The following is a 144,179-nucleotide window of genomic DNA, read 5'->3' on the forward strand; positions in this document are numbered from 1 at the left end:
GTTCAGTGTAGTTATATTTTGACTTTACCAACATTTGTATAAGTTCATTTATCTATGAGAAATTTTGGAAAATATGATTTTTAATTTTTTTTAAATTTACATAGACAATTGAAATCAACTCTTGTAAATTTATTCATGTAATCTGTAATGTATTTATTCAAGGCATATATTATCTATTGTGTGTACACTATATTAGACATTAGGGTATGTAATTGTAAACAAGGAACTACAGATCCTGATCTAAGAGAACTCTAGAGTATTTACTGAAGATAGATACAAGTGAATCCAGAAAATAAAACATTATAAGTGAAATGTGATACTAAAGAAGTGTGTGTATTTTAAGAACAGATAGCAGGGGGTCCTAATCTAATGTCTATGTGACATTTAGATTGAGATTGAAGAATGAATTGAGATTGTTATAGTTAAAGCTTCATCCCCAAGGGTTTCATAAACTGACTTCCAGACCACTCATGTATAATCAAATCAAGCCTTTATTGAACCACACTAGTGGCGACTGACCAGAACATAAAGCTGTTCCCCTGATTAGCCCTGAACAATTGCAAGGGCGCCCCTTATAAGCCTGAAAACCACAAAAGGGATATCCGGGGGTCTAGCCAATGCAAGCAAGCCAGTTTACAGAAGAGAGAGAGTACAGTCAAGCAGAGGGAAGCCTAACCAATCATAGCCCAATCACCCCAGTTACAGAAACAGAGCCCTGTTACCCGGGTTACAGAAACAATGCCCCATTAGGTAGTTCTGTGTTCTTAAAGGTTTCTATAGTAAAAGGAAAAGTACATCTTGTGCTGATCATGATTCTGCTTGGCATGGTTGTTTTACAGAATGGAGTCACAAAACAAAATGGAGTAACATTTGCTTTTACTATCACAAGATGATAATATAACAAGGAAAAAGAGGAGAAAAATACATATTTCAGGTTGAAGCAACAGCACAGGCAGCTAAGTGAATTGTTATTATATGCCAAACTAGCAAAATGTTTCCCCATAAGAAGATCTTACACTAAAGAGCTTGGTGAGAAGCGATGAGAAAAAGGGCCTAGTCAAGGAATTAAAATTAATTTTTCTTAGTGTTTCCCCCTTCATAGAAGATTTTTTAGTCAGCTTTGCTTTGCTGTAACCAAAGACTTGACAAAAACAATGTGAAGGAGGAAAAGTTTATTTTGGCTCATGGTTTCAGAATTTCAGTCCATGGTAGGCCAACTCCATAGGTCAGAAGCCATGTTAAGGCAGAATAGCATGGTGGAAGGGCTTGGCAGAGGAAGGCAGTTCAGGAAATGACAGAAAGAGAGCTTCACTCATCAGGGACAAAATATAAACCCAAGTACCCCTCCCTGCAATGACCTATTTTCTCCAGCCACAAACTACCTGCTTATAGTTCTACCCAGTTAATCCATGTCAATGGATTAATGAACTCATTAGGTTAAGGCTCTCATAATACAATTATTCCACATCTTAACATTCTTGCATTATTTCACACATAAGCTTTTGAGGGACACTTCATTCATATCTAACCTATAAGATAAGACAAGGAAATGACACAAACATGCAGTCTTGCTAGTGTCACTCACAGATTTCTAATGTCTTTCTGAATAACAGCCATCTAGGCAAAAAAAAAAAAATATATATATATATATATATATATATATATATATATATATATATATATATATATAACTTTGTGATTCATCCCTTGGTCCACTAGCTGTGGTAATTACAGGTGTGTGTGTGTGTATATATATATATATATATATATATATATATTATAATATAAATTAGAGAGAAGTTTTCTTCTCCTAGGCAATAAAAAAATGTCAAAACATTTCACATTACCCAGACATTCACAATATGGAATTAATTAGGAAAGTGTATGAATAGCATTTGGATAAGGATTTTTGTTCTGATCTTTAATGTTATATTTTGGTTGCATCTAGGATAGGGACATTGTAAAGAAATATCTTTATCCAAACGCATACAAATAATGGGTTAATGGTTTATGGTGTGAGATATTAAAACTCTTTAAAACATCACAAATGATGGATTGAAGGCTTATAGTATGAAATATTAAATATCTCAAAAACAAGCAGCTAATTTTCTTATCTTCCTATAGAGTTTTAGTCTTCAGAAAATTTTTTAAAAGTAGTTGTGTATATGCAGAGTATTTTTGCTTTTCTTGAAGAATTTCAAGTATGAGAACAAGTTCTCTGCAACTCGGAGTTTACTTTGTGATTCATCCCTTGGTCCACTGGCTGTGGTAATTACAGGTACATTTTTTTTAATTAAAACATATAGCAGTCTTCCATATGCTTTCTATGAATTAGACTATGAATTAGTACCTTTAAGGATGGGGTGGCATAAATCTGGCTAGACTTGCAATCTGTTTTAATCAAGGAAACAGGAACAATCAAAACAGCTTCTAGGTTAAAATCTGTATCTCCTAAAATGCCATACATTATAACCAAAAGAGATAATGAATATATGGATTTTAAAATAAAGTGTTTATAGAATTATTTTGGCTGTTCGTTGTCATAAATTTCACATCTGGATGGGGAAGGTTGACTTCCAATGAGAAAAATGTTCCTCCCATTTGGCCTAAGTTTCTTTAGAAGACTTAAGGAAGATGAGTGCTAAGGAAATATTTACAAATTGTTATTTTTTAGCTGAATTGAATCTAACTTTTTCATCACCCTGTTTCTGATTGTGTGCTTTAAGAAATCTCAGTGATAACTTAATGATGAAAAAAGATTCTTCTTTCATTTACCTTCATGTAGAAACAGTTTATTATAATATAAAACAGCTCTCAATTACAGTTAGCAATGTAAACCCATTCTTTCTCCCCTGCTTTAATAAATAGTGTGTGTGTGTGTGTGTGTGTGTGTGTGTGTGTGTGTGTATGACCAAGAATATTAAAAATAACAAAGCAGTTTAGTGAATAAATTTTTTTCCATATGTGTGCATATATGCTTATAGTGTACTGTGGCTCAGGATCCTTTCTCAGTTATGTTTCAAGTGATTTTTTAGATTCATTAATAGAAGCACTTATACTGAGTATAGTGGTGTTGACCTTCTATGTTAGCACATAATTAGTTCTATGGTATTCCCTACACCCCTGGATGGTTTATGCTTTACAGAGTTCAATCAAATTTTTATTACATTGATACCATGTATATTTATATTGATGTTCAAACTTCACCCCAGATTTCCCAGGTGATTGCCCCTGTAGTGGGGAGCCCATTATACACTAAGAAGTACTCTGTTGTTCCAAAATTGAAAACAGAAAACTGACCAGTTCAACTGCTGACAGTACAATAGTTAGTGAGAGATTGTTTACATTTCTCTGTCAATTGTGTCCATTGTAGGTGTTCAGGTCTTCATTTTATATCTCAGAATAGAATTTGAGTTTTCTTTGTATTCCATTAGAAATAGAGCCATTAAAGTAGATGAATTTTTTGTAGTTTATTTTAAAAGTAAAACAAGTTAATTCAATCTATTTTATTTACTTAATCTTGATTAAATGTACTAGAAAAGGTTATGACTGACCATATTGATTTATTTTTAAACTCCAGCAGAGTTGCTTTGTGTCCCAAAGAGATATCCTAAAGGAACATGAACTCATTCCACTCATTCACAAAATTGTTGGGCTTGAGGTAAAATTATCTTAAAAAAATTAATAGGTCCCTTCATGGATGTTTTTCTTCCTTAGAGAAAAACCTTGACTATTCCATAATGATTACAGAAAACAAAGTATTATTCCAGGGAGTTCAAGGCCATGGACTAAGTCCCATGACAGATTTAAAATATTTTTTATTTCATGATCATGAACTACATCCCAGATTTACCAGTCATGTCTGAAAAATTCTTATTGCTTTGAATTTTAGAAAGAAACAATTTAGATAGAGAAGCACAGGTTGAGCATAAAGATAATCACATTATTATTTTTATCAAACATTTAAGATTAGTCATGCTAGTAATGATTATGTGCTAGTGATGAGAGAAAGAAAGAAGCTAAAATCACAGTGACCTATCTCATCAAAATTACAGTGGGTTTATTTGGTTCTGTGTACCAGAATGTAAAAGATATGCTTCACGAATTTTCTGGTGGTAAAGAGAAAACAACTTATTTAGGTATTACCTGGGGCATTACACAATGTTCAGATGGTAGGAACAACATGGGAAGAGTTTCAGGAGAAATAAGGGATGGAGCAGTTTATAGGAGGAATGACGCACAGGGTTTCAAAGGTAGGAAAGGAAAGAGTATGTTTGTTGAAACCCTGACCCAAGGTGTTTTGATGTAGGAAAGAGTAGATGGAGCGAAGCTGTGCTTGGGAAGATTTAAGTATGTTTCCTTTGCATTTTTGAAAGTTAAGAATATTGCTATGAAAACTGTTATTCTGTTGAGACTAGGGACAATTAAGACTTTTAAATAGGTGATTAGATGTGTGAAACATTGTTTAGGAAATTCAAGATTTGCAAAGTGAAATACAAAATTACCATTCATAATGTAGATCAAACTGTCTAATTTCCCCACCAAAACTCCTGTGATACTTTCCCACTTCAATTATACTCAAATTGAAACTCCTCCCTAATATACAAGTTCTTACAGAGCTGGTTGTTCTGTATCACCAAATTCATATTTTTTTCTAAATATATTTTTAACTTTTAATTGACATAGTAGTTGCACATATTTAGGGCCACAGTGTGATATTATAATACTTGTCTTTACCATGTAATATGATCAGGGTAATCAGTAAATTTATCACTTCAGAAATTACCATTTGTGTTGGGAACATTCAAAATCTTCTCTATTAGCTATTTTAAAATATACAATTAATTACTATCAACCATAATTATTGTATGTGGTCTGGAACAGTAGCAGTTATTCCAACTATTCAACTGAACCCCTGTGACCATTAGCCATCCTATGTATATATTATCTAATTATCTAATTTTATCTGCCTTTAACATCAGTCACTGTCTGAAACATCACTTTGAGATTTTATATTGATTTATTTGTTTGTTTGGGGTCCACCTCCTCTTTGTAAGCTCCATAAGAAATGGGATTTCTATGTAGCTTTATTCATGGTTTCATACCTAGTGCCTAAATAATGCCTTCCATACATGCTCAATAAATACTGGTTAAGTGAATAAATGAATTGGAATGGATTGAGTTTGGAATTCAACACCTAAAGTTTCCCACATTATAGACAAAGCAGTGCCCTAATATATAAATAAAGCCTGGAAATTTACAAAATCCATATTGAAAGTGTCTGTAGTACTATAACAAAATTATTTGATGACCCAGACAACCACCTGACTATTGTGCATACAAATGAAAATAATGGATTTAGTGTGCACAGGCTCCTTTGAGAGAACATGTATATACAATGAAGGCAGTAGTTTTTGTCATGGAATTATTCATAAACTTATTTACAAGTATTTGAAGTTGGATAAACTGTCTTAAATATTCCATGATCTTTATAATTGGGGTAACTAAGTGTTTGAAATCAAAGAGTACTTTGAAGTATAATGGAGGGAAAAGTACATTTTAGAAAAAAAAATATAAAATCTTAAGAGGGAATTGGAATACTTTAATTTTTTATACTCTTTTCATTGCTGATACATTTAATTACATAGGTAAAGCCTAACTTTGTATTCTGTGTGCAATACAGTTTAGTGGAATACGAGTCTGAGACTCGATTTGCTGTTATAGCTGCTTTTACCAAACTTGAGAAACAAGAGTGATATAATCTGGATTGGTGGTATTTTAAAGCCTAGGGCAAATATTTTAAGAACCCTTCAGGTAATTCAGAAACTGATTCAAACTCTATAGTAATTTTTGAGATTATCATGAGATTCCCTGGCATTAGAAGAGAAGAAAAAGAGAAGGAGCATTGTTTATTTTGAGTCACTAACCTTTGAGAGATCGCTAAGAATGACTTGTGGGCAGCTGTATGAACATAGACTGTTCTTGCTGCCACAAATACCAACTTGAATGAGATGTGACACAATTGGATCCCACCACGTCTTAGCTTTCAACAGCAGAAAGAAAGGCTACCAACAAGGACAAGCCAGACAGAAATAGGGAAGGGAACAAAACAAAACAAAAGAAAAACAGAAAATCTTACTAAAAAAGACCACGTCTGGTGTTCTGGCTTTGCCTTTACTTCTCAAAATACCTACCAACAACTGAATGTGCACTCTTATTTCCATGCTGTAAGATTAAATGCAAAGTTTGGCATTTTCAAGTGCTAAGGGTCAAATATCATAGTCTGAATGAGCCATTCCATGAAAACATGTGGGAGTGGTTGTGGTCATAGTTTTAGTCTTTGATGTGATTCAAAGGAAAACATGAAAAGTACTGATTTGATTTATATTAGTAATCTGTGACATGTGTAAATCAGAATTCATGTGATCTAAAATGAGTCTGGTACCCTCAGACACACTACCCCTCAACCTCAACTCCATTAATGACACTATGCCAGGTAATGCTCACTTGTTTGCAGTTGCTATTACACGCAACCCTATTGCTTTTCCTCTGATTCTGCAAAGGATGACATTGATTAGAGCACCTCTTGTGTTCACTAGAAGCCTAGTTAAGTCAGGGAGGAGATGGATTCAAAGAACTCTCAGTGTCCCACATTGTAGTGCAACTGCTGGACCGAAGTTCTTGTGGTTGATCAGGTTTTATCATCAGTTCGTGATAGTCAGCTCTGGAGGGAAAAGTCTCAGAACTCTCCATAGTATATTTCAATAATTTATTTTTAAAGTAATTTTGAAAGGAGAAATTAATCTATAGAAGTAGGAAATATCAGAAAGCATCTGACCAGGTTTTCTCTTTTTCCTATGCATAAGCAGCACAATTTACCTCATGATGTTTTATTAGTTACTGGGGCTGAAGTGTTGGCACATCTCATGTGGTACATTTGACTCTAAAATATTAGTCTGACATTAAAAACAACAACAACCAAAATAAAGTAATTCCATAAGGTACACTCAGGGAGAGACTTTATTATATAGGTCAGTGAAGACTTCAGCGTCCTTCAATGCTCTGATAACCAAATATATATAATTCAGAATTTCATTTAAGTCTTTGTCTTGATTGATAATATGTTAAATATTCCAGTAACCTCAAGAAAGGAAGGAAAATATTAATACTCTGTTATATCTCAACATTTTCACCGTATGTGATTACTAGTCCTATTTTGTCACAAAATTCCATAAGTACAAATAAGATATCCTAAAATATCAGGGGGAGTGACACCCCATTTTTTACCACCATCTCAGTGTCACTCCAAATTGTTGCTCTGTTTCATGAAATAATAACTGCTTAGTGGCTCATTAGTTCAATACCAATTACATTGAAATTTTAAAATTATAGCATGGAGAGTAAGTGAACGTGCTTATAAGTGTGAGAAAAGTTTTGTTGAACTGATGTACAAATTTATGCATATTGCACTTTGCACAAGAACCCTGGACTGAACAGGCGGGTAGAAAATAAATCAGTCTTACTTCTCTGACCATTCCATGTCTCTTGCATCGGGTTTCATTCAACAAAGATAAGGTGGTTTGTTCCAATATATCCAGTACATTTTGGCCATTTGTGGTCCTGCATTTAGGTTGTGGTATTAGAATCATTTCTAAGAACAAGCATTCTGGAAGATTCAGGTCAAAAAATTTTAAAATTCTTTGTTTAAGTCAGTCATAAGGATGATTTGAATTTGTCAGATAATTATAATGATTTTGAAAATTTCTTTTTAGATTATGAAAATAATTCCTTACAAAGGATGCTGAGATGACAATTTATCACACTTTTTATAAAAAATAATAGCACCAGACATTTTTCACTTTTTATTCTAATAGCTCTTACAATAGTATTACATAATGTATGTCAAAGTTTACTTCGTGATTTGCAGATTTCTAATGTTCACCTAAATCTACAAGTATAAAAGATAATGTATTCTTTTATTCTTAAAATAGATAAAACTCTTGTTTTCAGGTTAGAGATACATGAATAATTAATACTTTCAATTTATCATTGGAGGTGCATCATTCATAGTTCATAAGATATATAAAATAGAAAAAATTATTTCTATTTTACTTTGATATTATGAAACTTTGCAAGTAGTTTTTTATATATAGAGAATGAAATTAACTTTAACAAAACTATACCACTTCTATTACTAAATAATTTTAAACATTTATAATTTCATCCTCATATTTATTTCAGAATTATTGAGTATACTTGTATATTTGCAATGAGTATTTTTGTTATAGCATGATAGACGGTAAAAAAACCACAAATGTGATAGACCTTTACAATGTATTTAACAAATCTCTAAATATGTCTTTGAGTTTGTACTTGCAAAGGAAAAGATATATAAACATTTAGACACACATACATAAATGCATAAATACAGGCATATAGAAATCATAATAACTTTATATGATTTTTAATTGGAATTAATTTTGGAATAGGAGAGTTGAATATGTAAAAATTTCCTGATTCCCAAAGCAATTAAAAAATATTTTCAAGTTTCATGGAGGCATCTTGTGTAGAATAAATATTCTAAAAATCATCAATAAATTTAAAAAATTAAGTAGAAAATATTTTTGTATGAAAGAAAAATCAGGTCATAAAATTTAACAGCCAGATAAGCTTTGGCAGGACTTACTGTAGAATGGCACTGTAGGGAAATTGAACTGACACCACAAATATGTTTGCAGGGTATTATTTTGTTCCAGTGTTATGTAAATTCTGCAAATCTAAAACAGAAAGTTTATGTAACTGATGCCAAGTCAATCTCCATGTGCTCCATTCCTGTTACTTGGGAAATGATGTACTTTCTGCCTAATGATGCTGAAAATCGCTCCAAGGACACAAAGCCAAATATGCAAGAGACTGGTTGCTTGGTGTAATTTGGAAAGCATTGGTTACTTCTGATGTGTGGCATGAACTTTGTTTAAAGGGCTAGTAACTGTGTATGACTTGTGGAGTATAATCTTAAATTTTTTTAGCACAAGAATACAGCTCTCATCAGTGATTTGGAATGTAAGCAACTTTTAAACAAACTCTAGTTGGTATGGTTGTGAAATAAGTACTACTTAAATAAGTCCTATAACAAGCATTTGACAGGTATAATAGGTGACTTAGGACGATAAACAAGCCAGTGTTATTTTTAATCTATGCACTGGAGAACCTGTTTTTCAGTTTTAATACAAAAAGAAACACTTCACAATAGTAACTTAAGAGTGTTATTTCAAATTTAATATATAGCCTTCACTTCATAAGCCTTAATGTAATCCTTACATTGTATTTAAGAGTGTCATTTTTGCCTTAGAGTAGAAAAGCTGATTTAAAGATTTTAACCATCTTACTAATCAATATACACACTGTGTCAGAAATCATCCAAATCATCGCACTGAAATTTTGGCAGATTTTCTAAGAGAATGGTTTTTCCTTTCTAGAAAGATGCAAAACTAAAAATTACTCAATAATCCTTTTAGCAATCCAAGCAACTTCTTAGTGGTGTAGCTATTACTGTATATTATAGACATTGACTGAAAATTTATGCAATTAAATTTATTGGTTATACTGATGATGGACTTGGTATTAGCATATTTATCCTGTCATTAGCTGTCTCTTAAGAAGGGGGAAATAACCAATTTTGTTAATCTTAACAATATTGGGTTTAATCTTTATGAGTTTTTGTACTTTCTAACAATAGGATATTTGACTACCTGTTGTTATAAATACAGATATCTATCTTTTCAGGTAACTGTAGAATGAAAACATATATATCAGATGTGTCGAATTGTAGAGATTTTTAAGCAAAAGGAAGATTTTTTTCTGTAGAATAATAAGAAACTGATGGAGAATGTATGCATATTTTTACATCTTATAGTTTAGTTTTTTTATATTAATTACTTCCATAAGGTAGTATATTTCTGTCTTTATTGTTTCCATTTTTCACATTTTGTATATGAAGGCCTAAGTCATTTTCATATTTACCAATTACAATGTTAGAATAATCCCAGATTATTTTCTGATGCAATTTATGTGCCTATGTGCCTATACTTATTTAATATATTCTGTAGAGAATTAAAAAGTGATTTGTTCAGATGCAATCAATTTATCCTCTTAATTAAAAAGTAAACTCATGTTTTTTTTTATATCTTATCAAACTTCACATTAAACCTCAAGGACAGTAAATCTGTGCTTAATTAAAACCATAAAAACTTCATGCTGCTGCAGAAATCTTAACAAAAGTGTGACAAAACTTATGGAGTATTGCTTATCAGATACAAAAATATCTTACAGGATATTTTAAAAATGTTAAATATTCTTGAATGAAACTTGTTCACCAGAGAACCGGAGAATCAAGCTCTTATACTAGTGCTTTGGCTCCTAATCAAGAAAGTTTTTTTTCTTTTTAACACAAAATTTCACATTGCTATTGTACCACACAAAATTATTAAACGTGAAGATTTACAGAGATGGTAGAAGACCAATTAGAAAAGTTGGCAGAGATCAATATAAAAAAGAAATCTTTTGACTGGTATAACATACAAATGGCTACAAAATTCCCTAATAAAATATTGTTGAATCCATATCAGAAATTAAGATTAATGAAGTAAGATTTATTTTAAATTCCTTAAAAGTATAATTTTAGGTTGGCTAATAATAGAAGCTAATAACTATGGAATAATTTACAGAATGAAAGGAGTCATTATTAGAGAGAAGGAAAAGATATACATTATTAAAGATATTAGAAAAACAGGAGATAGGTCTAAGAATTAAGAAGATGTTCAGTAAAGAGGCTAGATGCAAAATTTATATACCTAAATAAGCAGTTATTTTGAATTACAGAAAATGATGAAAATTTTTTTCTCACTGCAAAATATAAAATACATGAAAATTAAGCAATAAGTCTCTTAAATTTTAATATAAGCACCATCATTCCTAGTTTATTGATTACACAGAATACTATAGTTCTTCATGAGAAAATTAAGTATTCAAAAGACATAAACCCCAATGAATCAAATGTATGAATTGCCAAGATCGTTGTAATGTCATGTGTAGCTAATAAAAAAAATAAAATAAAATAAAGAAAAATAAAGTAAAAAAAAGACATAAACCCATAACCTCCTGATTTTGTAGTATTAAACCATTAAATAAATTAATCTGCATTAAAATGAAGACAAATATAATTCTGTTTTCTGAAGACACTACTGTTTTCTCAAATGGGCTTAATATTTTTTTCCATTGAGACTTCATTTCATTGCCAATTGATCTTGGCCTAAAGAGTTATGTTCACATTTTCCTGGATAGATTGTGAAGGTTTAATGTCAGTATTCTATTATCATTCTGGTTTCATGATCCCATTTTGTAAAGAATTAATTTTAATCATTTAACATTTAAATATTAACTCCCTTGGGGAAAATCTTCTATAACTTATATTATTCAAAAATCGAAGGTCTAATTTTTTCATCCATTTTTAATATATTTGCATAGGAGGAATATGATAAGTATGTGTATGTGTGTGGGTCAGAGGTAGTTATAGGATTTAAATTTTATAAATAATATCAGCATATAGAATATGATTTCTGCAAATATTGTATTAGATTCTTTGTTTTTAGCACAATAAAACATTACCCCCAAATTTTGTCTATTCCTTTATCTACTAATATAATCCACACATACAAAAAAAGGAAAAAACAATATAGAAGTAGCTGTTTTAAATTCTTCTTCTTCCTGATATAAACCTTCTACTGACCTTGTGAAGTAAAGATATGTTCAAACAGGATGCAATATATGAATCTGTGGGGTAAGGATTTTTTTTAGTAATTTTATCAATTAATATTTACTCATTATGGCTGATATGTGATATTAAGACCTCACTAAGTTGCTTAGGACTTCACTAAATTGCAGAGTATGGCTTTGAACTTGAAAACTTCTAGCCTCAGCCCTCTGAGCCTCTAATATTATAGGCATGTGCCACTATTCCTGGCTTGGTACTTTATTTTAATGATGTTTATTTTCTTGAATTAGGATCAGCTTGTTATTCATGATACAAAATCGTAAGTATATTAGCCTATTTTATATTGAAACAGTTGTTACTAATACATAATCCATTGTACTGTATAGATAATAAATCATATTTAATCCTTGCATTGTAATTATTGAAAAATATATAGAAAATTTCAAGTGAGTAGAAGTCAAATAATGTATTTACTTATGGTAGGAATTTCTCTCTTTTTTGCCAAAGTTTTGAAATTAACAGTGAATTCTAATTTTGAATTACTTTTCCTTTTTTCCTATAGGAATTACTTTATATAGTAATATTAATATGACATGTATCTAAGATTTAAAACTTGAAAAATCCCAGATGGGTGTTGTGGCACACACCTGTGAACCTAGCAACTCAGGAGACCTAGGGAGGAGGATCATTAGTTTGAGGTTAGCCTTTGGAAACTCAGTGAGGAAGCAAGTTAGTCAGACCCTGGCTCAAAATAAAGGGGGCTGGATATGTGGTTCTATGGTTAAGCATTCCTGGGTTCAGTCACTGCTTTAAAAAAAATAAAAAATGCATTTCTGGATGTCCTGGTGTATATCTACATTAGTACCAGAATAAAGAATATAATTTTATTCTGTTACATAATACAAACTTGCTTGTTACTTCTGGGTTTTGTTCATGATACTGAACTTTCCATGATATAGTTTATATCTGTATTTTCACTCCAGCTAGGTAAAAGTCTATGGAAATATTTATTAATTGATTAATTAATCTATTAAGTAATTAATTTTGCAGTCCTGGAGATCAATTCAGGACCTCATGCATACTATACAAGTACTCTTCCATTGAACTATATCCTCAGTCCCTTATGTATGTTTTTTAGAGATAACACTATCATTATTGCTTAATCCTAATTTATAAGATTATCCCTATTACAATTATTGAGTCCATGCTCTAATGTGTGAGTTGGTGGCAAATCATGCATTATTGTACACTTGAAAAATAACTAAGACCAATGAGAAAAAGAAGGTGATAGGCAGAAAAATTCCTCTACATTTTTTTCTGTTACTTCTTATTAACATCTTTTTTTTACATCTTCAACATCTGGATGTTGTGGCACAATGTGTACTCTGAAGACATTAAGAATTTATACTCTAACTTACTATGAAACTTATCATAATTAAAATGTTTTTGTAGCATAATTTTTTTACCTGAGGGCAATTGAGAAATCAAATGTAAATTCTCAAAGTAATCAGTATGGTTTGCTGAAACATTATCATTGTTTTTCATTTGAGTTTTTTAATCAATTTGGTGGTTTCACATTGCACACTATGAGCATTGGTGAGCAAAAAACTCATTTTCTGTTCTTAAGAGAAATTCCTAGAGACTGCCCACTCCAGCACGCACAGGATCCAGGCTCACAGTAGGCCCGGGTCCACCCCTCCACCAGTGGGGCAGATACCCGCCAGAACCTAGCCTCTGGTGCAGGACTTCCCCTTCCAACCAGCAGATTACCACAAACCCAACGGCCCAGATCCATCCACACCTGCCTGTGTGAGACGCAGGCTCACAGTAGGCCCAGATACACCCCTCCACCAGCAGGCACCTGCCAGAGCCTGGCCTCCAGCACAGGACTGCCTCTTCTGACCAGCAGACTACCATGGGAGTCCAGGCCTGGCCCAGATCTGTCCAGACCAAAGTACAGAGGACCCAGGTCCAGGGTAGGTCCGAGTTTGCCCTTCCCCCTACCTGGGAGCCTAAGTCTAACCCACTTCCATCTTGGGACACTACAGTCATCGTAATAGTCTTCCCCACACAGTAGCCCCTAACTTTTTGACAACAGACAGGACCTAGAACAGCTGCATCTCAGAGCAGGCAACCCAAAAGGAGTGTGAGACCCACTCTTTTAGCCCCATCTCTGTAAGACATTGCTTCCATCTTGGGGAACCTTAACTATTATCTCAAGTTACCTCTGCTTTTGCCACTACCAACTTTAGATGCAGTAGCATACATTGAGGGACACGAGTAGGGCCTGGAAGCCCAACATCAAGGTAAGGGACAACATGGGTACTACAAGAATATAGGGAAGAAACTGTAATATTTCAGATGCACCCTGCAAGAAAGGAAGACACATAGAAAACATGAAAAAACAAGGAAGGAAAGTGCCCCAAACAAACCAGGATAGTATAATAGCAGAACCCATGGACAGCAAAGTTGAGGAAATGTCAGAGAATGAGTTCAGAAGGTTCATAATTAAAATGATCTGTGAATTAAAGAATGACTTAAATGAGCAAATACAGGCAAAATTTGATCACTCCAACAAAGAGAGCAAATACAGGTAGCAAAATATTACTTCAAAAGAGAGAGAGAGAGACTCTGAAAAAAAAAGTCAGAAATCCTTGAGGTGATAGATACAATAAATCAAGTAAAAATCTCAATAGAAAGCATAACCACCAGATTAGATCACTTGGAAGAAAGAATGTCAGTTAATGAAGACAAAGAATACAATCTGGAAAGTAAAGTTGATCACACAGTGAAGATAGTAAGAAACCATGAGCAGAACATCCAATAATTATGAGACAGCATCAAAAGACCAAATCTAAGTGTTATTGGGATAGAGGAAGGCACAGAGTTTCAAACCAAAAGAATGCAAAATCTCTTCAATGAGATAATATCAGAAAATTTCCCAAGCATGAAGAATGAATTGGAAAACCAAATACAAGTGCCTTCAGGTCACCAAGTGTACAAAATTACAACAGATCTACACTAAGTCACATTATAATGAAAATGCTAAGCATACATAATAAGGATAGAATCTTAAAAGCCGCAAGAGAGAGGAATCAGATCACATATTGGGTTAGACTAATTTGTATCTCAGCAGATTTTTCAACCCAGACCCTCAAAGCCAGGAGATTGTGAAACAACATATACCAAGCTGTGAAAGAAAATGGATGTCAACCAAGAATCTTATATCCAGCAAAACTAATCTTTAGATTTGATGATGAAATAAAAACCTTCTATGACAAAAAAAGTTAAAAGAATTTACAACTAAAAAAGCCTGAACTACAGAACATCCTCAGCAAAATATTTCAAGAGGAAATTAAAAACAATGATGAAAATCAAAAGACAGGGATTGCACTAAAGGAAAATCTAATCAGAGGACAAACCAAGTCATGTTAAATACCAAAAATAAACAAAAATGGCTTGGATTATAAATCATGTCTCAATAATAACTCTGAATGTTAATGGCCTAAACTCAAAAGACATAGACTAACAGAATGGATCAAAAAGAAACAAACAAATAAACAAAAACCAAGACTCAACAATAATCTGCTTCCAAGAGACTCATTGGAAAAGACATCCACAGACAGAAGGTGAAGGGATGGGAAAAAATCATACCACTCACATGGACTGTGGAAGCAAGCAGGGGTCTCCATCCTCATATCAAATAAAGTAGACTTCAAACTAAAGTCAATCAAAAAGCATTAAGAAGGATACTACACACTGCTCAAGGGATAATGCTCAACCATAAACCAACAAGACTTAACAATTACAAGTATATATGCCCCAAACAATGAAGCAGCTATATTCATCAAACAAACTCTTCTCAAGTTCAAGAGTCAAGTAGACCACAACACAGTAATTTTGGGTGATTTTAACACACCTCTTTCATCACTAGAGAAATCTTCTGAACAAAGAAACTATAGAACTCAATAATATAAACAATAACTTAGACTTAACTGACATATATAGAATATTCCATCTTTCAACGAGAGAATATACTTTATTCTCAGCAACACATGAATCCTTCTTTAAAATAGACCATATACTATGCCACAAAGCAACAATTAGCAAATATAAAAAAGTAGAGATACTATCCTGCATTATATGAAAAAATAAACAAAATTGACAGACCCTTAGCCATGCTAATGAAAAGAAGGAGAGAGAAAATTCACATCCCTAACATACGTGATGAAAAAAAGAAATATCACAACAGACACTACAGAAATACAGAAGATAATTAGAAATTATTTTGAAAACATGTACTCAAGAAAATAGAAAATATCAAAGGCATCAACAAATATCTACAGTCATATAATTTGCCCAAATTGAATCAGGATAATGTATACAATTTAAACAGATGAATTTCAAGTGACAAAATAGCAGACGCCATCAAAAGTCTACCAACCAAGAAAATCCCAGGTCCAGATGGATACACAGCCAAGTTCTAGAAGACCTATAAAGAAGAACTAATACCAATACTCTTCAATTTATTTCAGGAAATAGAAAAAGAGGCAGCTCTTCTAAACTCATTCTATGAGGCCAATATCACCCTGATTCCAAACCAGGGAAAGACACATCAAAAAAAGAAAACTTCACACCAATATCTCTAAAGAACATCTAAAGATGCAAAAATTCTCAATAAAATTCTGGCAAATCAAATACCAAAATATATCAAAAAGATCATGCACCACAATCAATTGGAATTCATCCCAGGGATGCAAGGTTGGTTCAACATATAGAAATCAATAAATGTAATTCATCATATCAATAGACTTAAAGATAAGAATCATATGATTACCTCAATAGATGCAGAAAATGCATTTGAAAAAATACAGCATTGCTTTATGTTCAAAACACTAGAAAAACTAAGGATAACAGGAACATATCTCAACATCATAAAGTCCATCTCTGCTAAGCCCCAGGGCAACATCATTCTAAATGGAGAAAAATTGAAGGCACTCCATCTAAAAACAGACACAAGACAGGGATGCCCTCTTTCACCACTTCTATTTAACATAGTTCTTGAAACACTGGCCAGAACAATTAGACAGATGAAAGATATTAAAGAGATACACATAGGAAAAGAAGAACTCAAATTTGCACTCTTTGCTGATGATAAGATTCTATACCTAGAAGACCCTAAAAGTTCCACCAGAAAACTTCTAGGACTAGTAAATGAATTCAGCAAAGTATAAGACATAAAATCAAAACCCATAAGTCAAAGGCATCTCTGTATATCAGTGACAAATCCTCAGAAAGGGAAATGAAGAAAACTACCCAATTTACAACAGCCTAAAAAAAAAAAGAAAACTTGGGAATCAACAAAAGAGGTGAAAGATCTATATAATGAAAATCGCAGAACCCTAAAGAAAGAAGTCAAAAAAGACCTTAGAAGATGGAGAGACCTACCTTGCTTTTGGATAGGCAGAATTAATATTATCAAAACGACCATACTACCAAAAGCACTATACAGATTCAATGCAATTTTGATCAAAATCCCAATGACATTCCTCATAGAAATAGAAAAAGCAATCATGAAATTCATCTGGGAAACTAAGAGACCCAGAATAGCTAAAGCAATCCTTAGCAGGAAGAATGAAGCAGGTGGCATCAGTACACCAGAACTTAAACTATATTACAGAGCAAAAGTAACAAAAAACAGCATGGTATTGGCACCAAAACAGAAAGGTAGACCAGTGGTACAGAATAGAGGACACAGAGACTAACCCACAGAATTATAATTATCTTATATTAGACAAAGGTGCCAAAAATATGAATTGGAGAAAAGATATTCTCTTCAACAAATGGTGCTGGGAAAACTGGAAATTTATATGCCACAAAGTGAAATTAAATTCCTATCTCTCACCATGCACAAAACCCAACTCAAAATGGATCAAGGACTTAGGAATACAACAAGACACTTTTTTGTCTGTTTTTATGCCAGTGCCATTACATTTTTTATTGTTATTATAGTGCTGTAATATAATTTGAAGTCAGGTATTGTGATGCCTCCAGCCTTGCTTTTTTGGATTAGAATTACTTTGGTTATCCTAGGTTTTTTATTGTTAAGAAATGAATTTTAGGACTCTTTTGTTGTTGTTGTTGTCCAAACCATAACACAATTTGATTTTTGTGCACAGAGAGAGAGAGAGAGAGAGAGAGAGAGAGAGAGAGGGTTTAAATTTTATTCTACTACATACGGATTTCCAGTTTTCCCATAAAATTTATTGAAGAGGCTATGTTTCTCCAATGTATGTTTTTGGCACCTCTGTGGGTTTCTCTCTGTGTCCATTGGTCTTCTTGGCAATACCACACTGGTTTTGTTACTATATCTCTATAGTGGACTTTGAGAATTATACCAAATATGTACTTAGTTGTTTACAGTGATCAAACACAAAATTCAAATGTTCACAGTTAGAATAGGAGCAAAGTGATTTTCGTTTCTATCAGTGAGTCATTCATTCTTCTTGCTAACATTGAATGACAATCATATAATATAAAGCCCTGGGCTAGACGAATTGATATGAGCAATGCAAAAGTTATTCTATCTTTGGCTAGCTAAGCCTTGGCCTGTTTCTGTATAGGACACATAAAACTATTCCTTTAATGAGGCAGAGCCTAAGTTACTGCCTAGATGCAAAACTCTGCCTTCACAGTTGACTAGAAGGCTATTTGCAGGCCACTCTCTATTTTGTATACATTAATGAGCAATTTAGATGCAATTCATTACTTAGCCACTGTTATGAAAAAATTAAAAATCTTAAAGTTCAACTCAGAATATTTATGTGGATTGACCATATTATAGTATGTGGATGACCATACTACCAATTTTAGTGCATTGCTATCACATAATACCTTTTATAGTCCATAATTTCCCTCTTGCTTATCCCAGTCCTTGAAACTAATATAAAGGGTGTTCTTAAAAAATTTATTTACATGAATATTTAAAAACTTAACTGATACATATATTATACATACATGTAGTACAACTGATACACATATATTAATGGGGTACCATGTGATGTCTTGATATATGTACATACTGTATAATGTTTAGATAAGATTAAACATATCTATCTCCTCATTTATCATTTCTTTATGTTTAAAATACTTGAAGCCCTTTCTTCTAGTTTTTTGAAATATATGACATAATTGTAATCTATAGTCACTTCTCTGTACAATAGAACACCAGAGCTTCTTATTCTTACCTAACTGTAACTTAGTACCTGTTGATACAAAATCATTTTTTAAAACAAAAGGAAAGAAATAGTGTTTCATAGTAGTTTGATAAATACATTCACGTTTCGATGTATCTTATTAGTTGTATAAATTGTTACTAATAGTGATATCTATATACTGTCCATTATTTTAGCAATATTGAGTATTTTAAATTGTCATGTATTAATAGGTATTTCAATAGAGAATAGATAATGTCACTTGGAAATGAAATAGAAGAACTGAGACTTAAGACAATCAGTCAAATAGGTTGACTATATAAATTCTTAGGTTTTCTTCAACACCAGCATTCTATATATCTAATCTTTCAAAACAAAAGCACATAAATATACACATTAAATATATAAACCTCAAAAACCAAATAATGAAAGTTTCCCAACTCTGTTGAAGACTTAGAATCCTGAACATGGAGAAGAAACATGTCAAGTGCCAAAGTAAATCCTTATATAATTTTTGAGAATTAGCAATCATATTGTGTCACTTAAAAAATCTATGGTCATTTTGCATGTTACAACAGTTGGGGTTGTAATAATTTTTACATGTATCAAGTAAAACATATATCAGATATTTCAATTTTTGCTGATATAGATATATAAAGGTTTCTATGACACTTAATCTTATGCAGCTATTAGGAAGGGTTAGTATCTGTACATGTAAAATGTAATATGTAGTCAGCAACCTAATATGAAGAAAGAGAAGATCATGGAAGCATTTCACATTTTATTGATAATGTAGAGCAACAGGAAACATATTTTTGACAAGTTGGAGCTTGGGATATAAAAATTACATAATATTCATTTTTAAATAAAAACAAGTATTTGGCTCAAAAATTTTTAAAATGAAATCTACATTGAGGTTAAACCTAACAAATAAATGGATGAAGGCAAATTTTCTAAATTGGATAATCCAGCTTGTGTGTGTAAATAAATACACAATTCAAGTTAACATTTTCAAAAGTTAATGTCCTAATGTAAATATATATCTTATTCTCTGTTTCCTAAGATATGTAATGATAATTTTCCCAATCAGTTTTTCAGGTGGGTAGAATCATTAGTTCTGAGCAATGGTTCATAGGTTGAAGTAAATTGTATTATATGTATTATATCAAAGCTGTAGTATTTACCATTTCATACCTCATTCTCTATCACCGTTATCAGCAAAACATATCAAGATAATCTCCCTATCATCTTATATTAGTAAATGGTCAAGATAAAGTAAACCCCTCTAATGATTCATGTTAGACATATATAATGAGAAATAAAAATAGAACTGTATTATTTTAATCTAATAAGATTTGGTGGTGTCTTCTTAGCATAACAAACTCTGGCCCGTACTGCCTGATCTAGCAAACTAAATTATGTACAGTACTTATTAATTTCAAATTGGCAATGAAAATACTTTTAGGAAATAATATAAAAAATACTCATCTTTTAGGAATGTTTTCAATGATTTTGATCTATCAAGAGTAGGCAAATGTTAATAGATATCTAAATGCCTAAAATTAGATAGCTATGAGATATTACTAAATTAGTAATTTATATTACATATTCTCTTATTGATAAGATTATAAATGTAGTATTTGATAAGACTATCATATTACTTCCTTTTTATCTGCTGGGTGATAGCCATGACATTTATTAATGAAAAATTAAAACTGATTATTTTGAAGAACTAAATGGAACCACCTATACTCACCATCCTTTATTTTATTTTTTTAAAGATATTTCAAGAGGCTTTATTAAATTGTTTGCAAATTTTAAAAAGATTGATATTTCAGCAATTCAAATATTGTAAGAATTATTAGCATATTTAATTGTACTTTTTCATGAATATTTTATTATTAGGTTTAATTAGATTTATAACTCACATTAAAATTTCAGTTGCATAAAAGATTGTGCAGCATCCTTTTAAAAATTGGGAGACTTCCAACATGGCCATTGTATAATGGGTTCATTCCAATACAGCTCTTCTTTATTTTTATTTTTTTTAAATTTTTATTGTTGGTTGTTCAAAACATTACATAGTTCTTGATATATCATATTTCACACTTTGATTCAAGTGGGTTATGAACTCCCATTTTTACCCCTTATACAGATTGCAGAATCACATCAGTTACACTTCCATTGATTTACATATTGCCATACTAGTGTCTGTTGTATTCTGCTGCCTTTCCTATCCTCTACTATCCCCCCTCCCCAACTCTCCCCTCCCCTCTTCTCTCTCTACCCCCTTTATAGGGCAGCATGTTAAGAATTGTCTCAGAAGTAACATTATTAACTGCAGAAGAAATAACAACTGAAGAAAGTAAGGCAAGCGCCTTAATAACTTATTATTACTAAAGCTCATGAAATAGAAAACCATATAGAATTAAATCATATTCAAATTTTATTGTATTTACATATTAAACTTGTTTTAATTTTCAAATATGAATTTATTAATTTATATGATTGTATTAAAACAAAGAAACACCAAGTACTGTGCTAATTTGGGAACTATATGCCACATATAGCAAAAATAAGTATTCTTTTTTATTTGGGCTGAAATATGAAGTGATTATAATTATCTCTAAAATCAACAAAGTCTAAGAGAATTGACTCAGGATGAAGTTTCTTTCATTTCATATTCTCCATGTTTTAAACTCTTACTGATGGTTGTTTTCCAAAAGCCCATTAGTATCCTAGAGAACATTTTGCAAATGGATTTTATAATTTAGGTCTGTGTTTGAGAAATGGACTATTTAATGGAGAAATGAAGTATTTAAGATCATTACATGAACTATGAGCTGTTGTCCTCCAGATTACTGAATATTAAAAGTTTTAGGTTAGAGGTGGACTCTGGTATTCACAAGGCATTTTTTGTTTGAATATTAAATTATACAGCTCCATTCAAATGAAAGGATAAGCCAGAAAAATTGGATAGCTCTTTTTATTATTATTATTATTATTATTATTATTATTATTATTATTATTATTATTATCCTTGTCTTTTATGTACCACAGAACTAATGAATTCATTCAGTGACAAGTCCACTTATACTTTCTTCTATTTATTATTATTCATTCAATAAGCAAGTATCACCTGACTAAGTAGTAAAAAACAGATAATATCCCAGGTACAAGAGATGCAGAAAAAATAATGCAGTTCTTGTCCTGAAGGAACTTACTTTTTGGAAAGTCTGTAAATAAACAGTAAATGTCAATGTGGATGAGAGCAAGGACTCTGGATTCATATGGACATGTGGCATTTAAATTCTTCTTTGATTGACCAACTACCAGTTATATGACTTTAGGGTAAAAATGTCCCTTGTCAATAAAATGTAGATTGCAAGATAGCCTTTTGTTTGTATTTATCATAATTGATGTATATCAGAATTATTGAGTACTTGAATTTGATATGTAGTCATTACTATAGCTGTACTTTGTAAAAGAGAATTGTTAAAAAAAAAAGGGGGGGACTGATGAGAGACAATTGATGTAGCCTGAAGCTAGGGATACATACACCAGGTGCAGACAAAACCAACAGCTGGGTGAAAGCTCAAAGCACAAGGAAAATTAAGATAACTAAGCTGTGAGGAGGAGCCAGAAGAAATGGTATATGCAAAGGTAAAGAAAAGAAAGCTTGTGGGTGTTTAATGAGCTGAAAGTAATTGGTATGTTCAGTTGGATGTTCTAGGGAAACTAGTGGGAAATAAGGCTGGAGAAATGATAACCAGTTGGATTTTATTGTGAGTTCATTGGATTCCATGTGATTTATTATTTATTCTGAAGGTGAGAGCCTTTCAACTAATATAAGGAAGTAATTCAATGTGCAATCTTTGCTACATACTGCTAGTAGGATAAAACCCTCTTGGTGGACCACAGGTGTTGAAATAATTTAGTTTTTATTTAAATGGTACTTCAGTATCAGACAGTGTATTCACATATGGAGAAGCTGTATTAATATATGCATAATTAAGAATATTCTATTCACTCTAGGAAAAAAAGGAGTGTTTATAATACACTTTAAAATATGCAATATTTATTCAGTCAATATTTATTGAAGACTTGTTATATGGCAGGGGTTAGTCTCTTTCTTTTTTTGAAAAAACTTAGAATCTGAGGGGTAAAACAGAAGAATGTAATAAATGTTTCATGTTAGGTATGCTCTAATAAAAGTTTATGAAAAAATTTGTAGCTTAGGAAAAAGAGTGACTAAAATCTCTCAGGAAAAACTAGTGACAGGAAGACTAATGTTATGGTTTGGATACAGTGTTCACCCAAGACTAATGTGTTGAATATTTGATCCCCAATGAAGCAATGTTCAGACATTGAGATGTGTGGAAGTGAGAAGGTGAGGGTTCAGACCTCATCTATGGATTAATCCATTGACAGCTGAATGGACTACTAGGAGAATAGAAACTGTAGGTTTGGGGACCAGGTTGAAAAAAGTAGGTCCCAAAGAGCATGACCTGAAAATATATTTCTTGTCCTTGGCCCCTTCTGTCTCTGTTTCCCAGCTGCCATGGACTGAACAACTTTCCTCTGTTATGCCCTTTTCACCATGATGTTTTGCTTCCCCTCAGGCCAAAAGCAATGAAACCAGCCAACTATGGACTGCAACCTCTGAAACTGTGAACAAAAATAAATGTTCCCTCCTTTAAGCTGTTCATTTTAGGTATTTTGGTTACATCCATAGGAAGCTGACTAACACAACCAGTAAGGAGTTAATAACAATAATTTGGGCTGGATGAGGACACTTGAATCGTAACAATGGTAATGTACATGTGGATAAGGTACAGATACAAGATATATTCAGGGTGGACCTGGTGACTTACTGGAGATGAGAACAGAAGAAGGACTCCAAAATTAGAGGATTTCAGTATGAGCAACTGGAAATGAATATTTAAAACTAGTGAACTAAACAAAAAACTCATTTAATACTTCAAATGATTCAGTCACTTGGTGTCATACCCACCATTGATCCCTCTTTTCTCTTCATCTAAATTATTATAATTGGGCTTTACTTTGGAACCTGATGTACATATGAGTGTTTTCACCTCAGCATCTGCATTACCCTTGATTTGAGAAATCTGTGTAGTCTGAAGACCACAATTCCCATAAGGGTTAATATAATAATATGTTATGTGATTTAAGTATTTGTTCCCAAAGTTTTCTTTGTCATCTATAGGACATTTAATTACTATGAAACTTAATAAAATGTCAGATTTACTGAGCAACTTATCGAGGCCCTAAGCAATAAAATATAAATAAATAAATAAATAATTAAAGTAAAATAAAATACCAGATTTATCTATAGAAATGGTATTGAATGCACACACAGAATACACACACACACACACACACACACACACACACACACACAGACACACGATCCACGCAACTATTAGAAAGGACCAAAAGTGTTTTGATAGTTTAAGGATCTAGGACCAGAGATGTAAGATAACTTTCTCTCTTGAATGTGGAAAGTGCCTTCAAGTGAATGTTCTCCACTAGAGATTTTGATGACTCTGGTGCCATCAGAGTTACCACTGTTGCTGCTGAATGGTCACTTTATATGCAATTTCTCTTTTTATCTGGAAAGTTTATCCCAAAGATGAATGGGCAATGACATCTCTTCCCAACTGGAAGTGTATAAGCTCAGTGTGAACAGCTGTTAGAACAATTGTGGGTGAAAATTTTGCTCTATAGAAAACAACCTTGATGAACATACATGGTCACATTGCTTTCAGGACTAATGCCCATCTGTTGGACTGGCTGAGTGCCTGGATGGTCAGATTTTAGGACATATAATGCCTCAGTCAACAAGTTCTACTCCCTTTCCCATGACGGCACTGCCCCCTGGATGTTGGATGTTCCTTTACCACAGATAAACTGCAAATAGCTGCATGAGATTTAAATCCTATATGTCATAAATTCATCCAAAAAAATTCAAAATTTTGTGGAAGTTGTATATTGAAAGCCTGAGTATATTAAGTCTGTTATTGGTTTGTGTGTTTCTGTTTATTATCTCAATAGATGAGAGAGGGTCAGCATAGAATGTCATGATCACATACATGAATTGCTGCATGTTGATGTATATTTGGTTTTCATAAAGAATACGTTCATTTCAATTTTCCTTTCTGCACAAAGAAAACCAAGTAAAATTCAATATGATTTTGAAGAAAATATGATTTTAATTTATTTTATTTTTAATTTCTGTCTCTTTATTCCTTTATTTCTCCCTTTCCTCAGCCTTTCTTGGCTTTCTGATTGACTTTTTCATATTATTTTAGTTTACTTTTTCCCATACATGATTCTGAATTTGGCCATTCTTTGTAGGTCCCTGACCTTTTTCAATTTGCCCTCAAGTCTGAAATCTCTCCAAATAATGTATTTATATAATTATTTCCTTCTTTCTTAGTTTAGCTTTCCAGTTTGCCCTGTCACCAATCCCCATTCATCTTCCAGATTTTGAATGCTTCCCATTATTTACCCCAAAGAAGTCTCTTTGTAGTTGATCACTTTCTACTAACTATGAGGCACCATGGTATGTTATCCTCTAATTCTTTCTTTTACTCTTCCAAAGAGCAGATTTTCATTTGACACTCAGAGAGAGAAAGGGGCTCAAAGGAAACATACTATTAAGCAGGTAAATTCCTTTCAAAGACATAGAAACACATCAAAATCCTTTCTGTGTAGCCGGGAGGCTAGTCTGTGTAAGTCACTGTCATCTAAGGACTGTGAACACTCACAGGAACCTCCAGGCCAGAGAAGCTCCTGCTTAAAAGATAATGTAACATGCATGACAGTGTGACTGCAGGTTGGGCTTTCTTCCTGTTCTTTCCTTCTTCCTGGTCTTCTTGCTCTCGCAGCCCATAACCAGAGCAATTAAATCAATACAGAGGGAGCATTCAAGGGACAGTGAAGGAAAATATGGACCAAAATATATTATCTTCCTACCTTGCCCAAGTAGTAGATTTCAATAATTCTGGCTCCATGGGAGTGTTTGTATGATTCTTTACTGTGTGTGTGTTTATTTTAATTAAAGAAATAAGTATTAAATAGTTTATTATATTTTTTGTTTTAATAAGTATTGATTGAGTGATATACTTGTGACAGATAATGTTCCAACCATTGGGAAAATATGAATAAAATTAAAGAATAGGTAACAGAAAATGTGACTAAAGTTATATCCCTACTTATCCAGTATATTGGGTTTAATAAAACCCACAATCCCTAAGTATTGGACATGTTATTATATTCAGAAATAATCAAAGTCTTTTACAAATAAAGATACTTGTCATATATAACAAATTAGAATATAAAATTAGAAAAAACATAAAATTCACACCTTTTAACCTCAAAAAATAAAGATACTTAATATTTTTGAGGATTATTGGTAATGCTCTGTGTTAAGTAATTTACAAAAATAATCTGAGAATAGCACAATGAAATAGACTGCTATTTAAAAATGCCATTTTTAATGAAGCTGAAGCTCAGGAGCAAGTTGTGGCTTACTCAAAGCTAGGAAGAGGAAATGACAGAGTTCAGTTAAGAAATCAGTCTTGACATTGTAGTCACATAAACACCTATACTTTTGTTTTGATAATTAGGAGAACATTTAGACTGTCAAACCAGGTACAGAAAAATACTAGTTCTTGCAATTGTGCATATATTGTGAAAAGTTCAGTATCAATCATTATCACATTAGGACTTGGGAATGTGATTGAATGGTAGAATATTTGCCTAGTATGCATGAGGTCCTGGGTTTAATCCCAGTACTGCTAAAAACAAACAAAAAATCAAATAAATCATTATTATTTTAATGTGGAATGGTCTTTTGAGTACACTCTTCTTTAATCCTTAACTTGGAATCATTGCAGAGGTCTTTCTTCCCATTAGAAGTGCTCTTTCTGAAAACAATCTAAACCAAACCAAACCAAAACCAAACCTTATATATTGTCTCTCCCATCAGAATTCTGTGATTATATATTTATGGAAAAGTCAGAAGCATTTTATTTTATTATACTTTTTTATTTATTGAATTTAGTCTAATTTAATTTCATTTAATTTAAAGTTGCAGTGCTAGGGATGGAACCCAAGGCCTTGTGCATGGTAGGCAAGTACTCTACCACTGAGCTACACTCTCAACCTATTAGAATAATTTAAAACATGTTTTTGGAGAAGAATTTCTTCAAGAAATCTTCAACTAAGAGCTGAGTTCCTACTAGCTCAGAAAGATTTAGAATTCTATCCAGAACCTGTGATAATTCTTGTAAAATTTCATTAAATTCTATATCTGAGATTTTTTTCTAGAATCTACTTCCTAAATTTCTTCTTCATACCTTATTGTCTAACCTAATGACCTAATACCTTTTCATTGATTTAAAGCAATCCATAGCTATACATTACCAAAGCAAATTCTTGCTTAAAATCCCCAAGATTTATGCTTTATTGATGAAAACTAAGACAAGTTAGACAAATTTGTTTTTAATTATCAGCAATTTGTCATTATTTTATTGACAATGAGCACACCAACTCCATCAAAGTTAAAAAAAATATTAGTATCATTACCTTGGCCCAGATAATACAAAACATTTTGCATTTTGTCCACACTTAAGAGAATTTATAGTATTCCATTCAGGAGCATCATTTAGCCCATCTTGAAATTAATTTTAACTTAGCATTTGATTTTTATTTATTTTCATAAAATCTTGATGTATAGAATACTTAGAGATATAGTTCATTTCATTATAATCACACATACCAATTTTATTAAATATATTAAAGAGGGAATTATTTCAAGGACTATAGATTATGTTTAGAATCCCAGAATTTGTTGAGAGGCCTATTGTAGAGGCTATAAGTTAGAGAACTTTGATCTACAGGGACCAATCTGCCTATATTATTTATTATTCAAAATAAGTCATGTAAGTCTTACATCAACTATTTTATAGAACATGGTAAAACACAAATATATAGTTATTAATTTATATAGACTTACATAAAAGCCCAAACTTTCATATTTTTTAAAGTTAGTGTCAAAGAACTTAGGTCTAAATATTTTACATATAAGAGAATAACACATTACTTGAAATGCATTGTAAAACTCTCTTTATATAAAGTGTACTCAAATTTAATGTAGAGTAATACCCTTCTGCTTCTATTATGAAGATCTCAAAATATGTTATAATTTATTTTATTAAAGGAAATATAATAATTTCCTTTATTATAATTATATAAATTTTAACATGTGCATATGTGTGCAATCACAATATATAATAATAAATGCATATAATATATGTGCAATAAGTATGCAATTATGTTATTTTAATTCTGTGTCTTAATATTGATGTGAATTCACTGGTCTTTGATAATTCTGAAAGTTATAATAACTGGAAAAACTATTTTCAGAGTATTAGTACTTGTAAAGTGGTATAAAATTTGATGTATATTCATTTACTGTTCCCAGAGGTCTAATGATTTAAATAACATCTCTTTAGCCTTCAAATAAAGTTAACTTTTAAAACAACATTTTTTTTACCTTATGACCCCCCATCCCTTCAAATTTACAATGTTTATATAGTGTTTTCTCTATTTTTGATAAATCAGAAGTTAGTTGGTTTGCTTTAACATATGCTATACAAAACTGGTTAGCCCCATGTACAGAGGCTATAAGTTTCTTAGACAGTAGCTTATAAAAAGAACAAAATTAGTTTGAAAGGAGGGGTCACTTAGAGAATACAAGAACATTAAAAAGCCCCTCTTAAAGGATGAATGATGGATTATATTGTTACTATCTGGCTGACAGCTGGGGGAGGTTGACAATGTGAAGATGAGAAGTAGGATCAAGCCAAGAGGTAAAGTTGTTTATTTGGAATGTAAAATTAGAAGCTGTCTATAAACACCTGATAGATAAATCAACATGGAAAGTTTCTTTCTAAGAATATAAAAGTTAGAGCAAGGAACTTTAATGAGAGGAAATGCCAGTGGTTTTTCCAGATAATAAAACCTTCTGTTAAATTTCACTACACTTACTTTAGTCTAATTACAGAATTTAGGGACACAAGATACACTCTCATTCTGTGTTACTTCTGAAAACAGATTTATGAAAGTGTTCTAAAAAACTATTAAGCATAAGTTGATATAAGAATGTAACAGTCTTCTATCAAACTTGATATTAAAGAAATTTGTAATATAGTAGGTAATGCTATTATTAAAAATATTGAAAATCATTATATCATTGTTGTCTGCACTTTAAAATCAGCTTAAGAGGTAGTAAGCAAAAGAAATTCCATCTTTCACATATATTTTTATGACTAAAGCTTTATTTTGGAGAATTTGTCTATCATATCAGAGGTTTCTAGACAGGGTACATTTTTAAAAATTTCAAAAAATTGTTATGAAAATAGGTAGATTATTAAGGTATTTGATGTTTATAAACTTTTAAGCAACCATCAAATGGACCTTTTAAGTTTTTTTTACTTCCAAGAGCTCAAACCAAAATAACAAAAATAATAATCTAGAGAAATAATCCACCATGACCACCATGAGAAAGTAGGATGTATCTAACCTGTTGTTATGGTTTAGATAATGAGGTGTCCCCAAAGAGCTTGTGTGTAAGACAATTCAAGAAAGAGGTGAAATGATTGGGCTATATGCCTTAACCTAATCAGTACATTAATTCCTTCCTAGGAATTAAAAGAGTGGTGACTGCAGGCAGGTAGGGTGTGGCTGGAGGAGGTGGGTCAATGGGGCACACCCTTGGGATTTATGTTTTTTCCATGAAGGGCTCTCTCTCCACCCTCTTCCCCTACACCTTCCCAGAGCCATGTTCCCAGTTGCTTGCATCCAGCACACTGTTTAACCATGACTTTCTGCCTTACCTCAAGCCCCAAGAAATGTCTATGGACCAAGACTTCTGAAACCATAAGTCCCCATAATAAATTTCCTCCTCTGATTGTTCTTGTCAGGTTTTTTGGTCACAACAGAAAAAAAATCTGTATAAAACACCTGGGCATAAGCTCAGTAAGTTACAAAGTTAGTTTGTGAAATTTTTCAACATCTGTGTTAATATTTTGGATATTACCTCATTCTGCCCCTAAATCATTTGTTTCAAATGTGTGATACACTCAGAGGAGCTTTGTGATGTCCATGGAATTTTGAGTGTATTTTATTATACAATTTAGCATTGGGGGAATTAATGAATATCTCATGTAAGTGCCTTACCAATTGCTTTAATAACAAAATATTTTCCTCTATAATTTTTATCTGAGGTCTTATTTATTTGTTTTATAAGCAATAATAGGTTGGCAGAAGTCTATAAAATACCCTGTAAATAAATCCAATTAAATTATCCATGTTATCTCTAACACATTGCTTCCATATGTAGAGGAAGAGTGCGGCATTGAGAAAAGTGTATGGACTTTGCTCTGGATTTAGAATTATCAGCTTGAAAGTAGACAAATTAATGTTTATAGAGGTTCAATGTTTTCAAATGTAAAATGTGTATATGAGTACTTTCTTCATGGTTTGTTTTACATGAATTAAGTGAGATAACATATTATAATCCTTAGCATACAAAATGTGCTTAAAAATTAGTAGTGAACACTATTACTTTTTAAACCTATATCATTCAGGATAAAGCAGAGCTTGATTTTTGATTATATATTGCTGCCTGTCTTTGTAATCCTGGAGGCTAAGCATTTTTGTAAAATATTAACTATCCCCAAAACCTAAGCCATAAAATCTGGATTTATTTTATGTAGGAGTCTTTTATGTACTCAAGCATGAAAGTGAAAAGTGCTTTGATGGCCTTTTTCCATTTAATGCCTTAGATGTAGAAAACCAAAAAGATTCACAACTGTATTATGTTAATGATCATAGTTTCAAAATGCCCCAGACCCTCGATAAATATCCTGTGATGTCCATAACCATTTTGTGATTCATTATTCATAACCAAAGGACTTCCCTGACATTTATGTACTCTGTTAAACCACCCATATCTGTGCCAAAATATATTTAAAAATTTTTTTAAAAGCATTGACAGGTATGGTTTAAACCAATCACTACAAGGCCTTTCAAACTTACGACCCAAAGCATGTCAGAAAACTCAGTTCTCAGCACAGGCTGTTATTCAATAATGTAGAAACTAACCTCTTATTGCACATAAATTGGTCTAAAATTATGAACCAAGCCTCCATGTATATCTTTATATTAACAATGCAGAGTAATGTTAGTTGAAAAATTATTTTTATATGCTTAACAGTTCAATACATTTAAGCACAGCATAAATGTCCCTTAACTATCTTTTATTCTGATAGACATTATCATATAGTTACATGTAGCAGGTGATGACCTGTAATCACCTGATGCTTTAACCAGAAAAGGATTGCATTGTAAGCATCTATAAAGGGAAACATACCTTATTTTAGGTTTCTGGGGAGGCAGGAGATTTGACGCTCTCTGTCAAGGCCTTCTTTTTAAGGAGAGAGAAGAGACCAGTGTACACAAGAATTTTGGAAGGAAGCACAATTGCATTCACAAGGAGACATTTTTAGGATATTAGTTAGCCTTTTAGTTCTTGAAGTCATGCGATCCTTTGAATTATTAAAATACAAATAATACCAGAGGGCTAGCACATAAATCTATTTTCAGACTATAAGTGGATATGACCCTGAAGCAGCAAGCTGATCAGAAATGTGCATTGCCAAACAGTAAGAGTAAGACAGATGTATTACTAATTGACTTCTCAATTTTTTATCTGCCTAATTTTGTCCCAACTCTCCCTCTGTTAGATAAAAGAAAAGGAAAAATTTCAGCTCATATATGATGACTGTATAGCAGCCTCATCACCACTGAAGTGGATTGAAAATAGTGTCAACATTGTGATATTATCAGAGCTATGATTAATTTCTAATTTTTCTTGGAAAATATTGTAGAATCACTACACATGGGGCTATAAAAAGTTTGTGTATTATCAAAACTAAACTTGACTAGAATCTTATCCAGCTAAATACCTTAAATAAATCCTAACCATTTAATAACAACAGCCTCTCTCCTACAGAAGTACCTCTAGAAGTGTGAGAAACATTTCAAACTGAAAACAATGGACTGTCCCTCCATATGATAAAGACAAACTACAATTAAGGATTAATTACCAGAATATGAAAGATGTAGATATTAATATCTTACAAGCAAAATATATAAAAGCTTTAAACAGAATTAAAGTTTAAGGGACACATATTGTCATGACAGAACATTGCTGGTTCATAAAAGCATAAAGGAAGTGAAGCCTGGAGAAGTTGTCTGAGATTATGAAATGAAACTGAGGAGGTTTTTGCAGGAAACATGCTTTCTTATCCTTGGTAACAGAGAATTGTCATGGCTTTAAACCAGTACAGGTACAATTTGTAAGATAATAGTTATGACTTCTGTTAACACGAGAGTCATAACAGAACTTCAGTATGCTTAAGTATACAAGCTTTTGGCATGTTCATATATACATTTACACCTTGAAAATTTGCTTTACTTACGTCTCTGAAATATGCAGAAACTAAGAACTATTGAACCACAGGTCTATAAAGCTCAAGCTCCCAAATAGTAAGATAAGCCTAGCTACCTGCCAAAATTATCTAAAGAGTTGTTAATGAAACACGATTATTTTGCAATTCGAAGAAAGGACCCACTAATTTGTTTCCCAAGAGTTTTGATGCAACCAGGATTTGGGAGTACTAAATTGGTTTTTTCAAAAATGGCTGGCTAGAGTGAGCTTTAGGGGCAGTTAGGTCTCTACCATTCTCTGGCTGGTTTGCCCAATTTGGCAGATGACTCTTGCCATCCTTTGAAGGTGTGTATTGAAATGCAGAAGTGACTCAGAAGCACAATGGAATTGAGTGACCACAGACTGAAGCTTCTGAAACCATGAGCACAAAATAAATTTTCTTCCTATGAGATGTTCTTGTCAGCTATTATGGTCACAGTGATGAAAAGCTAACACAGAAATTGTTACCAGATAAATGGGATAGTTGCTGTGCCTAAGCTGATAATATGGATCAGAAGATTTTAGAATTTCTTTTCAGGATAAGTTTGGAAAAGTTTGTAAATATAGGATAGTTAAGGCTTAGAAAATTGTAAGCAGAGTTGTATGAGTAATTCTTGTGGAAGATCAGTAGGCCAGAATGCCAGCAGAAATGTTGACAGTAAAGAAGGTGTTCATGAAGCCTCTGTTAGAAATTGGACTATAGGCCACTCATGTTACATTCTGGCAAAGAATTGTCTACATTTTCCCAAGTTCTGAGACTTTCTGTGAGGTTGAATTTTAAAATGATGGACTAATTAATCCTGTAGAAATAATTTCAAGGCATCACAGCACTCAGGCAGTGGCATTGATATTTCAAGAAGCTGTTAGCCAAATCAGGAAAAGATAGCAGAGAAAAAGGGTTTTAAAACCTTGTAGTTTAGCCAGAAATGTAAAACTGGGGCCAAGGAAGGTATGATTGTTGAAGAGAACGTAGCCACTAACAAGGTGTTATGGACTTCATAGACAGTAGAAAAGATGATTTAAGGACATCTCCGTAATCAGCAAGACCACATTCATCACAGACTCAGGGTATAGAAGTGAAAACTTATTTAAAAGACTTTGAGGTACACACCGTTTGCACAGGGGTATTATAGAAAGCATTCTAATGCTTAAACAAATATATAATGTAAAAACATTATATATTTGTTTAAGCATTATATATTTGTTTAAGAATGCTCAGCTATCCTGGCACTTAGAACACTGCATCCATGGCCCAAGTGGTCCCTGATACTGCTCAGGCTGGTACAGTCTTTGATGTCATCTATATGGTGCTGGTTTTGCAGAAATGCAGGATTCTGGATTAAGGGTTCATGGGGGTTTCCACCACAATTCCAAAGAAAGGCCTGGGAAGCTAGGCAAAGTGTGGCAGAGTTGGAAGCAGGCAGCTCCTAATAGGGTGTTGTGTGAAGTTGTGAGAAGGAAGCCAAAACTGCAGGGGAGATCCCTAAAATTAAGAGATAATTAGAACATAAGAATAATTGGACTGAACGTAATATGAAACCTCTGCCAAGGAAAGATGCTGACCATGTATGTTGCAAGGTTGAGAGGCCATGTGAGCTATAACTGGCAAGGCCATAGGGCTGGGGCTTCCCAAGCCCTTTGGAGAGCACATTACTTCACCTTGTGTCCAAGATGCCGGAAGTAGAGATATAGGACTTGTTTGCCCAGATTTTTTGTCTTGCTTTGTTTCCATCCTTCTTTCCTTCTATGCTGCTATTTTCCCCTCTGGAATGTGAATGTAAACACTATATACATATAGTGTTTGCTTCTAATTTTACTTGAACTCATGACCAAGAGTTTGCCTTGAGTCAGAAAAGACTTTGGGGTTGGACTTTTGGGCAATGCTGAAACTTTTTAGACTATTGGGGATTCTAAAAAATGGACTAAATGAATTTTGCATTGTGAGATGGGCATGGAATTTGGGGAGACAGGAAAGAATGCTACTGTTTAGATATAATTTTGGGGTACCCCTAAAAGCTCCTGTGTTAGTGATCAAAGGTGAAATTATTAGATTATAGGAGGTGTAATCTAAGTAATGGCTTAATCCATTTGATGGACTAATAATTTGAAAATATTACTGTTCTAGGTAGTAACTGAAGGTAGTCGTGGTGAGGTTGTTGGAGGTTGGTCTCTGGGGCATGCTCTTGGGGATTTTACCTTCTTTCTCTCCTTCCTGGCCACCATGAGGTGAGCATCTTTCTACTAAAGTCACTTTTGTGCTATGATGTTCTGCCTCATCTTGGGATTCAGAACAATGAAGTTGGCTGATCAGAGATTGAAATTTCTAAAACCATGAGCCCCAAATAAATATTTCCTTTTCAAAGTTGTACTTGTTAGATGTTTTAGTCACGTGATGAAAAGGTGACTAACACAAATATGCAGAAAACTTCACCCTGATACAATGTCTTTCATTTCCTGGTAGCTAAAGAAGTAGGAAAATCAAGTCCATGTTTGTTTGCTTTTTTTTGTTTTGTTTTGTTTTTTCATATAGTTGTAGGTTCTTTGCTCCTGTTTATAGTTATGTAATATTAACTGCTTGTAAAAATAAAGAAAAGAAGAGAGCTATTTTCAAAGGTGCTCCAGGGCTTAGTCAGAGTATAATGATGATTACGAATAAAAGAAGAACCTATAACTCTTCATTCTTAGTAATAAAATATGATACCATGATGATGGCTTTTCTTTTCTGTGCATTTTAAGGGTGACTGAAGAAGTTCATGTGTAAGATAATCATTCTGCATGTTGTATTAATGTTGATAATACTTAAATAGCTAATCCAAGAAGCATGCATATAAAAATTGACTATGTGTACTCCCTCACAGAATTGCTAAGTCCAAGTTTGCATTTTACTATTTTAAAAATAAAAGACTTTTAGAAATATACTGATTGATATCAATGTTACCAGGGTGTAAAAGTTAAGTCAAGATTTTCAGATTGAGTAATACAAGTGATGAAATTATTAAAGGAGGTGATGTTTGAAATAAGGAAAGATTGTACCTTCCAGGGTACAATATCAAAAGAAAAGGTGATAATTTAAAAAGAGTGAAAAATTATGTGATGAATAGAAATAACAGATTTTCTCAAGTCTAGCAATCATTCCTTTTGAGTCAGTAAATCAGAAAATGGTGGCTCAAAGAAATGATGATTTATTTCTCTTTCATACTACATTTTCATTCTGGGTGAGGTGACGCTCCCCTCAGTACTGTCCTTACTCAGATAATATACCATTTAATTCTATGCAACATTGCTGGTGATCCTGGCAGAGTGAAAGAGAGGGGAAGGCAACTCATGCATTGATTTGTAAAGATATTTATCTTGAAATGAGAAAGAATTCAGCTCATATTTTAATAATCAAAGTAACTTCAAGAAGGTGTAATCTGATCTGTGTGCCCCAAAGCAAGTGGTACTGTATATTTGATGACCATCAATAATGACTAGTCAGTCTGCCCTTCTGATCACCAAGTATTTGAGTCCCTCTCCCTCTCACAAAGACACCACCATCAGTAAAACCTACATGATAGCTTCAATATCCATACTATCCTAGTGGTGCCATGTGTCTGTTCATCTAAACATTTCTTGATTTGGAGATCTACATACAAAACAGATTATCACTCAGACCAGCCCCAACATGCCACACCAGAATAGGAATGTATAATCATCACCATCAGCAAAGTGGACAAATGGAAACACTGAGCAGCAGATGGCCTTTACACCTTCTAAAATCATTCTAGACAATATGGAGTCTTTAATCTGGGAAAGTGGAGAATGATTCTTGTTCAAACAGAAATTCTAGTTCCTCGAAGTTTTCTCCTCTAACTTTTCTTCATGTCCCTTGGCTACTCTTGATTATTTAGTACTAGATTTTTAAAAATTATTTTCCTTCAATTCCATATCTGAATTGAAATTGAGACTGTGATGCTGTGTTCTTACTGGAGGCAAACTTCATTTTTAGTCTGCTCCTTGCTGCCTGAAAGTCAGGGTCCAAGGGTCATTTTAATTCTTGAATAGGCATTTTTTTTTTGGCCCATGCCCATGACTCTTTCACCAGTAAACTCTCTTAAAACCTTAGCAGATTTTAAAATGTCCATCTTAGTTATTACATGTGCTAATAGCCACATCTAGTATTCGTTCTGCAAAATATTTCTTAAATTTGCAATGTTTCTTTCCTCCCGTACCATGCTTTCTCTCTCAATTTATAGGACTGAGGCCAGTCAGGCTGAGGTGAGAGATCCACATCTTTAATCTCTTCTCTATGAGCCATTTCATCCAACTGAAAGAATTTGCTATTTGCTATTTTTATCTATTCAAAGGTGTTAATATTTTGGATAAACAGCCTTGATTTGATTTTTTTTAAGAGAGAGTGAGAGAAGGGATAGAGAGAAAGAATTTTTAATATTTATTTTTTAGTTCTCGGCGGACACAACATCTTTGTTGGTATGTGGTGCTGAGGATCGAACCCGGGCCTCACGCATGCCAGGCGAGCGCGCTACCGCTTGAGCCACATCCACAGCCCTTGATTTGATGTTTACCTCAAAGCTAAGTTTTAATTATCTCTTTTTGCATAAAATAAGTTTTCTTTCAAACTAACAAGGCCTTCTCACAAGTCTCTCTGTATTTTGCTTATCACAGTTTTCTATTGACTTTTTAAAAAAATATTTTATTTTTAATAAAATGGATGGTAGCATTTAAAAAATTCTATAAGGTTATTTTGAAAGTTTTTTGAAATTTCTTCTTTTTAGTTATACATTACAGTAGAGTCTATTTTGACATATTTATAAAAACAGGGAGTATATCTTATTCTGATTAGGATCCCAGTCTTGTGGATATACATGATGTTGAAATTTACTGTGGTCTATTCACATGCTCATACAGGAAAGTTATGTTGATTCATCCCACTGTCTTTCCTATTCCAGGATACCCCTCCTTTTCCTTCACTCCCCTTTGTCTAATCCACTGAATTTCTATTCTTTCCCTTCGCCCTCCTTGTGTGTTAGTGTTCATATATCAGAAAGACTACTTTTTGGGGGATTAGCTTATTTCTCTTAGCATAATAGGCTTCAGATCCTCCTATTTACTGGCAAATGCCAAAATTTCATTCTTCTTTATGGCTGGGTAATACTCCATTTTGTATATATAGCACATTTTCTTTATCCATTTATCTGTTGAAGGGAACTTAGGTTTCCATGATCATTATAATATTAGAAGTTATATCAAAGTATATCCTGGATTCAAATATAAGACTCCTTACCCATATGGTGTAGTAGTAACCAGATTCCTATTATTAATAAGGATCAGTATCTGCTCATTTGTTCAGTGGCAAGAAGAGTTGAAAATGGCCAAGGGCAACTCTTAGCTTCTATGGTAATAGAACTTTCACCTTATAATCTTATGGAAGGCTTTATTCATTAGGACTAGTACAGAGTTGTTTTTTAATATTATAAATTTATTGAGCAAGATGAAAATTGTGGTGCAAATGATGTAGATGTATTTGTGTTTACCATGTTGTCATTTATAAAATAGACTTAACTGTTCATTGGTCCAGTAGATAGTGTGGATTTTGTATATGTGTAAATATGTGTTTTTGTGATTTTAATCTCATTTTCCTAAGTGATACAATTATTCTGAATTTTATACTATGATTTGAGGACTAGTTTTTTAATATTCTCTATCTCTGGTTTGTATTGAAAAATTTTAAAATCACTTTTAATTTATTTTGAAGAGCTTAAAGAAAAGAAGCTTTTCTACAAGTATATTTTGATCCATTTTGTTGTTGTTTTGTTTTGTTGCTGAGGATTAAACCACAGCCCTTATGCACACTAAGCATATGCTCTACAGCTGAGCTACACCTCCAGCCCCATGACCAACATTTTAATTTGCAAAATCTGATGATCTAATATAAGCTGTGCTTGAGTATAATTTCTTTTTGGTTAGATTTAACTGCTAACTTTTTTGATTAAACTTTTCTTAAGTTTATTCTCTTATAGAATAGTAAAAGTAACAGCAAAAGCAATAGCCCAGGAATGATTCTTATATTTTTGTCAAACTATCAAACTACTTATTTAATTTGCTTACTTTTTCATTATAGCTAGATATTCTTTCCTCTTAAATCTCTTTTTTAAATATTTCAACTATGCAAGAATAAACTTGAGGTTGCAACATTCTTAAAATAAGGAATATTTTTATTAATATACCTTAACATACATGCTATACTTTTCAGAGATGTTGATGTTTTAAAAGACTGGGAAGTGTGCTTTCTCAACAGATAAAGTATAAAGCAGAATTGTTAACAAATATTCCTACATATGTGAAAGTACTTCCAAGCAATTTATTTTAGCATTAAATCATGTAGTATAATCTTTACATTTTTTTGTAAGTTATAAGGCAGGAAAAAGAGGATTATAATGATGGTTTTGGTCAAAGGCAATCTTTGGGATTCTATATCAAGCTAAAAATAAATGTGTTTCTAGCCAAGAAACCTCTTAAATCTATTATGCCATGGGACTCCTCTTTCAAGAACTATCTTGAATAAAGATTGATTGGAATTAGAGCAACAGTTTTACTTTGGTCAAAGTGTGAGTCCAATAATACCCCAAAAATAAACTTGATAATGTCTACAGAGCATTCTAAAGAAGTCAGGTGGTTTACTGTGAAGAACCGAGAAAACATTCCAGCATTTTCCCTTGAGTTTGACCAAAGCTTTCTGGGGCATTAAGAGAACTCAGCATGCCTTATTTCTTAGTGAAAAACACATGGGGTAAGAATTTTGAGGAAAGCTTCTGGTGACAGAGTATGTAGCAAAGTGAAAATTGGATTTGAAATCAGAAGAGTCAAGTTTAAGTGAGGTTTTGCCCTTACCAGCTGTTACTACAACTGTAAGATTTCTTTTTTTTGTCCTGTGAAAAATGACCTGACAATTTTCTCATCTTTGGTAATGATTAAAAATAGTAATGCATTTTAAAAATACACCATGATCTAAACACTAAATTCACATACTACATATTTTTGTTCATAACCTTTGAGAAATAAAGGGTCATATTTTAGGTAGGCAACATATAGGTTTTATAGATAAAAAATTGGAGATTTGTGGTGTTATAGAACATTGTTTAGGGATACATAGGTGCAAAGAAAATTCTAAAGTTCTCTGCATATCAGATTTTAATAAAAACTTGGGAAGATAAGGAGAGGATTGTAGATCAGTGATTTTTAAAACATGGTCTGTGGAAGACCTGACTCAGACTATGTGGCTATTTGTTTAAAATGCAAATTCCTGGGCTTCACCCAAGCAACTAAGTCAGAGTCATTGGGAAAGGGCTAATTTTTTTTAAACAAATTCCCAAGTGATTCATGTGCACTCTAAAAATCATGAGTTGCTTTTTTATAGGGAATGTTAAAGTGAATGAGTCAGACCATCTGGCCCTGATGACTGAATATTTGTATGTCTTTGGATGTTGCATTGACATCTCAGATCTCATATCTTTAAAGGAAGTGTAAAGGTTTCTGCCATTTACCAATCTGTGATATTACTCAGGAAAAATGTGGAAATAAAGTATGCAAACAAGAACAAAAATAGCTTCTCTGATAAAAGCTTTGCATTGTGAGCAGTGCATTTATGCACACTGTTCAGCAGAGGGCAGTATGCATCCCTCTTACTGCTCCTGCTAAAGTAATGGGACAAAAGTATCCTGGATTGAATTCCCTTGAGATAGAGCTATGCACATTTGCTGTACAGCTCTTTTTATTGTATAAAAGAAATACTGGGGGCTGGGGATGTGGCTCAAGCGGTGGCGCGCTCGCCTGGCATGCATGCGGCCCGGGTTCGATCCTCAGCACCACATACCAACAAAAGATGTGTCCGCCGAGAACTAGAAAAAAAAAAATAATAAATATTAAAAAAAAAATTCTCTCTCTCTCTCTCTCTCTCCTCTCTCACTCTCTCTTTAAAAAAAAAATAAAAAAAAAGAAATACTGGGTCTACAAAAATTATTTTATTTACTTTCCAGGAAAAAAGTAAAGCTTTTTCAAGTCTTCTAATATAATAATACTGGTTGACACTTGTAAAAAAGTGCATGTAACTTGGTGTCTGTCAATCCTTCTATGAATTCTGCAGCTTTGTATTAAGTCATATATATGCCTATTATGCTACTGTACACAACAAAACCTTTGTGCAATTATGCAATTGTCTCTTTGCCCATCTAAGTGTTCTGTAAAATATGGTGAAAGGAAAAATAAAGAGTGAAAATAAAACACAAATAGTAGTCTGATGACATCATTTTGACATTGCTGGTAATCAAAGTTCAATTCCTAACAAAGACTTACTGGCTGTGTGGTTTTGAAAAGCTACTTAATATTCCTGAATTTCAGTTTGCTTATTAGTAAAATCTGAGATGATATCAAACACTTCACTGGGTTAGAGTAAAACTGAAATGAGATCATTTGTATAAATTTGCTTAGCACGAAGCAATTGATAAATGAATGTTTCCTTTCTTCTCCTTGCTAAAGACTGTCATTCTTTTATGCCCTTCACTGTATCCTCCTTATGATTAGATTAACTTAAATGTAACAATATTTTATGGGAACCTACTATAAACAATCATATATGCACCAATGTCCAATTTCTCAGTTCTCCAACAACCACCAAAGAATTTTACCTGGATGTCACAAATTTCACTGTCAAGTTAGTAATGACAGAAGCTTTAATTCAGTGAGGCCCTGTTAGGCATCTTGCAATATTGTTAGCAATATGATGCTCCAAGAAAGAAATTATGACACTCTATTTACAAGTGGAATCATGACTCGGGGATATAAATGAGAATCCCTGGCCACAAATATGCTGTATGCAGAGCTGGGATTTGAACTCAATTCCATCTTCTTTCAAAACATGTATTCATTGGCCCACATCAAAGTCTACTGTAAAGACAGATTAAAAATATTTCTTCCTTGAATCTACTTTTTTCCTCTACTTCCTATTTTGAAGAATGAAATCTTAATTCACCTAGTCACCCACAAAGGAAATTTGGAAATTGTCCTTGAAACTGCCTTTTAAAAATTTCTCTTCACTGAACACTAATTTTTATTTATTTATGCTCCTCATATTTTTAAAAATTTGCTCGGTCATTCTCAAACATGCAACTTCTACCTTAGGAAATTAAGTGTTGTGTTATAAACTTATTTGGCAAAAATAAATCATTTCTCTGAATTCGCCAAGTATATCTTATGATTGCATACATGCCAATGCTTCCAGAATAATCTTTCTAAGACCCAGACTTACATTTGATTATATCACTGTTTCCAATATGTCCATGGTTCCTTATGCCAGCCTGAGATTCTTCTTTGTAGTTGTTTTGCAACTTCATGTACCATATTAGATTTCCTGCATATATCATTGCCTTGATGATCCTACTTGCTATGCCTAACATGAATACTTCCCTTGTTCCCCTGGCAAATGCCAACAGTGACTCAAGACTTGCTCAAGTGCTCTCCTGTATGGACATGTTGCCACCTATCAGAGCTATGCCCCACTGCCCTGAAGAGGCCTGAATCACAGCATCATGATTGTGACTGTTCTTTGTTAAGCATTCCTCCTCTTAGCCTCTACCTTGAAATCAGGGATGTTTTTGATTTCTAACAGCCAGAACAATGTTAACAATTAGTAGAAGCACTCCTTAAGTGTTTATTAAAAGAGTAAATAAAAGAGCTTATCACTTTGTGCTGGGATAAGATAGGTGAGGGACCAAGGCTTCAGGAAAGGTTTGTAATAAAACAAAGATAGGACAAGGTTTCTGATACAGATGGCCTGTTGAGGCAATGAATAACGTCCAGCTTAATTGATGAGTTAAGTCTTCCTTTCTGTTATTCTGTGGAAATGAGAGTCTATTCTGAATCAATCAAATTTACTTTGATACTCTCTTTGTGTCTGTGAAAATTTAAGTAGCTAGAAAGGGAACCAGACATTCCTACCAATTCATTTGGAGATACATTATATCATCTTTGTAGAAGCCATTGAGGGTGTTACCCTGAATGTTTATCCCACAAAGCTCTGCTTTAAAAAGCCAGCTTAGAAGATTCAGGTGGATAACTTTTGTTGTTGTTGTCGTTACTTTAAAGGACACTCATTTTACTAGTCAGTTAAAAAAAAGAAAAAGAAAAAGGAAAACAAAAAGAAATACTAGAGGGCTCTGTTAAAGAGCAAAGAAAGTTGCTGGTTTAGTTATGACTGCTTTCAGCTGAACTTAAAAGAAATGGACTGCTGAGGCTTAATCAAACAAAGGTTTATTTTTCTCACGCAATAGGAACCTGGACAGGGAGGCAGACTGGGGCTAGTGTAGCAGTTCTATGTTTATCAGTTACTTGGTTTCCTTTTATTTCCTTAAGCACTACCCTAAGCACCCATGTTTTGTTTGTTTGTTCCCATGGTCATAGGCAGCTCCTCTGCCTTTAGGTCACTGTCTACCAACACAGACAAGAAGGGATAAGAGCAGAGGAAACAAACCATGTGGCAGTTAAATCTGTCTCTTTTTAACTTTTTTTTTTTTTTTTTTTTTTTTTTTTTTTTTAGCTTTACCTAGTAGACTTCACCTCTCACTGGCCACAGTGAGTGCAGGGCATATGCTAGAAATAGCTTTATAGGCACATGACTCCATGAAAATATTATCTTTCTTTTAGTGACAAAGAAGGGATAAAGAAGACTGATCACCACAGATCTGTGTTCTAGTTGAGCAACTTATAAAATGAAAGGATGACTTAGCTATAATCCAGTGACAGTTTCCTGTGTCAGATGATCCAAGGTAGGGATGCTGAAAGAAAGTATATGGATCTTTAGAAAGGTATTTGCAGAGTCTCTGAAGTAAATTTATACATTGTGCTTTACTCCAATGGAGTCTCATTTTGGCCTCTACAGATTTCAGCCTGAGTTAATGTCTGCAAAATATTCTATACTTTCACTCCTCCTGCTTTTCCTCATTCCATTACCTTTTCTAATCTACTTTAAGAGTCAGCTTTTATAAATACGTATTATGTTACTACCCTCCTTGAATCTCTCCTATTAAGTCAATATAATTAGTTTGGCTTGTAAAATTCTTCACTTCCTTTTTTATTTGGGTCTAACTTCCCTCAACAGTTTGATTTATTATGATTGCTAACTTTGCACTTCAGCTCTATGTGTATTGGATAACTTCAGACCCACTAGTTTTCCTGGATCGATCTCTGGTCCCTGGGTCTTTGGGAGTACAGTTCTATTTGCTCAAGTCATACTTTAGATCTCCTCCACCTTTTTCACCTAAATATTTGTAGCCAAGATGTGACTTCCTATAGGAAATTTCCTGAATTTCTTTGGTTATATGGTCTGAGGTCTTTTTCAGGATTCTAAACTACTTTCACTGCACTTACAACAACAAATCATAATTCCATGTTCCTGTGTCTAAATCTCCATTCAGAAGAAAATGTTTTTTTTTTTTTTTTCTGAAACCGAGGAATCATTTGTTCTTTTTTACAATCTCAATCTCATTTGCACAGCACTGTGACTGGCACAGTAATTACTCAGCAAACATTTGTTTCATGAACAGGTAAATCTGGTGTTTTCATTCTCCTCTTTATTTCCTATTGGGAAAAAGGTTGAGGAAAGTTGTGATACACTGGTCCTGGGGAAAGAGGTAATTCCATTTCGCTATTCATGCAATAATCCCCAAGTCCCTTTTTAATTTATTGGGCAAAGTAAAGACTTACGGATGCTTTTTCCATACCACTTATATCATTGTAGCTTCCTTTCTTTGTTTTTTCTTTTGTTGTTGTTGTTCATCAAGTCTGCCTTTGATATTTATTTAAATCAATTTAGCCTATAAACTAAGTATTGAAAGATAGAGGGAACATAGAATAAAATCTTCCCTCATCTTCATGTGTCCTTCATGTGGACAGAGTGCTTCTCACTAATGACCTACCTCAGGCTGAGTAATATATCACTGCTCAGAGATGATCTCTGGGAAATATTGATATTTTTGTGATCATATGTAATAGTTTCATATACAGAAAGATAATGATTCAGCTAATTTGAATGTTTATATGTTATTAGTAGACTTATACATGCAAAATATTTGTGCAAAACTCATTTGAGATACAACTGCTTGAAAGTTACTTGAGAAGTAACTTCATCTTCTTCTAGGCACATAGGTAAAATGTTATACCACATGAAAAAGTTACTCTTTCACTTAAGACATTTACTATCTAAGTGAAGCTTATTCTTTTTAAAAAGAGTATACTATAAACAAAAGTTTTATACTTAAATTTTCTAGAGCTTATCAAAGAAGGAAAGCAAAGGGAGTCAACAGACTGTCCTAAAACCAAATTTTCATTGTAGTTTTGGAATTTTTAATTAAAATAAGGAAATATTATGATTCAGCTCTCTTTTTCCTAGACTTTCACTAAGGATATAACCTGGATATCTTTATTCCCAAATAGACAAAGACTTCCTGAGTAAAACCATCATATCAAAGAAAAAAAAATCAGAATTGTGAAGAGGCCCTTGTTTGAGCTCCTAAATCTCTCAACACCTGAAGCCAACAATATTCCTTCTTGATACAGTGAGTTGAACTTAAATCAATGACCCAGTTGCCTCATTGCCACTTTTTTTTAACTTATTCCAGCTTGAGTTAGTTTATGTTAGTCATAATTAGTCTGGATTAAATGATGACAAAATATGAATTTCTTTCATGTATTTCTGAAAGGATTGTATATTGGTATATCATTTTAAAAGTTCAATTTAGTAATAACTACCAACAGCTTTCACTATGTTCTTATATTTATTTTTTCACATTTAGAAGTGCATCCAAAGTAATCATCCTGGATATGGAAAATTTTATGTGACAAAGAAGACATTAAACACCTTGGAATCAATCATTATTACTTATCTGTCATTGTACATGCAGCACTTAGCACAGTGTTTAGCATAAATTATTTCTAGATCAAGCAATAAGTAAAATCCACCAAAAAGTATTTAAGACATAACTTATGAAAACCTAAATGTACATAGCATTAGGTAAATTGTTAAATTTCACCTTTACGTGCTTAATGTATTTTATATGGTCAATAGGATATTAAATATTTGTAATATCAGGAAAAACTAAATATGACTAACATTGGGTTACAGTCATAAGGTTCTCGTACTTCATTGTTATTGTTTTGAATTGTTGTTCCTGGATCTTTCTTGCATTTGGGAAAGCAAACAGAAATTGCCACAGAGACGAGGAAAAGTATCATGTGGTTTTCTTGGATGACATTCTTTTACTTTACTCAAATCATCAGGAATGATGCTCATCATTTTTGTGTTCTCTGGTCTAACTATTCTCATAATGCTGACTGGGAATTTCTTCTATGTTTCCCTGGTTGTTTCTCTTCTTTGTAATATATACTCCTTTTCCCTCACTTACTTAACTTTCTGTGTATGTGTGCATGTGTGTGTGCATGCACACTTGTGTGATGCTAGGTATCAAATTCAGGGCTTCATGCATGCACCCTACTACTGAGCTCCTTCCTTAGCTGCTTGTCTAGCATTATGGCATTTATCCAATGCCTACCATATTGTTCCCTTGCTCCCTGATCTCAGGCCAAATACTTGCTCTATAACATCCACATACTGAGTTTCTTTCTGCCCTCTTGCTTTTAGACAGTTCTTTCTATGTCCATATTTACCTTGCTCATTATTGAATTTTCAAGGAGGATATTGCTTCCAAAGAAAAAGAACAAAAACCTCCCTTGATCCCTAAAATGAGGTTGTCCTGTGTACTTCTCAGGCCCTTTCCCCATAAGAATGTCAGCTCTGTGATCTCAGACATTGTATCCACATCATATTTCCCTGCATAGTCATAGCCACCACATGAATCTATATTCATGAGTATTCCATGCACCCTACTCTTGCACCACAGGCAGTTTAGTAATAAATGTTTTTAAATAATAAAAATACATTTTAAATTAATCAATTAATTTAAATTAAGCATATTTTACAACAGAATGCATTTTGATTAATTGTACACAATTGCAGCACAACTTTACATTTCTATGGTTGTATACAATGTAGTGTCACACCATATGTGCAGCCATACATGTACCTACATCTCAGCCATATATGACGTACATCTCATTCCACCTTCTCTCCTGCCCACATGCACTCTCCCTACCTTTGCCCAATCTAAGTTCTTCCATTTTTCTCATGCCTCCCTGCTCCCCATTATGGATCAACATGCACTTATTAAAGAGAACTTTCAGCCTTTGGTTTGGGGGGATTGGCTTTCTTCCCTTAGCATGATATTTTCCAATTCCATCCATTTACCTGCAAATGCTATAATTTTATTCTCTTCTAATGCCTAGTAATATTCCATTGCGTATATATACCACAGTTTATCCATTCTTCTATTGAAGGGCATCTAGGTTGCTTCCAGTTTAGCTATTGTGAATTGATTTGCTATAAACATTGATGTGGCTTTATTACTATAGTATGCTGATTTTAAGTCCTTTGGGTATAGACCAACAGGTGAGATAGCTGGGTTAAATGGTGGTTCCATTCCCAATTTTCTATGGAATCTCCATAGCTGCTTTCCAGATTGGTTGCACCAACTTGCAGTCCCACCATCAATGTATGAATGTATCTTTTCCCCCACATCCTCACCAACATTCATTGTTGCCTGTATTCTTGATAACTGCCATTCTGCCTGGTGTGAGATGAAATCTTACATTAGGTTTGATTTGCATTTCTCTGATTACTAGAGATGTTGAAGATTTTTTCATACATTTGTTGATCACATGTATATCTTCTTTTGAAATGTGCCTGTTCAGCTCTTAGACCATTTATTGATTGGGTTATCTGTTTTGTTATTAAGTTTTTTGAGTTCTTTATATATCTTGGAGATTAGCGCTATATTTGATGTGTTTGGCAAAAATTTGCTCCCAAAACATAGGCTCTCTCTTCATTTCATTGATTGTTTCTTTTACTGAGAAGAAGCTTTTTAGTTTGAGTCCACTCCATTTTTTTAATTCTTGATTTTATTTCTTGCGCTTTAGGAATCTTGTTAAGGAAGTCGAGGCCTAATCGGACATGATGAAGATTTTGGCCTACTTTTTCCGTCATTAGGTGCAGGGTCGCTGGACTAATTCCTAGGTTCTTGATCCACTTTGAGTTGACTTTTGTGCATGGTGAGAGGTAAGAGCCAATACATTTTTAAAAGCTTCACATAATGATTTTATCCCACTTTTTGAAAAAAAAAGTATCATAAAATCTGACAATTACGCAGTGAAATACTGCATTCTATCTAGCATTTAGTCACAGCATACATGAATTATAGCATTTAGAAAAATCAGAAAATATGGATGAATATCACATACTTGTTTAATATCACAAGATATGGGTAGATTGATCATCCAGTTTCTGAACTCCTGGGTCAATTACATTCTAAAATTAAATCCTTAATCAAGTGGACTTTCTCTTTTCAACTCTTAAAACAATATGAGAGTGTTACGTAATTTTATTTCTACCAAAAACTTCTGGAATGGATTTTCATTTATTTCTTTTTATTTAAATATTATTTTAGTTGTTGATGGACCTTTATTTTTTATTTATTCATTTATATGTGGTGCTAAGAATTGAACCCAGTGCTTCATGCTGGATAAGCACTTTACCTCTACCACTGAGCTACAATCCCAGCCCAGATTTTTATTTATTTCTATAAGTGGAAAATAAGAGGGAGGGGAACAAAAAGCATAAATGTGAAACAGAGGAAACAATATGTACAAAGATATCAGATTTTTAGAAAATCAGTATTTAATAGTTGATAAATACTTATTTTGTAGCAGTTGCCTCTTTGATAGCAGAAGACTATGGAGAACACATTCCTTAAGTTTAGAAAAGTCTATAATAAGCAAATATACTTATTAATGGCTTAAAATTCCAGGATCAGACGTTTCAGACAGGAATTTATAAAAATATTATTTGAAAATAATTTTTGTTATAATGTTGGTAAATTTTGGCCTCTTATGAACTTTTATGAAAAATTCAATATTTAGAAAGTAAAAATAAATAAACACAAAAGCATTGATATAACTAAGAATGGGAGCTAATTCATGCTTATCCATTTGATGCCCTTCATATACCAGGGTGACAAGAACTAGATTGAGAAGCAGCTGTCGTGAAATTTAACCGGAGATTCATGAAAAACATCAGAAAACAGGTGATATTCAACACCTCCAATGAGCCAGGATTGTTGTATAACAGATGCTAACTCCCCATGAAATTGTAGACTAAAAATAGGAAAGACAAAATAACCTTGGAAGAGTTAAAGAAAAACTATCAGTCTTCAGACAAAGTATTCACAAACAAACAAAAAACCCCTAAATGTACACATTAACCTAATGGGAGCTTATTTACATGAAATTCAGTTACCAAACTGCATGCATTAGGACTTTTTTTTTGAGAGAGAGAGAGAGAGAGAGAGAGGGAGAGAAGAGAGAGAAAAGGAGAATTTTTTAATATTTATTTTTCAGTTTTTGGTGGACACAACATCTTTTATTTTATTTTTTTGTGGTGCTGAGGATCGAACCCAGAGCCCTATGCATGCCAGGCGAGCGCGTTACCTCTAGAGCCACATCCCCAGCCCATGACTTTTTATGAGATACTTTTGAGTAGATCTGTGGTACAGTGTTTGTATTTTAGGGCAAAGAAAAATATACAGCCTGCAAGATGTGGTGAAATTATTTAACATTTCTCTTTTAAGTAACTTTAAAATATTGATAAACTTTGATTTATGAATTTCTGAAGAGCAGTTATGAGGTTGAGCTGAATCGAATGGTTTGCAGTTGGTTCAAGACTCTATATGCGAGGTCTGCAGGCAAAGCCCAGAGTGAAGCACTGTTCCAAAGGTTTAGAGACACAAAAGAAAGTGGGGCCAGACGCCAGGGCCCCAGCAACTCAGAGGGCTAAGGCTGCAGGGCCACAAGTTCAATGCCAGCCTCAGCAACTTGGTGAGACCCTGTGTTCAAAGAAAAAAGAAAAAGAGAGAGGCAGCAGCCCGGGAGTTGGTCGGGGGCCCCGGCAGACAAACAGCTGTGACTCAGCACTAATCCATCCGGCTGAAACAACTGGTCGGCCCTTCTGATCCTACGGAGGTAAATGCCTACCGAGCCTTCATAGGTAGTGGCCACAGGTTTGAGATGGGGCATGGGAGAGACAATAAGGACCCACCCGTAGCATTGGTCACCTGGCAAAGGGAAACAAACTGTCGCCATTTGCAAGAGACACAACCATGGCAGAGAACTGACGTCATCAGACTGCGGCGGAGGAGATAACTTCATTGAAACCTGCGGCTACAGCGTCAAATAAATTTATAGGAGTAAACAGTAACTCATCAGTCAGACAGAACAAGAAGTAACATGAGCAGCTTCAAAAAGCAAGGAAGAAAAGGAGTACAAACAATGCAGGACAGCCTAAATATTCAGGAGGACCTAGAGTCATCAGAAAAATGGTCATATAAAGAACTCAAGGAACACCTTAGACAGATGGAATGGAACCTTAAAGAGGATACAAGACAGAAAATTCAAGCAGCGAAAGAACACATTGAGAATGAATTACATAAACAGATAAAAGAAGAAGTTAAGCATCTTTATCAGGAGATAGAGATTATAAAAAATAATCAAACAATAATTCTAGAAATGAAGGAAACGATAAACCAAATTAAAAACTCAATTGAGAGTATCACTAACAGACTGGAGCAAGTAGAAGCCAGAACATCAGATAATGAAGACAAAATATATCATCTTGAAAAGAGTCTAGCCAACTCAGAAAGGCTGGTAAAAAATCACGAGAAAAACATCCAAGAGTTATGGGATAACATAAAAAAACCAAACTTACGAGTCATCGGGATAGAAGAAGGTACAGAGAGTCAAACCAAGGGAATGAGTAACCTGCTGAATGAAATAATTACAGAAAACTTTCCAGAAATAAAAAAGGAAACAGATATACAAATTGAAGATTCATACAGGACACTGAGCACACAAAATCACAGTAGACCAACGCCAAGACACATTGTTATGAAGATATCCAATATACAGAACAAAGAGATAATATCAAAAGCTACAAGAGAAAGGAGACAGATTACATTCAGGGGTAAACCAATAAGGTTAACAACAGATTTTTCATCACAGACACTGAAAGCAAGAAGGTCATGGAACAATGTATTTCAAACACTGAAAGACAATGGATGCCAACCAAGAATTCTGTATCCAGCCAAATTAAGCTTCAGGTATGACAACGAAATAAAAATCTTTCATGATAAACAAAAGTTAAAAGAATTTGCAGCCAGAAAACCAGCATTGCAAAGCATTTTGAGTAAAACACTACACGAGGAAGAAATGAAAAACAATAACAAAAACCATCAGTGGGAAGTGCCTCAGTAAAGACAGAGGGCGAGGGGAAAGCTAATCATGGAGAAACAAACTAAATTTTTTAAAAAAAGGATAAATAATCAAACATGGATGGAAGTACAAACCATATATCAATAGTAACTCTGAATGTTAATGGCTTAAACTCTCCAATAAAGCGACATAGGCTGGTATCATGGATTAAAAATCAAATCCAACAATATGCTGCCTCCAGGAGACACATCTGATTGGAAAAGACATACACAGGCTGAAGGTGAAATGATGACAAAAAATATACCACGCACATGGTCCTCATAAGCAAGCAGGGGTGGCCATCCTCATATCGAATAAAATTGACTTCAAGACTAAGTTAATCAAAAGGGATAAAGAAGGTCATTATATACTGTTAAAAGGAACCATTCACCAACAAGACATAACAATTATCAATATTTATGCACCAAATAATGGTGCTTCAACATTCATAAAACAAATTCTCCTCAAGTTCAAGAATCAAATAGACCACAACACAATAATTATGGGTGACTTCAACACACTTCTCTCACCATTGGACAGATCCTCCAAAGAAAAGTTGAATAAAGAAACTATAGAACTCAATATCACAATCAATAACCTAGACTTAACTGACATATATAGAATATATCAACCATCATCAAATGGATATACTTTTTTCTCAGCAGCACATGGATCCTTCTCAAAAATAGACCATATATTATGCCATAAGGCAACCCTCAGTAAATATAAAAGGGTGGAGATAATACCATGCATTTTATCTGATCATAATGGAATGAAACTGGAAATCAATGATAAAAGAAGGAAGGAAAAATCCTACATCACATGGAAAATGAACAATATGTTACTGAATGATCAATGGGTTACAGAAGACATAAAGGAGGAAATCAAAAAATTCTTAGAGATAAATGAAAATACAGACACAACATATCGGAATCTATGGGACACAATGAAAGCAGTTTTAAGAGGAAAATTTTTCGCCTGGTGGTCATTCCTCAAAAAAAGAAAAAACCAACAAATAAATGAGCTCACACTTCATCTCAAAGCCCTAGAAAAGGAAGAGCAAAACAACAGAAAATGTAGCAGAAGGCAAGAAATAATTAAAATCAGAGCGGAAATCAATGAAATGGAAACAAAAGAAACTATTGAAAAAATTAACAAAACTAAAAGTTGGTTCTTCGAAAAAATAAATAAGATCGACAGACCTTTAGCCATGCTAACGAAGAGAAGAAGAGAGAGAACTCAAATTACTAACATACGGGATGAAAAATGCAATATCACAACAGATGCTACAGAAATACAGAAGACAATTAGAAATTATTTTGAAAACCTATATTCCAATAAAATAGAACATAGTGAAGACATCGATAAATTTCTTAAGTCATATGATTTGCCCAGACTGAGTCAGGAGGATACACACAATTTGAACAGACCAATATCAATGGATGAAATTGAAGAAGCCATCAAAAGACTACCAACCAAGAAAAGCCCAGGACCGGATAGGTATACAGCAGAGTTCTACAAAACCTTTAAAGAAGAATTAATACCAATACTTTTCAAGTTATTTCAGGAAATAGAAAAAGAGGGAGCTCTTCCAAATTCATTCTATGAGGCCAACATCACCCTGATTCTGAAACCAGACAAAGACAACTCAAAGAAAGAAAACTACAGACCAATATCTCTAATGAACCTAGATGCAAAAATCCTCAATAAAATTCTGGCGAATCCAATACAAAAACACATCAAAAAAAATTGTGCACCATGATCAAGTAGGATTCATCCCTGGGATGCAAGGATGGTTCAATATACGGAAATCAACAAATGTTATTCACCACATCAATAGACTTAAAGATAAGAACCATATGATCATCTGGATAGACGCAGAGAAAGCATTCGACAAAGTACAGCATCCCTTTATGTTCAAAACATTAGAAAAACTAGGGATAACAGGAACTTACCTTGAGATAGTAAAAGCTTTCTATGCTAAGCCTCAGGGTAGCATCATTCTGAATGGACAAAAGTTAAAGGCATTCCCTCTAAAATCCGGAACAAGACAGGGATGCCCTCTATCACCACTTCTATTCAATATAGTTCTCGAAACACTGGCCAGAGCAATTAGACAGACGAAAGAAATTAAAGGCATAAAAATTGGAAAAGAAGAACTTAAATTATCACTATTTGCAGATGACATGATTCTATACCTAGAAGACCCAAAAGGGTCTACAAAGAAACTACTAGAACTAATAAATGAATTCAGCAAAGTGGCAGGATATAAAATCAACACGCATAAATCAAAGGCATTTCTGTATATCAGCGACAAATCTTCTGAAATGGAAATGAGGAAAAACACTCCATTCACAATAACCTCAAAAAAAATAAAATACTTGGGAATCAACCTTACAAAAGAGGTGAAAGATTTATACAATGAAAACTACAGAACCCTTAAGAGAGAAGTAGAAGAAGATGTTAGAAGATGGAAAAATATACCCTGTTCATGGATAGGCAGAACTAACATCATCAAAATGACGATATTACCAAAAGTTCTCTATAGGTTCAATGCAATGCCAATCAAAATCCCAACGGCATTTCTTGTAGAAATAGATAAAGCAATCATGAAATTCATATGGAAAAATAAAAGACCCAGAATAGCAAAAGCAATTCTAAGCAGGAAGTGTGAATCAGGCGGTATAGCGATACCAGATTTCAAACTATATTACAGAGCAATAGTGACAAAAACAGCATGGTACTGGTACCAAAACAGGCGGGTGGACCAATGGTATAGAATAGAGGACACAGAGATACAACTATCTTATATTTGATGAAGGGGCTAAAAGCATGCAATGGAGGAAGGATAGCATCTTCAACAAATGGTGTTGGGAAAACTGGAAATCCATATGCAACAAAATGAAACAGAATCCCTTTCTCTCGCCATGCACAAAAGTTAACTCAAAATAGATCAAGGAGCTTGATATCAAATCAGAAACTCTGCGTCTGATAGAAGAAAAAGTTGGCTCCGATCTACAGATTGTGGGGTCGGGCTCCAAATTCCTTAATAGGACACCCATAGCACAAGAGTTAATAACAAGAATCAACAAATGGGACTTACTTAAACTAAAAAGTTTTTTCTCAGCAAGAGAAACAATAAGAGAGGTAAATAGGGAGCCTACATCCTGGGAACAAATTTTTACTCCTCACACTTCAGATAGAGCCCTAATATCCAGAGTATACAAAGAACTCAAAAAATTAGACAATAAGATAACAAATAACCCAATCAACAAATGGGCCAAGGACCTGAACAGACACTACTCAGAGGAGGATATACAATCAATCAACAAGTACATGAAAAAATGCTCACCATCTCTAGCAGTCAGAGAAATGCAAATCAAAACCACCCTAAGATACCATCTCACTCCAGTAAGATTGGCAGCCACTATGAAGTCAAACAACAACAAGTGCTGGCAAGGATGTGGAGAAAAGGGTACACTTGTACATTGCTAGTGGGACTGCAAATTGGTGCGGCCAATTTGGAAAGCAGTATGGAGATTCCTGGGAAAGCTGGGAATGGAACCACCATTTGACCCTGCTATTGCCCTTCTCGGACTATTCCCTGAAGACTTAGAAGAGCATGCTACAGGGATACTGCCACATCGATGTTCATAGCAGCACAATTCACAATAGCTAGACTGTGGAACCAACCCAGATGCCCTTCAATAGATGAATGGATAAAAAAAAAATGTGGCATCTATACACAATGGAGTACTATGCAGCAATAAAAAATGACAAAATCATAGAATTTGCAGGGAAATGGATGGCACTAGAGCATATTATGCTTAGTGAAGCTAGCCAATCCCTAAAAAACAAATACCAAATGTCTTCTTTGATATAATGAGAGCATCTATGAACAGAGCAGGGAGGAAGAGCAGGAAGAAAAGATTAACATTAAACAGAGACATGAGATGGGAGGGAAAGGGAGAGAAAAGGGAAATTGCATGGAAATGAAGGGAGACCCTCATTGCTATACAAAATTACATATAAGAGGTTGTGAGGGGAATGGGAAAATAAACAAGGAGAGAAATGAATTACAGCTGATGGGGTAGAGAGAGAAGATGGGAGGGGAGGGGAGTGGGGATAGTAGGTGATAGGAAAGGTAGCAGAATACAACAATTACTAATAGGGCATTATGTAAAATTGTGGATGTGTAACTGACGTGATTCTGCAATCTGCATTTGGGGTAAAATTGGGGGTTCATAACCCACTTCAATCTAATGTATGAAATATGATATGTCAAGAGCTTTGTAATGTTGTGAACAACCAATAAAAAAAAATAAAAAAAGACTCTATGTGCTCTTGTTCACTGGAGAGAGCAAACACAAACTTAAAATCAATATTTACACATAGAGAAAATTCCTTAAATATTTTTTTGAAATAGTTAATTTGACCACACAATGCATTTTTCATATTCTGCAGTTCCTAAATGGAAAATGCATTTTAAAGAATACATTTTAATTCAAAGTGATTTCAAAGAAGCAAATCAAGTTTAAAAGACTCTCTTTTTTAAAAGAGAGAAAGAGAGAGAATTTTTTAATATTTATTTTTTAGTTTTCGGTGGACACAACATATCTATTTTATTTTTATGTGGTGCTGAGGATGGAACCCAGCGCCCCGCGCATGCCAGGTGAGCGCGTTACCACTTGACCCACATCCCCAGCCCCAAGACTCTCTTTTTTTAACTTGTTAAAATTATTATTTTCTTTTTTATTTTTTATATATGATAGCACAATGCATTACAATCATATTACACATATAGAACTTATTTTTCATATCTCTGATTGTATAGAAAGTATGTCCACAACAATTTATGTCTTCATATGTGTACTTTGGATAATGATGTCCAACAACATTTCTAACCCCCTCACCCCTCCCTTCCTCAGCCCTATCTAGAGTTCGTCTATTCCTCCCATGCTCTCCCTCTCTACTCCACTTTGAATCAGCCTCTTTGTATCAGAGAAAACATTTGGCATTTGTTTTTTTGGGGGGATTGGCTAATTTCACTTAGAATTATCTTCTCTAACTCCATTCATTTGCCTACAAATGCCATAATTGTGTTCACATTTTTTTATCCATTCATCTACTGAAGGGCATCTATGTTGGTTCCACAGTTTAGCTATTGTTAATTGTGCTGCTATAAACATTGATGTGGCTGTGTCCCTGTAGTATGCTGTTTTAAAGTCCTTTGGTTATAGACCCAGGAGAGGGATAGCTGGGTCAAATGGTGCTTCCATTCCCAATTTTCCAAGAAATCTCCATACCACTTTCCATATTGGCTGCACCAATTTGCAGTCCCACTAGCAGTGTATGAGTGTACCTTTTTTTCTCCACATCCTTCCCAAAACTTATTATTGTTTGTCTTCATAATAGCTGCCATTCTGACTGGAGTGAGATGATTTTGGTTTGCATTTCTCTAATTGCTAGAGATGATGAACATTTTCTCATATATTTGTTGATTGATTGTATATCCTCTTCTGATAAGTGTCTGTTCAGATCCTTGGCCCACTTATTCATTGGCCCACTTATTATTTGGATTTTTGGTATTTAGCTTTTTGAGTTCTTTATATACCCTAGAGATTAGTGCTCTAGCTAATGTGTGAGGGGTAAAAATTTACTCCCAAAATGTAGGCTCTCTATTCACCTCACTGATTGTTTCTTCTGCTGAGAAGAAGCTTTTTAGTTTGAATCCATCCCATTGTTGATTCTTGATTTTAATTCTTGCAATATAGAAGTCTTATTAAGGAAGTCATGGCCTAATATGACATGAAGAAGATTTGGGCCTACTTTTTCTTCTATTAGTTGCGGGATCTCTGGTTTAGTTCCTAGGTTCTTGATCCACTTTTGTTGAGTTTTGTGCATGGTGAGAAATAAGGGTTTAATTTTATTTTGTTGCATGTGAATTTCCAGTTTTCCCAGTACCATTTGTTGAAGAGGCTGTCTTTTCTCCAATGTATGTTTTTGGCACCTTTGTCTAATGTAAGGTAACTGTAGTTATGTGGGTTAGTCTCTGTGTTCTCTATTCTATACCATTAGTCTACCATTCTGTTTTGGTGCCAGTACCATGCTGTTTTTGTTACTGTTGCTCTGTAGTATAATTTTAGGTCTGATTTACTGATGCCACTGCTTCACTCTTCCTGTTTAGGATTGCTTTAGCTATTCTGAGTCTCTTATTTTTCCAGATGAATTTTAAGGTTGCTTTTTTTCTATGAAGAATGTCATTGGGATTTTGATCAGAATCTCATTAAATCTGTATAGTGCTTTTGGTAGCATAGTCATTTTGATAATATTAATTCTACATATCCAAGAGCAAGGTATATCTTTTTATCTTCTAAGGTATTCTTTGTTTTCTTTCTTTAGGGTTATGTAGTTTTCATTGCATAGACCTTTCACGTCTTTCGTTAATTTTTTGAGGCTATTGTAAATGGGGTAGTTTTCCTAATTTATCTTTCAGAGGATTTGTCACTGATATACAAAAATGCCTTTGAATTATGGGTATTAATTTCGTATCCTGCTACATTGCTGAATTCATTTACTAGTTTTAGAAGTTTTCTGGTGAAATTTTTTGGATTTTCTAGGTATAGAATCATATCATTGCCCAAATAGTGCCAGTTTGAGTTCCTCTTTTCCTATGTGCTTCCCTTTAATTTCTTTCATCTGTCTAATTGCTCTGGCCAGTGTTTCAAGAACTGTGTTAAATAAAAGTGATGGAAAAGCGCATCCCTTACTTGTTCCAGATTTTAGAGGGATTGCCTTCAATTTTTCTTCATTTGGAATCATGTTGGCCTGGAGCTAAGTGTAGATAGCCTTTATCATGCTGAAATACATTCCTATTATTCCTAATTTTTCTAGTGTTTTGAACATGAAGGGGTGTTGCATTTTGTCAAATGTTTTTTATGTGTCTATTAAGATTATCTTATGATTCTTATCTTTAAGTGTATTGATGTGATGAATTACATTTTTTAATTTTATTTTTAATTTTTTTTTAAAGAGAGAATTTTTTAATATTTATTTTTCAGTTTTTGGTAGACACAATATCTTTTGTAAAAAATTTTTATTTTTGTGTGGTGCTGAGGATCGAACCCAGAGCTCCGTGCATGCCAGGCAATCACGTATTGCTTGAGCCACATCCCCACATTTTCTGATTTATGTATGTTGAACCAACCTTGCATCCTTGGGATAAATCCCAATCAATCTTAGTGCACAATCTTTTTGATATGTTTTTGTATTCAATTTTCCAGAATTTTATTGAAAATTTTTGCATCTGTGTTCATTAGAGATATTGGTCTGAAGTTTTCTTTCTTTAATGTGTCTTTGCCTGGTTTTTAAAATTAAGGTGATACTGGCATTATAGAATGTGTTTGAAAGGGCTCCCTCTTTTTCTATTTCATGAAATAAATTGAAGAGTATTGGTATTAGTTCTTATTTAAAGGTCTTGTACAACTTGGCTATATACCCATTTGGTCCTGGGCTTTTTTTTGTTTGGTAGGCTTCTGATGGCATTTTCTATTTCATTGCTTGATATTGGTCTGTTTAAATTGTGTATATTATCTTGATTCAATTTAGGCAAATCATATGACTTAAGAAATTTGTTGATGCCTTCAATATTTTCTATTTTATGGACTTATAAGTTTTCAAAATAATTTCTAATTATCCGCTGTATTCTGTAGTATCTGTTGTGATATTATCTTTTTCATCGCAAATGTTAGTAATTTGAGTTTTCTCTCTTCTTCTCTTTATTACTGTAGCGAAGAATCTGTCAATTTTATTTCTTTTTTCAAAGAACCAACTTCTTGTTTTGTCTACTTTTTCAATTGTTTTGATTTCATTAATTTCACCTCTAATTTTAATTGTTTCCTGCCTTCTACTGCTTTTGGTGTTGATTTGCTCTTCTTTTTCTTGGCTTTGAGATGTAATGTTAGGTCATTTGTTTGTTGACTTTTTTTCTTTTAAGGAATGAACTCCATGCAATGAATTTCTTTAGTATTGATTTCATAGTGTCCCAGAGATTTTAATATGTTGTGTCCATGATCTCATTTACCTTTAAGAGTTTTTTAATCTCCTTTTTGATGTCTTTCGTAACCCATTGTTCATTCAGTAGCATATTGTTTAGTCTGCATGTGTTAGAGTAATTTTTATTTTGTCATTGATTTCTAACTTCATTCCATTATGATCTGATAAAATGCAGGGGAGTATCTCTACTTTTTTGTAATTGCTAATAGTTGCTCTGTGGCATATTACATGGTCTACTTTAGAGAAGGATCCATGTGCTGCTGTGAAGAACGTGTATTCACTTGATGAAGTATGAAATATTCTATATATGTCAATTAAGTCAAAGTTATTGATGTATTATTGAGATAGTGTCTTTATTTAACTTTTGTTTAGAAAATCTATCCAGTAGTGAGAGAGTTGTGTTAAAGTCACCCAGGATTATTTTGTTGTGGTCAATTTAACTCTTGAACTTGAGAAGAATTTGTTTGATGAACATAGATGCTCCATTTTTTGGCATATATACTTATAATTGTTATGTCTTCTTGGTGTATGGTTCCCTTGAGCAGTATTAAATGTCCTTCTTTATCGCTTTTGATTAACTTTGGCTTGAAGTCTACTTTATTTGTTGTGAGAAAGGAAACCTCTGCTTGCTTCTGCAGTTCATTCGGGTGATACAATATTTACCAACCTTTCACCTTCAGTCTATGTATGTCTTTTTCTATGAGATGAGTCATCTGGAGGCATCATGTTGTTGTTGTCTTTTAATACAACCTGCTAGCCTATGTCTTTTGATTGGTAAGTTTAGGCTATTAACCTTCAGGCTTATTTTTGAGCCATGGTTTGTATTCCCAGCCATTTTTTTTTTATTTTTGTTATTTAACTTGACTTTTTTAAATTAGTTTTTTCTTTAGGGTACTATCTCCCTGTGCTGATTTTCATTATAGTTTCTTTTTTCTTCTTCATGGAATATTTTGCCAGGGATGTTTTGTAGTGCTGGTTTTCTAGCTGCAAATTCTTTTAAATTTTATTTATCATGGAAGATTTTTATTTCATCATTAAATCTAAAGCTTAATTTTGCTGGATACTAGATTCTTGGTTGGCATCCATTTTCTTACAGAGCTTGATATATGTTTTTCCAGGATCTTCTAGCTTCCAGGGTCTGTGTTGAAAAATCTGCCATAATCCTAACTGGTTTCCCCTATATGTAATCTGATTCCTTTCTCTCATGGCTTTTAATATCCTCTCCTTATGCTGTATTTTGGGCATTTTTCATTATAATGTGCCTTGGTATGGATCTGTTGTGATTTTGTATATTTGGCATCCTATACGCTTCTTGAATTTGGTTTTCCAATTCTTTCTTCATTTTTGGAAAGTTTTAAAAAGTCTCTATCTTAAATGGCTGACTTTTGTTGTACATTTTTCATAGAATACCTATTGTCAGTAAATGAATACCTCAAAATCTGCTCATAACAAAGATTCAACAAGATAGTGAGGCAAGTCCTTAAGGAATTTATCTGAAGATGGTGTCTATTCAGAAGCAGGTCACCTTATAAAACTGGCCAGGGAATCTATGCATTTTGAAATATGCCCCTTTTAGTCAGATATAAACCACTATTTGACTAAAAAAAAAGATTATTTTCCAAATTATTTTTAGATGAATTCATAACATCTAAAAACAGACTATATTAGAAACCAAACTTAAATAGTTACATTAGATACCTTGATGAACTAGTTTATAGATATTCATATGACATTAATATGTGTTATGCAATATGCTAGGAATAGAAACATAAGACATAATCTCTGTACTTAAGGAATTTAAACTTATTTGGGGAAAAAATGGAAGAAACATTAAAAATGTGTATAGTATTAATATAAGCAATTATAACCATTGTGACTTCACACAAAACTGAATTTAGTATAGAAAATAAGTTAATTGATTAGATCACATAATGGAAGATAATAAAGCTTCCAATATACATTATCTTCTTCCTTCCTCATATTCCAACATGATCTGAGTTTCTTAACTTATGTCTTACTGCATAGCACATTACCCAAAAGCACTGACTTCTACTGGCTCTGCCAGAAAAGTGAGGACCCTTCAAGTCCAGAAGATACAGGTATGAATTAGGTCAAGTTATTTCTGAGAAAATCACTTTGCCCAGAGTGATATTATACTATTGACTTAGTTGTGGATTTCCTCAATTCATAACTCTGACAACAGGTTTGAATCAACCTAGAACTAGATAGGCTGAAATGTTCAGAGTATCTGAAAACAGAGATCCTTTGTTTATAGTCATTGGAATTTTCTGGGACGGGAATAGAATTCCAGTGTAGAAAGGTTTGGATGTTTATGCTGTTGAGGCTGGAGAACCTGCATAGGCTGCTCAGTGCTCCTGATAGGAAGGAACTTCTCATGTTCCTGAAGTGCCATGAAATAGGAAAAAAAAATCACCCATCTCTCATGCCAGATAGACAATGAGGAGTTCATGAAGCTTTTGCTTGCGTGGATGATCAGATGAAACCCTGAACTGAAGAAAAGAAAAGATCTTTGGAAGTGGGAAGAAGGGATAATTAAAAAAATATATTTTGGAAGGGTAGGGAAGGATAATGTGACTGAGAGTCAGTTTCTAACCCTTAAGATTAAATCTGGATATAATCACGTTGAAATTCCTTAAAGGTGAGTTTGTGGGCTAAGATATTTCCCTGTTACAAAACTGATGTGAGAAAAAGATTAGAGAAGAAAATCAGTGTGTTTAGAAGATAACAAATAAACCAACTTGGTTGGAATAGAGCGATTATGTTGACAGATAGGAAATTATGCTAGAAAGACAGGTTCCAATGAAGCTAGAGACTAATCACGTCTTGAGAAAGACTGAAAAAGAGAGATAGAGTAGGCATATAGTCAGCTAAGAGATTAGTAACTGTACATGAAGAATAAATGAGCACTGAAGAATGAAAACATTATTGTCAGGTCAATCCTTCAATTTATCAATTTTACAAATTCGACATTTGTAATGGAAAAGGTAGTTTCTCATTTATTCTTCAGGATACATTTTTGCAACAGATATTACTCTTATTCTACAGTTAATCAATTTATAGCTGAGAGAAACTTAATCCAGGATTACATAGTGAGTGTCAAGAATAACTGGAAGTTGAACCCCTACTTTTAATTGCAACTATAACATTGTTTCCACATAACTATTAGCATATCTGAACCAATATCCCTGTAACCTCAAGATCATTTTGAGGCAAATCAATGGAAGTTATCTTCTAATCTTTGAAACCCAATATTTCCTCCAAGGACAGTCTTGTGAATAGGATCTCCCCATCCTGTGCCTTGGTTTCTCATATTTAGGTTGCTGACTTCCTGTCAGATCTGTCTATGATTGCTCTTATTGCAACATCTCCAATGTCTTGTTGCCTAGGACCAAGTTAATTATTTTTTCTTCTGTGCTAATGTAGGGCTTGTGATATGTATATTTCTTATCTTTAAAATATGGAAAAAACAATGCAGTGAAACATTAAGGAAATAACATGATTTTCTTGAGATGGGTGGATTTGAATACCTTCTCTACTGTTTAGCAGCTGTCTTAAAAACATATTGCATTCGAATTTGAATGTCTTCTTCTAGAGAGCTACTTGCCTGGTTTTCTCACACCTGAGGCTGTAATTTTATCTATCCCATGATTACTTTCTGGAAACAATCCATTTAGACCATGTTTTTTGAGTAAAAGAAACACTGATGACAGCTAATTATACCATGATGTTTGAGATATCAAGATATCTTTTTCTTTTTTCTAAACAAATGTGTAAGCTCCTGTAATTACCTGTGTTTGTCTCTATATTGTAATAAGTTTTCCCTTGACAGCAGTGTCCTCCACTGCTTTCATATTCAGCCTTTCCCTATGGCTGCTGACACCCCAAGGTAATCCAATGAAAGAAAAAAAAATCTCCTCAACATTATCTATCTCACAGCTGAACATACCCCTCAGTGGAAACCTGGCTTACCCTAAGGACAGAATTTCCCCTACAGTTCTTATAAATATTGGCTGCTCATTCCTCCATGTCACAAGGATCAGGACCAGGAGGTGAGTTGAGTGCCTTCAGTGTGCTTAACAATCTTCTGTCTCCCCAGTATATTTTTAGAACATTACCAATCCATTTGGGGGAGTAAGAAGAGCACATACAGTTTTCAGTACCTACCCCCAAAATGTGCTCTTCTACAATCCTCCAATATGTCTATAATATATTTCCCTCATCTTATAATATGTACCCACTGACTTTCTCAAAATTCTGCTCAGTTGCTGAAAACTTACGGCCCTGAGTGATAGCCATAACCTCTCAGTGACTTTATTTGGATTCCAGTTGTTTTTCATATCAGCTCTGTCAGCAGTCCTTCCTGTGGCAATGCCCTGAAACTTGTCATCACCAAGAGCAGTTGCACTCTTGAAATGTAAAGTTCCAACTTATTCTTTTATCACAATCTCATTCTTAGTTCATTCCCCATGCTCATTGAGATTTCCATTCTCTTGACCTTTCCACTCTTTCTGTTCCTCTTAACTCTGCTTCCTCCCCTCTTTATTCTAAAACCCATGAGCATTGCTTCCAGTATTGTTAGAATCTTATCTCTGCACACCTCTGTGTTTTGTCCTGGCTGCCTTGGCTACACCTGTATTTCTCATATCATAACTTGCTCAAGGCAGAAAACTAGTAGCTACTTTTTTACTTTCTTCTTGACCTAAGACCTAATTGATTCAAAGACCTATAGGACCCATTTCTTTGATACCTCAAGTATAGCCACTTCTAACTCTACTTCCACAAGAGTTCAGAACATTTTGTCACCCACTTGCATTACTATGAATATTTTCTAGCCAGCTAGTTCACTCTGGTCACAGCTCAAAGCGAGTTAACCTTCTAAAATATAAATTTTATTATCCCTGCTTAAAGCACTCTAACTTCCTAATTTTTGGAAAATAAAAGCTTAGCTCTTCCCTGTAGGATATGAGATATTTAGTGAAATAGTCTTTGTGAGAATTTTAATCTTACATTGGAGGCAAACCTAAAATGGCCACTTTTTTTTCCTGTTGATGTGCTCTGCTGTAACTTCACATGTATTGGGTTAGAGAGAGAAGGATATATATTGGTTCCATTTGAATAATTTGGGATTTAACTTCACAATAATATGAACCTCTTTTAAACAAAGAAATAAGTAAAAGAATGACATAACCCTCTCCATAAGAATAAATGTTGACAAAGGAAATATAAATGGAATGAAAGTATAAATGAAAAATAAAGAAAAATAAGCTATAAATATGAAAACAAAAATACAAATGAAAGGTAAATATTGCTTTAAAAATCCAATACTCTGTGCGAGAACATTTCATGATCTCTTTTATAGTTTAGCTTTCCTCTTAACATTAATACTGTAATGAATTTCAATACAAGCAGCGAGCTCTCTATCAGAACATAAATAAAAGGAATTAAACTAATGTAACTATTTTTCAAAATTTAGAATGCTGCAGATTGCTCTTATGCAGCTATATTATCTGCCTTAGGGGAGTTCTGTATATGATGACATACAAAACCAATCTCCTAGTTAGACCTACAGAAGTTACAGATATTTAATATATGGATTCTAAGTACCCTTGCACACAGAGTTGGATCTCACTCATGTCGAGCATCAACAGACATGAAAATAGTAAAATTGCATAAGTCCTACATATCAAGGACAGAGAAAATAAAAGCAAAACTTCATATAAAAGGGATTAAAGTTATTATACTCTGATATACTTAGAGAACAAGAGTTGAATCCCCAATCAGGTGAACGACAAAATAAGATAAATACCAAGAAATGCATGACTTTAATCTCCCATGTACTAAATAGGGTGTTCACTTCAATTCTGCTTAAATATCTTTTATAAAAATTTTCCATGCACATACAAATGATTTATTTAAATTAATTTAGCATAAGACATGTCATATAGAGAGTATCCAGTGTTTATTATCTCTTATGGGTAATGCTGTTGGTTATAAGTAATGGGATATTTATTTTCATTTAATTAGAAAAATGACCTTCAAAAAATATGATCTGAAGTAGACATGGGAAATAATATAAAAATTCCAGGGAAAACATACTGTGGGGATGAGAGCAAGTAGGATGATGTGGTAACTTTCCAGTTATGCTGGGAAATATGAAATTTAGGTTTTGATTCTTGCATGAACTTCACATTGCAGCATAATTCATGGGCAACCCAGCTTTCTTCAAAATTTAAGGATAGAGCTAATGCTTTGTGCTACTACAGGTCAATATCAATTATAAAAGATCAAGGAGATTGAGACTAGAAATAAACAAGAAGCTTCTTTAAAAAAATTCTAATTTGTTATATATATGACAGCAAAATGCAATTCAATTCATATTACACAAATAGAGCACATTTTTTATGTCTCTGGTTGTACACAAAGTAGAGTCACACCATTCGTGTTTTCATACATGTATTTAGGGTAATGATGTCAGTCTCATTCCACCTTCTTTCCTACTCCCAAACCCCTTCCCTTTCCCTCCCTCCCCTTTGCCCTATCTAAAGTTCCTCTATTATGCCCACACTGCCCCCACATCCCCATTATAAATCAGCATCCGTATATCAGAGAAAACATTTGGCATTTGGTTTTTGGGATTGGCTTACTTCCCTTAGCATGATATTCTCCAAATCCACCCGTTTACATGCAAGTACCATAATTTTATTCTCTTTTAATGCTGATTAATATTCCATTGTTTATATATACCACATTTATATTATCCATTCATCAACTGAAGGGGATCTAGATTGGTTCCACAATTTAGCTATTGTGAATTGTGCTGCTATAAACATTGATGTGGCTGCATCACTGTACAATGCTGTTTTTAAGTCCTTTGGGTATAAATTGAGGAGTGAGATAGCCAGGTCAAATGGTGATTCAATTCCCAGTGTTCCAAGGAATCGTCATACTATTTTCCATGTTGGCTGTACCAATTTGCAGTCCCACCAGCAATGTATGAGTGTGTCTTTTCCCCCACATCCTCAACAACACTTATTGTTGTTTATATTCTTAATAGTGCCATTTTGACTGAAGTGAGATGAAATCTTAGAGTGGTTTTGATTTGCATTTTTCTATTTACTAGAGATGTTGAAAATTTTTTCATATATTTGTTGATTGATTGTATATCATCTTCTGAGAAGTGTCTGTTCAGGTCCTTGGCCTATTTATTGATTGGGCTACTTGTTTTTTGGTGTTAAGATTTTTGAGGTTTTTATATATCCTAGAGAATAGTGCTCTATCTGATATGCATGTGGTAAAAATTTGCTCCCAAAATGTAGGCCCTCTGTTCACCTCACTAATTGTTTCTTCTGCTGAGAAGCTTTTTAGTTTGAATCCATTCCATTTATTAATTCTTGATTTTAATTCTTACGCTATAGGAGTCTTATTAAGGAAGTCGTGGCCTAATATGACATGAAGAAGATCTGGGCCTACTTTTTCTTCTATTAGATGCAGGGTTTCTGGTTTTATTAGATGCAAAGTCCTAGATTTTTGATCCACTTTTTATTGAGTTTTGTGCGTGGTGAGAGATAAGGGTTTAATTTCATTTTGTTGAATATGGATTTCCAGTTTTCCCAGCACCATTTGTTGAAGAAGCTGTCTTTTCTCCAATGTATGTTTTTGGCACATTTGTCTAATGTAAGATAACTGTATTAGTCTGTATTAGTCTCTGAGTTCTCTATTCATTGATCTACCATTCTGTTTTGGTGCCAGTATCATGCTGTTTTTGTTACTATTGCTCAGTAGTATAGTTTTAGGTCTGGTATACTGATACCACCTACTTCAATCTTCTTGCTAAGGATAACTATTCTGGGTCTCTTAGCTATTCTGGGTCTCTTATTTTTCCAGATGAATTTTATGACTTCTTTTTTTTTTATTTCTATGAGGAATGTCATTAAGATTTTGATTAGAATTGCATTAAATCTGTATAGTCCTTTTGGTAGTATGGTCATTTTGACAATATTAATTCTGCCTATCCAAGAATAAGGGAGATATTTACATCTTCTAAGGTCTTCTTTAATTTTTTTTCTTTAGCATTTTGTGATTTTCATTGTAGAAATCTCTCACCTCTTTCATTAATTTGATTCCCAAGGATTTTTTTTTTTAGGATATCATAAATGGGGTAGTTTTCCTAGTTTCTCTTTCAGAGGTTTTGTCACTGATGTTCAGAAATGCCTTTGATTTATGGTTGTTGATTTTATATCCTGGTACTTTGCTGAATTTATTAATTCTAGAAGTTTTCTGTATAAATTTTTTGAATCTTCTAGTTATAGAATCATGTCGTTGGCAAATAGAGATAGTTTGAGTTTTTCTTTTCCTATCCATATCCATTTAATGTCTTTCACCTAATTGCTCTGGCTAGTGTTTTGAGAACTATATTACATAGAAGGGTGGAGGAGGGCATCCCTGTCTTGGTCCAAGTTTTAGAGGGAATGCTTTCAACTTTTCTCCATTTAGAATGATGTTGGCCTGGGGCTTAGTATAGATAGGTTTTCCAATGTTGAGATATGTTCCTCTTATCCCTAGTTTTTCTAGTGTTTTCAACATAAAGGGGTTCTATATTTTTTTGAATGTTTTTAAGCATCTATTGAGATGAACGTATGATTCTCATCTTTAAGTCTATTGATGCGATAAATTTCACTTATTGATTTCCATATGTTGAACCAATTTTTCATCCCTGGAATGAACTCTACTTAATTATGGTACATGATCTTTTTGATATGTCTTTTGTATTTGATTTGCCAGAATTTTATTGAGAATTTTTGCATCTATGTTCATTAGAGATATTGATCTGAAGTTTTCTTTCTTTGATGTGTCTGCCCAGTTTTGGAATCAGAGTGATTTGGGCCTCACAGAATGAGTTTAGAAGTGTTCCCTCCTTTTCTATTTCATGAAATAATTTGAACAGTATTTATTCTTTAAATGTCTTGTGTAACTTAGCTGAGTATCTAGCCAGTCCTGGACTTTCTTAGTCAGTAGGCTTTTGATAGCAACTTCTATTTCATTGCTTGAAATTGATCTGTTTAAATAGTGTATATCATCCTGATTCAATTTGGGCAAATCATATGACTCTAGACATTTGTTAATGCCTTCAATATTTTCTATTTTATTGGAATACAAATTTTTGAAATGATTTCTAATTATCTTATGTATTTCTGTAGTGTCTGTTGTGATATTTCCTTTTTCATCCAAGATGTTAGTAATTTGAGTTTGTTATATCCTCCTTTAGATAGCATGGCTAAGGGTTTATCAATTTTATTTATTTTTTCAAAGTATCAACTTTTTCTCTTGTCAATTTTTTTTCAATTGTTTCATCTGTTTTAATTTAATTGATTTCAGCTCTGATTTTAATTATTTCCTTTCTTCTACTGCTTTTGGTATTGATTTGTTCTTCTTTTTCTAGGACTTGGGATGTTATGTTAGGTCATTTATTTGTTGACTTTTTCTTCTTTTAAGGAATGAACTCCATGTAATGAACTTTCCTCTTAGTACTGCCTTCATATTGTCCCAGAGATTTTGATATATTGTATCAGTATTCTCATTTACTGCTAAGAATTTTTAATGTCTTCTTGAATTCTTTTGCAACATATTGTCATTCAATAGCATATTATTTAGTCTCCAGGTGTTGGAGTAGTTTTATTTTTTATTTTATTATTGATTTCTAATTTCATTCCATTATGATCTGATAGAACTCAGAGTAGTATCTCTCCTTTTTCATTCTTGCTAAGAGTTGCTTTGTGTCATAATACATGGTCAATTTTAGAGAAGAATCCATATATTGCTGAGAAGAAAGTGTATTCACTCATTATTGGATTAAATATTCTATAAATGTCAATTAAGCCTCAGTTATTTATTATATTATTGAGTTCTATAGTTTATTTGTTCAGCTTTTGTTTGGATGAACTATCCAGTGGTGAAAGAGGTGTGTTAAAATCACCCAGAATTATTGTGTTGTGGTCTATTTGACTCCTAAACTTGAGAAGAGTTTGTTTGATGAATGTAGATGCTCCATTGTTTGGGTCATATATGTTTATAATTGTTATGTTTTGTTGATGTATGTTTCTCTTAAGCAGTATGAAATGTCCTTCTTTATCCCTTTTAATTAACTTTTGCTTGAAGACTTCTTTATTTGATATGCAGATGGAGACCCCTGCTTGTTTCTGCAGTCCATGTGAGTGGTGTGATTTTTTTCAACTTTTCACTCTCTGTCCATGGATGTCTTTTCCTATGAGGTGAGTCTCTTGGATGCAGCATATTGATGGGTCTCTCCCTCTTTTTTTTTAAATCAAATCTGCCAGTCCATGTCTTTTGATTGGTGAGTTTAGGTCATTAACATTCAGGATTATTATAGAGACAGGATTTGTATTCCCAGCCATTTTTGTTTATTTTGGTATTGAACTTGTCTTGGTTTCTTCTTTGATTAGTTTTTCCTTTAGTGTAATACATCCCTCTGTTTATTTTCATTGTTTTTTTTTTGTTGTTTTATCCTCATGGAATATTTTGATGAGGATGTTCTTCAGTGCAGGCTTATTCTTTTAATTTTTGTTTACCATGGAAGGTTTTTATTTTATCACCAAATAAAAAGCTTAATTTTGCTGGATATAAGATTCTTGGTTGACATCCATTTTCTTTCGGAGCTTGGTATATGTTGTTCCAGGATCTTCTAGCTTTCAGGGTCTGGGTTGAAAAATCTGCAGATATTTTAATTGGTTTCCCTATGTAACTAGATTCCTTTCTTTCATGGCTTTTAAGATTCTTTCCTTATTCTGTAAGCTAGGCATTTTCATTATAATGTGCCTCCGTGTGGATTTATTGTGATTTTTGTACATTTGACATCCTGTAAACCTCTTGTATTTGGTTTTCAAATTCATTCTTCATGTTTCAAAAATTTTCTGATATTATTTCACTGAATAGATTGTTCATTCCTTTGGTTTGGAACCCTGTACCTTCCTCTATCCTAATAATTCTTAAATTTGGTCTTTTTATAATATTCCATATTTCTTGAATATTCTGTTCATGGTTTCTTACCATATTCACTGTGTGATCTATATTCTTTTACTATTATATATTTTGTCTTCATTGTCTGAGGTCCTGTCTTCCAAGTGGTCTAATATGTTGGTGATGTTTTCTATTGAGCTTTTAATTTGGCTTATTGTTTATTTCATTTCAAGGATTTCTGTTTGTTTTTTCCCTCCAGAACCTCTATATCCTTATTAAAGTAAACTTTTGCTTCCTGAATTTGTTTATGTGCCTCTTTATTGAAATGATCTTTTGCTGCCTGTATTTGCTATTTTATATCCTCCTTTAATTCACAGAATATTTTAATTATGAACATCCTGAACTCCTTCTCTGTAATTACTTCTGTTGTGCTAGCCATGGATTCTAATAATGTAGTATTTTGATTTGTTTGGGACACTTTTTTTCCCTTTTTTGTTCATGTTGTTTGTATGTCTTCCCTTCTAGCACTGCAGATCCACAGCGCTACCATTTTTATCCTATAGGCTCATAGTGACCCTGTAGAGTTCCAATACCTCTCCTTTGAGGGGAAGATCAATGTTAACAGATCCAAATACAAACAATATACAACCTTAAACCAAAGAGTTCTTATTAAGATGTTTACACTTTGGTCATAATATACAGGAATGGCAAGTTCAATGTTTTCAAAAGGGTTTATAGTTTTTGATGGTGGAAAAAGAACAGGGGATGAGGTGTAGGATGAGATGTTGAGGGGGTTGTAGGTGAAAATATAGAGTTATTTGTTTTTAGAAAGTGTGAAATAGAAATCTAAAGAAGATGGTTATTAGCAAGAGAAGAGAGAGGAAGAGATTTGGGGAGATAAGTAAATGGAAAGACAATAGAATATATAAAACAAACACACATAAATATTAAAAAGAATAAAAAATGTAAAAATAGGAAATAAAATAATATACAACACAACTGTAATATACTATTCAGACATCCCAGTCCTCAGTATCCTAATTCATAAATTCTTGGTTTCACAAATGTTGGGGATGTGAGAGTGGGAGAATAGAGAGGAAAAAGAAAAAAGAAAAAAATCTTGAAGAAAGAAACAAGGGTTGTTTTGGATGGAGATCAATATCTTTCCTGCTTCCCTTCTCAACCAATAGATGGGGTTGTCTGCTGTTTGCTGGTATCTCTACCCTCAGGATGGTGAAGGTTACAAGGGTGGGAGGGTTGGTCTTGGGTGCAGGGAACCTGAAAGTGGGGCATGGCACCAACAGGTCCCTGATAGGAGACTGCACTCCAAGGATCTCCTCTGGAGCCCATTCTTGTGATATGGGTGCCCGGTCTTATCTATTTATCTAGCCTGTAAACCTCATAGTTCCTGGTCTCTAATTTAGTGTCTACACTGTATCTCATTCATCCTCTCCCTTTCTACTTCCTAATAAGGGACCTTTTTCTCTGGAGGTCTTGTGGGTTGTTCTCTGAGGGCTGTACACCTGTCTTGGAAAGCTGTTTTGAATTGGGCAATCACTGTGCCGGGTTAGTGGCTGTCAGGGAGTGGAAGGAGTTGAGTCTATCTACCTGTCCAGCCAGTGTTCCAAGCTGGGAGTTGCCCCAACTAAATGGCTATGGGAAAGTGTCTAAAGATGGACGCGGCTGCTTTCTATGGTGGAGTGTAGGGTCGGGTGTAGGGGGCTAGCTGGTGGCATTGGATGATATGTTCAGAGATGCCACTCTGAGGCATACAGCGTTGTGGCTGTAGGCTGTCTCTGGATCTAGTATGGGGCTCCACATGTGTCAATAGAGCTTTCTTGGGCCTGCCTAGGCTCCATGGGTCATCAAGAAGCTTTTAAAAATGTGTAATCATCAACTGTATAAAGAGTGCAACATTCAAAGAAGAATAACATATTTCTACTGTACATGATTTAGCATAACAGCAACTGGATCTATTTCTGACATTGTATTTTAAGGAGAACATTTACAAACTGAAATGCATAGAAGCAAAAAAGAAATTATTAGAATTCTGTAAAAGGTTAAGTATACTTAAATTAATGAAGAGAAAGCAGGAGAATGGTATACCAGATGTATTCAAATACTGAAATGTTGTAATATCAAAAAAAGAACTTATTGGGCTGGGGATGTGGCTCAAGCGGTAGCGCGCTCGCCTGGCATGCGTGCGGCCCGGGTTCGATCCTCAGCACCACATACAAACAGAGATGTTGTGTCCGCCGAAAACTAAAAAAATAAATATTTAAAAATTCTCTCTCTCTCTCTCTCTCTCTCTGTCTCACACTCTCTCTTAAAAAAAAAAGAACTTATTTTATTAAGGTTGTTTCAGAGGGTGGAAATAGGACTAATGAAGGACTGGAGAGGGTAAGATTCAAGATAAAATTTGAAACCATCACAAGAAACATTTAAAATATTAGCCTACACAATAATGAAATGGTAACATTTCTCTAAGGTTTAGGCTATCTCACACCAACAAGTGTCGAATAAACATCTGTCCAGGCTATAGTGGTAATACTTAACCCTTGGAAAAGAGGTTGGACTAAATGATCTAACTCTCTTATTGAATATTTAATGCATATTGTACATCATGTCTTATATTGTATCAAATATAAAGTTGGTAAAGTATTGTACTTATCTAATTTAAGGATAATTTATATATGGAAACTATTATTTAGTACCATTTGTACTATGGGAAACAGAACAGAAAATGATTAATTCTGTATGACAGGTCATGGTTCATAAAGTCCATGATATTTTGAGTTTGGTCTTTGGGGATGAGAGGGGATTTTTTAGAGTTGGCAGGAAAAATGAATTACATGAAAGAGCAGAGAAAGTATGTGAAGTACAAATTGTGAAAATATATGTATTTAAAGGAAGTGTGATATGCTTACTTTGGCTCTACAGTTTTAGAGAAGAGAAGAGAAAGTTGATGATGATGAAGCTTAAAGGTATCCTGGGGCCATGTCATGGTTGAACTTACACATATGCTATGGTAATTTGACTTATTTTTTAGAGAATTTTAAGAAAGGGGGATTGCATATTCATATTGTACAATAGTAAAGTAATGACAATTTTAGTATTGATAATTGATTAAAAATGTCAAGGGACAGTAGAAGCAGTTAAGAATATTATGAGGGCTGGGGATGTGGCTCAAGCGGTAGCGCGCTCGCCTGGCATGCGTGCGGCCCGGGTTCGATCCTCAGCACCACATACCAACAAAGATGTTGTGTCCGCCGAGAACTAAAAAATAAATATTAAAAATTCTCTCTCTCTCTCTCTCTCTCTCTCTCTCTCTCTCCTCTCTCACTCTCTCTTTAAAAAAAAAAAAAAAAAAAAAAGAATATTATGATGGGCCGAGCATGACAGATGAGGATTGAAGCTAAGTATCAATTGTAGGATAATCAAGTCTACTAAGGCCAAAGTAAGTACTGAAGTAAATTACAGAACCTCATTAACCATCAAAAGTAAGTACATAGAAAAGGAGAAGTCACAGGACACTCCCTCTTCCATAGAAATCCTAAATTTATGTAGAAATATGCCAATAACCTAGCAAGGAAAGTTTCAATGGCTTAAAATGGTTTTTCAAGAGAGGATAATAAGAAATAATGAGTTCAGTGTTGGACCTGTTTACCTTGAAATACTAAAAAACATTATTATACGAGGGGGAATCCACATGAAAATGATTCTGCTAGAATATATGATAGAGAACACAGAGCATGAGGTACCAGTCTTGACTACCAGTGAACGTAGAAGTGATTATTATAATTATTGGAATAAATGAACTATTTAGTGAAAGTATGTAGTGTGAGCAAAGAGACTGGAAACTTAAGGACTTCTCATCTTTAGGGGACTAAGTAGAGGAAGAAGAAACAATATCTTTTATGTAACTTGTGAGGGAAAATTCCATGATAAGGGGGTTGCCTGCACCTCCTCCTAAGAAGACTTCCTTTATTATTCAAAAAAATTTAGAGTAATAGCTATATAAAAATAAATTTAGATGGTTTTAATGTGTCAAAACCTGAATGTTAGATAAAACTGATAAATTTCCCAAATTTACATGGTTATAAATGTCTTTATAAAGGCAAAACGTGTGCTAAGTTCACTGGTTGAGATGATAGGGACATTCTATTTGGAGCACCTGTGCATGATGAAATTCCAAGATCTGTGTGCTCAAATAGTTAGCAAAGTCTCTGTTGTGACTTGACCACAACCCTACTCCTTAAGACTGGCTGCCTATCTGTAAGGATTTGAGGTAATCTTGGCTCCAATTTGTTGGTCTTTTCTGTGTGAGGTATGTTCTCATTGTCTGAATATCTCTTAGACTAGTTTGAGGAAATCATATGTCAGGAAGGTAGGTAACTTCTGAAACTCTCCTGCTATCTTCTTTATCTTATTTCCAAGATTTCCTGGTAAGAAAGTCTTTGTAGGGACTCCTTTGGATAATCTCTCTCCTTTATCTTTCTAGAATGGTGTGAGAAAGCAATAATGATTTTAACTGGCTTAAATAAAATCCCTTTAACTGTATTATACCCACATAACTCTTCAGTTCATTCAGGAGCTAAGCTCTTGACCACTTAGAAAGTCACAGAGCAGTTAGAGACAGAGGAAGTTAACCTTGACAAAGTAGGGAATATCATGGAATCCAATAAGTTCCAGAGCCAAAAATGTCTTTTATTTCAGATATAAGGGTAAATAATGACATCAAAATGGTTAATTGTAGATGAAATATAGCTACAGATTCTTCGCTTTCTTTCCATTAAGAGAGGGAGATCTATTCCTACTTCTTGTAATCCAGGCTGGCTTTAGTCACTGGTTTGAACAATAAAACTCAGTAGATGTGAGGCTAGGTCACAAGAAAATTGTGGTGCCTGCCCCAGACCTTGGAATATTCATTTCTGAAACCTATCTGTCATACTATAAGAAAGATGGTAGAGGAGCCCTCATGGAAAGGAAATGTTGCCTCTACCAACAGCCCTAGCTCAGGACCCTTCCAACAGGTAGCACCATGTGACTGAGCAGACCATGTATCTGAGCCACGTTAGACACAGATCTTTCAGCTTCTGTCTAGTCTGTCCAGGTGATGGAGTTAATCTATGAGCACTGCCCAAAAGATGTATTCATGGAGAAAGAAAATTTATTTTTCTTGATCTATCAAATTTTAGAGTGGTTTGTTATATGGCAAAATATAATCAAAATGCTCCGTCATAATATTCCTTATTGTGTAACCATCCCTCTATTAAATTATTAAATACTAGAAGTTAAAATTAAAACTTTCCCAAAGTCTAGAATAATATAGCTAAAACTACAGTGTGCACTCTTATTGAAAATATGAGATACTAAATTCTTCTACCACTCTTTCCAAATAACATTTGAGTTATTTACCATATGTAGACCTATTTGTGGGGTGGTAAGGAAAGTTCTAGGGACCAAATGGTCTTTGATTCATCTTTGAAAGATAAGTTTAAAGAGGGATGATTGATAAGAAAGGACAATTGTTAAATGGTCAAAGTAATGGTGGACACAGCTAACCAAATGTGTGTAGGTAAATCATAGAATTTGCGGGGAAATGGATGGCATTAGAGCAGATTATGCTAAGCGAAGCTAGCCAAGCCCTAAAAAACAAATGCCAAATGTCTGCTTTGATATAAAGAGAAAAACTAAGAACAGAACAGGAAGAAAGAGCATGAGGAAAAGACTACAGTAAACAAAGACGAATGGGGGGAGAGAAACGGAGAGAGAAGGGAAAGCATATGGAAATGGTAGGAGACCTTCAAGGATACATAAAATTATAAGAGGTTATGAGGGGCAAGGGGGAGGGAAAAAAAAAAAGGGAGAGAATTGAACAACAGCAGGGGAGGTAGAGAGGGAAGATGGGAGGGGAGGGGAGGGGAGGGGGGATAGTGGGGGATAGGAAAGGTAGCAGAATGCAACAGTCACTAATATGCCATTATGTAAAAATGCGAATATGTAACAGATGTGATTCTGCAATCTGTATTTGGGGTGAAAATGGGAGTTCAAAGCACAATTTGAGTCTAATGTATGAAAGATGATATATCATGAACTATGTAATGCGATAAATAATCAATAAAAAAAATGAAAAAAAAAATAAAGGACAGATTTGAGGACATCAAAAAAAAATGTGTGTAGGTTACATGAAATTTCATTACTGAATAATTTTTCAAACTTATTTGCATACATTAATATAGGGAAATGTTTTTTCTTTAACATCAGATCAATGTCACAGGTATTCCTAAGTCAGTTTGAGAAAAAAATCACCTTTTTTCCCGATACAGCCAAAATAAAAATATTTTCAGACTATAAATGAGATGAAAACACCCTAAGAATAGATAGTTGGAAGGATTTACTTATCCTGGCAAAATTTCTCAGTATGTTTCTAATTCTTGACATCATTGAAGTTCTCTATTTATTGTTATGTTTAAAATTAAATAGCAAGCAAAATTATCTTTGAAACAAATGCTTGATAGAAAAAATAAAATAATATTTTAACTTGTAGCTTATGAAAGCATATCAAAAATATTTTAGAGTCAGATTTAATAGTTTATTATATTAAAAAATAATATTTAATTTAAGGCATACCCTTAAGTAATCAGATTTTAAAGAAACAAAAAGCAGAAAACTGCCTTCATTGACACTTTTACCATTTGATGAGGAGCTACTTCTAAAACAGTGTAGCCTATGGAACCTAAAACTTGGTGGAGAAAACATGATACACATCAGAGAAGGGGTATTTGCAATATGTTCTCATACAAAGCCAGGCATACTGTAAGCATTTGATAAGTATTAATAGATTAAAATATTTGCTTCTAATGTTGACATAGACAGTTTCTCATCCAGTTAAATGCTTGAGAGACTTCACAGAGTGGAGCCCTCAGAAAATTCCCATAGCATTAAGCAGATAAGAATGCATATATTTATCATATAGGATTGGGGAAGAAAATAATATGTCTAGCCATGTCAGGGCAGCACTATTTTGAGCATAAACCAGGATTAAGTTGGAAAGCTGGGAAAGTGTGTGATATTAAATACATACACATCTAATTTAAAATTTGAACATAGAAGATAAATGATATTTTCTGAGGAGTCATGAAAGTAAATTTTAAGATATGATATTCTATAATGCAGTCACAATCAACAAAAGTATTCTCAACTCATATAAGCACTTTCTACAGCCACTAACTTTGTATTGGTTTTACCTGTATTTTCTGATGTCAATCTTATTCTCTTCAACCTAGTCTGAACATCAGCTATCTCTCCGAACATACACATCTACCCAGTCTTGTAAAAGAATCCAAATGCTTGTTAATAATATTTCTTATTACATCCTAATCCATGTAAATTACTAAATGTTAACAGCCTTTCCCAAAGACTAGACTAATATATCTAAAACTACAATGAGAATTCTTATTGAAAATGTGAGATTCGAAATTCTTCTACCTCCTTCCAAATAATTTTTGAGTTATTTTCTCTCTGTGTACCTATTAATTGGCATAGCAGGGGTAGGGAAAGTGCTAGGAAAACAACTGTTCTTTTATCCTCTTGTAAGAAAGATCAGTTAAGCTCTTAAGTGTGTAAGAGGTACTTAAGTTCTTAAGTATGTAAGAAAGTCTTTATGCCTCATCAAGCTTGATAATTCCCCATATAATGAGATATAGAATTTATCTGAGGCTTTCCATCGCTGATTTCCTTGATGCCTACTCTGCCTGGGGTCTTTGGCTCCTGTCTAATTCTTCTGAAGCTCTGACCATATGGTTGTTTGTTAATGTAGCTGATGTAATTTACATCCTGTTAAAAAATGACAAAATTCCAAATTTGCTGCATGTTTATTCAAAACAATTTAAAAACTATTGAAAATTTATCATGCTATTTTCAGCCATACAACATTTTCTAGTCATTACAAATCATAATAAAACAAAAATTTGAGATTGTTTTTGATATTTATGTTCCTTCTGGAAAGCTATTTTCACAAATATTCTTGGTTACTATGAAACACTATTAAGGGACAATTCATATCAGAGAATAGGAGCATTAAACTCTGAGCTGAGGACTAGAATTAAAAGGTTACATTTGTCAAAGAACATAAGGTGTGCTTCAGTGAGGGAGAGTGAATAAGAAAACACACACACATATGCACACACAAAACCAAAACAAAACAGAAACATTAATCAGGAAAAAAAAAACGCAGAGTGAGACTAGAAGAGAAGTTCTAGACATCAAAAGATAGATATGGATAAATGTGGAAATGAGAAACTTTGTCAGGAAAGATATGTATTATATTATACCTGGAAAAATGAAGTAAGGAATGGAAGCAACCTTTTCCAAGTGACTTCAGGTACTTTTGGTATTGGGTTAGATGTTTTAAGTAGATGACTCCATTTTACCATAAGATCTTAAAAATCTTGCATGGTGGGATACTATTGCATATATTTTAAAGATATTTATCTATTATTAATTTCTAAGACATGCATGTATTTCTCAGCATTTGTTTTAAATTTAACTGTACAATTGACATATTGAATGTATGTCCAATTCAAACAACATATGCTAAAGGGAAAATATATTAAGAAAAATATGCTTTCCAAATATGTTGTTTCTTCTAATCTTTGCTGTAAAATAATCCTAGGTCAAAATCTATCTCTTGATAAAAAGAAGTCAGAATTCTATCACCAATGAAAATGGGTTGAATGAAGAATGAATTTATATTCATCAGATATTTCTGACATTGTTCCTATGTTTTCAGTGTTTCTTTGTCTCTCTTTCTGTGCTATATTTACTGGGAAGTTGAATGTATATATGTACATGTATGTTTGTAGATGTATTCATGAGATACTTTGTTCACCTTCAAAATCTGGTGGGTATTTTACACTTATTTCATATTTTAAGTCAAAATACTCTCATTTCAAGTATCCACAGACTCTTGTTTCTAGTGACTACCAGCATGGGTCTGTCTAAAATTACATCCTTTGTGGAAAACCTGAGAACTTGGATACCAGTGTTTCCTGATGTATAAGAAGACAGAGCACCAACTCTTTTTGATTCTCTTGTTATACCAACTAGGATCGCACAGGTAGCAAATATATAACTTCTTAAGGTCTAAAACCATCAGGAATTTAAATATTTTTTCCATGTCTAACTCAAATGAAAATAATTTGGAGGAGAGAGGGAGAGAGGAAAGAGGGACTGGGAGTGTGTGTGTGTGTGTGCAAGCGCGTAGATCAGCAAGATCACAGAGTAAGAGGTCATGAATTTGTGTTTATCAACAACTACAACAATTTTGCAGCAATCCATGGGCAAAAAAATGGGAAGTACATGGAAATGGAGGGAGAGCCGCATTGTTATACAAAAATAAGGAGAGAAATAAATTACAGTGGATGGGGTAGATAGAGAGGATGGGAGGGGAGGGGAGGGGAGGGGGGATAGTATAGGATAGGAAAGGTAGCAGAATACAACAGTTACTAATATGGCATTTTGTAAAAATGGGGATATGTAACTGATATGATTTTGAAATCTGCGTTGGGGGTAAAAATGGGAGCTCATAACTCACTCAAAGCTTATGTAAGAAATATGCTATGTCAAGAGCTTTGTAATGTTTTGAACAACCAATAAAAAAAAAAAGAAAAAAAAATCCTTTGTAAGAGATTTAGGGTTCACAAACAAGGTTGCAAAACTCCAGTGAAACTCAAGGGCTAATTTGAAACTACAAGAGCTATTTTGAAAGGACATATTTTCACTCAGGTGGCAGGCTCATCAAGTATGGTTCAGACTCTAGATTCTGAAATGGTCCTACACTAGAGAAACCTAAGCTACATTCCCATTTGGCTTTGTGCTACCACCACAACCATTTACTTGGGACCTAGGAAGATGCCCATTTATGTCTCAGATGAGAGATCTGTCAATCTCAACTGTGGGTGTGGGCCCTGAAATAAACTTTTAACTCATTGTCAGCTTCTTTCAACTGCAGACTGAAAGTAGTTGTGTCTGCCCGAGAATCCACCAGGAGACACGTGTATCTATGCCCCCTTGAGTGAGCCAGCTGATCTCAGTACCGTAGAAGATCCTAAAATGGCCTATAATTCAGCTTCATTATTGAGTGTAGTCCTGCCTGCAGATGGACCCATTGAGAGATACCAGCAGGTGTGCTGAACTAGTCCTATTGTGGATCTTGAAGCAGTCCTATAACTCAGTTCTATAACTCAGGTCCTTTGGCTGTGGTCTGAAAGCAGTTATGTCTACTGAGGAATAAGGAAGGAGTCACAGCATTCATGGATTCAGAGACAGGACTGCAGACCTTGGTCTTAGCTTTCTAACTTAAAGTTGCCAAGTCTCTTGGTTCCAGGACTCTAAACTTAAGTCTGGGCAAATGCTGCCAGCACAGAGGCCCACGCAAACCCAGTGGGACCCTCTGATGGACCTTGAGGAAACCATTACTTTCTATGCACGTGGTAACAGACTCTCTCTCTCTATAGACCCTGAAGTAGACCTTCATCTCAGTGTTATGTCTATTGATTAAAGTGCTAGAGGCAATTTAGTCCACCTAGGTACCAGAGAAGATCTGTATTGACTCTGATCTTGGTTACAGGCCTGTCAACTATAGATCACTCTGTGGACTGGAATTTAGTCACTGGGATTTAGGATGATCTGGCTTCATCCTTCCCAGTTGTGATCCTGGAGGCAGTCCTATAAGCTTGGGACCCAACAGGAAAATGTCTTTGTCTAATCCAGTCTGTAAAGACTAGAAGAGGTATTTGCTCCTTGAAATCAGTGGAAAACTAAAAGAAGAATGAAGAATCAGACACACATGACACCACCAAAGGAAATTTATAAAGCTCTAGTAACTGACTCCAAATAAATGAATATTTATGCTGCCATAAGAGAATATAAAATAATCACCATAAATCAGCTCAGTGAGATGCTAGAAAACTCAGATAGATAATTAAGTTAGGAAAAAAATTCATGAAAAAAGAGAACATTTAAAGAATAAATAGAAACCATAAAAAGAACCAAATAGAAATTCTGGAAATGAAGAATGCAATGATAGAATTAGAAAATTCAGTTGAGAATTACAAAAACTAACTTAAACATGTGAAGAAAGAATTGTCAAATACAAATACAAATCATTTGAAATTGATTAGTTAAAAAGAAAACAATTAAGAATAATTAAAAACAGTGAAGAAAGGAAGGAACCTATGGAACACTATCAAGTGTATGAATATACAAATTACAGGAGACCTAGAAGGAGAAAAGAGAGAAAGAAGCAGAAAGCTTACTAAAATAAATACTACCTGAAAGCATTCCCTGTCTTGAGAGGGATTTGTATATTTGTATTCATGGAACTCTAAGGATCCCAAGCAATATAATATCAAAGACTACTACTCAAAGATACATTATAATCAAATTGTCAAATGCTGAACAGAATATCTAGAAACAAGGGGGAAAAAACTTGTCGTGTATAAGGAAAACTTCACTAGGCTATAAGCAGCAAACTTCCAAGTCAGGAATGAGTTGGCAAGTATATTCAAAATATTGAAAGAAGAACAAAAGGAAAAAAAGTAATTCACAAAAAACTACCAACTAAGAGAACAATGCCAAACAAATCTGTCTATCAGAAGTGAAGGACAAATTGAGATAATCTCAGAAAACAAAAGTTAAGGGCATTCATCACAATAGGCTCTGCCTTATGAGAAGTGCTAAAGGGAGTGCCTCAACTTGACAGGACATGAGGTAGCAACATGAAAATATATGAAAGTATAAAACTCAGTGGTACATAGTCAAATTCTAAATGCTTTAATAATGTAGTGGTGGTGTGCAAATTATTTTAACTTCAGTATAAAGAATAAAAAAATCTTCAAAATAACTGTGGCTACAATAATTTTAAAATGGATGCATGACATTAAGTTATAAAAAGTGTCACACTAGCAGTTTAAAATGTGGAGGGCAAGAGTAATGAAAATTCATATTTTTATGTGAAATTAGATTGTTATCAGCTTAAAACAATGATATATTTTATCTAAGCCCCATGGTAATGACAAGAATAAAACCTGTAGTATATAAACAAAGGATAGAAAGAACCATTAACACTACTCTTAGTATTATATAAATGAAATTGTCAACATTTGGAAGAACTACATAATTCATTGAAGTAAGTTTCCCAATAACCAGTACATGGTATTAAAAAAGTATTTATGGATTAAAATTCAAAGTGAAAGAAGGATCAAAGGAGTTTGAAATAATAAAGCATGCTAAGTTTATTAACATAGTTTCACAGATCATGTTATATTAAGCTATACAAAAACACTAATTATAAATTTGTGCAGTATCCAAGAAAAATATTTGTAATTATCTGAAAATGATATTGTAATATTTTCATTTTCCTCCTGTATATTTATGTGAGCTCATATTTTCTTCATGTAGTTCTGTAAAAACAACATTTTGCAAAAGATTAAATACAGAAGTACAGTTTAGAGTACATATGTCTTCTATTAAGCTGCACATTAAAGAGATTTGCAAAAATATAAAATAATACCATTCTTCTCACTTTTTTGTTGTTTTGGAAAACACAAAATTTTTCCATAAAATATTTTATTTATGTTAACATCCTGAGGGGATAATCTTTTATTTTAAAATGACTTAATTCATATAAAATATTTTAAATTGTCTCATTTTAACTCGTAACATAATAAACATTGATAGTTATATGTTATATAAACAAAATCCCTGAGATTCTCAATAACTTTTTAAAGTTCAATTGTGACCTGAGTCTCAGGACTGCTCTAGTGGAGTGAGCTCATAGGTTTTAGAGTCAGAGACTTAGGTGTATATCTTAGCTTAGGATATTTACTAGATACGTAACCTTGCTCAATTACTAGACTAGTAACCTAAGTTAAGTTATTAAGAATTATGTATAAAAATGGTCCAACACATTTACAATACATAGAAGACCACTGATAAATGTTGGCAATTATTAAAATTACCATTATATCTCTGTTCAGATGATCTCTCCACAACTATTATGTCTTTTGACTACAAGTGTATATAATTACTTGTGAATTAATTGTAACTTCCAATCATGACAATCATTAATTTTGCTCTTAAATTACCATGGTCTGTGATTCTGGTCCTGTGGCCTGACAGGCCACAAACTTGTTGCTCATTATGTTGTTCAGTAAGTACATAAATACCAAGAACTGCTCACATATGTAGACATGTTTACAATGGTGAATTGGACAAACTATCATTAGAAAAAAAGTGGTGGGGGGGACAATGACATATCTTAAGTCCTTAAATAATTTATGAAGGATAGAGTTGCTTTATGTTGGTCTGTTCTGCCTCAGTGTTGTCCAGGTTGCCTAGTTATACCCTTACAAAATCCTCTTTGAGGTATTTGGAGACATGTTTTTGAGTGTAGAATCTTGAAGGTGGACAACTAACCGTGGGCGTGAGAAGAAGAAGAGCTTGTTGGTGTTGTCAACTGTTGATCACATACTCTTTGAAAGTGGGCATTAATTTGCCACAAGCTGGGGAAGTAGATAAGACATATGGGAGAAGGATGGTTTTATTGTGGCTGATATTTGGGAAGGAAAGAAGTCTTCTCACAGTGTATAAGAGCTTGTCTGTGGGTAACTTTGGAAGATGACTGCTGATGCCTGGAAATGGGCCACTCTCTATTAATTTTGCATTGAATTGCTTTCCAATTTGGAAGGATACTAAATACCAGGATGGTTAGGGGATTACCATACTTCTTTTATTAGGATTTGATTAAAATAATTTCCCATATTTCCTTCATATAATTATTCCCATATTACATGGGTGAATTAGTAATTCTGTGTGGATAAAAACTTATACACAATCCCAAAGTTGCAAAACTAATTACAAATGTATCACAGATTCTCTTTTTATCTTGTTCATGTTAAGCAATGAGACCAGTAAATCTCTCCCTACAATAAATAGACACATGAATTTAGACTTCACTTTGTATTAAGTCCTTGTTTAGAGTAAAACACTGTGAATGGAAAAACACATTAATAATGAATAACAAAGGATATTTTATGGTTTTCCTTCCCATAACTGAAATATACTATGTGTATATTTCTCTAGTGTCTGTATTATAAATATAACTCAGTAGTAAATAACATGAAGCTAAAATAAAGGAAATAGAGAGTAGGTCATGAAAATAATTTAATTCATTGAGTGATTTTTTTTTGTTTAATTAGGAATGTTCCAAGAAATATGTGGGTTGTAGCATATTTTAAAATTTTCTTGAACATAGTAATGGAAGAAAGATCTTGTTCTACTTTGGGAGTTGCTAATATTTCTGAGAGTTCTTGGTAGAATTTAATCAATTTTCATAAATATCCAGCAATGAAACTATAAATCACTTCAAACCCTTTTGTAGGGATGTGAAAACAAGACAACAAGATTTCATTTTTCAGCTTGCAACCTACCCAAGAGATAGTAACTTGGACTTGATTATCCAGCTGTTTGCAATTCTAAAAATGAATCTCCTTAGTTACTTCGCCCTTTAGTAAAGAGAAAAACAAAAGTATTTAGTAACTCTTATCAATCATATTTTTCAAGCATGAAGAGGAAAACATTTATTTCTTGATAAAAATTTTGCATCTGTAAAGTAAAATTTTATTCCAAAGTTATGCAAGATAACACTATGTCTACCCAATTTTTTAAAAATATAAATGTGATAATGATCCAAATATGGTATTTGGTATACAATTTTAACTCATGCCACACTTTTAGACTGAATGCAATTTTGTTTATCATACTTTGGAAGGTCCTCTCTCCAGAAGCTGTACTTTTTCACCTTTATAGATAGCTTCCTGTTTCACTATTAGAATTGCCTCACACTATCCTTTTATATTTTCAAAAATCATATCTGACTGTTCATGGAGAAAATCTTAGGGATTAATTACTTATATTCTTTGCTTAGAAGCTATCCATGAACTGTGAGTAGACAATATAGGAAATGATCATAAGTATATTAAAGTATTTAGGTTGTGGCCTCTTATCTTCTTAAGACTGTTCATTTTACCTAGTAGTAATTATCTCTATGTTTGCCCCAACAGGTTAAGTAATGCTACATTATCAGTTTTTAAATATACATCTGCAGTGAGATTATCAATATTATTGAGAAATTATTTTTTTGTCTAGCTCTGATGTTGATTTCTTACAACTCTTTTAAACCTATACTATGCCTTTAAAACTCAATCCATTGTATCATTTATAATTTTGCAATTTTATAAAAACGGAAATGAATTTATTTAATTTTTCATACCATCCTAAAATCTTAGTTGTATCTATTTTTTAACCTTTTTTATTACCAGTTTTAGAAAAAGTTTGTTCTTCCTTCTCTTCCCCAAGGAAATGTTTATCTGCCTATATGCTTGTCTCTGTCTAGTCATGAACCTTTTCCATTGGTTAAGCATCCATTCATTAAACACACATTTCCAGTACATACTGCAAGCTAGATATTGGCATATAAATTATGAATGAAAACCATTTATCTGTGTAATAGATAAGTTAACAATTATATTTTGGTAACTCCCATAGATGGAAATTACAACTGAACTATTTTTTGGTGAAACCAGCATTCAAGAAATACAGACTACCTGAAATATGTAAGAAAATACATATCCTGTTCACACAGGATATGTGACTCTGATAAGTTTTGTAGTATATAATCATGGCACAGAAACTCAAGGCATGATTGCCAAATGGCATTGCATTCTAATATTTTGTGCAAAATGAAACAGTTTACTTACAAAGAGAGATTTGTGCCTCATCAAAGATTACAGAACATGTTATATGAACTGTTTTCTCATATTGATAAAATTTAATACATGTGTATGCATGACAGAAGTCATCAGATACTTGGTTTCATTATGATCTTTTATCTTCCAAGTTTGTGAGGCTATATGCTGATTATCACCCATACCAAATTTTTGGTTGTTACCATTACTTCCACCAGAAACAACTGGCTTAGGTCAATTTACTACAACTACTCATGGTGTTCTCTGAGAATGTCTTTGTCCTTTAATTGTCAACTTTAGGGGACCCTGACTTGATGAACTCCAAGGGACAGAAAGGTTAAATAAGGGGGTTTGTGAGGTTCAATGTGTAGAGTTTCTATTAGGTATGCTCAGTTTTTCCTGATTCATTAAATAAACCACTTTTTTTTCCTTGTCTGTTGCCTTATTGGCATAGTCTTTAGGATTGCGTAGTCCCTAAGATTGTTATTTCAAATTCTGGTCATGAGATTCATATGTAGCATTATACAGTTTGTAAATACACATTGTTAGCAGTTTTATGATTTTGATAAGATAACCAAGATACATCTGACTTGCTGATATTTATGTCTCTAGGCTGCAGGGTATGGATCACACAACAGTTTCAGACTCCTATATCTTTGGGGCTAGAATCACTTCCCCTCCTAGGAAAGGAAAAATCCATGGGAAAAGCAAATAGTTGGTATGATATGCAGAATTTCCTGATGACTCCCCAAACTACCCACCCCTTGAGTACATTTTCTTCTAGTTATATGTTCACTAATCTAGGTTTCACAGTGAAGAGATTTTACAGATGCAAGTAAGGTTCAAAACTGATGACCTAAAAATAGACTATATGGGACAACCTATTCAAAAATTATGCTTGGAGACCATAAACTAGCTGTCTTTTAGATGAACACACTGACATCAAAGGTCTACTGATAGAAATTATCCTGGCATTAAACACTAGTTTAATCATAAAAACATTTTTTTTATTTACTGATCCAATATATTTGATGTTTACAATAAAAGTTAATCATAAGTGCAATAAATTTACAAAGAAATGTGCAATCTTACTTTCACTAGTGGCACAGTTACAGAATGACATTCCAATCACTGATGATATGATTTAAAGAAGGTAAAATGTATCAGGAAAATCTAATGTTATATTTAATGCAATTGTGAGTTACCTATGCAATTAGTTTCAAGATTAGGCTCTTACTTGATTCTTGGGAGAACATTTTCCATGAGACTTTTGTGTTCACAAACATTTCATAAAGAATGCAAACATGTTTATAAGGCTTTATAAGCAAGTCCTTTTTGTTCCAGACTACCTTTACAAAGATGTCTGTAGAGTTAACATTGTTGTAACATACAGTGTCTATATTTAGAGCATAGGCATTTCCTTACTGTTTATTACTATAAAGATGATTTCTTCTTCCAAAATAAAGGACAGGTGTACTTGTGTCCTTTATAAAAGATGCAGGCTTTATTTATATTATCAGTTCTGATCCAAAACTCTCATGTGTGTCCTGGCTTGGTTCAATCTGCATCACCTCCATGTAATTTGGGGAGCAAAGGAACAAATACAAATATACTATACTCATATTGCTTTTTTTCTTATGTGAATAATAGTTGTAACTCAGGCTTTTACGTATTTTTCTAACATTGATGAAAATGTTTCAGAATAACTGGTTAGCTTCAAATTAGTTTAATATCTGGTATCTGTCAATGTTCTTGTCAGTGATTAATTTATAAATGCAATTAATTCATGATGCATCCTAGGTGTTTCCTAGTTTATAAAAGAGAAAGTTTGGTAAGAGAAAAAACAGTATATTTTCCTCATTGATTTTTATAAAATAAAAATTTTTATAAAATTAAAAAAATATGATTAATATTCTATATCAACTTCTGGATAATGTATTTAAAGATTAAAATCAACATGTAACTTTCAAAACTTTAATAAAATATTATCTTTTTATGTCACTTTGGGAATCTGACTTCCACCACTTTTTCTACTTTCATCAACAAAAAGAATAATAATTAAGGAATGTTCTTTTCTCATTTATTTATAGCTGCCAAAATTTTTGGGTGGAAACACAAATATCTTTTCAAACTTACCTTAGTGGTTAATTATAGAAACAAAATGTTCTCATTAATTCTCCTTTCTAAATTCTCTCCCAAATTCTTTGCTATGATACTATTAATTTTCTTCCGTACTTATTATAGCAAAGTTATTTTGGAGCATTAATGAAAGTGAGGATAAACATGATACCAACTGTGACATTAAGCTCTTTATTTAGTGCTTCAATTCAGTTAGTTCAATCTTGAACCGATTTTTTTAAATGCCAATACTTTTTACCTTTAAATAATAATTAAAATTTCTATGTCAGAAAGAGAATGTGGTAAAGTGGATGACTCTGTACACATGATCACTTGGGACCTAGTTTCCAAATGGAGTTTGCAATAGAGTGTTCTGCTGGTTGTGTGTACATATACAGTCCTTCACTGGAACTAACACACACCATTGAAAAGCTGTAACTACCTGCTTTGCAGTAAGGATGCGGTTGTTAGATAATTGACTCAGTTTTGATTTAGTTAGCCTTGTTTTGTTTCAGAATGCTGAATACTGATGCCTCTGGCATTTTAAAAATATAGTGGCTTAGGAATTTTTAATGACAAGAAAATTTATAAAAATTTTCAATGTTCCAATTAATTTGTAAAATTTCCAAATGGTTCAGTATATCAATATCATCCACAGCCTGGGGAATTGCACAAGTTTTTTTTTTTTTTTTGAGAAATTTTTAGGTGATATTGTTCTCAAAGAAAGAGATCATCCTCTCTGTTAGTGACAGAGAGGCAGAGAGACATAGAGACAGGAAGAAATTAACTTTCTGGAAGGTAAGTATTATCACCTTCTACATTCATGACAAGAGGCTTTTACCCTTTAGCAGTTTCTTGGTCTTTGTTACAGGTGCTTGCTTTACTTACTGGAGAAAATTGAGTGTGTCCCTAGAAATATGGGTGCCTGCAACCTTGCCTTTGCAGATGCACATTGCTTGTGCATCAGTATTTCATTTGTCAGTCATAGAGTAAATTGTTACCACTTAGGAAACTTGTAATTAAATTGTAAATTAACTTTCCCTTTTGCATTTTAACATTACCTTGAAGATCCTGGATCATGGAGATCTGTTCAAGTGCTGAATGAAATACTGAATTGTCTTTAAATTCTCTAGAATCTTATGAAGAGTCCATTCTTCCACAGCCTTAAGAGAATGGAGATTGTAAACTATAAATCTATAAGGAAACTGATGCTCTTTATAATAGATTGTTTGAAGCAAGAGTAGGTACATCTTCTTTGAAGATGTCAAAACTTTATTTATTTTCCTCCATCTTGAGGAAGTGATGATTTAAATGAACTATCAGCACTCATGGCTGATCGTAGTATCTGTGACAGCTCTGAGCAATTTGACCCTTCAACACTTACATTATTTTACCTTTCTTTGACCATTATAACAAGAAGGAAAAGGGAGGTTTTGAAAGTAAGCTGCCAGAGTATTGAGACTCAAAATCAAGAATCACAAACAATCAGTTGAAATGAATCCACATAATTTTGGGTGAGTTGATCTTCAACAAAGGCTCCATGCACACAAAATGAGGAAAGAATAATCTCTTCAATGAACTGTGCAAGGGAAACTGCTTATCTATATGCAGAAGAATAAAACTTGGCCTCTGTCTCACATGTTGTATATAAAAGGAAAAATCAAATGGTTTAAAAATATATGTGTAAGACCTGAAGCCCTAAAACTACTTGAGAAAATATAAAGAAAATGAGTTTTTGGATATAATAACCAAACCATAATCAATGAAAGTAAAAATAAATAAATGAAATTGTTTTCAATGAAAAATCTGCACAGTAAAGGCAAATGAATAAAGACAACCTGCAGAATGGGAGATAATATTTACAAACCAATGAAGTGTATTTAAGTAAGGAGGGAACTTACTTCGTTTATTTAGGTGTCTATATATGTAGGTCTTCATGTACTGTGTATGGTAGTGACAGAACATGAAAGAAGTTTAATAAAATATTAAAAAGACATTTTAACTTTAATATATTAAATTACCTGAAGTTTATCCAGAGTTTATGCAGAATTATGACTGTTGCATTCTTCACGAGACAATTCATGCCCCCCAACCCTATCATTTGGATATTTGGTATAAGTCAAACAAGGCATAATATTAAGTAATAGCATGGAAGAAATTGAAAATCAATTCTAATATGTTGTTAAGGAATAACAAAGCTGAAAGGTCTAAGTGTGTTTTCAAATAAATAGACTTTTAAAATATACCTGACACTTCAAAATGATTAATAGAGGCATCTCCTCAAAAATAATGATCCAACAAATGTGGCCATGTGGGGGAATCTATTGTCTTTATTTTATCAGAGATAATGTATTAATATGTCTTGTCTATTATTTCATCATAGATAAGATATTTGCTTCTGATCATAGAAATTGCTGGATTTTCAAATCCCTTACAATAGGCATATTATTCAATTATTTTTATAAAGCTCTGGAAATAAAATCTTAATCACTATTGCATTTATATTAATTATAAATCTACAGTGTCATCTCCCAAAATGCCTTTAGCATTTTGGTCTGCCCAAGATTTAGCCCCAGAAAAGTTCCTGTTTAGTTTTTAGTTATATTTTGGCAAAATAGAGATACTCACATGGTTGCCAATTGGGACAGATGGAAAAGTTGATGTGATGGCACTTCAGCTTCTTCAAGTGTTTTGCTATTCTTCTTTATGACCCAATCAGCCCATTTCCTGCACACAGTTACATCAGAATGTGGGTCCCTCAGCACCACCAAGGACCCTCAAACTGTTATGGATGTGATTTCCACATGGTACTAGAGCTTTGTTGTTGATCATCCTCTTATAAATACATTTGTGAAACGGAAAATATGGGCCATTTAGACTTGTAGAGATAAAAAAATACTAAAAACAAATTGTAGTGAAGTTTACCTTCTCATTCATTGCTATTATTTGACAGACACAACTCCAGTATCTCTAAAGCTTAAATATTTATAAATTTGTGTCATAAAAATAAATTATTATGGATATGTAAGGAATTTTAATGCCAATAAACATTGAAGTGAAAGAAAAACATCTCAGATAAGTACTACCATTAAATCACATGAACATACCTGTAGAAATTTGCCAAAATTCCTTAGAAAATGGATTGAATAATACTTATTACTGTTTTTATTAAAACAAACTCTAAGAAAGATAATTTTCCAATAGCAAAAATTTCCTTTCCTCTTAAATCTTGGAACGTTTTAAAAAGTAACTATTCACAGGCACACTTTAAAGGCACATCTTTAAAAATCCATCTTTTCTAGATAATTCCCCATAAACTGTATTGACTTAAAAGAGTTTCTGATTGCTTGCTTTGAAAATGTGTGTCATTGCAGTAGAAATAAATTTAAAAGTTAAAAGAAGCTTGGAATCTTCAGCTATGTTAATTTAATAAAATTTCTGTTAAACCTTTCCAGTTAACAGGCATGACTTCACATATTTCTTTTTCCATTTTTGTTGTTAGTAACAATACCAAACTGGTGACAGCCAGAGTTCTTTTTCCTCTTGTCATTAAAGCCTTGAGTCTTCATCTAAAACTGGCAATACTTTAGATTCATTTGTAATTATTTGGTGAGCAAAGTATTTAAGATAAGATCAAACTTCTTTTTAGAAACAGTCTTCTTCAGTCTTAGGATCTTTCTCCTGTGTACCCATGATAGAATAAGGATATTGCTGACTGCAATTCCTTGAAAAATAAAGTGCATTCAGGGTCAGTCAAATATTGCCTGGTTTCTGTCATTCCTCCAATATCCAGTTTATCTAAATGTCAGTGGGTTATGTAGTAAACCTGACACACAGGTGATATTTTAATAACTTATTCTTAGTTTATGGTAAAAGTTTACTTTTAAAGATTCCTTTGTTCTTGTCTTTATTTTCCCCTTCCTTTTCTGTTTCTTTAGGATCAATTAAAATCATAACTCTTAAGGGAATGAAGACTAGGAGACAGTATGTAAGATAGAAAGACGTGATAAACTCGGCATTAGCATGAGAGATTGTAAAAATGTTTTCTCTCTTTTCTTATTTACCACTGTGCTGGGAAGTGAACCCAGCAGGTCTTTCATTGCTAGGCAAGTGCTCTGCACTGAGCTGAGCCCCTAGACATGGTCAGAATGTTCTCAAACATGCAATATAGAAAAAAGTGTGGTGCTAAATGTTTAAGTCTTAGTAATCAGGGGAAATTTGGGGTCCACAGAATTCTTTTGAAAGATCTCAAGTTCAATTTGTAAAACAATGAATGAAATAAAAGAAGGAGTATCTCGAATATTTAAATTATTCCAGAAGCACTGTAGGTAGAACTCATTGGTGGAGCTCTTGCCTAGCATGCACAAGGCCCTTGATTTGATCCCCAGCACCACACACATACATATATACACAAAATAAATAAAAATAAATGATCAAAAGCATAACTGTTATCTATCTGCACACAACTGATTATAAAATATCTTGTGCTTCTTGTTGAAACTGCAATCTCTATATATAAGTCTACAATCTCTATTATAAGTCAATACTTTTTTGACAAGAAAGCATAGTAACCTGCTCATCTTTTTCTTTCTTTCAGATGTCAACATCTACCTATAATAATTAATCCCTCACTTCACTTGCTCAAATATCAAGCTGAGCTCAAATTTTCCTTTTACATTCACTAACTATTGCATTCTACACTATTTTTTTAATTAACTTCCTTGTTCCTACATAACCATAAGATAGAATGTAGTCTTGTTTACATTAAGTTATTTTGATTTCTGTGAGGTTAGGAGATGTATTCTAGCAATTATTGTAGCATAAACTTGTTCCTTGCTGTATGAATGGACTTAGAAATTTGTTATGATTTCTGTTTCTTAAATTGATGGGGATGAGGATTTCTCTTTGATAAAGAACAGATCCATTATTGAATAAAACACACTAGTAATAGTTTTTGAGCATAAAACATTTGTTTTCCCTATGTATCTTCTTCCAAGCCTCTTTAGATAGGAGAAAGGAAGATTAAGGAAAAATTAATGCTGTGTGTGAATAATTATGAATCATATCCATTCAGCTCAAGGAAGCTCAGAGTTACTGAAAGGAGAAGCCGATAGAGAGGAGTTTCAAAAAGCAACCTCCATCTGGAATCAGTGAGCAGGAGTTCCTATGTGTGTACTTGAAATGGCTGATCGGTTAATGACTTTTTCTCTGTCTCAGTGTGTTTAGGCTGCTACAACCAACTTCAGTAGAATGGGTAACTTTTAAGCAATAGAAATTAATGTTTCACAGGTCTGAAAGCTGGAAGGTTTAAGATCAAGTACTTATGAATTTGGTGTCTGTGAGATTCTACATTCCTTCTGGTTCATAAATGACCACTTTTACCTCTGTCCTCACATGATGGAAGGGTTAACTAATGCTCTGGGGCCTCCTTTCTCTGGTATTGATCCTAATCACCTCTTATAAGCCCCAACTCCATCATGTTGGGAGTCTGGATTTCAACATGTGAATTTGGGGACAACACAGTCATTCTGAACATTTTGTCTCTGACCCCCAAAATTCATGAGTTCTGTTAAGATGGCTGACTAATCTCTCATTGTCTTAATGAATATCACCCTGATCTTCATTGACTTGACAGATCCATACAAATCTCTCTATCAAAAGTTTGTTTGGTCATATCCTCATTCTTTTCCAAAGAGACTTTCTCATTTTTTCCAATACAGATAGGCTGAGAATTTTCCAAATTTTTAGATTTCACTTCCCTTTTGATAAAAAATTCTGTCATTAAATGATTTCATTCTTCTGGAATTCTAAAGTAAGCAGTCAAGAGGAACCAGGCCACTCCTTCAAAACGTTCATTTCTCATAAGTTCTGTTTTCCACAAAACACTAGGACACAAACACAATACAACCAAGTTCCTTGCAACTTTGTAAGAATAGCTTCTCCTCCAGTTTCCAATAACATATTGCTCATTTCTGTATGAAACATTAGAATGGCATTTACTTTCCATATTTCTACCATCATTCTCTTGATGACCACAATGGTTATTCTCCTACAAAGACATAGCCTTTATCTATAACTCCCCATTACACCTTTTGTACTTTCTCCAGAATTGACCTTTATGATCCATTCACAGCACTATAGGCATTTTTCTAGCATGTTTACACCTCAAAACTTTTCTAGTCTCCACTCATTTCCCAACACCAAAGCCATTTCTAACTTTTTTTGGTATTTATTACATATTACTCTCTTTTATAGTACTAATTTCTATGGAAGTCATTAGAGCTGCTGTAACAAATTGTATACATTTAGTTACTGAAACTTGCATATTTCTTATTAAATCTGTAATTGAATTGAATAAGCATGATCCTACAACTATGTCTTCTTCACTGCGTTTTATATACTGGCCAATTTGCATCACTTAGGAAACCCATTAACTCTGAATAAGAAAACTCTTTTGTAAGAAAAGCAAAGTCATTTGGTTGTCAGAAAAGATAGCCTGTATGAGCATGAAAGCAACCAATCATTGAGTTCATTTTCCCTTCACTTTAAGATTTTTAAGATTTTCATGTTATAGAGACACATGCTTAGTAAAAAACATGTTTGACATTTGACAATTTTATCCATTCAACAAGTATTTCATGACTGTGGACTCTGTGACAAGTTCAGGAAGTGTTTTTGTTGTTGTTGTTGTTTTTATTGATTGTTTTTTGTATTGCCTATTTCCAAAAGATATTTGAGTTGACTTTCTCAAGATGGCTTTTTAACCCACTACAATTCATGAGAATTTAATAGAATCCTTATGATCAAGTAGGCCTCTTGGTGGCCTTCATTTTTATCAAAGTGCTTTGATCTCCAGGAATGTAGTCTTCAATGATTATTCTAGTCAATAAATTAAGAAAACAATCTTTCTTTCAAATCAACCATAATTCGTTGAAAGCTTTATTTTTTAAAAGTAAGTTTTCTGTTATATACTGAAAATAACTGACAAAAGAATAGAAGATGTTGTTCTGTTTCTATTATTGCTTCTTTCCAGGAGATTCACAAACAAGCAGAGAACAAATTTTTGCCCTTGGGGACATTACATTCTCAGGCAACAAGACAGCTGTGGAAAACAACTAAAAATCAACATGAGACTGTCAATACAATGCTTCTCAGATTTTAATGTTCATAGAGTCACTATGGGATCTTGTTAAAATGCATATTCAGGTTCACTGTAGCTGGGGAAGGGAGCTAAGCCTCTTCATTTCTAACAAGTTCTCAGGTATGGAAGCTACTGTCAGCTGCTCCACACTGAGTAATAAGGAGACCACAAGATCTAAAGAAGGTCCTTCTGCCAGCAAGTTGAACTGGTCACTCTATCTCCTTGCCTTGTCTTTATTAAATGCAAAAGAATATAACAAAATAAACAAGCATCTACTTCTCCTAACAATTCTACTGATACTCTTTGAGTATATACTGGTGTATTTTTCTCTTTCAACATCTGTTTCCTCATTCAAGGTTTATGTAAGTAAATACTGATTGAATTTTGTAATAGCGGAAAAAGCAGATGAGTTATCCACCCTGCTTTCTAATTTACTGGCTCCTCTATCTACCTAGTTTATCCCATCACTTAAACAATTATGATATTATTGCATTAAATGTTTTCTATTAATAATTCATATATTTTGTGAGTATTATCTTTTGTACTTTCTACTTTTATACTCTCAATTTGTCTAACAGAATATTTTTATGTACCACAGGATCTCTAATACTTTATTCTTTTAAAACACAAACTGACATCCCATAAAGTGCCTAATAAACAAAATTCTGTAATTTTGAACTCAAAGACAAACACTTTTCATTTAATATTTCACTAGAAAGAGTTGTTCACATTATATAACCTTGTGTTAAGAATTCTTGGCCATGAAGATAGGAATACATCATTCAATAAATGGGTTCTTACTTATAGTTAGAAGTAAGAAGTTTGTGTGTTTCAATGAACAATGGGGGACTATAGATTACATAGTATGTATTTGTCTGTATTTCAAAAAGCTAGAAGAAAGGATTTTGAATGTTTTCACCCTAAGGAAATGATGACTGAAGAAATAGATATATTTAGTCTAATTTAAACATACAATTTGTACATGTATCAAAATATCACATGGTATCCAGAAATATTTATAATTTTTCTATATTTATATATCAGTTAAAAATAAATTTAAATTTCAAAAGAGAAGTTCTTTAAAATTTTCCCTTGTATGTCCTCTTTCCCAACGCTTCTTATTAGGCCCATTCTGATTGTCATCACATTAATCCACTATGGATTGTGTGGTATTGAGAATATTTTGATCGAAGAAAAGCTTCCACAACGCAGGTTTTACACACCAAGCAACAGTTACAAATGTCTTAACAAAGTTCAGTTGTAATTGTGTAATTGTGAAATTATTTTTTCCATTTGTTTATATACATAAAAAAGCTGGTGTTGGAAATTTTAAGATTGCCTAATAAGAAGATAAGCGTTGATCTTCGTAAAATATTAACAGATCTGTAATTTAAAGCTTTAATTTATTCTCTCTTTCTTTTGTTCCCTAAAATGTTAAAAAGGACATTTAATATCTACCAAAGATGTACTTTCCTTGCTATTAGAAAATTAATTCCCCTTTAATTTTCTACCCAAAAAATGTACTTATCTTTCTAATAATATATGTAGAAAGTAGCATTCTTTAAGATTAAAAAAAAGTTAAACAAACAACATAAAGAAATCCAGATAAATGTACTGGAAGCTGTTTCACAGAAAAGTCCATGCGGCCATCAGTTAAAACATCTAACTCAGGGAACTCACCACTCCCCTGGGCCAGGTCTTTTATATTGTAAGATCAAATATATAAATATCAATACTTATGGTAGATTTGCCTTTCTAGAAGAGAAGTCAGTTTTCAAAGCTTATAGGAGCTCAAAAATATAATTGTCAACACAACAAAACTGTGAAATACTTGCTCAGAAGTGACTAGTGTACTTTCTCTTCCAAGGAAGTCTTTGGGAAAATCTCATTATGATGAGAAGTTACTCAGTGGGCAAAGAATCAAAGCAAGGTGTCTTTTCTGGGATATCTTGAAGGATCTATCTATAGTATTCCAGAGGGACCAACTAGGTTAATAGAAACCACTCTGAATGTTTGAATAGATATAATTTAATGCATGATTACACAGGTAATGGGAAGATTGACAAACCAGCAGACAATATTAGCAGTAGTGGAAGTTATTACTTTCCCTAGACTAGGAGAGACCAAAGGAGAATGCAAATTTACATAGCCTACTTGGTCAACTTGCTAGCTGACCATAGTGAATCCAACCAGTGGAAGCAGGAGCCATGGAGAGCAACCACTGCCCTCTCTCTTCACCTTGCATTCTCTTCTCACAATGTATCTTTTTGACTTAACACACCCACAGGTCAATGTTTTCATTGATTCTCATTATATTTTTCCTTTACTATTTGGAAGGTATTTATTTCTATTAATTTAGTGTTTTATTCTCTTAGTGACTATACATTTTAACATATGCTTAATTTATCAAAATAAATTAGTTAATATCTTTACCATCCTCCCTAACAACAAAATTATGTTTAACCCCTCCTAGCTATAATGTTATTGCTTTTGTATAATTTAAGATCTTTTAAATCTCACATACCTTTTTCACTATTTTTTTAAGGAGAGAGTGAGAGGAGAGAGAGAGAGAGAGAGAGAGAGAGAGAGAGAGAGAGAGAGAGAGAGAGAGAGAATTTTTTTTTAATATTTATTTTTTAGTTCTCGGTGGACACATCTCCGCTGGCACGCCGTGCTGAGGATCGAACCCGGGCCGCACGCACGCCAGGCGAGCGCGCCACCACCTGAGCCACATCCCCAGCCCACCTTTTTCACTATTTTTATACAGTAGTAATGATAATCATAAAAAATACAATATATTCCAGGCAGTTTTCTAAGTACTTTCCCATACTCTTTCATATCATTCAAATAATGATCCTTTAAGGAGAATAACATCAACATCATCAGTTTATGAAGGTGAAAACCAGAAAACCGGTTAATTAATTTGCTGGTGGTCATATCAGTTAAATGACAATCAGGTTTTCAGTGCAGTTGTTGATTCCAGAGTGCTAGCTCACAATTACTCTGTAGATTTTCTGTCTATGAATGTTTCCAAGGTTTCCCCCACACATTGGCAAATTTTTTAGCCTTCTAACATCTAATATCACATTCCATCTATCCAAAACAATTTTTTTTCTATATAGAATTTAATGTGGATTTTCTAAGGGTAACCTCAATTTTGATTATTTAAATTTATCCTTATTTTTTCATTAACTTTTTTAAAAGACAAAATTTTTTTATTGGCTATATAATTCTAGACTGTTATCTTCTTTCACCATATCAGAGATATTCCACTCTGTCAAAGCTTTCATTGTTTCTATAAGGAAGTCAGCTCTCAGTCTAATTATCTTTAGTCAATTATCAGAATTTCTCTTTGTCTGTATTAAATATTTGGCCTTTGCTTTGGTATATTGTAATTTCACTATTATGTACTTAAATGTAGATTCCTTTATTTTTTCAGATTTTATTTTTATGTTGTATTTATTCTTATTTAAAAATTATTGATCTTCTTGAATCTGAATTTGGTATCTTTCCAGTTCTGGAAAGTTTTCCAACCTTTATACCTTTAGGTAATACCCTGAGGCCAACCCTTTAACACTTGAGCCTTTTGGATCATTTAACATCCAAAGGATAACAAAATTTTTAAACTGCATATCTGGGCTGGAATAGGGGAAGAAATCCACAGATATCAAAAATTATGAGAAAGTATAATCCACAAAAGCAACTATGCCTAAAATCAATTATTGCTCTAATAATATCTGTCCATCCCCTGTAGCCTGGAGGTTTTGAACTTAATGGTACCCACACAGTGGTAATAATTTACTGAAAACAAAACCTAGGGCTAACACAACTTTGAAAGTCTTATTAAACTCTTAACTACAGCCAGCACCCTGAAAGGCAACTTTCAGTAAAAAGATGAAGTAGGAGAAAACTCTGTCCTACCAAGTGCCACTGTAAAATAGTGACAGACTACAATATACTAAAGATTGCAAAAACCGCACTTCCATTTGTTTTTCAAAGGAACTGAAGTTCAGAGATTGTTAGCATTTGGTATTTTTCTGTTCACTAAAACTTTAAACAACTTTACTGGACTTTTTGTGTCACAGTTTTTCATTTGCACAATGAATGCAAAAATAATACTTGATGGTTGTGGGACTAAACCTGCTATTGTAGATGTGAAATTTATAATTTCATCCAGCACATGGCATATAAGTAGGTGATGGATTGCTGTTATTACTATGCTCGTCCATATACTACCAACTATTTGCTAAGGTGCGTGTTCTAATCGCCATAGTTACTTTATCCATTCCTGGGCTCATGCCTAAGCTGATGACAGTCTGTGTCCTTCTTTGGATCTATGGGACTGGAGAAATCCCATCATAGTTGTGACTTTTTGCTCTAAGGATAATAGCTGGTGGGAGTCATGTTTTCTGTCATTTTCTAAAAGCTGTTGTAGTAATGAATAAGGACAATATGATAATGAAGAGAATTTTTTTCTTTTTTCCCATAGTTCCTGAGATTTAGCTGAAAATTAGTTTTCTCTCCAATTATGTAAATGGTCTTATCCTTCAACAAGTTTCTTCTTTTACATAAAGTATCTCAAATTACTTGGCTGCCACCTACACTATTTACTGTTGTATATGACTGTCACAGGCAACCATTGTTCACAGTACTGAAATTATTTGTGACAGAATTTATGGTTCAATTTTTAGTTACCAATTATATCATTCTTATAAGTACAGAGTTAGCCACAGACATTTGCCGACAATGTGCTAAGATGGCACTTCCTGATTACTTCACAGGTCTCTGGCTTATCTGAATCTTAAGATATTTTGACCATTAATAAAGTTCAAAGATAAAACTGAAACAGAGTTACTACAGTCTTGCATAGTTAAGATTCCTTTCTTCAAGAACTTTATTCTATTTTAATTTAAAGTTAGGATAATGGTTTCCATGTGATTTTTGAGTTAGAAAAAGGCAAGAAAAGGTAATTGACAGTAGAGTATGTTATAATGATAAAAAATAATTATAAATAAAAAATCTATAAATATGGAAAATAATATAAAAATATGTAAATATAATTCACAAACTATCACTATGCTAGTTTATTTATAAATTACAGTGTGTGGTGAACTCTTTGAGCAAAGGAATAAATAGCATAGAACCTAACTATTCAGAAAATGTGTAATGAACAAAACATATTCTCCCTACATGCACACACCTCTAAGCTAGTTCGCTAACATCCTCCTTGGTAACTGTATTTTCCCAGAAGATGTATCTGCTTTAGTTTTAATGTTTTAATGTTGGCATTTCTGTTAGATGGAAAGGCCACTATGAAATAGGAAAGAGTTTAGAAAAGTCTGGGAATAAATTCAGCAACACTTTGATTAACCAATATATGCCATCATTTTAAAAATTAAAATAATTTAGGCAATTTAAGCAAAGCCAAAGTAATTTAAAACATGTTTATAATTAAAACAGTGTTAACATTTTATCATGCCTTGCTATATGGCTAAATATAATTAAACTACATTTTCTAATCTCTTCTTCAAGATGCATCTTATATAAAAAAAAATGGAGTTGGCTATGATCTACATACTGTGGGGTCGGGCTCCAAATTCCTCAATAGGACACCCATAGCGCAAGAGTTAACAACCAGAATCAACAAATGGGACTTACTCAAACTAAAAAGTTTTTTTCTCAGCAAAAGAAACAATAAGAGAGATAAACAGGGAGCCTACATCCTGGGAACAAATCTTTACTCCACACACTTCAGATAGAGCCCTAATATCCAGAATATACAAAGAACTCAAAAAATTAGACAATAAGATAACAAATAACCCAATCAACAAATGGGCCAAGGACCTGAACAGACACTTCTCAGAGGAGGACATACAATCAATCAACAAGTACATGAAAAAATGCTCACCATCGCTAGCAGTCAGAGAAATGCAAATCAAAACCACCCTAAGATACCATCTCACTCCAGTAAGATTGGCAGCCATTATGAAGTCCAACAACAACAAGTGCTGGAGAGGATGCGGGGAAAAGGGTACACTTGTTCATTGTTGGTGGGACTGCAAATTGGTACAGCCAATTTGGAAAGCAGTATGGAGATTTCTTGGAAAGCTGGGAATGGAACCACCATTTGACCCAGTTATTCCCCTTCTCGGTCTATTCCCTAAAGACCTAATAAGAGCATGCTACAGGGACACTGCTACATCGATGTTCATAGCAGCACAATTCACGATAGCAAGATTGTGGAACCAACCTAGATGCCCTTCAATAGATGAATGGATAAAAAAAATGTGGCATTTATACACAATGGAGTATTACTCTGCTTTAAAAAATGACAAAATCATAGAATTTGGAGGGAAATGGATGGCATTAGAGCAGATTATGCTAAGTGAAGCTAGCCAATCCTTAAAAAACAAATGCCAAATGACTGCTTTGATATAAGGGGAGTAACCAAGGACAGGGTAGGGATGAAGAGCTTGAGAAGAAGATTAACATTAAACAGGGATGACAGGTGGGAGGGAAAGGGAGTGAGAAGGGAAATCACATGGAAATGGAAGGTTATCCTCAGGGTTATACAAAATTTCATATAAGAGGAAAGGAGGGGTAAGAGAAAAATAATACAAGTGGAAGAAATGATTTACAGTAGAGGGGGTAGAGAGAGAAAAGGGGAGGGGAGGGGAGGGGAGGGGAAGGGGGATAGTAGAGAATAGGATAGACAGCAGAATACATCAGTCACTAGAATGGCAATATGTAAATCAATGGAAGTGTAACTGATGTGATACAGCAATCTGTATACGGGGTAAAAATGGGAGTTCATAACCCACTTGAATCAAACTGTGAAACATGATATATTAAGAACTATGTAATGTTTTGAAAGAACAACAATAAAAAAAATAAAAAATAATAAAAAAGATGAAATTCACTGTGGGAGTCTACATATACACATATGAACTCTGACTTGGGGAACAAAAACTTTATTCAGGCAAAAAAAAAAAGAAAGAAAGAAAGAAAAAAGAAAGAGAGAGAGACCAAGTAGTTTATAAGGGATGATATGGAAAGAGATGAGGGAGGCAGAAATTAGGCTCTGGGGACATACAAATCTAAACTTCAGTGCTATCACTTACTAGCTGAATGATTCAGTAATTATTTGATCTTGAAAGCCTCATTTCTCACAATACTGTGATGTGTAATAATACCTTCCCATAGGATTTTTTTTTACAGACGAAGGAAATAATATTTTTATGGCTTAACTCAATGACTAGAGTATGGTAAGCTCTCAATAAATATTAGTAGAGTCCAGAAAAGACCAAAACAAACCAAGAAACAACAAAAAAGAGAACGATTAATAAAATAGAGAAAAGAAAGCATCAGAGATATAGTTGGTTACAGAAATGCATGTATAGAGCTGTTTTTAATATACTTCATTGATATAAAATTATGAATTAAGAAACTTCATTATGGATAATTTTAGGCCCACAACATATTGGTGATTATCATTTTAAGACCTGGTGATTTCATTTAATACACGTAATATATTCTTCTATTAGGGATACTCATTCAAATTCTCATAGTAAAGTAATATTTCTTTGCTGCCTAAAAATAATTATAGAACACAGACAGTGCTTATAGAAATTGCATTCTTTGATGTTCCTTCACACTGCAATGTGTTCTAGGTTAGTCTTTTTTATATTTATTTTATTGTGGGCTTTTCTATTAGCTCATTTTGGGGTTAAACATACTCACTGAGTTACAGACCTCTATAGTTTATTATATGGATCTGGGTTCCATTTAAGAATCTTGCCCAATTGTCTGGTGAGTTAATCTCACCTGATAATAACAAAAGCTACACAACCCATCATGATACCATAACTAGGAATAAGCACTGGGAATTTTATTCATACAATTTGCTTCAGGTTCCACAATATGTTGAAGCATGAAATCTACTTAAGATATTATAGAGCTAATATATTTAAGAAACACTTTAAGTTAAACCTAAAAATGTAGCCTTCAACCCTAACTTTTCTTTTATGTTTTACTCTGCAGAAAGGAAGCCATAGCAATAATGAATTGGGGGTTTGGTGATTAAATGAGAGCATTAAGAGCAATCTATAGTTATCAGCACATTTTATTAAACCTTCATAAACTAGAGTGAGATAGGATTTTTGAATGTTTGTAGCTGTGTTTGCCAAAAGCTAATTAACAAGATTAAGCTTCGTAGTTTCTTTTTTCCCACTGGGCAAACTAAAACAACAGTTAAAAAGATAGCTCATATCTAATCTTAAATTAGTCTTATGTTACAATGTTTATGTCTAAACTTTAAAGTGGATTTAAAATACATCAACAGAGTGAAAGTTCTGACATTCCCCTAAATAACTATTACAAGTTGATAACTAAATAATGAAAAAGGCAAATATATACGTTGAGAGTAATGAAATTAAATGGAGGATATTTTGGAAGGTTGGATTGTCTTAAGAATTTTTTTTAAATTTACTATGTGAAATATGCCCAAATTTAACCTGTATAACCAAATTCTTTATCTTCATAAAACTATTTACCAAATTGTAAAATGCTATGCTATTATTCATGTTCACAATATAGTTTTTAAAATTATAGAAAATATCCCAATACTGCATAATGAATTGTAATTATTATTCTATTTTTATGCCATAATTCTTTAACACATATTTCCACATATAAATAATATGTGCTGGGAAAACTGTCGAGGGAGTGAGAAGAAATACTTAATATTTAAATTTCCATTGTTTAAGGACATTATCACCTTCCTAAATTGCTACAAACTGCAATTAAATATTTATACAAATAAAAGTGTTAATTGGAAACATTTTTAGGAGTAATTCTAAGTTTCTTAAGGAATTACTATAAGTATGTTATTTGGAATAAACAAGCCTTTTTTGTGGGTAGACTTACTGAAGTAGCTGAATTTACAAATTCTCACTTTATCCTGATACTAATCAACAAAACTAACTTGGTACAAATTATTTTCATTTTTATATACTTAAAATGGATTTTGTTTATATTTGGCCATTTTTATTTATTTCTTTACAATCCAATTAAGAAATAAATACATAATTGTTTATACCAGGGATTCTCAACATGCACTATTGACAGCAGGTCAGGATAATTCTCTTTTATAGGAGACTGTCCTGTGCATTGTAAAAATTTAGCAACTCTTCAGCCACTACCCATTAGAAGCCAGGAGCACCTTCCTAGATACTTTTGACAATCAAAACTGTCTCAAGAAATTGCCAAATATCTTCTAAAGAGAAAAGGGGGAAATAACCCCCATTCCTGATTGAGAACCACTAATTTATATGTATGTCTGAGGGTATAGAATGATGGAAAATTCCAGTGTACCCAAGTCCATAAGCAATTTAAATCTGCAAAAATTTATGTGAAATTGAATAATGCATAAGGGTAGAAAGTACTAAAAAGTAATTATAGGAAACTTTTATTGAATGCTAATGTTTTCATTCTGAAATTTAATGTAGCATGAAAAATATAAATTGCAAGATTACTTAAATGAAAATTTATGGTAGGTTCTTACAACTTTACCAAGATATAAAGAAAAGTATGATAAACTTTGTATATTTAAGTTATAAAATTTGATCCTCTTTTCTATATTGTACACACCCATAAGACTTTCAGCATAGTTTTGATATTAAATATTTAAATTATACCAGAAAATTTCTTTATTTCCCTTTACTATCCAACCTTCTCTGAATCCTCAACTTCAGACAATCATTAATCTGAATTTGGTCACTGTAATTTGAATTTTCATTTTTTTAAAAAATTATTTGTTCTTTTTAGTTATAAATGAAAGTAGAATGTATTTTGACATATATACATAGAGTATAACTTCTCATTTTTATGTCGCACATGATGGGTAGTTACACTGGTCATGTATTCTCATATATGAACATAGAAAAGTTAAATCTGATTCATTCTACTGTCTTTCTGATTCCCATATCTCTTCCCTTCCCTCCACTCCCTCTGTTCAATCTAGTGAACCTGCGCTCCCACCCCATCCCCATCTATTGTGAGTCAGCATTACATATCAGAGAGGACATTCAGCCTTTGGTTTGGGGGGAATTGGCTTATTTCACTTAGCATGATAGTCTCAAGTTCCATCAATTTACCAGCAAATGCCATAATTCAATTCTTTATTATGGCCAAATAATATTCCATTGTCTATATGTACTATATTTTCTTTATCCATTCATCTGTTGAAGGGCACCTAGGTTGGTTCCAGAGTTAGCAATTGTGAATTGCGCTGCTATAAACATTGATGTGGCTGTAGTATGTTGATTTTAAGTCCTTTGGATATAAACCATGGAGTGGGATAGCTGGTTTAAAAGGTGGCTTCATTCCAGATTTTCTAAGGAATCTCCATAATGCTTTCTAGAGTGGTTGCACAATTTGAAGTCCTATCAGCAATGTATAAGTGAACTTTTCCCTCCACATCCTTACCAACATTTATTGTTACTTGTATTCTTGATAGTTGCCATTCTGACTGGAGTCAGATGAAATCAGTGTATTTTTAATTTGCATTTCTCAAACTGCTAGAGATGTTGAACATTTTTTAACATATTTGTTGAACAATCATACTTCTTTTTCTGTGACGTGCTTATTATGTTCCTTTGCCTGCTTATTAATTGGGTTATTTATTTATTTTCTGGTGCTAAGGTTTTTTGAGTTCTTTATTCTGGAAATTAATGCTCTATTTGAGGTACAGGTGGCCAAGTTTTACTCCCATTCTGTATGCTCTCTCTTCACATTCTTGATTGTTTCTTTTGCTATGAAGAAGCTTTTTAGTTTGATTCCATCCCATTTGTTGATTCTTGATTTTATTTCCTGTGTTTTATGAGTCTTGATAAGGAAGTTGGTTCGTAGGTCAACATGATGGAGATTTGGGCCTATTTTTTTCTTATATTAGGGGAAGGGTCTCTGGTTTAATGCCTAAATCTTTGATCTACTTTGAGTTTTGTTCAGGGTGAAGGATAGGGGTCTAATTTTATTTAATATAGATGGTTTTACAGTTTTGTCAGCACCATTTTTTGAAGAAGCTATCTTTTCTCCAAATATGTTTATGGCATCTTGGTCTAGCATGAGATAACTGTATTTATGTGGTTTTGTCTCTGTGTTTCTATTCTGTACCATTGGCCTTCATATCTGTTTTGGTGCCAACACTATACCATTTTTGTTACTATAGCTCTGTAGTATAATTTAAGGTCTGGTATTGTGATGCCTCCTGCTTCACTTTTCTCATCTAGGATTGCTTTGGCTATTCTGGGTCTCTTATTTTTCCAAATGGATTGCTTTTTCTATTTCTATAAATATGGTGAATTTTTTATTGGGCCTTTTGATTCATAAGTATGTTATATTTATTCAGACATTCTTTTATTTATCTCATTTATATTTGGCATTTTAACGTAAATACTGAAGTTAAAAAAGACAGATAATTTTACTTCTTTCTTTATGATCTTCACATATTTTATTTCCTTTTTCTTGATTTACTATGGCTGTGAGTTCCAGTGCAATGTCAAAGGGAAGTTTATATAGGGAAAAAAACTAAAGTGTGCTTTTAGATTTATCTCAGAAATACTTTACCTAAAAGAAAATGAAACAATATCTTTAAAATACAAGAAAGAAAACAAATAAACATAAAATTATGTATCCAGAGTAAATATCTTTTAAAACTGGAGGTAAAATATGATTTTTTTTCTGATATACAAATGCACAAGGAACCTATTGCTAGCAATCCTTTTATATTTAGTTGTAGATGAACACAATATCTTTTTAATTTTATTTATTTATTTTTATGTTATGCTGAGGATCAACCTCAGTGCCTCCCACATGTGAGGCAATTGCTCTACCACAGAGCTATAACTCCAGACCCTATCACTAGCAATTCTTCATAGAAGAAATGTTAGATGAATTCCTTTATGTTGAAGACAATGATTCAAGGTGGAAATAAAGGCTTACAAAAAGAAACAAAGAGCACCAAAAATGGTAACTTCAGAGGTAAATATAATGTTCACCAAGGCTCACATCAGCATCGAGAAAGGCCTTGAACTCTGTTCATTATGGGGAGGAATCATGTCCAGTTTCAGTTCTTAAACAGCACAGTGGTAAACATTAGGTTTCAGTTTTGCCAAAATATTATTGCACAAGACCCAATATTTAGTGGAGTATTTGTAAATTGAGGGCCTCATTGAGCCAGTGGCTTTATTTACTACAGGAGGCAGAATGGGTGATAAAAATAGGCTCAAATCTCCATCATGTTGGCCTACAAACCAACTTCCTTAACAGGACTCATAAAACACAAGAAATAAAATCAAGAATCAACAAATGGGATGGCATCGAACTAAAAATCTTCTTCGTAGCAAAAGAAACAATCAAGAATATGAAAACAGAACCTAGTAGATGCTTGATTTTTTAAATGTAAAGGCAAGATTGCATTAGGATCAGGCAAACTCTAATGCTAAGTGTACCATTTCAATTTGATAAATGTGGCTCATGAGTACTTCATGGTAGTCACTGAGACTGGATTGTCCCATCCCAAAATGGGAATGTCAGTCCAGAGAGTCACAGGCATCTGTAGCTCAGATATTCAATGTTGAAAGAGCCAAGAAGCATGCTAACATCTTCTTTACAAAGGGAGTATGCTTGGTAACTCTTAGGCCAGTAATGTTATAGTTCTATCTGGAATGTGCCACAAAGGCCAAGTGTTAATGGTTTAGTCTCCAGAAGGGTTCTGTTTTGAGGTGGTGGAATCTTTAGGAGATAAGAGATAGTGAGAGGTCATCAAGTCATCAGAGGTGTGCTGTTGAAGGGGATAGTAGTACCTCACTCCCTTCCCCTTCTTTTTTACTTCCCAGACATTAGATGAAGGAAGAGATTTACACTGCCACTCACTCCTACCATGATGTACTGCCTTGCCACATAATAGAGCAATAGAGCTAATGGGTCATGGATTGGAACCTCCACAACTGCAAGTCAATATCAAACTTTTCTCCTTATAATTTAATTAACGCAGATGACAATAAACTCCAAGATCCTGTGGTTTGGCAAAACTGTTTTTGCCAGAGGTCCAATAAAAAATCATTTTTCACAAAGATTTACAGCTCAAATAGATTACTAAAATTGCAGGGCTTCAAGGTAGAGTAGGTTTCAGCTTGTTGAATAGCTGCCAATTTAGCTTGTTTATTGGGAATCACTCAGATGATAATGATATGATGTTAGCCAACTTAAATGACCAAATAGAAGGTCCAAAGGAGGCACATATTCTACCCAATACTCCAAGTTTATTAAGTTTTACACTTTTCTTATGGTAATAAAAGTCAAAAATAAATAATTAGTTTTTCTCTGAAACAATAGGGAACCACCCCTCCCCCCAGTTTTATCAATAGGGAAAGTTTCTGAACTCTTTTGAGTATATTGGGCAACCTGAAGAACAAAGGTATAGTATCTCCAAAGTCAAGACTATTGTGACTGAGACTTCTGACTTGCCCACCATAAGGACATCATCAATATAAATAAATATTTAAAATAAGAGGATTGAAGTGCTCCCATTATCCAGTGGGACAGTTCCACTGAAGGATGATAAGGGTATGTGTCACCTACTAACACTTCTCTACATGGTGCACTTTCCAATTAGTAGACTCCCTTGGCACACCTGGAACAGAGAAATATGACTATATCATATATCCATTTCAGATGCAGAAGCAACAGTACACTAACTAGTCCCAAAGGCCTCAACCACATGTCACCTTTGCTTCCTTTCTCCCTGTGAAATCTGACCAAATTTCATCAGTTGAATTTGAGTGTCTGTTTACCCCATGGAACCATGTAGGATTGTGTATTGTTTCCCTATGTCTAACAAACAAATAAAACTTTCATCTGTTCCCTTAGTTCTCCATCATACTCAAGCAGATGTATATAGACATGTATTCCTTGGATCCTTAGTTTTTGAATGGGAGAATTTAGTTATTTTACTTTTAATATGTTCACCAATATATTTAGTAGATATCTCCTTTCTATCATTTGTTTTTAATACCTCTTTTGTAAAAAAAATATTTTATTACTCCATTTAACTTTATTAAAATGTTACACTTACTTTTATTTGTCATTTACTAGTAATCATGACAATTATAGCACACATCTTTGATATATTGAACTTAAAAAAAATGTTTTTACCATTTCCCCCTTATTATGCTAGAACCTTTAGAAACACCTAGAACCTTGAGAAACACTTTAATTCTTTTCACCTCCTCTCATCCTTTCTTAAAATCACTGTCATACATTTTAACAATAAATTTTCTCTAAGTAAAACATTACCATTATCATTTTGTTTACAGTTGATATTCATTTATATTTGTTTTTTTAAATGTACTTCATTTTTACTGCACTTCTTCTTTTTTTTTTTTTTTGGTCTAGGATAAGTCCTTCTGACTCATGAAACCATTTAGTGTTTCTTTTAAGGATCTCATTATTTTTCTCTGAAATAATCTATATTTCTCTTCATTTTTGAAGCACCTTTTGCTGATTGACAGATTCTGTGTTGGGAGTGATTATCTTGCAGCACTTTAGCTGTGCGATTCCATTGTCTTATGATTTCCATTCTTTATCCTGAGAAGTCAGCTTTAAGTCTCATTGTTGCTCCTTTCAAGGTAGTATTTCTTTTCCTCAGGTTGCTTTACAGTTTCCCCATCTTTGCTTTTCTGTGGTTTTATTAGGATGTGGGTCTCCCCTGTATTTATTTTGTCTATGTAGAAGAACTTCTTTCTTCCTTTGTTTGATGTTTGCATCAGTTTGGCAAAATTCTTGCATTTATCTCTTAAAATATAGCCTCTACCTCATTTTTCTCTTCTCTTCCATATAGACACAAGTTACATGAGTATTAAACATTAAATTTGTGGCACAAATCTCCTACAGTTGCTCTATTTTAATGCTTTTCAACAGCTTTGAATTTCATCTTGGCATATTAATGTCGGTAACCTTATCTTCTGCTACGTTCATTCTGCTTATATAACAATTTCTGATCATTTATTTTCAGTTCCAGAAGGCTGTTTCTTTCCTGTTGTAGAGTCAATTCTCTGCCAAAATCTTCATCTTTTTATCTATTTTTCTACTATTTCAGTATTCTAGACCTGGACATTTAATTTAATTCATTAATGGGTCTGTTTATTATATTTATTATTTTAATTTGGGGCTTCTAAAATTTATTGTTAGTTTTTCTGTAGTTAAAACAATTGTAGCAGCTTCAAGTGATGCTGTATTCCTGCAGACAGCATTTTCCTTTCCCATGTTAGGCTGAAATAACAGAGGCTTGTCTAGAACTGTTCCCAGTTATAGGAACTGAGAATTGAAGGCTATTCATATTTTACTCTACTTCTGAGTTTTCCTGACTTAGCTGAGTTTTGAGTATGGCATCTCCCAGTTTTGGGTGCTAAACTATAATTATCATCTTGTGCCACTGTTGGTAGCTCTCTTATGCTCTCCAGAAACATAACCTTTAGCCTTTTAATTTCTTGCACCAGAATTCACTATAACTCTGCTGGTTCCTCTGTCTTCCAGTAGAATCCTCTGTTGACTCCAAAGTTGAGATTCTGAGCTTTCTACTCCTGCCCAGAGTCATCAATAGACCCCAGGTAAAAGCAAATGCAGAAATTATTGTTCCTTTGAGACATCTGCATCTGAAATATGTGTGTCATTTTCAAACCTGACCACAGGCAATGACAAAGACTTCACTTGAGAGACCTCAAAGGAAAGTTTGTCCTTTTCACACCATCCAAGGTGCCTTCAGTGAACTGCTGTGTCTTAAAAGAGTTGTATGGACTGTTTGCATATTTACTTACATACATAGCCTTGTCACTTTAAGTCTTTTTGTCTAAGGCCTTGAACCTAGGTCCTCTTCAGGTGCCTCTGTGGAAGTCTCCTTTGAGGGAGAGGAAGAGAAAACTTTAAAGATACTTTAACACAATTCTGACTCAGTATACAGTACTTTTCCACTCTTACTTCGTCCTTCCCCTTCCACTGTCTCTGGGCTCATAGAACTGAGGGATTTTTGCTTGATGCTCTCTCAGTGATGAGATGACCTGTGTTTATTCACCTGCCCCTTGACTGGAACACATTCCATGGATGCAAATGAAACTGAGTCAGATTTTTTCCTGGTTTTAGCTTCTTGCCTATGGTGTCTCTTTAGCTAGCTCAACTCTGTCTTTCCAATTCACATAAGATCCTGACGACCTTTCTTCAACTCTTTTTTTTTTTTTTTTGAACCCTTAGCCTGGTTCTTATAGTCTCAGTAGCTCTTGACTGCTACTAAACATTTTTCTTCTGCAGTTTTTCTAAATTATAAATGTGTTTTTTTTCCAGAAGTGTTGTTCTATCACTATCTTATCAATCCTACCCAGAAGTGTAATTGCTACCCACTGCCTTTCAAATTAAACACCTTGAAAGTTCACTTAACACTTCATATTGTACCTCATAAATCAACTTTGGTTACTGTTTGGTTGTTAAAATGAGTTTCAAGTGAGCCTGAGAAACATATAGTCCTACTACTGAGAGCATGGTCATATTAGAGTCTGCTAGGGAGGGCAAGGGGAAATTATAATAAGGCAGGCAAATACTAGTCTCTTTGATGTATGCACATTTCTGCTCTGGTTCCATGTTGCCCTTTCTACCTGCCTATCTTCATGCTATCTTGTATGTCCAACCCTGAATAAAATAATTATGCAAGATTTGTTGAATTTCTATGCACCTGAAACTCTCTGGGTGCATAAAGTTGGTGGCATGGCCAGAGATGAGACAGTTGTAAAAATACTACTGATTTTAGGTTACTAAAAACAGAGAAGTACAAGGTGAATAATAGTCTACAGTATGGTTTTTATAGTTAGTAATACTGTATTATTATCTTGAAATTTGCTAAAAGTCAATTTTAAGGCAACCATATGTGGTAATGGACGTGTTGACTAATTTGTGGTTATCATTGCATGAAATATATATCAAAACATCACCTTGTGCACCTTAAATATATATAATTTTACTTGTCAGTTATATGAATATTCACAATTTTTCAAATATACCTTAATAAGGCTGAAACTTAAATAAAAATAAATATATAAAACCTAAAAAAAATGTTCACAGTGAGGGGACAGGTTTACACCTTGCAAATTAGAAATACACTGGAGTAAGTCAATGTATTTCTTAAATTTTATAAATATTATGTGGATAAAAGTTCCTGAGATGGTCTAGCTTTGATTTTTTTCAAATTGATTTTTTTCCTGATTATGTATATTGCTCCAAAAGAAGACAACAAAAATTGTTCAATAGTACTTTCAATTTCAAAGTTATTTTTCTAATAATTTTAGCTTAATATTTCTTATGTGCCTTGCCTGATGATAGAAAAAAAAAGAACTGTCATACACACACACACACACACACACACACACACACACACACGACCAATGCTTTTTGGTGTTAATTACCAAAATATACATAATAATTTGTAAATCTTGTAATTGTATATTTTAATGTCTAATAGAATCAATTCATGAGTTTGTTAGTAAGTTCATCTTAACTACAATATTCTTTTGTATTTTGACTATTACACTTACAAGGTACACTATAAATAACTTCTAAATCATTTGTTATTCCTTTAAAATATACAATACTACCTGTTTGTTTACTCAGTATACAGTACTTTTCCACTCTTACTTCTTGTAGTGGTTACAATATCTACTTTTCAGTGAAAGTGTAATTTTAACTGAGATTAGCTCAGTGTTAGAGTACCTGTTTAGCACACATGAGGCCCTGGGTTCAATCCCCAGCAATCCTCCTCCCCCCAAAAGTGGAAGATCTGATCTAACTTAAGAATAAGCTGCTTTGTCAGTATCCAGTCAAGATAGAGAAATATAACCTTTATTTTGCTAGAGAGAATTTATTTTATTAAAATACTAAATTATTGATTTATTTAAAGATTAATATTTATTAAAATAAAAAAGCATATATTTATGGCTTACAATGTGATGTTTTAATACATGTATTAATTGTGGCATTATCAAATAAGGCTAATTAGCCTATATCATCAAGTATTTATCATCTCTTTGTTTTTGTTTCTCTTTTAGCTATTGTGAAGTGTAAAATGAATAATTATTAACTATAATTACCTTGCTAGGTAACAGAAAATCCAAACATATTCCTCCTATCTAACTATAACTCTGTAACCACTGACCAGTCCCCTTTCCCATTCTGCTCCTGTCCCAATCCTCTGGTAACTACCATTCTGCTCTCTATTTGTATCAGTCTGTACTTTTTAGATTCCACATATAAGTGAGATCATAAGTCTTAACTACAGACAATTTAATGAAAAGAATTATTAACCAGGTACTGAAGAACAGTAATTTCCATAAAGGAAATATTAAGGTATCAAACAGGTAGTAACTTTGAAAGCAAACTCCAGCTACCATCGCTAGGTCTGGAGAAGAAAGAAAAGGAAGAGGTGAGAACATTAGAAATTTTAAAAAGGGGTTCTGAGAGCTGAGACTCAAAACTCTATAAGCTGACAACATTCTAGACTGATACGGTCCCTTAGAAGTTTAAAGAAGAGGTCACAGGGAGCTGGCATTGAGAGCCAAGGAGCCATCCAACTGATTGCTGATGCTCTTCAGCAATCACATCAAGGTTAATTCTCAAAGTAAGGACAAAAACCATGAAATTGCCACCCAGCAGGGTAAGTCTGAAAGGACATAAAGCAAACAGGAATGAACATTCTCTTCTTCTTCAGTCTGCCACTCTCCTTCTACCATCCCCTATTGGCATGGCCATAGCAATCAGGCAAGAGAGGAAGCTGGTTTGCAGAGTGCCAACCCTCAGCATAGAAGGCAAGACTTGAAACTGAGATAGCTTGATAACAAGCACAAAGAGTTACATATTATGTCAAATGAGCCACTGGATTGTACACTATCTATAGATAGTATCCACTCTGTAGGATTCTATTTTAATGGAGCATAGTTTTAATATAATTAAATATAAAAATATAAAATTAATTTGAAATCATGTCCCCTAAATTTAAAGTGGGTGTCTACTGTCATTATGAAAAACTGAAGTTAAAAAAGAGAAAAGCCAAAAGAAAAAAATAGGTATATAAAATCAAAATAATTTTTTGTGAACACTTGTGAATACAAATATCTTGGATTTTCTGAGAGGTTTTATTTTGTTACTGTTGTGTTCTTTTTATTTGATGATGCTGGGGATTGACCAGGACCTTTTGTATGCTAAACACAGGTTCTACCACACACTTACACTTCATCCCCAGATGGTTTTAATTTTAAAAATGAATATTTTTCTTGAAAAATATTTCCTTTGTAAATTTATGTGTTAATTTGGTGTCTATATGTGTATAAATATTTTTAATATATATTTTAAAAAGTAACATCTTGATTGACATTTTGAACTGAGTAAAAATAAATTATCTTCACTGAACTCTAGCTTGAATTTTCTCTGGCCTCTAGCATAGATGCTTAAAAAGTGAACTATAGCTTTTAATGGAGAGAAGTGAGGATAACATTTGGCTGATGCAGGAATATATTTTGGTTACATTCCATGTCTCTGGAAGAAAAAAGAATGTTGAGCAAATAATATAAATGAACTAAAAATATAACTTCAGTTGTCATAGGCAACCTTTTCCTTCCAAGGGGAAAAAAAGGATAAGGATAAGAAACACATGGAATAAAAGATACATGATCTGAAAGTACACACAAGAGAAATCTAAGAATAACATGAACACATATGCTATATGCAACTAATCAAGCAAATTACCAGCCAGGAACTTTCAGTGTCCCTCAATGAATTCTCATTTACTTCTAAATGTACTTTCTATAGACCAAGTTCCCTTCCAGCTGGCAGTGGATAAGTACAGTAAAAATTATTAAGAACAAAGAATAAGAAGAACAATTTTGAGTAATTCCAGTGAAGCATAGCAGTGTGAATCACTCCTCTCAGACCACTTACAAACTCTATCTTGTTAAAACTATTTTGTTGGCTAAATCCTGGAATATATGTTAGCATTTATCATGGAAACCAATTATCATGTTCACATAATTTTTTTGTTTTGTTATCTTCTGCAGAATCTGAGACTAAATTTTTGTAATTGTAGATTGTAAATCTAGTTGTTATGAACTTTTAAATTCTCATTATTAGTTTTGGTTCTAAGTACATTGATGCTTTAGTTATATTATTAAATTAACAGTCTCAGGTAACCTCTCTAACTCAATAAAGTTTTGCTTGGTTTGTTTTTTATCTTTTCTTTGGTTTTGTGATGTTATAACCATAATAGCTAAACTTAGAAGTTTATGTCACATGAAAATAACATAAATGCTTATTCTACCACTTAAAATATGAAAAGCAATATGAGAAACTGAGGATATAAATAGTAAAATAAGAGAGCCAGCAATACACAAATGACCAAAAGATAAACGAAAAATTTGTCATCATTTATGTAAAAGTATGATAGTAAAACAACCATAAAACAAAGGAAACAAAATAAAGGCAGTTGACGCTGAAGTTATTACTGCATTTTCCTTAAATTCTAGACAGATGAAAAAGCAGTAATTTTTTCTGTTTACTATTAATTTCTACTTCTAAAATAATGTACTGTATGACACTCCATTCCTTAACTGCGAGAACTCTTCATTTAGTATTGATCAATTTTTATAAATGCTCTGAGAGTTAGAGGTGGAAAATAACTTTTTTTCTAAATATTGTTAGCTGTAGAACTTAATATACTAGGTCACTCCTCTAAATTCTCATTTTTTTCGGATTTTTTATTCTTTATAAGTTTTAATCTGTCAGTAACTATGGAAGAAAATACATTCATTATGATTGTAGAGGAATCTACTCCTGTGGGTCTATCAACCTCAGTCTCATATTTTCAGGTTATTTTAGATACATAAAACTTAAAATTGGTACATCCTTAGTTATTAGGACCTATTATAATCATTGGGTAATGAGCCTCCCCATCACTAATAATACTTAGTATTTGTTCATTTCATCTGGCTTCAGCAGATTAGCACAGTTTTCTTTTGATTGTATTTGACTGCTCTGTCATTCTTTTCATGCAACTTTTTAGTACCTATTATGCATTCTAAAAAATAAAAATTTCTCTTTGGTCGGGCATTGGGTTGGGTTTTGTTTTACTTATATAGGAATCCAAGATACTTGAGCAATCTTAGCTTATTGGCTTTTCAATTAATTATTATTATTTTTAATTTTTTTTATTTGTGGTTGGACACAATATCTTTATTTGTTTTTATGTGGTGCTGAGGATACAACTCAGTGCCCCACATGTGCATTTCAGGTGCTCTACCACTGAGCCATAACCCCAGCTCCTTCAATTAATTATTTTAATTCTTTCCAGTAAATTTATTTGCTTCTTCCTAATATGCTCATAAACTTAGTTATATAATTTAAACTATACTGTACTCATATTTTTGTAATTTGTTTTAGTTTTTACTATACTATAAACATATTTAAGTGTCATTAAATATTCCTCTCTGAAATATTTAATTTTATAGCTTCATAATATTCCATTATATGAAAAAACAAAGTTAATTTCATTTTGGACCTTGAAATGTTTCTATGTACTTTGGCATTATGCAACCACTGATTAAAACCATTCTTTTTACACAAATTAGTTTGCATTTTCATGCCGCATTGTAGACTTTATTTCCTTTACTATGTGTTACATAGATAGTAAAATGAATAAATGTTAAGTGTGCGGCATAATTAAAAATATATATATATATATGTATATATATGCCTTTATGGATTTACTATAAATATAAATTATATTTGAATGTTAAAAGGAAAGTAGCAATAACATTTCCAGTTGATTCAGTTATAAATGACTGTTGTTTCATTTTGAGAAAAAAAATGATGATTTTATATCTTGTTTGTCTTTATTTTTCTTTGCATTTTCTCCAACATTAGTTCTTTCTTAAAATCATATAATTTTAAACACAAATTAGTAGGTAATTACTATGCTATTATTTGTATAGAAATTTCACTTCAGTTACCCCTTTTCTAGATGTTACCTGACTCTGGTGATAGCTTATGGATTTGTGAGGTTGTTCTTTAGGTAGATTTTGTTAGAATCAGTCCTATGAGACTCAGTGCTTGGAGGGGAGGCACCCTAAAACTTCTAGAAATGTTTCACAAAATAATCAAACTTATTTATTGGTACCTAAAATTGATGAAAAAAATCAATATGCTCATATGCTTCCTAACATAACTCTAAAAGTTTACTAATTTTTATACTACATAAAATGATTTGTAGCTAATAAGATATCAGTTTTATAGCTTACAGGAAGAATAAGTGAAAGAATTTAAAGCCCAGGAAAGGACAGCAGTGCCAGGGCAACCCTTCAAAATACAGAAGCCATTGCCTGAAATTCAGTACAAATACCTCTCTATGCACAGTATTAATTTAATTCAGGCAAGTATTAACTTAGGAAAAGTACTTTGAACGGTTGGCAAAATACGTTATGGTTGAAGAGGAAATGTTAAAAAAAAACTCAAACAAAGTAAACTTTTTAAAGCCTAGGGAAGTGATATTAAGAGATAGAATCAGGATTAATAGTATAAAATCTCAAAGAACTTACAATAATGAAAAAGCTTAAACAATAATTTACAAAAAGAATAACTGATTAGTGAAGATTTAAAAGGCTAGATGAGCATGTCTGAAAAAGTAAATCAGGGGTCTAAAGAAGTCATCCATCAAGTTCAGCCAAGATTTATAGACTTGATATTTCTCCATTCTATTTACATACGAAAAGAAGTGAAAAATAGTGCCTTTGGGAAGTTGTAATATGTACCCAGGCACCTTTATCCCAATTGGTATTTGCTGGGGTGAGCAGGAAGCTGTCTTTGACTGCTTCTCCATCATGTTAAGAGCTGATGTTTATACAAGTTAAAAGTAGCATACAATCTCTCCACACAGAAGACCACAAGCAGAGACAATTGGACAGTTCTTTGAATTAAATTTAGCTTACTGAAAGCAAAGAAGAGAAGTCACTCTGAAACCTCAGCCACTTTGGAAACTTGCTTTGACTCATTGTTAAGTAAATCTGGCTAAAGATATTCTGAAAACTGATTATCAACACCTTCATTTCCACATGAAAGCACTGTTTGTTCTTTGTCATACAAAAAGCACATTTGGTGCTACCGGGCTTCCACTAAAGATTTTACTCTTTTTTTTTTCTTTATTTAAGGTAAGTTTAATTATGAAAATATATTTCAAAGGTGTCTATAAAGAGAAGAGCTTGCAACAAGTAAAGCAGGTTGCAAACTTCTAGAAACCTTTAGAAATACTTTAAGTGCTACTCAAGTTGTAAAGTGAAGTCTGATTGTAGCTATGAGCTTTAGCCCCACTGATGGTATAAATATGTTTTGAAGGTTATTTATTTCAGTGGTATCATTAACACTCTCCAGAGGAAAACCTGCCATGGAAGGTATTAACCATCAGGAAGGGGAAGGACAGTATGGACAGTACTTAACTGCATATTTGTCAGAACTTGAAAAAGCAGTGACATCATCTTCCACATTACTCTAGCTATTCTTCCAACAGTCATTCTAACTTATTCCTTATACTATCAACTTTAGTTTAAATTTCATGTTATTTTACCAGAAGTATGCTGACACTGCTGCAGGGCAAAATATTGATGGGATGTTACAATAATGTTGCCTTATTCAGACCATACTTGAAATACATGGGAAAATCAGGGTTAAATAGAAAGGCCAAGGAGAAAACATTGTTTAAGGTTGAAACCTGAATTGTGCTTAGGTATTTTAGCTCTGAATACATAATATTAAAAATCAATATTCATTGGTGCAATTATTTTTTTAGCTTAAATTTTGAAGAAATTGATGGCTAAAGCAATGATGTCTCCCTTTTTAAAAAAATGATAACATTATTCTTTGGATATTGGAAAAATCAATATAAATCTATTTCTGAATCCAAAGAGGAAACTATAGAAACTATGTTTATGTATAATATTAAAAATAATGTTATTTAAATTATGATAAAAAATATCATTATTAAACAAGGGATATACATAAGTTCTTGTTCATTTCATTTTATTCAATTTTTTTAAACTAACTGACAAGATATCATATAAGTCAAGAGAGGGTAATAATAAAAATAAGCCTTGTATTTAGAACATTGAAATATCAGATTTCAACTACTTCATAAGAGTAGTTGAAAGCAGAAAGCTATTGATCTAATTTGTTTAAACAAACTATCTTATTTGTTTTAAAAACACTCTCAAATGTGTGTGTGTGTGTGTGTGTGTGTACTGTAAACAAAAGTGAGTGCCAGGGTATTCTGGTATTGAAATTCAATTACAAATATTGCAAGTACAAAGACAATAATGCTGGAATTAAGGAACTATTTCTTGTTTCTTCAATAGCAGAAAAATAAAAATCCCTTAATCATACAATTGACTTTCTGTTACAAATTTACGTTTAGTAAATAATAATAAGAAGGTTGCCAGTAAGTTACTCTACTCGACGGAATGCTGGTTGTAAAGCAATGTGTTCAAGTAGCCATGAAGCAGAAGTAGGTTGACAGCTTTGGCAGTGGTACCTTTGGGGAATGGATGTGGTATGACCAAAAAAAAAAAAAATACCACACATAATAGTATAGAAAATAGAAATGACACTTATTATAGAAGAAATTCTGGCATGTAGTGGATGAGTGGTAAGCATAAGGATACAACCAGCTGCCATAACATGAGAAAAGAAAACATGGTAAACCATAGTGAAAAGGATTATGTTTCTTTCATCCTCTTTGAGTTAAGGAAATGATTGTGATTCAAGAAGCCCTCTTTTATAGCTAATGACACACATGACAGAATTGCATGTGGGTCTTGAATGGAGCAGTGATACCAGCAAGTTGGGCTTTAGAAGTGTGTCTTGTTGTTATATTCTTTCTGCTTCTATTGTTCTGGCTCCATCTTTCAGTGGACCTATCCTTTTTAGATTTCTTATTTATTCTATGTTCCAGAAATTTAATGTTCTGTCTCAGTGTTACCCATTCATTTTTTTTTATTTTTTATTTTTTTAATTTTTAATTTTTTTTTATTTTTTTTTTATTGGTTGTTCACAACATTACAAAGCTCTTGACATATCATACTTCATACATTAGACTGAAGTGGGTTATGAACCCCCAATTTTACCCCAAATGCAGATTGCAGAGTCACATCAGTTACACATCCACAATTTTACATAATGCCCTATTGGTAATTGTTGTATTCTGCTACCTTTCCTATCCCCTACTATCCCCCCTCCCCTCCCCTCCCAACTTCTCTCTCTACCCCATCTACTGTAATTCATTTCTCTCCTTGTTTATTTTCCCATTCCCCTCACAACCTCTTGTATGTAATTTTGTATAGCAATGAGGGTCTCCCTTCATTTCCATGCAATTTCCCTTTTCTCACCCTTTCCCTCCCATCTCATGTCTCTGTTTAATGTTAATCTTTTCTTCCTGCTCTTCCTCCCTGCTCTGTTCATAGTTGCTCTCATTATATCAAAGAAGACATTTGGTATTTGTTTTTTAGGGATTGGCTAGCTTCACTAAGCATAATCTGCTCTAGTGCCATCCATTTCCCTGCAAATTCTATGATTTTGTCATTTTTTATTGCTGCATAGTACTCCATTGTGTATAGATGCCACATTTTTTTTATCCATTCATCTACTGAGGGGCATCTGGGTTGGTTCCACAGTCTAGCAATTGTGAATTGTGCTGCTATGAACATCGATGTGGCAGTATCCCTGTAGCATGCTCTTTTAAGGTCTTCAGGGAATAGTCTGAGAAGGGCAATAGCAGGGTCAAATGGTGGTTCCATTCCCATCTTTCCCAGGAATCTTCAAACTGCTTTCCAAATTGGCCGCACCAATTTGCAGTCCCACCAGCAATGTACAAGTGTACCCTTTTCTCCACAACCTCTCCAGCACTTGTTGTTGTTTGACTTCATAGTGGCTGCCAATCTTACTGGAGTGAAATGGTATCTTAGGGTGGTTTTGATTTGCATTTCTCTGACTGCTAGAGATGGTGAGCATTTTTTCATGTACTTATTGATTGATTGTATATCCTCCTCTGAGAAGTGTCTGTTCAGGTCCTTGGCCCATTTGTTGATTGGGTTATTTGTTATCTTATTGTCTAATTTTTTGAGTTCTTTGTATACTCTGGATATTAGGGCTCTATCTGAAGTGTGAGGAGTAAAGATTTGTTCCCAGGATGTAGGCTCCCTGTTTACCTCTCTTATTGTTTCTTTTGCTGAGAAAAAAAACTTTTAAGTTTAATTAAGTCCCATTTGTTGATTCTTGTTGTTAACTCTTGTGCTATGGGTGTCCTATTAAGGAATTTGGAGCCCGACCCCACAATCTGTAGATCGGATCCAACTTTTTCTTCTATCAGACGCAGAGTCTCTGGTTTGATATCAAGTTCCTTGATCCATTTTGAGTTAACTTTTGTGCATGGCGAGAGAAAGGGGTTCAGTTTCATTTTGTTGCATATGGATTTCCAGTTTTCCCAACACCATTTGTTGAAGATACTATCCTTCCTCCATTGCATGCTTTTAGCCCCTTTATCAAATATAAGATAGTTGTAACTTTGTGGATCAGTCTCTGTGTCCTCTATTCTAAACCATTGGTCCACCCGCCTGTTTTGGTACCAGTACCATGCTGTTTTTGTCACTATTGCTTTGTAATATAGTTTGAAATCTGGTATCGCTATACCGCCTGATTCACACTTCCTGTTTAGAATTGCTTTTGCTATTCTGGGTCTTTTATTTTTCCATATGAATTTCATTCATTTTTTTAAAGAGAGAGAGAGAGAGAGAGAGAGAGAGAGAGAGAGAGTTTTTTTTTTTTAATACTTATGTTTTAGTTTTCGGCAGACACAACATCTTTGTTTGTATGTGGTGCTGAGGATCGAACCCGGGGCCGCACGCATGCCAGGCGAGCGCTCTACCACTTGAGCCACATCCCCAGCCCCTGTCTCAGTGTTTTAGTCTCATCGACCTTTATTTTTTTGGTGGATTTTTAAAATTTATCCTGTCATAGTTTATTGGGGGTGTTTGGTGGGTTGGTTTTTGTTTTCCTAGTTGTTGTAAGACACAACATAAGCTTTCCCCTCAACAGATTTTTAAGTGTGCAGTATAGTGTTGTTAACATTGTCAGGCTCAGAGACTAGGGATATAGCTCAGTTGGTAGAGTACTTGCCTTGCATGCACAAGGCCCTGGGTTCAATCCTCAGCACCACAAAAAACAATCATTATTAGGCTCACAATAGTATGCCAAATCTCTAGGACCTGTTCTTGAAATTATACCAGAAACTTTATACCATTTGAAGAATAATTCCTCAGGTTTCCTTCCCCCAGCCCCTGGCAACCATCATTCTACTCTGAGTTTTAACTATTTTAGACACTTCCTATAAGTCGAATCCTGTAGTATTTGTCCCTCTGTGATTAGCTTATATTCCACTCAGCATAATGTTCTTCAAGTTCATCCATCCTGTCACAAATGATTATCTTATTTTTGTAAAAAAAATGCTTAAGAAATGCATAAAATCATAAAAGTTGTACATATTAATGAAGTACCATGTCAATGTTTGATATATGTATGTATTGTGTGATGTTTAAATTGAGTTAAATATATATATATATATATATATATATATATCCTCAATATTTATTACTTCTTTGTGATGGAAACTTTCAAAATCCTTTCTTTTAGCTTTTGGAAGTTCACAGCATCTTCTTATTTGTAGTCACCATATTGTGCCTGACTTACTTATTTTAATGATGTGATCTCTATTTCCAACCATGTTTTTGAAAGTTACAAGACTTTACTCTTTTTGAAGGTTAAATAATACTTCATTGTGTATATACCACATTTTCTTTATCTATCTGTTAGTGGACATTTAGATTATTTCCATATCTTAATATTTCTTTTGTTTTCTCTGAGATCATCAGCTAAGAGATATAGCTCCTCTAATTAAGACCTCCAAGTATTCCTCTCTGCTTCTAGAACTTACTATTTCTGCCAACACTTTGTATAATACTTTTGATTAGTTGAATGTACATACAAGTTGCCATTGCCATTAATAATGCAGCAATGAATATGGAAGCTCAGAATCTCACTGATATGTTGATTTCAGGTTTTTAGATATATGCCCAGAAGTCGGATTGCTGGATCATATGGCAGTTCTCTTGTTAAGTTTATTTATGATACTCAATACTGTTTTCCATAGTGGCTGTACTAGTTTACATTCCCACTGATAATAAACCAGGGTTCCCATTTCTCCACAGCCTTCCCAACACTTATTATAAAAAATAATCCTAACAGGTTGTAATAATGCATTTCCCTGGTGATTAATGATACTAAGCATTTACATATATATATATATATATATATATATATATATATATGCCATCTGTATTCCTTTTTTGAGGATTGCCTATTCAATTATTTTGCCCATTTTAAATCGTTATTTGATTTTTCCTATTGAGTTATAAAATTTTCTCATGTGCTTCAAATAGTATTTCCTATTGGGTATATGGTTTGCAAAAATTTCCTCCCATTCCATAAGTTACCTTTATATTTTGTTGATTGTTTCTTTTACTAGGGAGAGCTTTTTAGTTTGATGTAGTCCTGTTTATTTGTTTTTTCTTGTTCATAATTTTTATTTTTGAATTCTCCAGTGCAGATTTTACTCTTCAATCATCTCAGTATGAATTTTGATTGTGTGTTTGTTTGTTTGTGTGTGTGTGTGTGTGTGAGAGAGTGAGAGAGAGAGAGAGAGAGAGAGAGAGAGAGAGAGAGAACATGTTTTCTTTTTTCCTGATGGCTTCACTATTTTGGCCATTATTTTTGCCTCTCTACTTTTATTCTATGCTATTCCCTAATTATGATACCTTGTTCTTCTATTTTAGAATGTGTACAGGCAGGCACTTTTTTGAAGGAAAAGACTCAAATGTTTTCTATAATGTTCCTTGAATTTTTAGTCAAGGTAGCATCATTGGTTAGCTTTTTAGAGCCAAGTAATCGTTTATGAGAAGAGCTATTGCACTGAGATCATCAGCTAAGAGATATAGCTCCTCTAATTAAGACATCCATGTTTTCCTCATGCAGTGAAATACCTGGAAGAATTATTTGGATCATGATCTACTTCTAGAACTTACTATTTCTGCCAACACTTTGTATAATAGTTTTGATTAGTTGACTGTAAATACAAGTTGCCATGTGTTTCCAACAGTCTTTCTTCTTTAGTGTTATTCCAAGTACTGAGACAGAATAGATTTAGAAATTTACACACATAACATACACTTTTTTTTTGGACAAAGGGTGAGGCATCAGCTTTATTCTATTCTTTTTCAGATTAAAGGAAACTGCTTGCCTTTTGGGCAAGTGCTTGTTTCTTGGTGGTAGAGGCATGGGAATGGTGAATCGAAGTGCATCCCATCTTCTTGGAAACTCTCTGAAATGTTCTACTTAAGGGAGAAGAGAATGTTACATGGTATTCTTAAAAATGTTCCTTTCAGTATATCTGACTGCTAATGGCTTACAAGAATCCCACAAAGACCCTGAGTTCAACCTCCAGCACTGCAGGAAAAAATAATGTTGTAGAATATATTCACACTAACTCTCTTGTTAAACAAATTAGAAATATTTTTTTTTTGCCCTTGGGAAGCCAACTCTCAGGGATCCTTCTAGATCACTTCACAGATATGTTGACAATAGGAAAATACTTAAGAAGAGACTTGTCATCCAGAAAATCATCAGAGACCATCACTGTTCATCACATTTTAGTGCAAATTCCAGTTACCATATGGTGAGAAAGAGAAAAGAGCCAAATCTCTTGCTTCAAATGTAGTGTTTTATTATTTAAAATCAAGATTAACTCTTCATCTTTCCCAAATGTAAACTGCATTTAGCTGGGAAACATCTAAGCAAGCACCAAAATATATAATTTTATTTAACTATTTTGGTTCCTGGTATATGTTAGAATTTTCACTAGAAGTAAGTTATGACCTTCAGGATTCTATCTTGCTCAGTGTAAGTTTTGGTAATATAAATCACACTATAGCATTATATTTGTACTTCAAGCTTATGTGAAGTAATAACCTTGTTGAGGGTAAAGGAAATAAAAATAGCAATTATTGCCACTAACGTGGACAAAATAAGCTATCCTAAATGTAGGTAAGGCTAGAAGAGTTAATGAATTATATATAAGAAATACAGATATTGTTACTTCATGGTTTTAACAAAAATGTTCAGATACATTGGATCACTACATTTAAAAAAAGAAACTCAAGATTTCTAAAGTTTTAGGAAATTTTGGAGATCATTTTCATTGTAATGTTAAAATCTCACTTTATTTTAATGTGTTATTAGAATGGTAAACATAGAAAGTACATGAGTGTTTATGTGTGGTGGAAATAATGAAGTGTTTGAGGGTACTCTTTAAATGAGCATTCATGTCCCTGATGGTAGCAATAGATGCTTTTCCTTTGTACTTCTCAGAGTTTTTGTAATTTTATGCATTAATTTTCCTTTATTTTGTAAATTAAAATTGTATTTAAATATTAAAATAACATGTAAAGACTAATCAATTCAGTGCTACAAAACACTTCTAATGCAACAACCTGGAAAGAACAATGGAGATTCCTCAAAAAACTAGGAATGGAACCACCTTATGACTTAGCTATCCCACTCCTTAGTATATATCCAAAAGATCTAAAATAAGCACATTATAGACATGCAGCCACATCAATCTTTATAGCAGCATAATTTACAATAGCCAAGATATGGAACCAACATAGGTGACCATCATCAGAATGGATAAAGAAAATGTGATGTACATATACACTAGACTTAGTTATAAAGAAGAATGAAATAATGGCATTTACTGGCAAATGGATGGAACTAGAGACTATCATACTGAGGGAAATAAACAAGACCCTGAATGTCAAGGGTTCCGTTTTCTCTGATATGTGGAAGCTACACCAAATAAGGAAAATAGAAAAAGAAAAGGTTGTAAGGGGAGATTCCATGAAAATAGACGAGAGATTAGTGGAACAGAGAAGGGGATTGAGGGTGAGGGAGGAGGGACAAGAAAAGGGAAGGACAGTGGAATGAATCTAACTTTCCTGTACATATATGAATAAACCACAGTGAATCCCACCTTTATATACCTTCAAAGCACTGATTTTAAAAAAAAAAACTATAAATAAATAGAAGATCACTAGAGGTGATGGAAGGGAACAGGAGAGAGAGGAGAGGGAAAGAAGTACATGGGACTAAATTAAATAACGCAAAGTATATTCCACACATGTATAATTATGTCATAATGAACCCTAATATTATATATAACAAATGAACTAATAAAAAACACTTTTAAAAACTTAACTACAGAAAATAATACTAAAAATTATTATTTATTAATTATAGCTTTTAGATTAAGATTATTAGGTTACTGCATTTAATATATTAGTTCTGATAACCAGGATGCATTCTGAAAAGGTTTGTGCAGGACAGAAGATAAAAGGAAAGCGTGAAATAAGAAAAATGTACAATTTGAACCCTAATGTTATTCCTGAAATATTAATATAATGTAATGATTATTAATTTCAGGCCACAGGTATAGACATAAGGTAGATTTTATATATATATATATATATATAATATGCATATTACATAATATGCATATGTACTTTTGGTAAACTGTACATCATTTATTTATTTCACAAAGTAGTCACTTTCACTTTTAGAGAAAACTTGTTTTCTCTACACAGAATATATTAAGATGAAATCTTAAAGAAATACTTGAGGTACTGTTAAGGACAAGTGGCTACACCAGTGTTGCAGTCAAAGTTGGAAACGAGTAGATCACATAGACCCTTATCCTTCAAAAAAAACAGTGTCCAAAGAAGGATTTGCCTGTTCTATCCTCAATATTGTAAAATGGGTGGAGAAAAAGTAGGATTTCAAATAAAATAATATATTTTGATGTCACCAATAATTTTGATGCACCCATTCTCAGTCACATCAGAATAGTCAAATATACAGAAGTATTAATTTGTACCACCAAATACTGTTTACAGAAGACTTTTCTTATACTTCTGAGTCTTTCATTTCTCTCACTGGCCAAACTTCATTTGGTCAGGCACTCTTCTCTTTGCTGTTGCAGAACTGAAAGATTTATAGCAATAGCAATTTACTACAATAAATTTGGCATCAAAAACTGACTGTAAATCCACTGTTGGTTCTTCATGAGAGATTTTATTTAGAAAAGTAAACATCACTGTTAATGGTATCAGAAAAAATAAACTATATTTCAAGTTTAATCCCACAAAGATTGCAAAATATTCTTCCTGTTTATTCAAAGATGGCTTTACTTTCATAATTTCATCAATCTTTTTAATTTTCTCTAAAGTAACATCTCTTTTAAATCCTATGATGACTTTTCCTCTTTTAATTACATCTAAAATTTTAATATGTATTAAATTTTGCCAATTTGATATCAACAGGGGATTTTTTTGATAATGCAATCTAAATTTCATTTGCAAACAATAAAGAGCTGCTTCATTACACATCTAATTTCAGACATAGACAATCACTGTTTTCTTATATACTAAACAAAAAAAATGTTTATAAGGATGTGAGTTTGTCTCTCCACATATAGTCTTCAAACTTGTTTAAATTATTTAGAATTTTAGAACTATTTCAGCAAAGACATGAGAATGTGAGTATTGCTTGGTATTTTAAGTGCTTTTTGTGTTTTCACAAAACACAGACCCTTTTACAGTGGGTCAGGGATGGAATGATGATTCGGATTGGATCCAGGAGCAGTGATGGAGAGATTCTAGTCAGGAAGTGAGTGAGTTTGGAAAGGGGAATCTAGAGCAGAAGTACAGATTAACAGCAGTTATTTTGTCTTGCCTACAGTACTTCACAATAAGAAGCAATGAGAACCCAAAAGGGAAAACATTCTGGAGTAGGGCCCAGACAGGGTTTATACAGAGACATCCGTAGTGTGCAGTTGCCAGTAATGTTAAGAAAACTGAAAAGTTTATTTGTTGACCATGACAAATTATCTCTAGCACTTGTATGTGTGTCATGTATAAATGTTGTGTCAGGCACTGAAATCACTTTGTACAAATAGCATGTTATGTGATTTTAACATCATGATTAAACTTACTAATTGTTGAAACAAATATTTTTTAAAAGTCTTTTTAAAAAAAATCAGGACTGGGGTTGTAGCCGAGTGGTAGAGTGCTTGTCTAGCATATGAGGCCTTGAGTTTAAAAACCAGTGCCAAAAAATCCAGAAAAGTTAAAAAAAAAAGTGCAGTAATCAGGTAATTCTTTGAAATAAACAATGAAAATGGGGAAGAAAAATAATGAAGGCATTTAAGAATTTTAAAATGGATTTGAGGAATTTCTTGGAGTCTGTAGTTGGGTTGTAGATTATCAACTGATGTATGCAGAATGATGCTTCCTCAGAATAGGTGGCCATTCCCCAATCCCAAGAAACTGTCAACATGCTATGACCTATGGCAAAAGGGACTTTGCAGATGTGACTTAAATCTTCACAATGGCAAGATTATCCTGGATTATTCAGTTGGGTCTAATGACATGAGCTCTTAAAAGTGGAAAGATAAGTGGGTCAGAGAAGGAGAGCATAAGAAAGATTTGGTGTCCCATTGGTGGTTCTAAGATGGAAGAGAAACATGTCAGGACCCCAAAGAAGCCTGTAAGAGCCGAGGCAGTCAGCTGACAGATACAAAGGACTCAAAGTTGACATGTGATCACATGGAACTGAATTCTGTCATCACCTGAGTGAGGAAAGGAATTCTTCTCTAGGTCCTATATGGAGGGATCATGGCCCTGTGTCTACTGGTTTAAGTCCAGTGGACTCCTCCACCAAGAACTTAAAATCATAAATGCAAGTTGTTTTAAGCCACTACACTTTTGGTAATCTTTCATGGTATACACAGATGACCAACACACAAGTATATCCTAGAATCACGTGTAATATTTCATGTATGACCATTTCTCTCAAGAAAGAGTTGATATATTTTATTCATCTATTACTACAAGTCCATGACACACAAACATGAAAATCAAGAAACACTGACCTCTATTATTTTTTTCCATATTGTAGTACTAAAAATATCTTTATGCAGAGAAAGGATAGTTTTCATTTTATACATTCAACTCAGGAGAGTGTGTTTGTGATAATAAACCAGATACAAGAACATTTATCTTATAAATGGTCTCTTCTCTCCTGCCTTGCCTTCTGTACCTCTGAACCTGGTAGTATTCAGCTTTATTTGTTATGTTTCCTAAGGACTTTGAGATATTTTGTTACTTGGGAAAGATTGTGAGTCCTTAGAGGGTAGAATTTTTATTTATTTACTTTTTTATCTCTCTAGTATAGTGCCTTCTGAAGAACTACTCACATGATTGAATAAATCAGGTAGTTTCTATTCAGTTGCTTGAACTACATATTTGAAATTCTATGAGAACTGTGAGTCCCCATATTAATTTATTCTTCATGTATCTAAGGCATTATTTCTCTACAAAAGGAGAGTTCCCTGATTTCTATGGGGAAAATTTCAGTGACCTCAGATTAATTTACAAGATTCCAGAGCTCTGACATTTCTTCCTGATCACCTAACCCTTAGAAGGTTTTCTATTTCAGTGTAGCCTAAATCCACTCAGATGCCATTGGAGCAGGGCTTAATATCCAGCAATGAAACTAGAAGCTTCATGTATTTATTAACAAACCATCATGGAGTCAGCTTTATCTGGATAAACCTCAAGATTCACAGAGAGAACAAAATCCTAGGAGCTAAAGGAATACATTAAAAATTTTAAAGGAAGGGGATGAGAATTTGATAGTCTCATGTTTCTTCTTAGGTTGTTTCAGAATAACTTGAAATTATGGAGTGATTGAATGCTGGTAAACATCAGACCTTGAGAGAAGGATGATGCCTGAAAATGCTCCTGCACATGGTAATCCACCTTGTGCTCAGTCTTACTTAAATATCATCCTCATAAGATAGCTAGAATTAATGAAGCTTTAATAAAATGTGCAGAGGTTTTTAATAATGAGGTACACAGAGCACCCAAATTGATAGAAAATTCTTAGGGGGAGCCTAGGGAAGTTTAAAACATAAAAATAAAAGAAAATGAGATTCAACTTGAAATAATGTAAGAGCATGTATCTGTAGAAAATAATCAGAAACAGACATTCAGTGTAAAGGAGACAGTTGGAAAGCAGTCAACCAAATCAAATGGAAGAATAAATTAGATGGGAATAAATACCGTGAAAATTCAGTGGGGGTGTGTGTGGGGACTAAAAATCATCTTGGTGGCCACATCATGTTACCAAGCAAGAAAGTTCACCTGAACAGAATTTCCTTTGCGATTGTGTTCTTTTTCTTTTCCTATGTTTAAGAACTCAGAGGACCTGGAAAGAGTTCAAAAAAGAACAGCAAACACAAACCAAGACGCTAAAGGGATTGATTTATATAGTGAGAGGAAAGAAATAAAATATGCAGTTCTTGGCTAAAGACTTCTAGAGGGAACATAATTGTAAAAGAGAATTTCCATACTGAGTCAATAGAGTGTGATTTAGTTCAATAAGAAGGAATCCTGACAGAACCACAGTGATATGAAGGTAAATGCTGATGATGGAAACGTTTTTCCCATTTGTTAATACTAAAATCTTAAGTGTTTCAAATGGTACTAGATTCAAGCTCCACTGGCTTTTGTTTTTCCTTTTGGTGTTTTCAATCCATTTTGACACTTACATTGAGTGTCCCAAGGACACAATTTCTGGAAAATGCTTTGTACCAACGTCATTCTCCTTTTTCCAGATCATCAGTCCTGATATCTGAGGTCCCATCTTCACAGTATACAAATAAATACTGATTTAATCTAGTTTTACAAGTTTGATATCTGGCAAAATGAGCACTCTTACTTTGTTCTTCAAAAAGATTCAGCTATTTATTTTGTATACTTTGTGCACCTACTAATTTTAATACTATTAATTTTGGTGTTAATCTGTTCAAGTTGCCTTGTAATGCCATACAGAGGTTAGCTTAAACAAAAGAATTTGCTTTCTCATAGTTCTGGAAGCTTGAAGTTTAAAATTTCTGGCTGTTTTAATTTCTGGTGCAGGCTCCCTCCTGGCTTGCACATAGCCACCATCTCACCATGTCCTCACGTGGCCTTTCTTGGTGGGTGCACATGTGGATATGGAGATCCCTGGGGTCTGTTGAGCACCATTCTTATGACCACATTTAACCTTAATTACTTTCTCAGAAGACCCATTTCAGAATACAGTCACACTGGAGAGTTAAAGCTTCAACTTATGAATTTTAGGAGACAAAACAACTATTAGTTCATAGTGACTATTAAACACAGAAAAAAAAAATCCTGACCTCTGTCTGAGAAGCATTTTCATTTGGAGTCAACCAAATGTACTTATTTCTTTACATTTTCATCTTCAATATATTTACAAATTTTATACTCTTAAAAATAATGATATATGACTCATTGTATTATTTTTTTTCCAGTTAGGCCCACACTCCTGTTTTTCTTAGGAATACATTTGTAATGCCACTAGTTTTTTTTTTTTTCCATAATACCATCCATAGGTCTTCAGAGCAAAATTCTTGAACTATAATATATTAATCCATTTTATAAATATTTGGTGAGAACTATGTTAGGTATGTTGGGAGATATAATAACTTACACACAGAAGGTTGTCAATTTTTTGAATGATGAATGACTGGTTGCAGATTAATGCCAGCTAACAACCAAATTGTCTAAGATGTATTATCATTTAAGTCACATTTAATAAAAAGAAAGATACAAAGTTAGGAGAGAACCATCACATGAAAAATTCAAGAGCCTTCCATTAGTTACAGCACCAGCAGTGTTAGGATCCAGCACTTTCTGAGCCAAAACAACATGGCCCAGAAGTAAGTGAATAATTGTACCAGTGACTGCCACTGACAAGTACCAAACCAGACCACAAGGAAAAAAGACTGTGAAGTTATAGAAGTTGTTAGTTTCATGGTTTTGGACAAGATAAAGGAAGGAATACACAGATATTAGAATACTTCACTTCAAAATTACACTGCATCCCTAACATATAACATAAACCAAAGTAAAGCATTTGTAACATTTAGTTAGAATTTATTATATATAAAGATAAGCCTTAATCAAAAAAAAGTGGAGAAAGTATGTGATTGACAGTTCCAAGAGTAAAAAGATAATTGGTCATGAAGCATTTGAACATAACTTTAATCTCATTCTTAACTGGTAAAAATAAGTTACAATGACAAGATAATGGGGTTACTCTCTGTCATACAGTTTGGAGGGCATAATAAATTGGTGTAATTTTTTCTGTAAATTTAGTAGTAAACATTATTTAAAATTAAATTAAACTTTTATCTAGAAATTTTACTGTAAGGAAGTTTCCACCTTAAGAAAAATAGCGCTCTCTCTCTCTCTCTCTCTCTCTCTCTCTCTCTCTCTGACACACACACACACACACACACACACACACACACACACACACAATATGCTAAATAATACATATAAAGGTAGACTTGTAGAAATAAACCATTTAGACATAAATTGAATAAATTTATTAAGCAGATTGAGATATACCAACATGAAGGAATGTTATCCTCTTGTTAAAATGAAGGAGGTATGGTAAACAAGCAAGTTGATTCCATGATAAGTGTAAGAGAACAAGCATATGACTGAACTTACAGGTGATACAGTCATACTACCTAGAAGGCTGGGATATGTCCAGGGGTCTTTGAATGGCTACTCTTAGGTACACATAATGCCTTCCTTTCCTTTTTCCAGCATCTCATAACTGGGCAATTCAACTGCTTTTTAGAATGAATACAGCTTGTCTTCTACTTCTTAAGATGCCCACTGATCTGCTCAGGGTCAAACTCCTGGAAAAAGTTGAAAGTAGAGCAGCTACTTTCCTATATACCACTGAATAGCCTTCAAAGTTACAAGGTAGTATTTATTACCAATGAACTTTGAGTTGATTCAAAGGTCCAGACCTTGTCTAGAGCCAAGAAATTGTAAACCATATTTCTGCTAAACTACTGACTGAAGTTAGACGTCTGGAAAAAAAAATAAGGTGCATATAAAAGGAATCCAGTCTTAGAGGACATCCGAATAGAAATTTTCAGGTCCCTTCTTGTATAACATACCTGTTTAACTTAGCATACAGACATTTTAGTCTTCCTAATAAAGCTGTTTTTCTTTAAAACAACAATAAAATAAGTTGTAGAATTTTACAAACAGATAATCCCATTTTGGCTAAAATATTGAATACAGACCAAAATATAAATTGTAAATGCTGGAAATGATTGTATTATGCAGAATCCAACCAGAAAAACAGAAACTTTTCAAAATATTTAAAGCTAAAGAGAATTCCTGTAGCAATTTATACACAGGTGACAAACTTTCTGAGAAGTAAAATAATATGATTTATGTAGCAACCCATTGAATAGTCACAACATGAAGCTAGTACCACCCATAAACTGGAGAGACAGATAGGACAGGCAGCATTACTGGAGTCTAGGGACTTGGGCCTGTTAACTGACAGAAATGGGGCCACAGTGAACCTGTCCAACAACTATTCCATAAAAGCTATCCAAGACGGAGGAAAGGAAAGCAGTATGTTGTCAGAAAATCAAATGAAGGAAGTTGAGGAATAATGTGTGGAGAAACACATTAGATAAACTTAACTGAAGGGATAGAAAATAAAATACATGATGCATACCACAGAGAGGACCAACTGATGAATAATAGTCTCACCACAGAGATCTCAAGTATCTCAAATGCTCATTATGCTGTTGTCAAAGTTATTAGGATGATCCACTTGGAAATATGTCTTGTACACTTACATTCATCTCAAAAAATAATTACTCTCATATGCATAGACAAAGAAGTTACCTATAGGAATCAAAGATATTTTCATTATTTTTTCTCCTCCAAACCAAAAATTTCACAAAACAATGAGTTGAAAAAGTAGAAACTCAGAAATCCTAACCTAGTTAGATACATATTCATATGTTAAAGGAAGAGATATTTTCAGATATAGAAAGTCTTAGGGAAAATAGTGAAGTATACTTCTTGAAACTAAAGTCCCTTAAAGATATATAGAAAATCAGATTGAAGAATAAAATATTAGAATCAGAAATAGGAAGATAAAAGAAGAACTCAAACTATTCCTATTTGCTGATGACATGATCCTCTACTTAAAAGACCCAAAAAACTCCACTTCTACAGATCATAAATTAATTAATCCAGGTATTAGCATATAAACTTAATACCCATAAGTCATTTGTGTTTCTATACATCAGGGATGAATCAACTGAAAGAGAAATTAGGAAAACTATCCCATTCACAATAGCTTCAAAAATAATAAAATACTTGGGAATCAGTCTAACAAAGGGGTGAAAGAACTCTATAATGAATACTATAGAACACTAAAGAAAGAAATCAAAGTAGACTTTAGAATATGGAAAGATCTCCCATGTTCTTGGATAGGAAGAATTAATATTGTCAAATGGCCATACTACCAAAAATGCTATACAGATTTAATGCAACTCCTATTAAAATCTTAATCATGTTCTTCATAGAAATAAAAAGGCAGTCATGAAATTCATTTGGAAAAATAAAGAGACCCAGACTAGCCAAAGCAACACTTAGCAAGAAAAATGAAGTAAGACCTTCAATTTATCAGACCTTCAATTTTACTACATCTATAGTAACAAAATTGGCATGCTATTAGCGGCAAAATAGACATGTATACCAATGGTATAGAATAGAACATACAGAAACAAACCCACATAAATATAGTTATACTACACAAAGCCACAACAAAACATATATTGGATAAAAGATAGCCACTTTCACAAATAGTGCTGAGAAACTGAAATCCATCTGTAGCAAAATAAAAGTAGACCTCTATTCCTCACCCTACACAAAACTCAAATCAAAGTAGATCACGGACTTGGGCGTTAGACCAGAGACCCTGTACCTACTAGAAGAAAAAAGAGGCCAAAGTCTACATCATGTTGGCCTAGGAACCAACTTCCTTAATAAGACTCATAAAGTGCAAGAAATAAAATCAAGAATCAATAAATGGGATGGAATGAATCCAAAAAACTTCTTCATAGCAAAAGAAACAATCAAGAATGTGAAGAGATAAAAGAGCATGCTACAGGGATACTGCCACATCGATGTTCATAGCAGCACAATTCACAATTGCTAGACTGTGGAACCAACCCAGATGCCCCTCAGTAGATGAATGGATAAAAAAAATGTGGCATCTATACACAATGGAGTACTATGCAGCAATAAAAAATGACAAAATCATAGAATTTGCAGGGAAATGGATGGCACTAGAGCAGATTATGCTTAGTGAAGCTAGCCAATCCCTAAAAAACAAATACCAAATGTCGTCTTTGATATAATGAGAGCAACTATGAACAGAGCAGGGAGGAAGAGTAGGAAGAAAAGATTAACATTAAACAGAGACATGAGATGGGAGGGAAAGGGTGAGAAAAGGGAAATTGCATGGAAATGAAGGGAGACCCTCATTGCTATACAAAATTACATACAAGAGGTTGTGAGGGAATGGGAAAATAAACAAGGAGAGAAATGAATTACAGTAGATGGGGTAGAGAGAGAAGCTGGGAGGGGAGGGGAGGGGGGATAGTAGGGGATAGGAAAGGTAGCAGAATACAACAATTACCAATAGGACATTATGTAAAAATGTGGAGGTGTAACCGATGTGACTCTGCAAGCTGCATTTGGGGTAAAATTGGGGGTTCATAACCCACTTCAGTCCAATGTATGAAGTGGGTTATGTCAAGAGCTTTGTAATGTTGTGAACAACCAATAAAAAAAAAAAAAAAAAAAAAAAAAAGAATGTGAAGAGAGAGCGTACAGAATGGGAGAAAATCTTTGCCACCTGCACCTCAGATAGAGCATTAATTAACCCAATTAATAAATTGGCAAAGGAACCGAATAGGCAATTCACAGAAGAAATATGATTGGTCAACATATATGTGAAAAAATTGTTCAACATCTCTAGCAGTTACAGAAATGCAAATTAAAACTACACTGATTTCATCTCACTCCAGTCAGAATGGCAACTATCAAGAATACAAGTAATAATGAATGTTTGTAAGGATGTGGGGGAAAAGGTACACTCATATATTGCTGGTGGGACTGCAAATTATGCAACCACTCTGGAAAGCAGTATGGAGATTCCTCCCAAAAATGTGGAATGGAAACCACAGTTTGACCCAGTTTTCCCAGTCCTTGTTGTACCCAAAGGACCTAAAATTAGCATAGAACCATGAATGACATAGCCACATAATTATTTATAGTAGCTCAATTCACAATAGTAAACAATATAACCAACCTAGGTGTTCTCCAACAGATGAATGGATAAAGGAAATGTAGTATATATACACAATGGAATATTACTCAGCCACAAAAAAATAAAATTATGGGCATTTGCCAATTGATGGAATTGGAGACTATCATGCTGAGTGAAATAAGCCAATCCCCCAAAAATCCAAAGGCCAATTATTCTCTCTGAGATGCAGATGCTATCTCACAATGGGGATGAGGGGTAAGGGAAGAATAGAAGTACTTTGGATTCGACAAAGGGGAATGAAGGGAAGGGAGGAGGATAGGAATAGGAAAGGTAGTAGAATGAATCAGACATTACTTTCTTATGTGCATATATGAATACATGACCAATATAATTGCACATCATGTACAATCACTAGAATGAGAAGTTAATGTAAGTATAATAAAATTCAATACCCTTTCATGGTAAAAACCCTGGAGAAACTAGGGAATAGAAGGAACTTACCACATCATAATAAAGGCTATATATGACAAATCCAAAACCAACATCACACTGATGGAGGAAAAACTGAATGCACGTCATCTTAAATTGGGATCAAGGCTGTCTACGTCCACTATTCCTATTTAATATGGTAGTTGAAATTTTAGTCAGAGCCATTATGCAAGAGAAAGGAAAGGGGAACAAATAGGAAAGGAAGAAATAAAGTCACTATTTGCAAATTATGTGATCCTATACTTAGAAGACCTTAAGTGTTCTACCAGAAGACTTCTAGAATTGTAAACAAATTCAGCCAATTATCAGGATATAAAATCAACACACAAAAGTCAATAGCTTTTCTATACACTAATGATGAATCCCTTGAGAAAGAAATCAGGAAACAATTCCATTGACAAAGCCTTTTTTAAAATACCTAGGGATACACCTTGCCAAGGAGGTAAAAGACCTCTAAAATGAAAATGATAGGAACTGAAGAAAGAAATTGGAGACAGTAGAAGAAGGAAAGACCTCCTCTGTTCGTGGGTAGGCAGATTTAATGTTTTTGGGGGCGATACCAGGTATTGAACTCAAGGGCTCTCAACCACTGAGCCACAACCCCAGCCCTATTTTGTACTGTATTTAGAGACAGGGTCTCACTGAGTTGCTTAGTACGTCATTTTTGCTCAGAATGGCTTTGAACTCACCATCCTCCTGCCTCTGCCTCCTGAGCCACTGGGATTACAGGCATGTGCAACTGTGTCTGGCTGATTTAATTTTTTAAAATATTTTGTTTTAGTTGTAATTGAATACAATACCTTTATTTTATTTTTATGTGGTGCTGAGAATTAAACCTGGTGCCTCGTACGTGCTAGGTGAGCACTCTACTGCTGAGCCACAATCCCAGCCTCTAATTTAATATTTTTTAATGCTCATAACACTATGCATGATACAGATTTAGTGCAATGCCCATCAAAATATCAATTATATTCTGCATAGAATTAGGAAAAACACTAAAATTAATATGACAAAGCAAAAGACTCAAAATAGCCAAAGAAATCTGAACAAAAAGAACATGCTAGAGGCATCACAATATCTGATTTTGGAATTATACTATGGAGCTATAGCAATAAAAATAGCATGATACTGGCATAAAAACAGAAAAGTGGAGCCATGGGGGTAGAATAGAAGACACAGAGACAAATCCACACAGCTATAGTTATCTGCTTCTCGACAAAGGTAACAAAACCATAAGACAGCCTCTTTAACAAAGGGTGCTTAGAAAACTGGATATTCATATGTAGAAGAATGAAACTAGATTCACTCTCTCTCACCTCATACAAAAGTCAACTAAAACTCAATCAAAGACATAAATATAATACCAAACTTTGCAACTCTAAGAAGAACAAATACATCAACATATGCATCTAGGTGATGACTTCCTGAACAGGACTTTATTACTCAGGAAATAAATGCAAAAATCCATAAAATATATGGCATCAAATTTGTGTTAGGCAGGTTTTCTTTGCTGAAATAAATAGCTGATCAAATAACTGACAAGAAAAACTTAGAGGGCATTTTTTTTCATATTTTTATTGATGCACCATATTTGTAAATATGATGTGATTCATTGTTACAAATTCATACATGCACACAACATAACATAATTTGCCCAATATCATTTATCAGATTATCCCCTTTACCTCCCCTCCTGCCTGCCCCTAGCCCCTTTCCCATGTTCAACTCATCTCCCTTTGATTTTCATGAGATCCCCAACACCACATATGCCCCTTTACTTTCCTTTTTCCTCTCTAGATTCCCCATAAAAGAGAAAACATATGATCCTTGACTTTCTAAATTTGGCTTACTTTGCTTGACAATATTCTCAAGTTCCATCTATTTTCCTATAATTGACATAATTTTGTTCTTCTTTATGACCGAATATAACTCCATTGTATATTATCCCACATTTTCTCTATCCATTCTTCCATTGATGGACACCTTAACTGATTCCATAGTTTACCTACTGTGACGTTTACTGCTATATACATAGGTATGAATGTATTGCTATAGTATGCTGACTCTATTTCTTTAGATACATACCAAGGAGTGGTATAGCTGGGTCATATGGTGGTTCCATTCCAAGTCTTTTGAAGAACCTCCATACTGATTTAAGTAGTGGTTGTACTAATTCACTATCCCATCAAAAGCGTAAAAGTGTTACTTTTTTTTCACTTTTAGAGGAGGAAAAATTTAATTTTGAATTCACAGTTTCAGAAATTTAGTCCATAGTTAGCCATCTCCACTCTGAGCCCAAGGTGAGGCAAAACATTATGGCAGAAAGACATGGTGAAAGAAAGCTGCTCAGTTTCTGGCAGTTGGAAAACAGAGAGGAGACAAGGACAAGATATAATGCCCAAGTTCATTCCCTGCCACAGGCCTACTTCCTTTAGCCATGCCCCATCTGCCTATATTTATTATGCAGTTCTGTAGTCCTTTTGTATTTTTGATCCATTAAAAGGGTTAACCTGCTAATTAGATAATAATTCTCATAATCTAATCATTTCACCTCTGAATATTCTTGCATTGTCTATACCAAGAGATTGCTGGAGGACATCTCATATCTAAACCATAATAAAAATTAAAAGCTCTGTACAGAAAGGAAATAATTAACAGGATTAAGAGACATTCTACAGGTTGAAGAAATCTGTGCCAGCTACACTTTTGACAGACAATTAATCCAGAATATATAAATAACTCAATGAACTCAACACCAAAATAGCAAAAAAAAATTGTTCAATATATGGGCAAAAACACTGAACAAATACTTCTCAAAAGAAGAAGTAAAAATGACTAACAATTATATGAAAAAATGTTCAACATATTTATCTATAAGGGAAATACAAATAAAATTTATCTGAGATTCCTACTCACTCAAGTCAGAGGAGTATAGATAAATGTATTTGAAACATTCAGAAGAAATTTGGAAAGATAACATTTAAAAAAACTACAAGAAAATTTTCCTCATAATTTATGAAAATTTGAACGCTGCCAATGTATCATTTTTTGTATCTTGTACTCAACTCTGGATTGAGTAATTTTCTATGAGAGAGAAATATATGTCCCTGAGATTGTCATTTTTAAAATCAGAAATTGGTAATTGACCATTATTTTAAGCCAAATTCTAATTATCTATAATATGTGGAACTATATTTTTCCAGATTTTTTTTACCATTTTCCAAGAGATTTTGTAACCTCAAAAAAACTTTTATAATATATTACAGTTGCAAACCCAATTAACTTATGATTCATAATATTAGTTATACTAAACTATTATAGCTAATTCTCCCTTGAAAACTTTCCAAGAGGAGCTCAGTCTTCCCTTTTTAGAATATGATCCCCAGATTAAGAGAATTTAAGGGCCATAGAGATGAGAATCACAAATTGAACAAATGATGTTTTGATGGCAGTCAAACTAAATATTTTTTAGCTGTTTCATGAAAGAGAAACCCTGGGGATTTCCTACTAGTAAGTGAAGAATAACTAAAATGCCAAACCTATTATCATAAGAGGTCAGAAATTATGTCTAAAGTTGTCTAAAATTACAACTGTTTCTCAGAAAAAGAAGATATGGATATGGGAAGACATTCTAATGGAGTTTAAAATTCTCATGTTTGTAGACAGAAATATTTGAACATTAATCAATATAGAATTATCCTTCTAATAAGATTTCTAAGGTATCAATCGGTTTTCTACAATCATCTCTAAGCTCTTTGAAAAATTTTTTCACTCATGCCTTATTTAGAAATGCTGAAATTTAGTATTACCTTATATCTACTGTAAGAGAAGATTAAATTGAATATAAGAAAATTTCAAGGTACTATATTCAAAGTCCTGGATTCCTAACCTATGAATCTTTACTATGTTTTCTAGGTGAGTTATCCTATGAAAGTAACCAGAAAAAAACTTGGTTTAAAATTACTTCTTCATCATTCATCTGTTGTTTATATTTTGGAAAATGATTTTATCTCTATTAGCCTCATTTTTACCTATAAAACAAAGATATAAATGACAACATTTTCATTTAATAAATTTTAAATTTGTTAGTAGGACTATGATTATATTTTAATAAATAAATTTATATTAAATACCATAACTTAAATCCATTCTGAAATAAGATATGAGACGCATTTAAAAATTACAACCTATATACTGCTTATGTCTTCTGACTTCAATCAGTTGCAGAGGAGTTTCTACATCTTGAATGCACACTAGAGTCACATGGAGAATTTTTAAAATTTTTAATGCCTGGGACCCAACCCTGAAATTTTTTGTTTAGTTGTCTGGGTTATGATGTGGACACTTAGATTTTTGAAAATTGACCTAAAAGATGAAGATTAATTAATCAGTGGCTTTAATTTTGTTTGAAATTAAGTCATGCCAAGAAAACATCAAATGAATTATTGAGAGTAATGTCTAAAGGAGACAAACTAAGGAGAAAGGGAAAACTAAACAATATAGAACTAGATTTAAGCAACATGCTTGTCCCTTCTCTTTCTGCATTGCTTTTGGGTGGCTCCACCCTTTCCAATCTTGATTACCACCAACATGCTATTGTTAATGGCCATCTGCCCAAACATCACTCTCAGTCTCCAACCTTTTAACCCAAACTGGATTAGTCTGGTTTTCAGAATCCTTTACTCTTTCTGTAATTACTATACCTGTTATGGTCACTCCAAAGATATTATGCAGTTTCCCACCCAAAATTTGCTTAGATGCAAAACTGATAATGTCTCACTTGTCTCAAGAGGGCATAAAAAGTTTTATTATTTACATAAGGTTTTATGGGAAGTGCAGGGAAGCTCCCATTCAGATGTAAAAATGATTTGAGATGACAGGAAAGGGAGACTACTCTTGCTTTTAATGTGATTCTTAGGCCTGGGTGAAGAATAGCTTCCCTCATGATACCAACTCTTGAGGAAACAACCTGGGTTTCTTATTAGCTTTCAGATGTGGGACAGAAAGGGTAGGTTGGGAAAGAATGGGATTTTGAAAGCTGTCAGAAGCCAACTATGATAATAAAACTTCTGATTCCACATTTCTAATTTTATTCATATTTTTTTTAGTTATAGGTGGACACAATATCTTTAATTTATTTTTATCTGGTGCTTAGGATCAGACCCAGTGCCTCACATGTGGTAGGCCAGCTCTCTACCACTATGCCACATCCCCAGCCCCTTATTTCACTTTTCATGTGAATTAGAAGAGGTTTTTTTTCTTGCTGACCACCCATATGAATATGTAAAATGTAATCTTATCAACATAATATCTTTACTGAATGGCACTGTTATTCTATATATTATGAATTAACAGGTGTCATTTGTAAGAATAAATGCAGTATAATTCATAAGTAAAATAAGTGCATATTTGGCATAATTTATGGACAGATAATAAACTAAATGACATAACACTATGACTCTGAATTAACTCAGAACACATAATTTATTAAATTACAGTAGTATATCTGCAACTATTTTCATACTGATAAAATAAAATAGAATGTTTTATTTAATATTTGCTAAATTAAATGCTTGATGAGTTAGACGCAAATATGTAGGGACATTTGTAAAAGTAGGCATGTATTACCTTTGCCTATTTTGACTTATATTAGATGTATTAGTTGGATGATATTGAACATTCACAATTTCTTTGGGATATAAAGTGAAAAATACTAAAACTGATGTGAATAAAGTTACAACATGTGAAAAACTAAAGTTGTTTTTCAGGAGGATTGGTCTAATTGTTAATGCTATATTGTCTAGCTTATGACCTCACAATGTTTAAATATCAAAAGATTGTTAGTGCTAAGTATTCTAGGTAAGCTGTGTGGTTTATATTACCAGCTGGTCAGATTTCATGAGAATAATCACAGTAGAGTTCTTGCAATGACAGAAATAGATGGAGTTTTTTTTTTTTCTTTTTGAACAGAAGAGAAAGGGGGTAATAAAATCTCTTGGAATTTACTAAAATAATTTGTTGATAATAAGCATTTTCCTTAAATTTTTATAAAGTCTTTGCTAAATTATTTTATCATTGCAAGTATGGTAAAGGAGGAGGTTAAAGCAAAGATCATAGGACAAGAGGAGAGAGGTGTTACAATGACATGTAGAAGAAAGAATTCCTTCCTCTTTTGAATGCCCAGAGTACTTGACCTAATTATTTACGCTCTCTTTGTCTCTTCTAACAAACATTAGATTTCATTAAAATAAAAGTATCTACCATTATTGAACTCTTACTTTGTCCCCAAGTACTTTCTAAAGAATCCTGCATGCTTTTGTACATATAATTTGAACAACACATTCATGAGGTTGCTTCTATTATAATCTTCAGCTTATCGGTGAAGAAGAAAAAAGGTTAAGTGGCCTGTGGTGATCAGACATGGCAAGTTATTTCTTGAGGAAATTACGAACAAATAAATGTCTTTGACTCTTTGAACATTACTTTATTAGAAGATAGGAAAGTCATCTCTAGAAAATACATTATCTGATGAATTTCATATCACATGTTTTCCTAATGTTTTCAATGTTGATAGCAATAAGGTTGTTGAAGAAAAATAGAAAATTTCTTAAAGATTTTAATATGAGGTTGTAGTAGTATTTTTCCTTTATCCATTTATTTCTTATCTCCTTTCATTTCATTTGTAATCTGACTAGATTCTGTTTCATTTTCAAAACTTCAGGAATGTTTTGAGTGCTTTCTTGGTCTCCCATGTTGCTGTGCATGTGTCCTGCAAACTCTTGGGAGGATGAATGAAGAATATGGAAGCTGATTGATTAGCCCGGGATGGCAAACTGAGCTACTGACTTGTTGAGAGAATCTGAGGATCTCCTAGACCTCAATTTCCTTTCCTCTCAGCCATTAAGTTTAAATTGGCCTCAAGAAAGTAAAACAATCACAAAACTTGCTAATTATTTTGTTCTTCCCATGACTGAGGATCTGTTATAGAATAAGACTTCAAGGATTACAGTTTAAA

This window comes from Spermophilus citellus (assembly GCF_964194105.1).
Source record: "Spermophilus citellus genome assembly, chromosome: 16".
Classification (NCBI taxonomy): Eukaryota; Metazoa; Chordata; class Mammalia; order Rodentia; family Sciuridae; genus Spermophilus; species Spermophilus citellus.